Here is a 108,135-nt window from a genome sequence, read left to right as displayed (position 1 = left end):
GGGGGGGAAATCAGGCAAGTAAATGCTGGATTTGCAGGCCCATGACTTGCCAGTACATCCCCACTCCTCAGGACTTAAGGCAAAGTGGCCCTTTCTCCCCACAGTCTTCCTGGTGACCCTGCTAGTCCAAAATACACACACTCCCCTCCCCCACTTCCCACATGACTTCTCAGAAATGCCTGCCTTCATGGTTGAATATTTCTGGATGTTGGGCAGGGCTTGAGGTTTGTCTCCTCACACTTTTCTCAGACAGGAGCAGCCTGGGATGGGCTGTGTCTGGATCCAGAGTGACATTTGCTGTCTGAAGATTTCTGAATTAACATATCATCTTCCTGAAGATTTTACATTCACTTACTGCTTTAGCATCTTCTCTCTCTCTCCTTTCCTTTTCTTTCCTCTCTAATCCCAGTTTATTACATTTGTACAGTGGTACCTCTGGTTACGTACTTAATTCGTTCCGGAGGTCTGTTCTTAACCTGAAGCACCACTTTAGCTAATGGGACCTCCCGCTGCCGCTGCACCGCCAGAGCACAATTTCTGTTCTTATCCTGAAGCAAAGTTCTTAACCTGAAGCGTTATTTCTGGGTTAGCGGAGTATGTAACCAGAAGTGTATGTAACCCAAGGTACCACTGCATTAATAAAAGTATTGTTACTTTATTATTATTGCCAGTGTCCATCTAACCAAAAGACTACTGCATTACTAGCGGTGGGGGAGGTGTAGGTGGGATGCTGAGGCCCGCTGGCAGTCCCTTGACCGTTTTGCAAAGCTATTGCTGGTAGCAAAATCTCTACAATGAAGGATGAGGCTAAGTGCTCTGGACACCCAACTGGACCAGTGACTTGTGACCACAGCATGCAATCAACTTGTGTGGTTATTGCTGTTGGTGTTGCTGAATACGCTGGTGGTTCAGGAAACTTCAAGGTACAGCTCATTTAACGCTAATCAATTTAAAATCTACCACTACGCTGATCGTCTTATCTATCAGAGTTACCTTTCAGCCTTGTCTTGTGATCCTCTGTAATACAAATCTTTACACTTCCTGTATTACAAGAGAATCCTGAAGGAATGCTTTGAGAATAAGGCTGACTTTCACACTTTCTGCTCTGCTGTGCTAGCACCCAATGATATGTAAATGTAATGCACTAACTAAGGTACCCATTTAATCTTATTTGTTAGAATAGTTCTCGCATCTAAAGTGGGTCTTCTTCGTTTTCTTACAAGGGTAACCTAGCCAGCACTTGACTCTGAAGTTTCAGAAACAGTTTGTTCTGGAATCTGTGTGGTTTCTCATTTAGAATCTATTTTGTATTTAGCAAAGTCTAAAATAGCAGTCTGTGCTTCCTTGGAAGCAAATTCCAGTGAAACAGTAGAGCATATGCAAGAAGTAAATGTGAGATATACACTAAGTAGAAAATATGCATCTGCTGCCAGGTGAGAAGCTCCCAGCATTCAATGTGCAGACTTCTTTGGCCCTTTTATCATTGTTGTTAAAGCCATGCTTAAGCTGGGCAGCAGATGCAGAACATGGACTAACCTTCCTTAGATAGAATTGCTCATATCTAGGCCAGGATCAGCTAAGCTGTGATCCTTCACATATTGCCGGACTCCCATCTTCCATCACTGCTGACCATTGGCTATGCTGCCTGTGGCTGATGGGAGTTTGAGTCCAACAAGGTCTGGAGGGCCACAAGAAGTTAGCCCTCCCCCACTGACTATGCCATAGCCTAAAGCACAACAACCAACTCTCCTTCCTCCACCTTCTTGTCCTGTTGCGCAGCCAAATGAGGATGAGTAAGGGGATGAGATAATTAAAAACAATAAACATTCTACTGCTTCCTCTAAGAATAGAGCACATTTTTGCATTTCTCTGGAAAAACTGAAAGATTACTTAGGAGGAAGTGTGCCTTTTAGGTAAATGCATCTGTAATCAGCAGGCTGGTTTTAAGCTAGGAACTGCTTACTATTTCAGTTTTTTCTGGCTGAGCTGACAGTGATGATCAAGCAACAGTTGGACATCTTGTAATGATGCTACAAGCAACGATTCCTTGAACAATGCATTGAAATTAGATGTCAGATTCTATCTTTTTTTTAACTGGTGGCTTTTGAATTTTAAATACCACTAAGGCCTGATTACTGATTCTATTGTGGATCTTTAAGCCTCTGATTTCTGTGTCATTTTTGCATGTTGATGCATCTTTCGTTTGCTTATGTGTGCCTTGTAAGCTTCTAGATCTGCAGATGCTCGGTTTGACTATAGAAAAATGATAGTATGTTCTCTGCTATGGTGATTCTGCTCATCTTTTGCTCATGCAGGCATGTTTTGGATAATGCAGCAGGAAGCATATGTACAATAGATTAAGAATAGCACTGAACCCTGCTGCACAATTGAAAGAAAGGATTAAACTAATATGCATCAGCAAGCTTTTTTAAAAAAATAAAATAAAATATTGGACAACAACTCTTTTTAAATTGGGAAGGGCTATGAATACACAGAAATCAAGTTTCAGACTCCAGTGCTAGTCTTAGTGAGATGGGATCCCTGCTGAAATTCTAGCAAACATTAAATTGAAGTCAAGTGATGTGGTGTAACATTTTACCTCGAATGGCACATTCCCCACATTGCTAACAAACTTGCAATTAAAAAACACACCAAATAAATAAGCTTGTATTAGAAAATAACATGCCTTTTTCTTGTTGTTTTTTTTAACCACTTCATTTGGAAACTAATAACATGCCTTCTTAGTGGTAAAAACAAGAAAAAAATTAATCTGTGGCAAATGCTTGTCTGTGGTTGAAATGTTTATTGAACTGTGATGCCAGTTGTAGGGAATATACAGCTGTATCTCTTAGAATCTCTTTCTCAAAGGGATTGAAGCACAAGCGTTTTACATGTACCTAACCTGTTCTCAGTGCTGCTAGTCCATAGTGCATGTGATGATGCTGTAGGGGAACCCCTGTAACAGTTCACAAAGCCACTGTTACATTTATTACATAACTACGTCTTTGGTGCCAGTCTATCTATGTTATGACTTGAGATTTTTACAACATTCCTGATCTGACCAGTGTGATGTGATGCTTTTGTTTTCTGATGCTGAGAAGATCAGGGGTCATTCTTGTTTACAAGGTTGTAAATGGCTCCCCCCCCCTTTGCTAAGAGTTAACACACCATTACACACACACCATCAGTGTGGAAACCCAATCTTTCTCTCGTACAAAGCTTGTGTGTCTAATGCATCTGAATTACCAAGCCATACGCTCAACCATGGATGTTTTCCTTTCTCATCCCACCTGACATTTCTTTGTTGCCTGATATTTATAATCCGCGCTGTGGTTTGTACAGATGTGTTTTCCCAAGGGTTCAATGAAAGCTATCTCGGCAAGATAGTAACAGCTGGGTATGTGGCAACCTTTTGTAAATTTGGCGCATCTGCCACTCCCTTCTGTTTACTGCTTTTGGGAAGACAACTCCACTAAATAAAATTTGCAATCTAACACTGTGACTCTCTACAGACCTAACATAGCATCAAGGGAACAAAATACTGTAAAAAAATGCTTTTTATGTTGTGTTTAAGTAACAAGGATATGACATTTCTGGGGTTTTGCTGTCAGTGTATTTAAGGCTTTCACGTTGGTTAATGTTTGCTTGAAATGTGAGTACACTCTTCGGTTGTGAATTATTGTACATGAATTTTGTATCTGAGACCCACTCAAATTATATGTACTACCAATATACAATAAACATATTTGCTTAAAAGTGTGCATTTCAGCCTTCAGGAATAGGTGGGCTACACATTTAAATAAATGAAACTCGATCATTACTGTTTATCATTATAATTCTCAACCACATTGATGAATGTTATTTTCAATCATCTTTAAGAGCAGGAAGGCCCTCTTATACAGCCACTCTTCCTGTTTTCAGTTTTCATGAAAATCTCATATTTTCTTTCTTTAAAGCCAGCATGTAGTAAGAGCCCTGCTGGATCAAACTCAAAGCCTACATATACAGGTGAAGCTCGAAAAATTAGAATGTCATGGGAAAGTTCATTTATTTCCATAATTCATCTTAAAAGGTGAAACTAATATGAGATAGACTCATGACATGCAAAGCGAGATATGTCAAGGCTTTATTATAATTGTGATGATTATGGCGTACAGCTGAAGAAAACCCCAAATTCACAATCTCAGGAAATTAGAATATTAAATGAAATCAATAAAATTATTATTATTATTATTATTATTATTATTATTATTATTATTATTATTATTTGTACCCCGCCCATCTGGCTGGATTTCCCCAGCCACTCTGGGCGGCTTCCAACAGAAAACAAGGATTGCAAATAGAACAATATTGGACCTCTGAAAAGTAGAAGCATGCATATGTATTCAGTACTTGGTTTGGGCCCCTTTTGCATCAATTACTGCCTCAATGCAGCGTGGCATGGATGCTATCAGCCTGTGGCATTGCTGAGGTGTTATGGAAGACCAAGATGCTTCAATAGCGGCCTTCAGCTCTTCTGCATTGCTCAGTCTCATGTCTCTCATCTTTCTCTTGGCAATGCCCCATAGATTCTCTATGGGGTTCAGGTCAGGCGAGTTTGCTGGACAATCAAGCACAGTAATCCCATGGGCATTAAACCAGGTTTTGGTACTTTTGGCAGTGTGGGCAGGTGCCAAGTCCTGCTGGAAAATGAAGTCAGCATCCCCATAAAGCTTGTCTGTGGAAGGAAGCATGAAGTGCTCCAAAATCTCCTGGTAGACGGCTGTGTTGACCCTGGACTTAATGAAGCACAGTGGACCAACACCAGCAGATGACATGGCTCCCTAAATCAACACAGACTGTGGAAACTTCACACTGGACTTCAAGCATCTGGGATTGTGTGCCTCTCCACCATTCTTCCTCCAGACTCCGAGTCTTTGGTTTCCAAATGAGATGCAAAAGTTGTTCTCATCAGAAAAGATGACTTGGGACCACTGAGCAACAGATCGGTTATTTTTTTCTTTAGCCCAGGTAAGACGCTTCTTACGTTGTTCCTTGTTCAGGAGCAGTTTGACAAGAGGAATATGACATTTGAAGCCCATCTCCAGGATCCGTCTGTGTGTGGTGGCTCTTGATGCACTAACTCCAGCCTCAGTCCACTCCTGGTGAAACTCCCCACGTTTGAATGGTTTTTTCCTGACAATCCTCTCCAGGCTGCGGTCATCCCTGCTGCTTGTACACCTTTTTCTTCCACACTTTACCCTTCCACAAAACTTTCCATTAATGTGCTTTGATACAGCACTTTGGGAACATCCAACTTTTTTTGCAAGTACCTTTTGAGGCTTTCCCTCCTTATGGAGGGTCTCAGTGATGGCTTTCTGCACAACTGTCAGGTCAGCAGCCTTTCCCATGTTTGTGATTCCTACTGAAGCAGACTGAGAGACCATTTAAAGGCTCAGGAACCCTTTGCTGGTGTTATGGATTGAGTAGCTATACAATATTCTAATTTTCTGAGATTGTGAATCTGGGGTTTTCTCCAGCTGTACGCCATAATCATCACAATTATAACAAATAAAGGCTTGACACATCTCGCTTTGCATGCCATGAGTCTATCACAGCCTTTACTATGGCCCTGCCAGCTGGGGCTGATGGGCGTTGGAGACGGAGTTGAGCAACATTTTAAGGGCCCAATGTTTCTGCCACCCCGGGGTAGACAACAGCCAATCCCTCAGGTGCCCCAATGTCCCGGAACACGGCGAATTCACAGATCCGGGAATGTCCCGCTTTCGCTTAGCTGGCGAGGAGACGGAGAGCCGCCGCCGCCGCTTTCCAAAGTGCGCGGGCAAATGCCGCTGCCCCACCCTTCCCTAGCGCAGCGGAAGGGCTCCAATGCTGCAGCTTCCGCGGGGGGGGGGGGGGCGGAGACCTTTCAACAAAAGGGGCCGGGCTCGAAGCTGCGCTCTTGGCCGGCGATGAGCAGCGCCCCGTTGCGGGGGGAGTCCGGCACGCTCAGCTCCATGCCGTTCATGTGTACGGTGTACCATCCTGCTGTGGCGGGGGGGGGCGGGTCTCGGAGGGGCTGCCTTGGCTGGGGGGCGGGCGACGAGGAAGGAGGGCGGCCGAGGCGGAGACTGCTGCACTAGAGCAGGGGGACGGGGAGATGTTGGGGGGGGGGACAGCAGCGGGGCAGAAGTGCCGTTGCATCCCTGCGGGGTGCCCTTGTCCGGCAGCAGGAGGGGAGGAAGGAGCCGAGCGCGGGGGGGGGGGAGCTGCGTCCACGCCCCCTTCTTCACCTGCTGCTTCCCGGGGGCCGGATCTAGCCGTGCGATCCAGCCGAAGGTGGCAAGCGGCTTTGCGGGGAAGCGATGCCCGGAGGGGCGTCTCCTGCTCCCGGGTTGCGCGCGAGCTTTCCGGCAGCTTTCTCTGCGGTCTTCAGCGGGGCGCCTTGTGCTCGGCTTGCCTGCCCGCTTGGGGCACATCGACAACAAGGCTGCAGCTCCCACTTACTCAGGTGGGGTGGGGGATAACAAAGGAGGGGCCGATTATGACATAAGGCACCATAATGATGCTACAGGAGGAGACGTATTTCCTCTGCACGTGGAGACAGGCTCCCAGCACAATGGCAGCGCTGCCTAGCGGGGCTTTGAAGTGACAGTAAAACATCAAGATTCAGTATTGTCTCCCGTCCCGAAGCAGACAGATTCCAACACCAACTTTTGGAAGAATATTTAGCAGCTTTGCAGAGAGACTGGGTCTAAAAAGGTTATGTATGGATTGGACCCTGGCTGGGACCTTCTGCCTGTGTAACTGCCCCAGCCATTCTTGACAGGCGGAAGAGCTTGAAACTTGGGGGCTGATTTGGAAGGGATGCTAACTCATGAGAGAAAGAGAGTTACCCCAGTTACATTATATGTTAGACTTGGGGTGGGGTGGGAGGTGGTTTTCTTTCTTTGTACAGATCACCACTTTTTTAAAGTATTTATTGTGGATTACAAATTTTAAAAAACCTAATGAGTTTGGCAGAACTGAAATACTGTTTACATTTATCTTTTATTTAGTTGTACTGTATTTATATTGTAAATAGACATAAAATAATCAAAACATTAATAAAATCAGCAGTTAAAATATACATATTAACTGCAAAACTGCACAGCCTCCGTGTATTTGAAGAAAGAGCAAAGCTTGATGGCAGAACACCTGCTTTGCATGCAGAAAATCCCACGTTTGATCCATGGTACCATATTGGTCTCCTTTTTGTGCTGCTTTAACATTTGCCACAAACACTGCAGAACGCTGCAAGTGCAACTACCTATGCTCCTGTGTTCACATGCACTAAATATCTATGCTGGAGCTACCATCCCATTCATAAGATTCATGATCTATATCTTGCTTGAACTCCAGGGAGCTCAGGGGGGCATCTCTAGCTTCCTCCTGCCCTTTTATCCTTCCAATAAGTCTGTGAAGGAGGTTCACCTGAGAGTGAGTGAGTGACCCAAGATTTCTTAGTGACCACTGTGGCTGAGTTGGGATTTGGTTTCTGGTCTCCCTGCTTGCTGCAGAACTGCAGCTTTTGTGCATTTCAGGGGGCTGGACCCCCAGGGTCCCTTCCAACTCTATGATTCTACATTCTGTGGGTCTTTAAAATAATGTCCATTGCATAAATTCTGGTGTCTTGAGCTTTTTAATTGACCCCCTTTGAGGTTGAAAATGTTTGTGTTAGTCTTTTGTAGTCTTTTGTGTTAGTCTTTTGAAGGCTTTGAGCATGAGGGTGCTGCAACAGACTCAGAAGCCAGTTAGGCTGAGAGAGAGTGGATAGCCCAAGGTCACCCCCAGTGTGTCTCATGGTTGAGTGGGAAATTGAACCCTGCTTTCCCAGGTTCATACCCAGCACTCTAACCACTAGGCCACATAGACTCTCCTGGAATCTTAGCATTGTGGCTGTGCGTTCCATGTCACTAAGCAACAGAGGCTGTGACTATTTGAACTGAGGTTCTGCAATCCTCAGCATGGAGAGGCTGGCAGAGGTTTGCTGTCATGACCCTTGCTTATTTGGATTAGAATATGGCGTCTGAAGGACTTATGGTGAGGCAAGAAGGTGGACGCCACCAGTGTGTGGGGCTCCCGAGGACAGCCAGCCCCAACTGTGCTGCCTGGCTGGTCCCCAAGCTGCCAAAATCACCACCGCCACTGGAGAGGAGCCGAGGGTGCCTGTGCATCAGCCAGAGCCCACAGTCCCACCCCCCAGTGACCTTGGCTGTGTGGGGACAGGGAGTACCCGACCAATGGCCCAGTGGAGCTCTGGGGCCTGGAGGCCTCTGGAGCTGAACAGAAAACAAATCAGAAATAAAAAAGGACAACCCCTCAGCCAAACAACAGCTTACCACCACCAACACCAACAGGAGAATGATAGGAAAGTACCAGGAAGGCCAGGGAGGCTACAGAGAATTGCGTGGCCTATCTGAGACCCAAGCCGAGCCTAAATTTCCAGCGGCTGGCATGACAAGAGTAGGCCGGGGCCCAGGGTGAAAACAGCACGCCGGAGGCCACTGGAAAGGCTGCCTTAGACCTAATCCAGGGACCTGACAACCAGGCCCAGTGGACCCCGCAGTGAAATTAAAATGGCCTGTGAGTCAAAATTACTACCAATGTTGTTGTTTAGTTGTTTAGTCGTGTCTGACTCTTCGTGACGCCATGGACCAGAGCATGCCAGGCACTCCTGTCTTCCACTGTCTCCCACAGTTTGGTCGGAATCATGTTGGTAGCTTCAAGAACACCGTCCAACTATCTCGTCCTTCTCCTTGTGCCCTCAATCTTTCCCAACATCAGGGTCTTTTCCAGGGAGTCTTCTCTTCTCATGAGGTGGCCAAAGTATTGGAGCCTCAGCTTCAGGATCTGTCCTTCCACACAAACCCCATTTTTCACTCATAATATTAATATTATTTTTTTATTCACTCTTACACCTTTTCTGTTATTGCTCACTTATTTTTTACTATTCTTGTGGCTATTCAATCTTGCGGCTGAGTCCAAATGCAGGCAAGTTGGATCTCAGTCTAGCATAGGAAACTATCAAGTACAAAATCCCGTTGAATAAATACTCTGCAGGTCAGCTTTTCACAATTGGTATTTTATGGATCTGTTTATGACATTTATATCCCTCCTTTCTTCCAAGCAGCTCAAGGGGACGTCTGTATTTCTTCTTCTCCTCATCTTCTCACAACAACCCTGTGAGGCCGGTTAAGGCTGAGAGGGCGTGACTAGCCCAAGATCACCCAGTGCATCTCATGGCTGAGCGGGAAATTGAGCCCTGCTCTCCCAGGTCCAAGCCCAGCACTCTAACCACTAGGCCACATGGACTCTTCTGGAATCTTGGCATGGTGGCCGTGCGTTCCATGTCACCAAGCAACGGAGGCTGTGACTGTTTGAACTGAGGTTCTGCAATCCTCAGCGTGGAGAGGTTGGCAGAGGTTTGCTGTAGTGACCCTTGCTTATTTGGATTAGAATATGGCATCTCAAAGACTCCTGGAAGTAAGTGAAAGTTGGCATTTCCAGGGGACTTACCGGTAGCTTTAGGACGTAGAATAATGGTATCACCAAGTTTGGCAAAGAGCTATCAAAGGTCAAAGGAAACATTTTGGGCAAATATTTTAGAAGGAAAGAATGAATGCTGTAAAGGAAAAATTAGTCATCTATATTGTAGTTGGTTGAATATTATTTTAAATAGCATTCTATATGCTGTTTGGCATTAAAGAAATATGCAAATCTGGGAAAGGGATAAGTTATATTTCTACATAATGGATACTAACTTTGTACTGTTGTTTGAAAGGGAAAGGGAAAAACGTATTTCATATTTCATATAAGCCTCTCTGAGCGACGCGGGTGGCGCTGTGGGTTAAACCACAGAGCCTAGGGCTTGCTGATCAGAAGGTTGGCGGTTCAAATCCCTGCAACGGGGTGAGCTTCCGTTGCTCGACAGCTCCTGCCCACCTAGCAGTTCGAAAGCACGTCAAAGTGCAAGTAGATAAATAGATACCGCTCCGGCAGGAAGGTAAATGGCGTTTCCATGTGCTTCTCTGGTTCGCCAGAAGTGGCTTTGTCATGCTGGCCACATGACCCGGAAGCTGTACGCCGGCTCCCTCGGCCATTAATGCGAGATGAGCACTGCAACCCCAGAGTCGGACACGACTGGTCCTAATGGTCAGGGGTCCCTTTACCTTTAAGCCTCTCTGAGAGCCTTTTTGCCTAAAAAGAAGAGTACAGATGCTCTGAATGAACGAATGAATGAATGAGTTCTCCCTGTGGGCATCTCTGACCTTCAATTTTTGTTTCAGGTCGCCTTCCTTCCTGTGGAGCAGCTCTTGGAGGCTAAGTGCTTCCTGGCCAGTGACCTTGCTGTTGAGAGCACCTTCAAGCTGTGAGGGTTCCTATTCCCCCCCCCTTCAATACTTCCTCAACAGAGACACTCCCTAGGTTTCACTGACAACTAGGATGAATCCTTCAGTGTTCATACGGGAGTTGTCTCTGGGGTACCTCAGGGCTCTACGTTTGAAAACCTCTTGCCACCTATGGGATCTCCCTACCAGGGTTCCCAACTACTGCAGTTTGCCTTCCCTTTAGGCAGATAAGTGGCACACTTGGCTTCACTGTCCAGACCTCTGTATGACAGGAGAATAAGCAGTTTCCTCTTCCACAGGAAAGCTTTGTTCTCTCCTCTTAGTCACACCTCTTAAGGTACTGATACACTGCCAGAGTCAACGAACGTTTAAGCACATTTAACTTTATTAGGTAACTTGAAAACATGGATGTCTCGGGTTAATACTTGTACAAATCTTCTCATGTAATTCAGCTTTGTTATAATATTTCCTGCATCACTTTAGCAATGGTAATGACCTTTCCTCGCATTCCTCAAAGCCTAACCTCTCCTTTTCTCTCTCTCTAACCCTCCACCCCCAACTGCCAAACCCCCAACTGCCTTTCAATGGTGGTTCCCCCTCCTTTTAGAATGCCAACTAGCTCCGCCTCCCAGGGAACACCTACCTAACATGGGAGTGATAGGTTAACCCATGATGAACTTGAATCATCAGCAGGCATTATTCCGCCACACAAGCCCTTGGACATCTCCCACTTGCTGCAAGAGTTCAGTGGCAAAGCAATGGAGGTAGGATGCGGCCAGGGTAGGAGAGAAGAATCTCTGCCTTGAAGTAGGGGAGTCCACCTCATGCCATTGGGTGGCCATGACACATGTTTGTTGGGAGGGGCCTCACAATGTCAGATCAAGAACCTCAGCCCAAGGGTCCTGAGACAACCCCACTTCCTGGTACCATCTGAGTGACCCTCTCCTTCATCTCTGACAGGTGGAGGTGCTGCTGGAGGCCTTCCATAAGATCATTCCGAGGTCTACAATAGAGGGCAGAAAAGTGGTCATCTGCACTTTCTCCATCTTACCTTATCATCACCTGGAGAAAGTGATTGAATACCTCCTCTAATTTCCTTTCGTGTATGGGGCACTCAAGCTTCTACCAGCCTAAGAGAGATGTTGGGAATCTGCAGGGCTTGCTCAGAAAGTAACTCTCTCCCCAAGGGGGGAGGCCAGCCAGCTGGAGAACCTGCTCCCCATAGTGTCTTCCACCCTCTGGATTCCCAGCTGATTTGCTGCCTCATGGCAACAGACCGAGGATCTGGAGGGCTCGTGTTGTGGTACCATAGCCAAGATTAGGTCCTTTTAACAGGAAGAGCAACAGAGCAGAAGCCGAGAAGGCAGGGACAGGCCTCTGTCCTCTAGGCTAGGCAGCAAGGGTTGAGATTGGCACAGGTTTCCCCTCTCTTTTTGCCATCTGCAGAGATGCAGCAGCACAGAGGGGCTGATCCAGATCACAGAGGCATCCTGGTGCAGGAGACCAGGAAAGACCAAGCCATTTCCTCCCTCTGTAGCATAGCAGCAAGTAGTAGAGTTCCTGATGGAGCCGGACCACCTGTGGAGGGGTCAGGTTTTGAGGCAAAGCACCTTTCTGGCCCCTGCACCACTGCCCAGAGAACCAAATGGTCCCCTCCATGCAATAATGTGCCATCCCTGAGCCAAGAGATCTGACTGTCACTGTGCCTGCAAGAGAATATGGCAGGAGGTTTTGGCTGACCAACATCAACAACTCCATCTGATGGCAGAGCAACTGCATCAGAACCCCTTGGAAGAGTCTGCCACCACTGTGGTAAGGACGAATCCCCTGCTTTCTAGCTTCTCCCATTGTAGTATCAAGGGGTTTCTGTATTCTGCAGAAAAGCAGGGAAAGTGACTTGCACCTCTCTTCCAGCAACACCTGACCAGCCTGTTGCACGCCATCCTCAGGATGGATGAATACAAGGTATCTGTGTGCCATCACTTTCCACAGCTACTGCTAGCTGTCAGCTTCCTGCATGCCCAGGAATTCCTCAAGTGAGTAGTGCATCACAAAGGGGCAAATGGAGTCCCTTCAGCTTCTGTGGTTTTCTGGTCCAGCTTGGTTTTCCAAGGGAGACTATCCTTCAGGTGGCTACTAGGGAGAAAGGATGAGGAAGGAATTTGATTCTGTTTGCATGTCAAGGCAGATCTGCATAATTCATAGTTTCTGGAAATATAAACTTCTGGGGGAGCCTTGTAAATGTGGTTTTCCAGTTTGGTTTTTGTCGGGGTAGCCGATGCCTTTTGGGCACCAGCTATGGGGCCAGCCTGCGGATGGGATGGCCGATAATTCTGGAGCCCTGCTCCCACCGCGCCATGAAAAAAGGGTCCGCTGGCTGGAATCTGAAGGTTGAGCTTGTGAGTTCGGATGGTGGATGCCTCGTGAGTCTTCTGCGAGCGTCTGTGAGTTCCAAAATGGTCCAGAAAATAAGAAGAACTAAACTAAAAGGCGGCCAAAAACTAACGGCCAAATAAAAGGTTTTGAAGTAAAAACGAAAATGAAATAAAGACAACGGAGACTGCAGTCTGGTGAAGAAGCCTACCGCTACCCTGTGTGGTTGGTTTCAGTTTCTCTTTCTATCAGTGCTTGCCACGCAACGATGTTCTTATTCGGCTTGCCTTGCGCTTTCTCCGCACTTTCTTCACACCACAAACAGGGAGCGGCCACTATTTATTAGAATATCAACCAACGTCATAACAAGCATAACAACCAATTACAGACCTGTTACCGGGCTAAGTTTAGGCGGGAAGAAGACTAACGACCGTTACCTTATTTAAAGTTGGAGCCTTTTTTACCCGTGGAGGGATCCAGACAGCAAGTTGCCTGTCGGATCCCCTTTTTACCCTTCCTTCCAAGGTGGAAGGATATCGTCAAGTAAACATAAACAAGCATAAATAAACATAAATAACCACAAATGCACCTGGTTAATTAGGGCACTTACAAAACATATTCCCACAGGTTTTTGGTGTTTTGGCCATTGTTGAAGATGATGGTGTCTGGCAGGTCATGTGTGGTGAAGACCCATCACAGGGCCCGGATGACGACCCTGGATGTCATTGTTGAGACTGGCATCACCTTAAGCCACTTTGAGAAAGAGTCCATAATGATCAGGAACGTCTGACCTGGGAATGGGCCAGCGAAATCAATGTGGAGTCTTGACCACGGTGTGGGTGTCATCTCCCACTGTTGAATCGGGGCCTTGGGCATGGCCAGTCGGGACTCTTGGCAGGTCTGGTAGTGCTGCACCCACTCTTGTACTGCTGCATCAATGCCTGGCCACCAGACATAGCTCCTGGCCAAAGCTGTCATGCAGACAATGCCTGGGTGACTCACATGGAAAGCCTCCAGCACTCTGGTCTGCAGCTTAGCAGGGATCATGACCCAGTTTCTCCATAGCAGGCATCCCTTGTGGACTGACAGTTCATGTTGCCAGGGACAAATGCATCAAGGCGACTCGCTGGCCACCCCCTCCACACCCAGTTGAAGATGCGGGAGATGATGCAATCCTTTGCCAAGTGCGTGGTGACATCTGTGGCATGGAGTGGTGGCTGGGGCAGAGTCTGCAGTAGCATCATACCATGGGCTGGGGATTGGTCGGTGTCAATGTCTGCCAATGACAGGCAGCTTAGGGCATCTGTGTGGCCCAGTTTCCTACAAGGATGGTCGTGCAGCACGTAGTCATATGCGTTGAGAAAGATGGACCACCTTAGCATCCTCAGGGACTGGATCTGGGGCATCTGCTGATCAGGAGCGACAAAGCCCAGCAGAGGTTTGTAGTCAGTCCCGATAGTGAAGTGGCTCCTGCCACAATAGCCAGCACCTCCTTGTCAATCTGGGCATAATTGTGTTCCATAGATGACAAGGTCCTGCAGTAGAATGCAGTGGGGGCCTCCCACCCATCCAGCAACTGGTGGCTGAGGACCATGCTGATTCCATATGGGGAAGCATCAGAGGCAAGCACAACGGGCTTGGTCTCATCAAAATGGGTAATGACACTGTCAGAGGAGAGCAGGTGTTTGACAGCATTGAAAGCAGCATCCTGAGCATGGCCCCAGTTCCAAGGGGCTTTCTTGTCTAATAGCCAGTGCAAGGGCTCTGCTATTGCTGCCTTATGGGGAAGAAAGGAGTGGTAGTAGTTCAGCAGGCCCAGGAAGGACTGCAGCTCTTGTTTTGAGCGTGGTGGTGCAGCACTTTGGATGGCCTTGACCTTTGCCAGTGTGGGGTGGGTGCTGTCAGCATCAACCAGGAACCCAAGGAACTCAACTTTGGGCACCCCCAGCTGGCATTTTTCTTTCTTCACCTTAAGGCTGGTGTCTTGGAAACGGCACAGGACTTCTCAAAGACGGGCCGCAAGTTCTGCCTTGGACTCCCCTGTGATGAGGACGGCATCAAAATAAGGAATGACACCCAGGAGGTCTTTCAGGACATCTTCCATGAGGTTTTCGAAGAGGTCTGGGGCCACACTGACACCAAACTGTAGTCTCTTGATGCAGAAAGCCCCGCGGTAGGTCACGATTGTGCCTCAGAGGTAGCCTCAACGACCAGGAGTTGTTGGTATGCCTGGGCCAAGTCAAGCTTTGCAAAGTCTTTTCCACCAGCCAGCGATGCAAGGAGATGACTCACAACTGGAACAGGATACGCATGCTGCTGCAGGGCCCTGTTGAGGGTCCACTTGTAGTCAGCGCAGATCCTCACATCCCCATTTGCCTTAAGGGGAGTGACAATTGGGGTCTCCCACTGAACATGCAGGACTGGGTCAAGACCCCTTGTTCGATGAGGTGATCTAGCTGTGCATCAATCGTGGGTTTCAGGGCGAATGGCAGTTGCTGAAGTTGCAGTGGGAGGCAGTCTGCCAAAGCCGCAACAAAGGCAGCAATGGATTCACTTGAGGCCTGGTCTTATTTGTAGAAGGCATGCCAGCAGGCAATCTCTGATGACTGGGGAGCGAAGTGGGTCCTCAGCTTCAGCATTATTGCATCGAACGTTGTATCGCTCAGTTTGGCTGGGGCCACCGGAGCCTGGGCAATCTCAAATGTTGCAGGCCCACACACACTGAACAGCATAGCCCGCATCAGTTTGGAGTCAGTCACGTTATTGGTTGCAAGGAAGAACTCAAGCCGGGTGGCATAGGAGTCCCATTTCCCTGGAATCATGGTGTCAAATTCCTTGATGTGGCCCTGGGTGGCCATGACATCTGTTCTGTGTGATCTGCCTTGTGGCTGCTGTCAGTGATTGCAGCTCAGCTGAGGCGACAGTTTTCCAGCAGTGGTTTCAGCTTGTGGAAGCTAGCCAGGGCTGCATACCTAGCTTTACACCCCACCTTTGTCACCAGTGAAGTGTAGGTGAGTTCCCACGAGGCAAGACACAGTGATAACAGCAAAAACCTTTATTGAACTACATAACAGCAAAACAGGGGCAAAGCAACTGCTTATATACATTTCTGAAAGCCTGGGCCATTCTCACTCCCAACATGATTGGCTGTTTAAACTTCCAAACTGCGAATCATGACTCAGAGTTCAAGGGCCAATGGCAGAGGCCCAAATCCTGAAATGCTCTGTGATTGGACATCATGTATCGAATCAGAACACAGGAGCTCAGAATCCTTAGTCCAGACTCAAGCTCAGGCAAACACAGACCACTGAATACATAGCATCCGCCCTCCCCAATTTAGACGGCAACTCCATTGGGGGTTCGGAATTTGGACCTCATCCCTATTATATACTTGGAGCAATCATTTACCTTAAATATTCTGTGGCTTATGTCAAGGATCCAGATTGTCTCCAGTTTTAGTTCTCTTCACAGTAGACCAATTGGATTTGATGTACATGATGAACTTAGGTACATTAATTTCAGTGGGTTTGCTCAGCGCATAATATAGCTGGATCCAACTCTCCATCTGTAAGTAAGAGTACAAATGGTGAATAAAACGAGAACCCATCTAAACCTCCATCAGAAAAGTGCTTTGTGGGGACAAGGAAAGTATCCCATCTCATCACCAAAGAGTTTCTTTCTCTTTGGGTCTCTTGAGTTGCTTATCTACAATATGTGGGTCTATCCCTGTAAGGAAGCACTGGACTACCTGCTCACATGATCACCTACAAATCCTGAAGCTCAGACTCAGAGGGATATCCTGTTTTGGACTCTGACATGGCAAGTGATGCTTAGAGGGAGGGCGCGAGAAGGATTTAGATTCTAATCACAGTCAAGCACAAGTCTGTGCTAAAAGAAAAACTGTTGGGCCTTTCAGGTCTTTGAAAAAAGTATTTCTTTAGTACCTTGAAGATGCTGGCTGTAAGCTACTGAGGTCTGGCTGCCCATATGAGTATTATGGAACAACTGCTTTCTGGATTGCACATTACATAATACACTGTTAAGGAGGAATGGTCCTAGGCATTCTTTATTCAGAATAGGATCTTTAAACCACGAAATAATTTTGTTGAAAGATGAACAGTCCCTCTGTTCATGGGGTTCTGCATGACAATGTATCAAGACATTGTTTACTGCTCTGAGAGCTGGGTTGGTTTTTAGCATCAGGCAGTATATGAATTCTGTGAAACCATTCTGCTAAAGCAATTAAAAAGCCCTTTCTAGCCTCAACAGAAGGCCTTCTGCAATTCCGTCCTGACCTGGTGAATCTGGCTTGCCAAGCTCCTCAGGGTCCAGCAGCCATTGAACAGCTAGGGCTGCTTCGGGGCAGGGCTAGAGACCAATTGCTTCCCAGAACAACTACAGGAGCCATTTCAGAACTGGTCATTGCCATTCACTTCAAAGATGAGGATGAGATGGCCAGGGTGAGGGCCAACAATGTTGACTTCCTCAATAGGAGGGAGAGATTGTTCTCAGGAGCTTCATAGATTGTCTAGCTTTTGCAGGACAACTAATTTGTACTATGTTCCTCCTCCATCATCCCATTTTCCATTTCCATCTTGCAGCCAAACCATTTTGGATTGTTGGTCCAGCTCTGGATCTCAGGCATGGATCACTGAGCTTCTCACAAGCATTTGCAATCCAAATTAATGGCTTACTGGCTGTCAAACATAGGTGAAACCAAAGGAAAAAGGAACAGGAGAAGAGGATAAGGAGCAAACAGGAAGGGGCTGATCGCTTTCACCCTAGAGCTGCCACTGGAAGGTGAAATCTGTTGAAGAGCTCATTTCTGAGTTTTCCTTGACTTCTAACCCTCTTCTCTTCTTGAGGCCACAAGGAGGGCTCTTTGCCATCTAGCCCCACAAGTCAAGTGGTGGGCACATCCCAAAAGCTTTGGCCTCCACTTTGTACTCCACCCGGCAGCTAAGCATCTGGTAAGGTCACTTTGCTTTGTTTGCAGCTTTGCACAGGGTTATCCCATTTCATCTTCCCAACAATCCAGTAGAGGTTACCCTATATATTCGAGTATAAGCCAAGTTTTTCAGCACATTTTTTGTGCTGAAAAGGCCGCCCTCGGCTTATACTCCAGTGAGGCGGGCAGCGGCTTCTATGCCTGCTCTTGACAGCAGTGGGCGAGGGACAAGCGGCCCTTTCTCGCCACTCCTCTCTGCGGCCGCCTGCCTCTCACAAGGGGCAGGCACAGGAGCTGTGTTTGGGAGAGGTGCTGCGCCTCTACCAGTCGCGGCTCCTATGCCTGCCCCTTTAGAGAGGCGGGTGAGGGACAAGCCACCACCGCCACTGCCCACCACCGCCACTGCCCACCTGCACAGGAGCCCCCAAAGCAGCAAAGGCGGAGGCAGAGGAGGAGGGAGCAGCCCGAAATGGATCCTTTTGAGCTGCTCCTTCCTCCTCCCCCGCCGCCGGCATACGCACACGCACACCTGGCTTATACTCAAGTCAATAAGCTTTGCCAGTTTTTTGTAGGAAAATTAGGTGCCTCGGCTTATATTTGGGTCGGCTTATACTCAAGTATATACAGTAGTTATGTATGCCTAGCTAGGGCAGCAGGTGTCGCCAATGCTGCCTGCCTGCCCAGGGTCCTGGTCCTTCCAGGACTCTCTGCAGTCCTCTTGAATGGGGGGAGCAGGCAACCCTCCAGCAGTAGTTTGGTTCCATTTCTCTGTTATAAAGAGCCTCCTTTTTATAATTTATTCACCAACAGCGGTGATAATTTCTGGGGCAACAAGAGGGTCTGACATTACTGATATTCAGTACCCTTCTAACAGAACCTCCTTTCTGTCTTTCCTGCATGAAACGATGAGTCCACACTGGAAAATGGCGGCCTATCGACTGGAGCCTGGGAGGAGGCCTCTGAAAACAAGAAGACCCACACAAGAATGTCATCTGCCGGGAAAGGAGGCTCAGCAAAGATGCCGTCTGCAACCTCGACCCACACCCTTACGGTGACTTTGGGGATTAGACACTTTTTGCTGAGTATTTAAAGAGTTACTACTGTGAGGTGAAAACGCAAGCAGGACTTGAAGTATTAGCAACAGCTTCCTCAGCCGTGTACTACAGAAGAACTTATATACTGTCGTTTAGGGAACTTTTTAATGTCTGACATTTTAATGTATTTTTAATCTTTTGTTGGAAGCCACCCAGAGTGGCTGGGGAAACCCAGCCAGCTGGGTGGGGTACAAATAAATAATAATTGTTGTTGTTGTGTTTGGGCAAGACTGAAAAATGTCCTAGAAAGAAGGTCCTCATGATCCCCCAATGAAGCAGGGCCAGTCAAGAAATTAAATGTGAACAAGAACTGGGGCACATATAAGGAACTCCTTGATCTTAGGAGGGTACTATCAGGCTTTAAAAAGAGAGGAGGTTAAAACAGATATATGAATGGGTGAAATATGCCGCATTCAAGGGTAAATAACACTTTATCAATTTATGTAAGAATGTGTGCGAGTATATTATATTGCATTTTTAAATATCATTTTCTTTCTTTTTATATGCATCATTGTTCTCCCCCCCCTCACTCCCACCTTTTTACTTGGTATCACTTTATTTCTTTATAATTGAAATTCTTTTATCAATTTTTTAAATTAAATAAGGGTAAATATGGAAACCATGGAAGGAGAGGATGGGAAGAAAATGCATAAAGTAACTTAAAATTTATGTTAATATTTCTTAAGGTGGTTTTTTTTGTAAAAAATAAATAAATAAGATTTTAAAATAAATAAATAAAAGAAAAAGAGATGCTTGGTTGAGAATTCTTCCTTGAGACTCCTCCCCAGCACGTTGTCTCTGACCTAGTCCTGGGGTCCCACCACCTTCTTCTTTGGCGATCACTCGTAGCCAAGTAAGATTCTTCCATGAATACGGTCCGTAAGTGACTATGGAGGCCAATTCTGGATCCACATGTCCTTCCACAGTGGGGACATAGGTTTCCGGGTGGGAGTTTATCACAATGAGGATTTGCCAAATGTTCCTTCCTCTTAGCATGTTTCTCTCTTTTGTCCTGAGTTTGAGCTTCTTCAAAGTCTATGACACCATTGGTGAAGGCTGTTCTCCAATTGGAGCACTCGCAGGCCAGTGTTTCCCAGTTGTTGGTGTTTATACAACTTTTTAAAGATTTGCCTTGAGAGAGTCTTTAAACCTCTTTTGTTGAGCACCAGTATTACGCTTTCTATTTTTAAATTCAGAATAGAGTAGTTGCTTTGGAAGACAATAATCAGGCATCCACACAATATGACCATTCCAACGAAGTTGATGCTGAAGAATCATTGCTTTGGCACTGGTGATCTTTGCTTCTTCTAGTACACTGGCATTAATTCGCCTGTCTTCCCAAGTGATGTGTAAAATTTTTCAGAGACACCATTGACGGAATCTTTCAAGGAGTTGGAGATGGCATTTATAAGTGGTCCATGTTTCACAAGCATACAGTAAGGTTGGTAGTACAACAGCTTTATAAACAAGCATTTTTGTTTCCCTGCAAATGTCCCAGCCCTCAAAACTCTCTTCACTTCAACCAGGAGAAGTTGGAAGCTCTCCAAGTTGGTGGCTATCACTGCCTCCTGTGGCAGTGAGTTCCACAGTTTTAACTACCGGTATGTGCTGCCTGAAGAAGAGTTCTGGTGTTATGAGAGAAATGCTTTGTTATTTATTTATTTTATTTTATTTATATTCCACCCTATCCCTGGAGGTTTCAGGGCAGTTCACAGAACAAAACTAGAACACAAAATCACAAAATATATAATTATCCATCTGCAAGGATCTTCTGATGAGCAATTGTAACAAGTATGGCTATGGATCTTTGCCAAGGGTTTCATAAGAAACACCCCTTCTGGGTTTTTTTAAAGCAGGCAAATTGACTCTGCCACTGTAGATTAACATGTAAGGCGAAACATCCCATGAACCAGCACAAAAGAGGCAGTTTTATTGATTTTAGAAAGGTTGGAGGTGGTGGTGGGAGAGGGGAGGGAGACATGAGACTTTTGCAACTGCTGATCTATAAAAAGCAGCTCAGCCAGCAAAAGGAGCTGGAAATCAAGTTGATGAGTGCCTGAGATCCTGATGAGGTTGCTAAAACCCAGCTCTGGAGCTTGCATTTGTGCAGCTGAGCAGCTGAAAGCAGATGCATAAAGCATCAGATTATAAAACACACCCTGTTCATCTGAAATGTGGACATTTAAAGAGCACCTTTGACTGAAGAAAAATATCCTTTATAAAAATACATCTCTAGTCTCACTAAAGAGGACGTCCCTATTTTCATTGGAGAAATGTTGGAGGGTATGCAATAAATTAGATGGGCCATGGCATCTGACTTGGTATAAGGCGGCCTCCTGTGTGATGTACATTTAAAGCATATGGATTCTCCTAATGAACTCATTTGTTAGGGGTGCTGGGAATGGTAGCTCTGTTATGAGTAAACTACAGTTCCCAGGATTAATGGGGTGGGGGAGCTATGTGATTTAAATATATGGTGTAATGCCCTCAGCAGTGAATTTTATATTTAGAAACGGGGAAGACACCTAGTGTTACATGGGAAAGGTGTTGAGGTGTGAGGGATAATAAACTTGTAGCCCTCCAGATGTTGCTTGTAGTCCTTGGGGATTATGGGAGTTGGGACCCCAGTGACAATGTAGCACAACAGCAGCTGTATTGCCACAGGTTGACTACCCCTTTTGGGGGATTCGCTCCAAATTTATTATATTTATCTGGAGTGTTTATAACCTGATGCTCATTGAATATTTGGAATCCAAGTTGGGAACGACAAAATTGTATACAGGTGAAAGAGATAATAACCATATAAAAATGTATTAGCCCTTTCACAAAAAACAAATCAGCATTTAATTTTTCCTCACAAAGGGCAGCAATAAAAAAAGTCACAGTTTGCTTTTGCAGACTTGAAGCGAGTTTACCTAAGTGTAGACAGCTACCTCTTTATTAAAAATAAATATTATTTGTTATATAACAGGTAACAGCAAAGAACAAAAAGGTGCTTCTTTCATTTTCTGTACTGGCTGCGTACACGCCTCCCATTTAAATCACATTTATTGGGAACAGTAGTTTGCTAAGGGTGCTATTGGAATTGTAGGTCTGTGAAGACCAACCACAGTTCCCAGAATACTTTGCCTCACGCTCTGTCCCGCCTCCTCGAACGTCGTCCTGAGGCGAAAGTGGGAGGGGCGCGACGCGTGACGCAAGTACCGGCTCCATTTTTTCTTATCCGCCTTTTTTCAGTCACGCGAGGGGTGGGGCCCCTTCTTTAGCCACACCTCCGAAGTGAAGAGGGTCACGCCCTCCAACCTTATACCGTCTCCTTCGCTACACACACACAAAAAAGAAATAAACAAACACCTCTTTCTGCGCATGCGTCCCTAGCCTCTTCCTTCTACGTCACTTCCGCCAGCCGGTGGTGACCGTGTTTCCGGGTCCGGCTGAGTTTGTTGAGGCGTCGGTTCTGTCAGGAACCAGCCGGTGAGTTAAGAGAAGGGGTTTTATGTTCCGCCTTTTCTTTTCCTTGGAGTTTAAAGGGTTCATGAAATGTCAGTATATTGTGGTCGCTGGGGTGGGTTTTTGTTTTGTTTTCTGGAGGGTGGTGGTAGTGTTGGAAAGAAAGGTGAGACGGTAAATACGGTAAATTGGGAAGGTTTGGCGCGGCTATTAAGAGCCTTCTTCTTCCCCACTCATTTACCATATTTATTGCCTATAAAAGGACCAAGGACCCTGAAAAGAATAAATCCAGATTTAATTATGGGGGGAGTGATGGGGTACACGCTAGCATTTTGATGCTAGCAACATTGTTTGGGCACTGCAGAAAAAGGAAAACACCTGGTATGCCTCAGAAGCTCTCATCCAGTAATAAAGCTATATTAGGAATCATCTACTTGGTTTTTTTTATTGTACTTTATTCAAGAGCAGGGACATCAAGTCTTTCCATGCCTCCATATTTTGCTCACACAACAAGGGTTTGTGTTGGGTTAGACTAAACAAATCACAGCTGTTCCAAAGGTTATCCACTGAGGTTCATGATCAAGTGGGAATTTCAGACAAGATCTTTCCTAGCTGAAACATCCATACCATAATGCCCTTTGCAAACTTAAATGTACTTATAGCATAAGAAGAGCCTTTTCGGGTCAGACCCCAAAATACCCATCTAGTCCAGCATTCTGTTTTCATAGTGGCCAGTCAGATGCCCATTATGGGAAACTTGCTAGCAAGACCTGAGAGCACTTACTAGTGAGTAAGCCCCCTGGAATACAGGTGGGGGTAGGATTGCATTGAACATGGGTATTATAGTAGCAATGTAAACACTGAGGGGTTTGCTATTCAAAGGTAAAATGAAATAAAATAAAAAATTCCTTCCAGTAGCACCTTAGAGACCAACTAAGTTTGTTCTTGGTATGAGCTTCGTGTGCATGCACACTTCTTCAGATAAATGGTTAAAGATAATGTTATTCAAATTTTGGAAGGCAAGAATCAAATTCATTTAAGATGCTTAAAGCAGTTTCAAATGTGTGTATTATCTCGTAGCCTTGTGTCGGGCTGCTTGCTCACTGCTTCGTGAGATGCTTGGTTTTATATTTAAACTTTTGTCTTCTTGCTGTCTTCTTTCCAAAGGGTCCCAAAATAACTAATGGTAGTTTAAGGCAGTGTTTTTCAACCACTGTTCCGTGGCACACTATTTGTGCCGTGAGATGTTGCCTGGTGTGCCGTGGGAAAAATTGAAAAATTCAAGAGAATTACTTTATATATAGTCAATATAGGCACAGAGTTAAATTTTTTAACATTTTCTAATGGTGGTGTGCCTCGTGATTTTTTTCATGAAACAAGTGTGCCTTTGCCCAAAAAAGGTTGAAAAACACTGGTTTAAGGACAGTGAATAAGGCAGAGAAGCAGCCTTTGCCAATTTGGTGCCCTCCAGATGTTTTGGATTGCAATTCCCAATTCAGCACATCTGGACAGCTCCAGGTTGGCAAAACAGTAGTTGCAATAAAGTAAGGAGTAGAGCAGCACACCAGTTGGCAAAACAGTAGTTGCGATAAAGTATGGAGTAGAGCAGCACACCAGTACCAAACCAGGTTTTAAAAAGCCAGTTAAAGCTTTGTTTTAAAGAAACCTAAAAGCCTCCACCTGTCACTGAAAGGACGTTGAATTGCCACAGCTGAAAAGGCCTTTTTTGGGTCACAGCCCAGCTCACTTCTAACAAGTGGAATCCAAAGAAAGTCTTCTTAAGATTACCTTAGTGTTTGGACAGGTCCATATATAGCAGAAAATCATTAAGGTAGCTGTGTTAGAATTTTAAACTAACACCAGCACGTTGAGTTGTGTCTGAAAGATTGTCAAAAGATGTTTCATATGCCCAGTCCCAGACAACAGTCTTTACTGTAGAAAGAATATAAGACATTGTAGCTGCTCCTAAGGGGGTTTGCCTCTACTGCAATAAGCAACTGATAAGGGGTAAAAACAGTAATAATTACTGTGGTGCTTAGCACTAGGATCAGTGATAAGAGATCCCTTATCTCCTGTCTTAGCACTTAGTGCTTATACTGGAGAGAACAGATCTGTGTGCCTGACATATAGTGTGAGTATGGCTTGTCTTAAAATGATCCCACAGGCCAAATTTGACTTTCCCCACCCCTTCAGTAGCAGGTGATGGTGGGGAGTGCATTGACATTAGTCTAATGTGAGTTGGTGGGAAATTGAATATGGCAAGAAATTCAAAGAGCATCATACCTGGGGCCAAATATGATCTCTCAGAGCCAGAATGTATAAATAAAGAGTGCCTCTGGCTATGTTCTCAACCATATGTAAATAACAGGCATTTGTAAGTTAAAAATGCTTTTCAAACATTAACTTAGAAATTGCATTAGAAAAGATGAAAAGTCTAGGCATAATTTATTAATATTGCTTGCCATTAGTCATTTGCTGCCACCATCCCACCTGCTTCTAGAACTAGAGAAGAGTGCTTCCTGGTTGGTGATTGTGATTTCTGGGCACACAAGTTGTGGCACCTCTTGCTAAGTGTTGGTTCAGAGTGGATCCTGTAAGTTATCCTTTTGGTGCAAGTTGAGGGTGTCATCATGCGGTTTGGTAGTGAGAGGCAGAGTTAAATATGTGGGGAGGCTGAAGTTACTATCACAAATCAGCCTGCAATGTTCATGAAGTACTTTCAAGGTCAGCATGTTGGACAGGTGGTGTTAGGTGTCCTATAGCTCCTGCAGGGCTGTCAGGAAATCCAATGAATAATTCATGGTTGCTCAGGGAGATGGTGTTAGGTAGACAGAGAGGCCGAGCCAGGAGATGGTAATTCCTCTTCATGTGGCTTCAGTGAGACCTCTTCTTGAGTTCTTTTATCTTGCATTGGGGTTCTGCTTTGATGTTGCAACCTGTGTTGTGCCTCCTGCATATGGTGCATGTCACTGGTAGGGTCCCTGTGACTTCCAACATACTTGAAGCCAACAAAATCAGAAGAGCCAAGTATTGGTATGGGCTGGAATTTCTAATGATGTTTTTAGTGATGTGTCTCATTCTGTCTTGATAGCTTGAGCCCATCAATCAAGGGCACATCTTGTGGTTTAAATTTTACAGTCAACTTCAGAGCCTTATGGAGTTTATTTTTATTGGGACACTTGTAAATATTGTAAAACATTACTCAGAAGCACATAATCTTTTATATTAGTTTTAAGAAAAAGATGAAGGAACGGAGGACTGTTAAAAAATCTGAAACCTGAGTGCATATGTGGTTCCTAGTGACAGTAGCTTCAAAAACGTTAGTTACAATTTTGTTTTTAGATTTGACTAGTATTGTATCTGTTGCAGTACTTTGGCTTGCATTGAGGTTGGGGAGAGTTGGAGAGCAATGTAGGTTTAGAATTCAAGGAGTTCAAAATTGTTCTAAGCATAGATTTTGATCTTGAACTAATTCTTGCAGATTGCCTAATCTGTGTTCACTGAACTGTATTGTCAGATTTGGTCATTACAAATGCCCCCCCCCTTAATTTTGAAACAGCACTGGGCAATGAGCCCCTTGAGGGAGAGGAACTGATTGGATGGAAGATACATCAGGCACAGACTGCTGTGTGCTTGTGCCTTGACTGTCTGAACTGGGGTGATCCTGCCTTTGAGGGCTTGTCTGGCTCTTGAAAATGTTTGCAAACCTAAAGAAGAGGATTGCGGCAGAGGCAGCTACTTCTCCGCGGCCAGGAGGGGTGCCCAGAATGCCCAGATCGGTCAGCAAGGAGTCCATTACATCTGTAGGAGCAGATTCTGGGGATGACTTTGTAAGTGCCAAATGCTAAGTTTTGCTATCTAGTTTTTTAAGACAACTATGTGTTGATTTGTTCAATTTTATGTTGAAGTCTACAAAATACAAAAGCAATGTTTTTGTAAGCATTGTTGTGTATGTTATGAATCTTTTTTTGGTGTGGTTTGGTCCTCTTGAATGTCGTAGTACCAATTCCTTTTGTCCAGGAGAAGAAATGGAGGAAGTGCGCCAGGTGGTAGCACTGATAGTGTGAGCTGAATCCAGCATCTATTTACCATGCCAAATTTTCAATATGCAGTATGTCAACCTGTCGGTTACCTGATGTAACTCTGACAAGTGTGTGATGTTGGCTGGTGAGTGATGTGGGGTTCACTTCTGTGTTGGCAAGAGTATCTAGCAGCCAGTATGACAACTTCTATGCAACTTAGCATAAAAAGGCAAAATTCACTAGCACCGCATGAAGATGGAGGAAGACCAATGCTGAGTTGAGAGGAATGAGCCTGTCCAGCTAGTGTGCCATTATCTAATCATAACAGAAGAATTGAGAGCACCATTTTTGCTAGTGGAAGGGACAAAACATTGCCCATGCTTTAAAAACTTCAGCATGATGTAAAAACTGCAGCAAAGTGCCATTCTCCTCTCATCTCTTCCCCTGCTCCCTGTGGGCAGGCTCTTTTTTGTTGCTGTTGCTGAAATGGACAAGTGTGTTGGACTGTTCATTTCTGAATTTTAAAAAGTGAGTATTCCTACTATATATCTCTTAATCCACCAAGCCCTCAGATGGAAGCAGCTCCAGGGAGGACCTCTCATCTCAGCTCTTCAGGAGGAATGAACAAATCCGGAAGCTGGAAGTCAAGCTGTCTGGTAGGTGCCATGTTGGGGGTGAGGGGCTAGCCTAAGAACACAGGTGCTCCCTGCTGTATAGACAACATTCAGAAGTCGTAACTGTTCAAAGTACTGTTCAGAGTACAGGGTGAGCCAGAAGTAGCCCTCTAGGCCTATTTATCCAGGCCTCTGGACTCTGTCCAGGCCATGTCTCTCAATGGCCTGCTCCACACTGTCCTTAACATGGCCCAAATGTGTCCTTGGAGGTCATCATGCCTCTTGCTTGTCTAAATAGAGGGTGGAAAGGGATTTATGTATGTGCAGAGATCCTCTGATATTTATGTGGCCAAAAAGTAACCTGGTATACAAAAGAGTCACATCCATTGCTTTCCCCCACTTTTGCTTCTAGCCCTGCCCACCACTGGCATGTCTCACCACCCCCCTGCAACAAAGGAATGCAGCCCTCAAGCTGAAAAATGTCCCTTATCCATTGCTAGAGTGGACAGCACTCCCACCCTGCAAAAAAAAAGCCCTTCCTGTTTTTAATTACACTTCTGTAGTGCACTGCTGTAAGACTCCATTAATCCTTCCTCTGTCTGCACTTGGATAGGCAGTCAAAAATGACCATTGCTCTTCTAACATGATGATAAAACTGCTTCCATACTTTGAGCCAGCGGGGATGGTGTATGTGTGATTTTATAGAGCATCAAGGTCTGGGTTTACCCATACTCTGTGCAACAATACTATGGGGCTACCGAGAAAGGAATGGCCAGCTGGAGCCACTCTGCTCGTCTTGGTAACTTGCCCTGCCCTTTCAGCAATGTTTGATTCCTTGTTCCTAGCAAAATTCTAACTGTTTCCTTCTGTCTGTACCTCTTCTTCATACTTCATGTGCAGTAGCAGTATTTTGTTTTGCCTGGTGTTGAGGTGTGGCCATTTGCCTCACCTTCCTTAACAGAAATGATTTTCACACAAAGGAAATCATTGTTCCTCTTCACTCACCAGGTTTTTTTCCTCCCCTCCCCCTGGTTTTCCCCCTCCTGTCTGCCTATCTCTGGTTGGTGCTGCTGCCTCCTTCCCCCAAGATTACGCCGAGCAGGTCCGAAACTTGCAGAAGATTAAGGAGAAGCTTGAGAACGCTTTAGAGACCCATCAGGATTGTACGTACCCATCTTCTTTCCATTTCCCTTTAAAAAAGGGCTTAGAAGTCTCAGGAAGTAAAACTGTTTTTTGAACTTGAGCCAGCCAAGAAAATTATTATTTGTGCTTGCTTGCAAATGAGGATGAAGGCACAGTTTGTAGGCCAGCATGGACTTTAGTCTGGCTGTTCGAAACAGGTTTATCACTAGCAAAATCCTGAGGGGAGGAGGCAGCGTGTGAGCCTGAATCTCATTCTTGAAATGGTAAGCTGTGGTTTGGCATACACTTGAGCAGGCCCCTCATTTACTTACTCGTTTGTGGGGAAGCAGATGAGGGGTAAGATTTCGGCCTAGGAGAGAGTCAGAACTTAATATTGCTCAGTATAGTGCAGCTTGAAGTGTAGCTGAGACATTGAAAGAAGAGAAAATGAAATGAGCAGAGAACTGTGAATGGTTCTTTATTCTGAGAAGTGCAATACATAGCAAAACATCGGCATCTCTCGTACAAAGATCTCAGCTGCTATCTGCAGCTTCTGAAGGATCTATGCAAGGTTCAGAGTTTTTTTAATAAGCAGGGGGAGCAACCGCCCGAAACCCCAGTTTGGGTCCTGTCGAAGAGTTACCTCATTCTGTGGAGTAATGTTCTGCTGATGGGGCAGTACCAAGGGGCAGTGCTGGAACATATGCTTTCCATATAGAAGGTCCTGGTGTGTTTTTCCCCCACCCCTGTCCCCAAAATCTCCAGTTCAGACAGTAGAGGGACTGCCCCACTAACTTAGTCTACCCACAACCAATATCTGCCTGCCTGTTTTCTGACTCACAACAGTCCAGGGAATGGCACTGCCTGTCAGCTTGCTGCTCCTTAATCTCAGTGTTGCCCTTGTAGAACTCTGCAGGGAGGGGGAAGAGGACAAAATTGGAATTGGTTAGCTCCACCTGTCACTGGCTGTGCCTCCACCTACCATTGGACTCCCTGCCTTCTGCCCTACAAGCCCCATTGGGCACCAGCCACTACTGATTTCAGGTAGCAGTCATTGGCAGTTAACACTTTGCTGAGGGACTTGGGGACCTACTGCTAGTCAGAGCAGGCAGCATTGGAGTAGCCTTGGCTCACTGTTAGGCAGTAACTTGCACTCCTAAGATGGATTGAGTCTGGGCCTTGGGCACAGCAGCACCAAGGTGTTTCTCCGGCTCATGTGTTGTCACCCACAGCCTTTGTGAAGAAGCTCCAAGAGCAGAATGAGGCTCATCAAGCCAGCACGGCCAAGATGGCAGAAGGCACGGTCTTGGCTCTGGAGAAGAAGGACCAGGTCAGTCAGGCTCGTGAAGCCTTTGTTGCCATGTTTCCAAAAGTTCTGAGATGGGTGAGGAGAGGCACAAGCCTTCCTGGACAGCCCAGGAGAGCTCTGGACTGCCAGGTCCTCACTTTTTTCAGGCTTAGCATGGTCATTGCAGGGAATGATGGGGTTTGTAGTCCCAACAAACATTGAGGGGGCACTTTCCCCTCCCATTCCTACTCTCCCAGAAATAGTCTCTCAAGATTGTTATTATTTGTTAAATTTATTAGTAACTTTTTTGCCCTGGCAACTCAGAACCACTTACAATTACAGTGGTACCTCAGTTTTTGAGTGTCTCGGAAGCCAAACGTTTTGGTTTTCGAAAGCCAAAAACCTGGAAGTAATTGCTTCCATTTTCGAACGCGCTTTGGAAGTCGAATGAATTCTGCTGCATGTTTTTCAATTTTCTCCATTGAACTTGCAGCCAGCCCTTTGCTGGCTTTCGAACATTTCGGAACTCTTCTGGACTGTTTTTGTCTGGTGCCTAAAGATATGTAACGATGGTGCCAGGTGAGTCTCCCTGTGGGGAGAGCTTTCCACAAGCGAGGAGCCATCAATGAAGATTGATTGATTGTATTTCTGTGCTGCTTTTCATTCAAATGAATCCCAAAGTGACTTACAAACAATAAATAACAGTAACATAATAAAACACAGTAAAACATTACAAACACAGCGTAAATCATATAAAATAATAAACAGTCATGCTCTTTCTCTCTGAGACTGTCCCTTTAAGGAAGGGAGCCTCTCTGTGATGCAATAACAGCACCAGTTGCTGTTGCTCCTTTGAACTGTGCAGGACAGATGGTGTAGGCTCTGAACTTTTCTGCTCCCTGGTTTGTTGCCAGCTTCTCCCTCATTATAGCCCCTCTGGCATGCAAATGTTGACCTGTCCTTTTCTTCCTTCCCAGGAATGGAGGGAGAAGCTGTCACACCTTGAAAAGGCAAGTAGCTTACTTAGAGCTGGGCCCTGATATGTGCAAACAGACAGGGTCTCATTTTGGAGGCTGTAATCTTCTCTTCCTCCCCTTCTCAAATTTAGTTCCCAGCTGTGCTGCAGACATCATAAGCAGCTTAGTCTCAGTGCCTCAGGTCCCTCAGTCTTCCATGACAGTCTAGACTGTTGAATCCTGTAGACATTTCTTGCTATCAAAAGCATGATGTAGTCTTGCAGGGTTACCAGCAGAATGTTCCCTGAGAATAGCAACTAGGGCAAAGGGTGAATTCTCTCTCCATAAGGCAGGAAGGTGGGAAACTGCCCCCCCCTCCTGCCGGATGTTTGGCTTCCAACTCCTCTCAGCCTCAACCAGCATGTCTAGTGACAGAGGGCGATAGGAGTTGTAGTTTGCCAACATCTGGAGGGCCATGGGTTTCCCTCTGCTGGGCTAGGGGAATATTATTGTGATCCTTGAGAGAGAAGCAGAAAACCATTCCCCAGAACACTTGAATAAGAGAAGCTTGTAAAAGGCTTCCAGATTTTTTCCTATATTCTTGAGGCCTAGAATCTTCAACAAAAAAGACTTCTAGTTACTTGAGCACCTATACTGCTCAGGGATATCTTATGGAGAACAAGCAGTAGAATAATTACTGGACTATAAGAATATTCTGAATACTTAGGTACAATTGTCAAACTTTTAAATGCCGTCCCTGCTGAATGAAAGACAGGGAATACTCTGCTTGTAACACCACTTGACAATAGAGAGTGTGGCAATGCCCAGATGCCTTGAAAACAAGGTCGGCCTGTGAAATCTCAATTTACACCTGGCAACACCTCTCAATTTATCCATACCCCTGAGCAAGAGAACTCCCAAAGCTGCTGCTTCATTTTCTGCTGTAAGGGATGTGGCTTTAAGGGTCTCGTTCCCAAGGGTTGCATCCAACTAAGTTCTTATCAGAGTAAACCCATTGAAAATAATGGACTAGCACTGGATGCAGCCTCCAGTTGAGTGGAGGGGTGTTCTATTTGCCGTCCTTGAGGGGACCCCTGGGAAATAACCAAGCCAAACCTCCTGTCACCTGGAACTGGTGTGTGTGCAGTACAACTGATTTGAGTGCTAGATGGGACACAGAGGAAGCTCCATCAGACTGGGTGTCTGTTCATAAAGCCTCACCTAGGGTGGTGCCAGTGGGTCCCAGAAAAGCTCTTCATTGTGAGATTTCTGGGGCAATTTGTGGGTTGTTTGGGTCTTGGGTGAGAACCAGGAGGATGAGAGCTTTTTTCTATAAATATTAGTAATCTGTATATACATGGTTTTATTGCGTATTTTGCAGCATTTGTTGTTGCTGTTTCAGTTTTCTTTACACAGAATAGAGATAATTTCTATGACAGACCTTAGCTAGATTGCGTATGAACATCAAGACCCACCCCAAAATCCTTGTTTTGAGTACTTTTTTTTTATATTGGGCCTTTTCAGACGGGCCTTCCTCCCACCAAGCAGAACACTGGACCATCTCCCCCTTTTCAGATCTTAATTGGCTTTTACACTGAAGCTGGGAAATCCCCCTAAATCCTCTTTTCTATGTGTTGGCTGCTCAACAGGAGAAGAAGCTCCTTTCGGCACAGCTACAAGAGATGAGAGAGCAGAGCTTGAACCTCTTCCAGAAAAGGGATGAGATTGATGAGTTGGAGGGCTTCCAGCAGCAGGAGCTGGCTAAAGTCAAGCACATGGTGAGTGATCCCAAGGGAGACCCATTTGGGGTAGGGCAGCTAGACCCAGCCTAGACCAGAACTTCAGGCCTTCCTCTGGGACATAATCCAGGAAGCTCTTTATATTCCACTGACCCCGCCCTCCTTTGGTCTTCCTCTTTTCCTCTCTTATCTACCCTCGGGCTTATTGGACTCTGCCTTCACCCTTTAGTTTATTTACTACATTTATGTTTCTACCTCTTTTTCACCGTGGAAATCAAAGGGGAGTACATGGGCAATCTCAAAGTAGGAATATCAGAAGCTTGTCCTGTTTAGCTCAGTATTGTCTACACTGACCATCAGCAGCTCTGCTGGGTTTTAGGCAGGAGACATTATTAGCCTGTCCTGGAGATGTCAAGGATTGAACATGGGACCTTCTGCATGCAAAACAAATGCTTTTCCACTGATCTATGGCCCTTCCCTTAAGACACAGGGGCATAGGAAGTCATCCTACAACTCCCACCAGCCCCAGCAAGCAGGGCTCAGAGGTCAGGCATGGTGGAAATTACAGTGCAACTACAGGTGAAACTCGAAAAATTAGAATATCGTGGAAAAGTCTATTTATGTAAGCAATTGTTTTCATTAGCTACTGGAGTTTAATATATAAGATAGACTCACGAAATGCAAAGCGAGATATGTCAAGCCTTTGTTTGTTATAATTGTGATGATTATGGCATACAGCTGATGAAAACCCCAAAGTTGAAATTGTTAATTTGGGGTTCTCATCAGCTGTACACCATAATCATCACAATTATAACAAATAAAGGCTTGACATATCTTGCTTTGCATGTCATGAGTCTATCTCATCTATTAGTTTCACCCTTTAAGTTGAATTACTGAAATAAATGAACCTTTCCACGATATTCTAATTTTTCGAATTTTACCTGTACATCTGGATGGCATTAAACTGGCTACCCCTGCCATACTCCAAGGTAGCACTGTGCTGAGAAGTTCCCTCTGCCTCTGAGAGTCAGCTGATTGATACGTGGTTTTGTTGTTTGTTTTCTTTAAAACATGCAGCTTTTGAAGAAGGAAGAGTCACTAGCCCAGATGGAGCAGGAATTGGGATCCTCCACACAAGAGCTGCAGCGCACCCGAGAGGAGCTGCAGACCTTTCGCACTTTGTCCTCCTGCCAGGCAGCAGAGTTACAGCAACTACGACAACAGCATGCAGAGCTGGAAGCAGAGAGGTTGGGGAAAGGATGTTCTGTTTGGACCCTCTGGGTGTCTTGTCCTGGACAGACTGTAAATTCTGATTTATTTAAAAGCATCTCCTCTTGGCTGCACGAGCGGTGGTAGCCCAGAACTGGAAGGCACTGCAGAATGTCAGTATTGGCCAGTGGTATCGAAAAGTTTGGCAATGTGCCCTTTTAGAGAAAACACAAAAACTCAGGGCAGCCAGGGGATAGTAGGTGAAAGACCCATTTGAAAATATATGGGTAGTGTTTATTGAGCCATCATGGTGTTATAGTTAAGAGTGTTGGACAACAGCCTGGAAGACCAGGGCTCAAATCCCCATTTGGCCCTGAAGTTCAGCCTCACCTGCCACACAGGTTTGTGAGGATAAAGTGGGAAGAAGAAGCATGTGCGCCACCTTGAGCTTCTTTTAGGAAAGGCAGAATCTTTATGTGATAATTTTAAGATATGCCAGAGTAAAGGATAATGTTTTCTCCCTGTCCTTCATGTATTCTAGACCAGTGCTACTCAAAAGTGGTGGTCCAAGGACTGGCGCCAGTCCATGAGCCGTTGGCTGCTGGTCAGTGGCAGCCCCATCACAGCCCAGGTTGGATGGGATGTTTCTGGGACCAAATATGGCACCAGACTCTGGCATGTTGGGAGGGGGAAAATAGCTGGTCCACCACATCAGAGTACTACTCTAGACTATGGACCTTTTGAGTTACCTCTTTACCTTGAAATCCTGTAGAAGAAATATAAACTTAAGCTGATGAGTTTGCATTGTTACTGAGCTGTCTTGAGCCTGTTATGTTAATGGCTCACTCTTTGCCTTGGTATTGTTTGTTTCATTTTTTAATCTGTATCTTCAAAGCAGTTTAATGAACAATTTTTAAAAAGCATTTCTAAAGTGCTTAATGTTTTAAAGATCTCTAAGCAGTGTACAATAGAAAACCAAACAATATCGTCAAAATGACAGGGCTGATGGGAGTTGGAGTCCAACAACAGTTGGCAGGCCCAGGTTTCTCACCGCTGCTCTAAGGGGCAGACCTAAAACCACTGCCATCTCCATAAGACAGGCAGTGGGGGCACCATTTCAGAGCAAATGAAATAAAGCTTCCTGTGGTTGGATATGAAACCATTATCTCAGCTTAGACCTAACACACAGAATTGAACTTCTTGCTCAGAGATGGGAACCTACAGCCGTCCAGATATTCTTGGACTCCCCAAATCCTTTGTTCCTGACCACTGGTCCTCTTGGCTGGGGCTGATAGAAGTTGGAGTCATAACCAATATATGGAGGGCACCGTGTGCTGACTATCCCTGATCTCTGGCCTTCAAGTTAAACTTCTCCTCCTCCTTTCATTTCCTCCCCTCACAGAGATGAGCTCATTGATGCAGAGGAGAGTGCAGAAAGCAAGATCACGACTTTAGAGCAGCGGAGCCAGGAGCTCCAAGCGTACATTCAGCAACTTTCAGTAGATCTACAAAATGTAAGTGGGAGATTCTCTTCTTTTACCCACATACATCAGATACCACTCTTGCAAGCAGAGAGTGTGGTTAAAGGCCTTCCTTTTCCCTTCAAATGAATTGAAGGATAGTAGATAAATTAAATAATATTTTTATTATTTAATTTATATTATTGTTAGTTCCGGTAGTAGTACCGTTGTTGTTGTTGTTGTTAGCCGTGTCCTTTTATTTCAGTTGGCCCACCCTTGAGTAGGACTAACGTTGTGTACAACCCATTGAAATTGCTTTTGTAGTTAGTTCTGTAGTTGGGAAGCTTTTAATGTGTGATATTTTAATGTATTTGATTTTTTTTTGGGGGGGGGGGAAGCCGCCCAGAGTGGCTGGGGAAATCCAGCCAGATGGGCGGGGTACAAATAATAATAATAATAATAATAATAATAATAATAATAATAATAATAATAATAATAATAATAATTTCTTTGCTTTTTATTAGCATGGCTGCTCCAATTGTTTTTGTTTCCTCCATATTATCATTGTTAATCTTCTTGAGCCCCATTTGGTGGAAAAGTGGGGGAAACTCAATAACCAAATAAAACATATATTTTAGGCTCAAGTATCTGCCGCCAGTTGTGAAAAGCAATTGGAAGCACTGCAGCAAGAACACGACTCTCTGAAACAGGAGTATGAACAGCATAAGCAAAAGGTATGGTCTGGATGTTATCACATGTGGGCATTAGAACATGAGAAAAGGGGTAAGCAGAACCCCAGGGTTTGGGCATTTCTGCAACGAAGAAGAGAATGCTATGTGATGATACAGATAGTTTCAGCAACTGGAATAACTGGAATTGATGTGCAGAGATTGTGGGGTCAGCAACCTGGTTCCCATGGGTGCACGAATCAGTACCTCCTATGGCTCCTGTGAAAGGTCTTAGTAAATATGCCCATCAGAAATCCCCATTGCACAAAAGTGAGAGACTGGTTCCTCTCCCTGCTCAGTGCCTGGTTGCAAATGCGCGGCCTCTTTGACATCAATGGGCATGCCCACTTCAATGTGCCCATGTTTATTTAGAATTCGTTGCAGAGCAAACGTATGTCTCTTGACAGATGATTGTTGAGGTGGAGGAGAAAAGCCAACTCGTGGGCCACTTGCAGGAGAAAGTGACCATCCTGGAGAAGCACTTTGAAGGGAATCTCTCTGGTGATGAGCATGTCCAGGAGCTGCTCAGGGAGGTAAATGTGGGGTGTTTAGAAGGGGTTGCAAGAGTGCTGGACTGAGGGCATCAAATCTTTTCATGCAGTCCATTGTTTCATCATCCATGAAGATGTTCTTTAGGGCTGGGTACTGGCCTTGTGGAAGCTGCTGAGCTTTCACACTTCCAGTAAAATGCCGTTTGTAGAGACTGGTGGAACTGGCCACAAATGTTGGCAGCGTGGAGTGCTCCTTTGTGGAGGCCAGCCAGCCATGCCCTCTTCTACAATACTCCCTTCCACCCATGGCTGACAACTAGTATTCTATGCTCACTGAGCTTGCTCTGTATTCACTGGACTGTTTTTAGGGGTTTGTTTTTCTCCCCCTTGGGGTTCCCCCTGCTAAAGATTTTGTTAATGTTCCCCCGAGCCGACTGATACAACTCCCCTTTCGCTGAACAAGCAACAACACTCACCACCTGAAAATCAGTAATAGAAGGATAGAAGGATGGATCTTTTAGATCCTTCTTGCTGCACCATGGGCTAATGATGCTTTCTGGTCAGAGCCTGGCTTTAAGGATTTTGATAGCATGGGCTCAGTTCATTCTGGATGTAGAGCATGGTCTTCTTGCAAATGCATAACTGAAGCTGCCCATTCTGATGGGTCTCAAAACATCAATCAGATGTGAATTTAGCTTAGCAATCTCATTGTCCTCACTTGGTTTATGTTTGGCATGGCCCTAATTTTTCCTTTGAGTGGGTAGTGAGTATTTCCATGCCACCCAGGAGTACTAAATACTATGAGAAGTTTGGCTGGCATTAGACCACATTTTTGTTTTATGTCCAAGTGTGGAGAACCTTCAGCTCTCCAGGCATTTTCTGAACTACAACTCCCATCATATACAGCCACTGGCTGGGGTTGATGGGCATTGTAGTTGACCACTATCTGGAGGGCCCAAGGTTCTCTACCACTGTTTTATTTGTTTGCAGTCTTTGCACCTGCCCTTTAGCCCCCCAAACTCTCAGAGCAGCTTTAGAAAAGTCAGTACTAAGACAGGCTCTGCCCTCAAGGCTCACAATCAAAAAAAGAGACTGCACATGAGAAAAAAATGAATGGGAAGGAGGAGGAAGCAAACAAGCTCAAGCACAAGTTATTCAGGTTGCAGTTCTTCAACTTTACAGCCAGTGTCAATGCAGGTTCTGCTTGTCTTGCCCTTGGTAAAGAGTAGACCCTTCCCCACCCACGTCACTCAGATCCAGGGGCAGATCTGGTGACAGCATCAAGGCCAGGAAGACAGGACAGTTCCTGCTGCACAGTTCTTCCCTCACACAGCTGCCTACTTGCCTTCTAGGAGCACAAGAACATGCCTCATTTTGAGTGAGACTGTTAGTCCATCTGGCTCAGTGCTGTCTACACTAACGGGCAGAGGCTTTCTAGGATTTCCAGCAAGAGTATTTCCCATCCCTAGCTGGAGATGCAGTTTGGGATTGAACCTGAGACCTTCTGCAAGGCAGATGCTCTGCCACTAAGCTACGGCCCTTTCCCTACTTTGCTGCGACATTTTCCAATTCTATTACACTTTTGGCTGCAGACTTTTAATGATGCCATGTAGAAAACTCTTGCTTAATGATTCTCTGTTTCGTTTGCATGGTTGCTGTGTACTTTTATTAATTGATTTGCATTTTTGTGTGTTCTTTTTCCCATTGTATTTTGTTGACTTCTTGGAGGGCCACCAAGTTGTGAGACATCAACACATAAAAGCCATAGTAACAATAATATTAGTAGTCATTGCATTTTCTCCCCTTTCTAGAAAAGTGCTCTGGAGCAGAGACTGGAGGAGGCCAGGCAGCAGCTTTCAGCTGCACGGACAAGCCATGCAGAGAGTTTAAATCTTCTGGAGACTCAGGTACACAGGGCAGGATTGCTTTCTGAAGCCTGGGGTGGTGCTTGGTGGTTGGTGAATTACAGCCTTCTCATACTTTCTGGGGTGGGGGGTTCCTCTTGGCTTGGTCAAGCCAGGTACTCAGTTTGGAGGGGCTCTCTTCTCATGGTTTTCAGGACCATTGCTCTGCCCTGGAATGTGTGATGTAGTAAGAATAGAGTTTATCTGAGCATGTGCTTAGTGCCTTTCCTTGGCTGCTGAGTATCTGCAACCAACCTTTTATATATTTGGAGGAGATGGCTTTCAGGGTAAGCGGCAGCCTTTCCAGGCCACAGCACCTGTTTAATAAAAATATTAATAAATATATCTGATCTAGGACTTGATTTCAGGAGGAAGGTGTGAGTGAAGCACATGTTCAGGAAAGGCATGAAGTGCTGTGTGCCCTGGGCTGTACCACTTTGGATTGCTTGTGGGGGGAGGAATCACATCTTTTGAGCACTCCCTCACATAATCACACTCTAAAGGACGGGCTGTAGCTCAGTAGGAGTGCATCTACATTGAATTTAGAGGGGCCCCAGTTCAGTCCCCAATATTTCCAGGTAAGGCTGGGAAAGCCCCTGTCCTGAAATCCTTGAGACAGAGGCGTAGCAAGGTCAGGTGGTACCTGGTGCGGAATTTTTTTTGTCACCCCTCCCCCCACACCAACGGCTCGAGGTTTGGGAGGCTTGGGAGTCAGCAATGATACCCGGGGCAGTCCACCCCCTGCTCCCACCCCCCTTCCTAGCCCTTCCTACGCCCCTGACTAAGGCCCATTGGACGCAGTTGGATTTACTTCTGAGTAAACATATAGGATGGCGCTTGCAAGCTGACCCAAGGAACGTGTTGCTGTAGATCATTCTTTGCTGCTCTTTTTGTGCTGCCTGCTCACTCCTGTTCGGAGCAGCTGCCTTCTGCCTGAGCCGCTGCAGAGGTAAATGGAATGAGCTGGTTGGTGCCAGGAATGTGTGCCCCTTCCTCCGGGTGCGGGTGCCTGGAACCCCACCAGCTGAAAGTAATAACTGGCCGGTTGGCACCTTGAGCAGACAGAGAAGGCAGTGGTGGCGGCAGCTCTCAATGGCAAGAAATATCTTCCCGTCCCAAGGATTATCCAGGACTAGGGATGGACAGATACTCAGTTTCTTAAAGTGAGTGCTTTTCTTCTTTAACTTAAAGTGAGTGCTTTCTTTTTTTAATGAAACAGACCAGGAGACCCCAGTGAAGTGGAGCTGGGTGCTGCCTTCAGCCCAGTTCATCCTGCCATCTCACCCCCACCCCCGTGCAGCTTCCTGGGGCCATTCATCACTTCATGCTGAGGACTCCCACGCTTGGGAGAAAACTCCTTATCCAATAGCGAGCCAGCTCGCACCTGCCGCTGCATTCCATTTTGAGCCCTTTTGCTCATGGCTTACCAGATGTGGGGGCTCCTCCGTCCCTTCTTGTCCCACGATCAGTCGCTGGCGGAAGCAAAAGGAGTGTCCCCCCCCCTCTCTGGCACACGCCTCCTGTCGCTCCTTCCCTTCCAGGAGACGCTGTAGCTTTGCGCTCATTCACCCAGCTGCGCAGAGAGGAGCCTTTCTGGTGCCATTTCCCATGCGTGCGCACCTACTCGCAAGGTCCCGGCACCAAACGGGGGGTGACATTTGGCGCGCCCCCTCCCTGCCTGCCCACGACTCCCAAGCCTACAGCGAGTGGCAAAGTGACAACAAAGCACTGCCGCTTTGCCGCTAGCTGTAGGCTTGGGAGTCATGGGGGGGCGCTGAATGTCAGCCCCCCTTCAGGATGGTACCCAGGGCGGTCCACCTGGCCCCGCTCCCCCTTGCAACGCCACTGCCTTGAGAACTGCTGCCAGTCAGTGCAGATAATGCTGCAGTTGGTGGACTTAGCTTGTTATTTCATTCAGCCATTTATACAGAACTCTGGGGACTAGAACCTTCTTTATTTTCAAGGGAAAGGCCTTAGCTTTGTGGTAGAGTACCTGCCTTGCCTGCAGACAGTCCCAGATGGTTCAATTCCCATCATCCTCCAGGTAGGACAGGAAGAAACTCTATTCCTGAAATCCTGTAGAGTCAATCAGGGTAGACGGTACTGAACTAGATGGACCAATGGTCTGACTCACTCTCTATATATGTTGTTGTTGTTATACCGCCCTATACCTGCAGGTCTCAGGGCGGTTCACAAAATAAAACCGCAAAATATATAATCAAAATAAAAACAACAATCCAATAACCCCCCAGCACTTTTTAAAAGGGCATAGGATGTCAATCAAAGGCCTGGTTAAAAAGGAACGTTGTTGCCTGGTGCCCAAAGGTGTATAATGAAGGCATCAGGCGTTTTATTTATTTTTATACCTATCTCTATATCTCTACGTAATTTTAAACTGGATTTTGTGGTTTTATGGGGGTCATATTAAATATTACTTCACTTGCTTCAAAATGTGGCTGGTCAGCCCCTCTGGATTTGGGGGCCCTTCCTGCTTGTGCTGCCGAGTTAGGGCTTGGACCTCCACTCCAAAGTCCTACTGTAGCAGCACCGTTGGCCCTATTTTCTGTTGTGGTCCTTAGTGGAGGGAGGGAGCCCCACAACATTCAAGCGTGGGCTCCTTCATGGTACAGCCAGTGAAAGCTGCACCCTGCAGTTCTCCTGGCTTTGGGTCATTGGTTGTGTCTGTTGCCTCCTAGATTGACAAACTGAACTGCCAGTTGGCTGAAAGGCAGGTGTGCCTAAGAGTAAGAGAGGAGCTTGTGTGGAGCCTCCAGGAAAGTAGTTCACCACAGGTAGGGACCACCATGTCAGCTGGTCTGTATCTCTCCTCTTCCCCAAATTGGGAGGCAGGCTGGCTGGCTGGGGTGGTGTGTACATAGAATCATAGAATTGTAGTGTTAGAAGGGATCCAGATGTTCATCTACTCCAGCTTCTTGCAAAGCAAGAATCTCAACCAAAGCATCCAGGACAGATGACTGTCCATCCTTTGCTTTAAAAATCTCCAAGGAAGAAGAATCCACCACTTTCCAAAGGAGTTCGTTCTACTGTTGAACAGTTCTTACTGTCAGAAAGTTCTTCCTGATGCTTAGCTGGAAACTCCTTTATTGAATCCATTGGTTCAGATCCCACATTCCAGAGCAGGAGAAAACAAGTTTGCTTTGTCTTCCATGTGACAGCCCTTTAGATATTTGAAGATGTTTGTCATACCACCTCTTGGTCTCCTCTTAGCCAGGCTAAATATACCCAACTTCCTCAACCATTCCTCATAAGGCTTGATTTCCAAACGTTTGATCATCTTGGTCACCCTCTTCTACACACATTCCAGTTTGTCAGTATCCTTCTTAAATTATGGTACACAGAAACTGGACACAGCACTTCAGGTGTGGTCTGACCCAGACAAAATAGAGCTGTACTATGACTTCCCTTGACCTGGACACTATACTTTTGTTGATGCAGCCTAGAATAGCATTAGCTTTTTTTCCTGCTGCATCTCACTGTTGACTCAAGTTGAGCTTGTGCTCCAATAAGACCCTTAGGGCCTTTTCACACGTACTTCTAGTAAGCCAGGTGCCTCCCTGATTTATTTATTTATTTATTTGAAGATTTTCTTGGTTTACAAAAGTGCATGCATTGTCTCTTTTTCAGGTTGTACAAGTCTTTCTTACAAATCAGTTACATTTGTTGTGAGACATTTGTGTTGAGTACAGTATAAGGTTGGGGAAGAAGAGGAGGGGTGGGGTGGTGAGGCTTATATTCTTTTATATAGTGGGGGGGTTGTGTCAGTGTCAACTGGATAGGTTCTCTTTCTATTTGTTTATTACATTTCCTTGGTAGTGAGTGGTATTGGGGAGCAGGGTGTGGTTGGTTGTCTGTGGTTCTCTGCAGTGGGGTTTGTTTGCATTTATAGGGAGGGGAGGGCTTGTTGGGTCAGATAAGAGAAGAGTTTGGATTTGATATCCCGCTTTTCACTACCCGAAGGAGTCTCAAAGTGGCTAACATTCTCCTTTCCCTTCCTCCCCCACAACAAACACTCTGTGAGGTGAGTGGGGCTGAGAGACTTCAGAGAAGTGTGACTAGCCCAAGGTCACCCAGCAGCTGCATGTGGAGGAGTGGAGACGTGAACCCGGTTCCCCAGATAACAAGTCTACTGCTCTTAACCACTACACCACACTGGCTCTACACCACACTGGCTCACACTAAGCCAGATTGATTCATATGCTATCAGTGGATTCTTGTCGTTGTCTCGTTGGGCTGTGTATGTGATAAAGGGGAGCCATACTGGGGTGAAGGCGTCCTCTCTTATTGTCCCCATGTCAGTTTCAGTTTATTGGATAGCTTTTCTAGTAAGGCCGTTTCCCATACAATTTGATACTATTGGCCCATGTTTACTCCTGACAGGTGTCTCCAGTGTCTGGCTATGAGGCTTCTGGCCGCTGAGCGTAGGTGGGTTATAAGTTCTATATAATGTGAGTGGATATTATGATCTTGGAAGATGTTCAGTGGGGTCATTTCTTGGGTGAGTTCTAATACCTGTTTAGTTATTTTGCATATCTCTTGTAGGACTACTGTCCAGAAGGGTTGGATTTTAGGACATTCCCACCACAAGTGGAGGTATGTGCCTGTGGAGGTGCAGCTTCTCCAGCATCTTGTGCTGTGTTGTGTCAGTTGTTACAGTGAGGCGAAAGGGGAATCCCCATTGGTACTTGATTCCTGCTTGTTGAAGATTTGGATACATGGCTGTAGGTTTTTTCTTCGGTTTAGGGTCTCTTGCGATATATCCTGAAATGCCAGGATGGGGTCTTCTCCATATCAGAGATTGGTTGTGCTTCTGAGGTTGTTCCATATTTCTTCTTTCTTTTTGTAGCAGGTAAAGCACACAATGATGTCTCATGGAGGGGTGTTGGCTTTCGGCATGGGTTTTAGAGCTCTGTATACCCTTTCTAGATCATCTACTTTGAGATTCAGGTTTGGGATTGTGGTTTTTAGCCAGCTTACTATGAGATTAGCCAGGTTTTTGGTAGTGGTTGTTGGCTTTTGTGGAATTACAGAGTTGTACAGGCATTGTAGATTGGTGGCTTTCTCACCCCTGGTCCCCGCCCCCCCCCCCGATTGTGGCAGTAGCGGTGGTGCAGGGACCAGCCAGGCAGCGTAGTTAATGCTGGTGGCCCTCAAGAGCTCTGTGCAACTTTGGCGCTTGCCATTTTGCCTCGACTGAAGTCCTAGGTGTCTCCCGTCTTATACTTGTACACCTGGTTATTCCTGCCTAAGTACAGAAGCATACACTTGTACCTATTGAAATTCATTTTTTTAGTTTGGTCCCAGTTCCCTAATCTGTTAAAGTCACTTTGAATCCTGTCTTCTGTGGCATTAGCTACTCCTCAGAGTTTAGTGTGATATGCAAATTTGATGAGCAACCACTCAATTCCTTCATCCAAGTCATTTATAAAGACACTGAACAACAACAAGTCCAGGACAGAACACTGCAGCACCCCACTTGTCACTTTTTTCCAGGGTGTTGAAGAACCATTAGGGAACACTTATTGGGTTCAGTAATTTGTTTATGCATTTGAGGTGTCAGAAATCCAAGGAAAGAATTACCGTATTTTTTGCTCCATAATACACACTTTTTTCCTCCTAAAAAGTAAGGGGAAATGTCTGTGCATCTTATGGAGCGAATGCGTGGTCCCTGGAGCCGAATTGCCCAGGGGCCAAAAGCAGATCGTGCTCCCCCCCCCTTTTTTACAAAGAGAGAAGGGGGTGTTGAAAGGAAGCCGCTGATCAGCAAGCGATAGGGGGAGAGATAAGGCTCCCTTTCTGGCCCCGCCCCCTTGCCCAGGCCTCCATTGTTGAATGTTCTGCAGAGGAGGCTGTTTGTTTCCCCAGTGACATGTGACTGGCTGATTAGATTATCTGTCTGAAAACTGTAGAAACGGCTCCCTTTCCTTTCCTAAAGAAGCTGCAGAACTGTGAGTTGAACCCCATAAAAGTGGGGCTTTTCCTCTTTGCAAAAGAAGCTGCACAACTGTGAGCTGATCCTCAAAAAAAACGGGGCTTTCCCCCTCTCCTCCTCTAAAAACTTGGTCTTATGTTCAGGTGCATCTTATGGCGCGAAAAATACGGTATTTATTTTATTTATTTACTGCCTTAATATCCCACCTTTTCTCCAAGGGGCTCAAAGTGGCATACATGATTCTCCCCCTCCTTATATAATCCCCATAAGAACCCTGTGAGGTAGATTATTTTGAGAGGCAGTGACTGGCCCAAGATGACGTAGCAAGCTTCATGGCCAAGTGAGGATTTGAACCCCAGTCTCACAGGTCCTAGCCCAACACTCTACCTGCTACACCACATTGGCTTTCAAAGAAGGTTCACTGTGTGTTTTTTTTGTAGGTGAAAGATCTAGAACAGGCGCTACAGCTTGCTAACGAGACAGCAGCAAAAAGCAAAGAAGAGATGGAAGAGAGAGAGCTGCAGATCCAAAAGCTGGTGAGTTTAGGGTGGCCTAGCTTTTGGCAGTGCTTTTCAGGATGTGAGGGGGAAGGAAAATACTTACAATAGCCCAATGTTCCTACTTCATTTGAGAGCTTCAGTAGAGACACGTGAGCAGGGCAGGTCTGGGGTCACTATAAGGCATCCATAGGCAACTACAACATCTCGTTCCCCCTATATACCCTCCCAACCACTCTGATCTGTGGAACTGGAACTGTTAGCGGCACTACATGATCTGCATTTGTAGGGAAACGATCTTGTAGTGTGGCAGCACCCATACTTTTGAACTCCCTGCTCACTGATGTCAGACAGGTGCCTTCATTCAAATCTTTTTGACACCTGCTAAAAACCGTTTTGTCAAGGCAAACCTATGCTAGACATGTAGTATATTGATATGTGTTTTAATCTGCTTTTTAACTTATTGCTGATTTTGATTGTCTTTTGAAGGTTTTAATTCCCCCGGCCTGATGATTTCATTGTTTTATTCTTAAATTGCTTTGAGCGTTGCTTTTTTACAGTCAAATGGTATAAATTTTGTGAAATAATAAATAAACTACCAGGACCCCCATCAGATGTCTGCCCTAGATTGCCCGTTGAGATTATTTTCACCAGCACGTTCATATTCCACCATGCCCAGAGTGATGCATTGTGGGAAATGAAAATGGCACCTCCCGGATTGCAGTGCTGCTGCTCTACTACTGCTGCCTCCCAGTTTGTAAATCGTTCAGGGCCCACTCATGTAAGAAGAGGCCCATCAGAGGGTTGGGTTTTTTGTTTTTGTTTTTGCCCTTCCTGCATCCTGTTTGAGTTGCAGAGAAAGGCACTGTGGGTTTTTCAGTTTGCTTGTTTTTCCTTAGGTTCTAGCCCTCAAGAATATAGGGGAGAATCTGGAAGTGTTTTGCAGGCTTTTCTCATCGCAAGCTTTCTAGGAGAATGGTTTCCTGTTTATTTCTCAAGCCTCACAATAACATTCCCCTCACCCAGGGAACCTGTGGCCCTCCATATTTTAAATCACAAATCCCATCATTCCTGACTATTGGCTGTGCCGGCCGTGACTGATGAGTGTTGGGAGTCTGACAACATCTGGAGAACCACAGGCTTCACACCCCTTACCTCCATTCCTCACTCTCTGCCTTATTGGTTCTCATCAAAACAATTTACAGATCTAAAAATAGACCTGGAAATAATTTCAGAATCAAGCATGTGAATGTGAGTAAGCCATTTGAACTCACATATGTAGATATATGTTAAGACATATTCATATAATTTTATTTCATCACACTTTCCTCTACTTAACCTGTTCTGAGCACCGCAGAGTTGATGGAGTTTCAATACTAGATTCTTACCCCACCCCACCCTCTCTCTCGTTCTGTCCTTTCTTAGCAGCAAACAGATCTGCAGCTGGAGAGAATCCAAGCGCAGGAAGGCCTTTCCATTGTGCAGCACCAGTGCACAGAGCAAGTTGGGAGGCTGCAGGAGCAGATGGCAACCCTGGAAGCTGCCCAGGAGACAGAAAGGGTGGCTGCACATCAGATGATGGTGAGTCCTGCTCTCCTTTTCAGAGCAACTGTCCATCTTCTCTAGCCACTTTTGTTCTTTTCTTTAATAAGATTTTATTAAAGGTTTTCATAATACAACACAATACAATAAAAAACAAAGAAAAACAGAAAGTAAAAGAGAAAGAAAGATGCAAAGCCATCTCAAAGGTAGATCTTAACCCTTGACTCACACAAAAAGGGGTGGACCCTCACCTAGGAGCTTCCTTTTCTTCTCCCAACCTCCTTCCCTGGGAGATCTTCCTTTCCCTGCCTCACACACAGGGTCCATCAGCTTAATGGGCGTACAGTAGAGGACATAAAAAACCCAACAACAACCCAGAAGCAAGAGGAAAGGAAAGAAAAAGAAACATGAATATAAAAATAACAAAAGAATGGAAAAAAAATTAAAAAGGAAAGAGAGAGAAATAAAAAGGGCTTCCAATTCTCCATCTGTATCTCTCTCTCTCTCTCTCAAAATAATAATAATAATAATAATAATAATAATAATAATAATAATAATAATAAAATTCCAAGTGTTCATTCCTGGTTGGTACCCAGCTGTTTCTCCTCCTGCTAGGTGATATTTTCCAAGTCTGGATCAACAGTAGTCTTTCTCCAGTCCAACATAACTTTACCTCCATTGTTGAGAAAGAATAAATAGTTGATCTTTATTCCTACGTGAGTCAAATGTTTTGTTCTGTTTTTCATTTAGAGCCAACTGGAAAAAGAAAATGCAGAACTGAAAGACAGATGCAAAGATTTGGAAAGCTCCTTAAGGAAGCAAGAATCTGAATTGGAAAGGCTAAAGGTATCTGTGCTCTTAACAGTCACATCCATCCAGCCTGTTGGAAACTGGTATCCTGCCTTTTTTGGGTTAAGCAAAAGCTATGCTGCTAGTGCAGCAGAGAAGAGAGGGACCCCGAACCTAAACGTGCTAGCTTTGACAGCCAGTTCAGTCAACTTGCAGGTGTTTTAATGGGTTTTGTTTTGCAAATGCTGATAGCAGATTGTTGCAAAGGCTGCCTCTGTGGGCCGGCATCCTTACACAGGTGAAACTCGAAAAATTAGAATATTGTGGAAAGGTTCATTTCTTTCAGTAATTCAACTTAAACGGTGAAACTAATAGATGAGATAGACTCATGACATGCAAAGCGAGATATGTCAAGCCTTTATTTGTTATAATTGTGATGATTATGGCGTACAGCTGATGAGAACCCCAAATTCACAATTTCAACTTTGGGGTTCTCATCAGCTGTGTGCCATAATCATCACAATCATAACAAAGAAAGGCTGGACATATCTTGCTTTGCATGTCATGAGTCTATCTCATATATTCATCTCCAGTAGCTAATGAAAACAATTGCTTACGTAAATGGACTTTTCCACGATATTCTAATTTTTCGAGTTTCACCTGTATACCTGGGGTGGGGAGCTGTGGAGCATGGGTCTGAAAGCTGAATGCAGCCCTCAAGTCTGTTCTGTCTGGCCCTCAGGACTGACCCCAGGCCTCACTGCCACACTTTGCCCCCTTTCAAATATTATTGCTGTGTAAGTGAGGGGGTTTTGTTTGTTGATATAGCAGCTCAGGAGTAAAGGGTTAACTTCCCTCTCCCCAGCAGCATTGCCTATCAATATCAGTTCCTTGGAAAAACTAAAACACTTTTTTCAAGCATTTGAAGGGATGAGGGGGAGAATGAGGTGTGTGTGTGTGTGTGTGTGTGTGTGTGTGTGTGTCAAGTGTGGCTACACCTCCTGGTGACTTTGGCCCTGCCCACCACTGGCTTGCAGCCCTCAGAGGGTGGGCAAAAGGTAATGTGACCTTGAAAGTCAGAACAGTAGTCTACCCTGAACTGAGATTTCTGCTTTCTGTTTCTTCCTTCGATTAAAATGGACTTTGATTGCATCCACTGTTACTTAGAGCAGGCCCATTGAAATTGACGGACATGACTTAACTAGGGTCTATTCTAGACCCAGCGGGTGGTGTTGTGGTCTAATCCACTGAGCCTCTTGGGCTTGCAATTCAAATCCGTGTGACAGTGAGCTCCCATTGCTATGTCCCTTTTTCTGCCAACCTAGCAATTTGAAACCATACCAGTGCAAGTAGATAAATAGGTACTACTGCGACGGGAAGGTAAACGGTGTTTCCATGCACTCTGGCACTCGTCATGGTGTTCTGTGCGCCAGTAGCAGTATAGTCATGCTGGCCACATGACCTGGAAAACTGTCTGTGGACAAACACCGGCTTCCTTCGCCTGAAAGGCAAGATGAGTGTGCACCCCATAGTCGCCTTTGACTGGACTTAACCGTCAAGGGGTCCTTTACCTTTACCTATTTTTGAGTAGAACTTGGGTGGATACAACTCTTTACTTTCCCTTCATCTGGGATTTGGTAGTCAGTTTGCAAAGGTAAACTAGGCTAGAATTGTGGTTGGGAAGATGGCCTTTTCCACACTATAGTGCATGGGTTTGGGGAGTTTTCTCTTATTCTGAATCCTTCATTCTCTAACCCCAGGATTCTTACTGCTTTGCAGGCAGAATTGAGCAGTAGCGCTGAAACCACCCAAGCCCTGGAGAAGACGCGAGGGCAAAGGGAGCATCAACTGCAGCAGGAGGTGGGCTCACCCCTTTGGCACCCCACTGTGGGTGTAGCTGGCCTTGTCTTCAGGATTGGCCAAAGCGGGAGGCTGTACCTGAGTTGTCTGCTTTTGAAGCAGGCTTACTGGGTGTGACCTTCATCCCAGCCATTCATTGTGTTGGTATTGACAGATCAGATCAGAGCCAATTGTGACGAACCTCCACCTCAAACTCTCCCCTTGTTACTAAGTTACGTTTTTACTCAGATGTTCTGGGTTAAATTAACACTCACCCCACCTGTCCCTTTGAGGTCCGTCTGTTACTGTCTTTCCCTTTATTTAATAAACTGGGAATTTCTTAGTAACAGGGGTTTTACTGTCCAGCGGACGTGGCCGGTTATTTCCACTGCTCTGGGCTTTGGGGTTAAACCTCTCTTTTGCCTATAGTTCGGGGCCTCTCTTTATTAGATCCCCTCACTATACCAGTTGACTAAGCCCTCTTAGCAACTTTGTGGCAAACCCAGGTTTCTCGCCCACTAGCCCCTCCTGAGGGAATTCTAAGACACAAACTATCTTCTTTCAGATTAGTTTTGCCCTTTACCTGAACTCCCCTCCTCAAGAGCTTAGATAACCTGCTGGACCAAAAGAACGACGACTTGGCTCAAAAACAAGAGTTCTTTATTTAGTACAAAGCATAGCGGTTTCAGTATAGGTTCATAAGCTTAGTTTGTTATCAGTGTATATTCTTTGTTTCATCAACATAAACATAAACACATCTTTAATGTTCCTAACCTAACCTAAACCTAACTTCTCCACACACCCTCCTTCAGTCACCACTCTCCAACCCCCCAATCAACCACCCTAATGGCAGCTCCCTCCTTTTAAAATGCGGAATGTCCCGCCTCTCAAGGGTGTCTGTCACTCTACCTGGGGATTCCATTAACCCTTAAAACTCCCTGGGTCTCTAAACAGCCCCTAACTATAACCTGATTCATCACACCAATGCAAATAAATTAGTTCTGGCCCACCACAAATGACTGCAAATCAGGCAGTGATAGGGGACCATTTTGGAGATGGCAGGTGGTCTCCATAATAGCTGAGAATCTAAAATGGATGCCTCTGTCTTGACTTTACTGGCTGGGTAAAAGCTGTCTGTCATAACTTAACTGTTCATGGTAACCAGTCATTTCAATGGCTAGGAAAAATCCCCTTCTGATAGAGTCCTCCCCCACTTCTTTGGTTTTCCACCTGCTCCCTGCTGTTTATGAAGTGGGGATTGTGTTTGGGCAGAGCTTTTATCCAAAGCAGTGGCTTTGGGGACCAGGGCTTGTTCTGCTATGAAGCCAGAACTTTTCACCATAGAAATCTGTCACACTTCTTCACCTGTTACATATTCCTCTAGCTCCAGCAGGATGCTGGGTGCTGTAGAAATTAAGTCTGGAAATGGTGGGTTCTTACCCCGTAGATTTAGGAAGATACAGAAGAGGTGTTGATGATTACATTTGGAGGTCCAGCAGAGTTAATGGTACAATCAGGATTAATCAAGACAAAGAGGATTTTGAGGAGAAACAGTTTAGAGAAGGGGAAAGGTGTTCCAGATATTTGGGGGTGGGGGCAGTGTAGGGGGAAGAGAGACTTGGGTGAGCTTGTGAGAGGAGTGGGAGGGAAACGTAAGCTGGATCAGGCCAGTGGCCCTTCTAGTCCAGCATCCTGTTCCCTTAGTGGCCAACAGATGCCTATGGGAAATCCACAAGCAGGACCTGAGCACAAGAGACCTCCCCCCTCCCGTGGCTTTCTGCAGCTGGTATTCAGGGGCATTACTCCCTCTGGCTGTAGAGTCAGAGAACAGCTATCAGGGCCAGTAGCTATTGTTAGCCCTCTCCTCAGATGTCCTGTGTTGCTTGCATCTCACTCTTGAAAGTGTGAACAGCCTTTTGTCAAAAAGCATCATGTGTTGAGGTGAGGTCAGGGAGGAGGGGACTTTAACTGTTTTGGATCCAAAAGCAAAGACAGGAAATAGCCATGAAAGCTCATTGTGCAAATGTTTCAGCCAGCCTGGTGTCCTCCAGATGTTTTGGACCACAACTTCCTTCAGCTCAGCCAGCACATTGGAGTTGAAGTCCAAAACATCTGGAGGGCCCCAGGTTGGCAAAGGCTGACATTTTTCCAGTATCATAATAGGTAACATATGTGGTTGTCTGGACACTTCTGCTTGTACATGCTGTTACACCAATTTTAGACACCATCCTTAGCTGCCATCCTCCTTTTCTGATATAGCTCTCCAGCACCCAGTGTAAAACACCCCTCGAGTGGGTCCAGTCTTACAGTGATGTTGGATTATGATAAACATTCATTTTGGAATGTCTGAAAAGCAAGGACTGGAAGCTACATCCCATAACTGTCCATGACCTCCCTTTTCCCCCCCTGGTCGCTTAGCTTGTGGATCTGACTGTGCTGTTGAATGAGAAGGACCTGCTGATTGCAGAGAAAGCAGAGGCACTTCTGAAAGGGGAGGAAGAGCTGAAGCACTTAAGGCAAGGTAAGACCCAGCAAAGTTTCATTTACTAGTAGCAAGGAGGGTGATGTGGCTCTCCAAGTCCATCAGTGGTCAAGTCCATCAGTTTTGTTGAATTAATTAAACTAAATAGGTTTACTTGCATTTTGAACAAATGTGCAATTAATTGTTACTGTTTTGAATTTTATTATGTAATGTTGGAATGGCAGACTAGGACCTGGGAGGCTCAGGATCAAACCCCCATTTGGTCATGAATCTGATGTTGGGCTAGTCGTTTCCTCTCTCAGCCTAGCCTACCTTGCAGGGCTGTTGTGAGGATAAAATTGGGGGAACAGACTGAATGCTTCTTGGACTGAATGCTTCTTGATTAATGATTGCATCCCACCCTCTCTTCCCTGCCTCTAAACTGATTTCCTTTTCCTTCTAGATCACGATGCACTTCTGCTGCAGATGGACCAGTTGCAGTCCAACCTTGAGTTGTGCCAGCACCAGGCCATGGAGACAGAAGCTGCGGCAGAGAAACGGATGAGTGCTTTGCAAGAGCAGCTACAGTACCAGCAGGAGCGCCTCTTAGTCAGCGAGAAGCAAGTAAGCAGCTTTCCCTTCCTTGGGCAGGGTTAGCCCTTAGTCTTTCTAAAAGCAACACTGTGGCTTCTCCTCTGGAATGTTCCTCTTTTCAGTGCTAGAACACTGCAGCAGTGGAGAACCTCCAGCCCACGCAACTCCCCATTTAGTCCACTGGGCAATTTCAGCCAAACCATAGTGTCATTAGGGGGGAAATGGGGCACACACACACCCCACTACCAGTCTTGGTCTGCTGTCATCCACCCTACTACTTACCTCCTTACAATTGGGGACAAGAAGGGTGGGAACAACTCAGTGTCGGCTCCTTCGTTTTTGTGTTGCCCTGGCCGAACTCAACAAGGGCAAAGGTGGAGCCAAAACTAGAATGCGTTGACTGTGGCTCCACCTACTGTGACAGATTTTAATCCCAACAATTTTGTTTTCTTTCTTTTTTAAAAAACTGACAAGTTTCCAGCCTTATGGATGCAAAGATGCACTTGAGTTTGTGGGAAATGCCTGATGAAATCTCAGAAGCCAGAAGGGTTGCTATGTAAGATTTCCATGCCCTTTATAATTCCTTAACACTTCCCATGATTGTGGAAGCAAAACACATACATGCAAAATAAACACAATTTATGCAGGTTTTCGGAATTTGGGTTACCTCATCACAGATGCGCTGCTTATGGTTTCTTTGATCTGTTTTGGAGGTGCCGGCACAGCCTTTTGACCCATGTTGGCTGGTCTGCTTGTAGCTTGGTGCAGCCATTATTCCTGTGGTTTTGGTGCTTTCCTATCTCTTCTCACCCGCCCTGCCCCTTCATATGTGGTCAGGAGAAACCTACTTGTCCCAAGTCTTTTCAGGTTGTACATAAGCTCTCTTTTTGTTGCCTCTCTGATCTTGCTAAATCTAGCCCGTTTTTACCTCCTGATAGGCTGCTACATTAGAACTGACTTCTGCAGCCCTGAAAAAGCATCTGTGTTCCTCTGAAGATAGGGAAACAGAGCCAAATGGAGAGGTGGCTGCCACTGATATTGTCCAGCTCCAGAAGGAAAACAGAGACTTGGAGCAGCAAATCACAGAGAAGAATAAGGTGTGGGTTCAACTGTTCATAAGCCTCTCTCCTACTTTCCCCCTCCTTCCAATTGTTTCTGATATACAATGGTACCTTGGTTGTTGAACTTGCTTGGCTCCCGAACAAATCAGCTCCCGAACGCCGCAAACCCGGAAGTGAGTGTTCCGGTTTATGAAATTCTTTGGAAGCCGAACATCCAGTGTGGCTTCCATGGCTTCCAATTGAGTGCAGGAAGCTCCTGCAGCTAATCAGAAGCTGTGCCTTGGTTTTTTAACAGTTCTGGGAGTCAGAGTCAAAACAATACCACCACCACCCAGTTTAAAAGGCCATAGGTTGATTAATTAGCCAAAAGCTTGGGAGAAGAAGGATGTTTTTGCCTGGCACCTAAAGATATGTAATGAAGGTGCCAGGCAAGCCTCCCTGGGGAGAGCATCCCAAAAGTGGGGAGGTACTGCGGAAAAGGCTTGATAGTTGAGGTGAAGTGGCTTTTATTGATGGCCAGACTTGTGAACTGATGTTCTCTCCCTACCCTTTCTCTTCTGGTAGACAATAAAGCAGCTGCAGCAGAGGATGGCAGAGCTGAAGAAAACCTTGCAGAAAGAATTGGTGAGTTCAGCTTGTGCCGAATGGCAGTCTCTGTCATTATCATAGGGACTAGTTTGGTGTGTGTCACTGTGTGCGCGTGTGCATGCCATGGATTTTAGCATGCCAAGGAAAAAAAGTGCAGAATTAGGTGGCAGAAGCAGAATTCAGTTTCTTGAGGATGTCAACTCTTGAATTTTATTGTAAAGACAAGTTTCTAGCACTTATGAGGATGAATATATGCATGGGTAATACTACTGATGTTTTGGAAGCCTGAGTGGTGACTTGAATTTTCTCAAGTGTTGTTTGGGACTAGCTAGCATAACTGGAACAAATGGTCCAAATTAGTGAGCGCTTGCTGTGAATGAGCTGCCCAGTTTGCATAATTTATGCAGGTTGCTATAGTCGTCTGTGGTGGGGGAGAATTTGATAGTGTGGCATATATGCAGCCCCAGCAAGGCCCTTTTCTTTCTTGCTCTCCACAATGGCTTTGGGGGATGTGAGGCCTGGCTTCAGGAGAATTGGATGTGGCAGCTTTGCCTGTCCCTTAAAGCTAGCACTGGTTTTTGCCCTTTTCAGAAAATGCGACCCGATGGTGAGGTCCCTGAGGTCGCCACTGCTGCCTTGACTGTAACAAACAACTCCGATCTGAATGACTCCCGAGAGATAAACTTTGAGTACCTTAAGCACGTGGTGCTAAAATTTATGTCCTGCCGGGAATCAGAGGTAAGAAAAACATGTTTTACTGACGATGCCATTTTAACCTGTCCTCATCCTCCTGCCCTGCCCTCCACAGTTTCCTCCCTCTTTATTTTGCTTTTGGCTGTGAATCAACATGCCTCAGGTGATAAGTTCCAAGTGACTTCCACTGAAGCTGAATCAAATGTGAAAACATAAGTTCAAATTCAGAATATTTTTGAATTTTTGCCTGCCACCTTGATGAAGCATACATACAAAATTAACCACAGTAAGCTAGTACCTCAGGGATCCCAGCTTGGAACACACAAGTCTAGTCCACTATTTTCTACTATATATTTTGGAATGTGGTTTGTCCCATTTGTTCTCTATGCATTCAACCACCTCTCAAGATACCATATTTTTCCATATATAAGACGCCCCCATGTATAAGACGACCCCTATTTTTTTAAACCCAAAATTAAGAAATTAAGTTGTTTAGCTTTTTTGGGGTGGGGTGGGGGAGGTCACTTCCGCCAATTGCTCATCCACCTGCCCACCACTGCCAATCGCTTGCCACAGCCACTGCCGATCGCACATCTCACCACAGCCAATTGTCTGCCTGCTCACCGCCACCAACAGCCCACCCGCCCACTTGCCGCAGCCACCAATCACCTGCCCGCTTCGCCACAGCTGCCAATCGCCTGCCCAGTTGCTGCAGCTGGAGCTAATCACCAACAGGCCTTGCCACAGCCACCAGTCACCCACCCAATTCCTGCTGCCAATCTCCTGCTTGCTGCTACCATTAATCGCACATCCCCCTTCTGCATTCACTATCCATGTATAAGACAATACCCAATTTTTGCCTATTTTTTTAAAGCAAAAATCATCATCTTATACATGGAAGAATACAGTACTATCTCCAAACGCAGTACAAGGGTTACTGAGGTGGAGGCAGCAGTCCTTGTCGGTGTTTGGGTGCCAAATGCCATTTTGAATGAAGATGAAGGGTTGAAACATCACTTTGGTGCAACTCTGTCCATTTTTTGGCATAAATTCAGCAGCCTAACTCAGCATGAGGGTTCCCAAGGTGGGGGCAGTGGACTTTGTCACCATTTAGATGCCATTTTGACTCTGGCGTATCAGATTAAACGTTAATAAGCATTAGCTTCCCCCGCCACGCACACAAATTGATTTGAGACCAGGTCATTGTTCTCCAGGTCAGGTCAGAGCCCTGGGTTGCTGTGTGGGTATGTTTTTGTGTGTGCACATAGCCCCCAAACTCACAAATTACACTTCGTTTAAAAATCACATTATTTGTTGGTTTCTTCAAACTGCCCAGTAGCACCAGGCATTTTCCGCTAGTAGACACCAAGAGCGACAAGCATTTTTCTCTAGCTAGTTGGCTGTACCTCTGTGATCAAATCTGTAAGGGTTATACATAACAATCAATTGTGACTCACCATCTGTTGCATTTCAGGCATTCCACCTGATAAAAGCCATGTCTGTGTTGCTAAACTTCTCTCAAGAGGAAGAAAACATGCTCAAGGAAACCTTGGAGTATAAGGTAAGAATTTGCTTGAACTCATACAAGTTCACTTGGGCATCTTCCGTTACTTGATGACCCCTATATCAAGGAAGAGCTTGCATGTGTGAAGCAGGCATTGTGGGTCTATGTGCCAGAAATGGAGCTTTTGTTGCAGTCCTTCCATCACATGTACTTTGTGAATCTTCCTTTTTGATTTGGGTCTCAGCTACATTGCCATTAGCATTACAGGGTGCATGCATCAAGTATATATTTAAGCTCAGGCCTTTTCCTAATGTGCTTGTGAATTGCTGCTTCTACATGGCAATGGGTCACCTAGTCCTAGGCCATATCAAGGGAATGCAGCTCTTCTTTGCACTTCTATCAACTCGAGAGTTGACTTCTTTTCATGTATACATCCACACACTGTTCAGAAGTCCATGTCCTGGTGGCTCCTCTGTTCTTCCTGGTTGCTGATGGATTCTTGGGTCTGCCCTCAAAGACCTGTGCTTAATTAAGCTTGCCTGCCTTGCATTATACTGAGATTGCCTCCCTATCACTTTTCTGCATTAGCTTCACACCCCAGCCTGGCCTAGTGATGGCTTTTCAATCTATATATCTTTGTGGACGCTTTCAGGGTATTGACTTCTTTCTCCCTATTTGTGTTCTGCTGGGACTTTGCAGATGCACACAGCTTTATTCAGATTTTCCACCCTCCTTTGCCCCTAATGTTTATCTGCTCAAATAACAGTGTGCCTTTTTTTGTCTTGTGTTTTTCCTTCTGCCAGATGTCGTGGTTCGGGTCAAAACCATCTCCCAGGGGCAGCATCCGACCCTCCATCTCAAGTCCGAGGACTCCGTGGTCGTGAGTGCCCCCCCTTGACCCAAGGATGTGCTGCCTGCCTCCAGCTGCTTTTTTTTCTATGAAAAGGATGCTGCACCCACCAACTGAGGTGGTGTCTTATTGCTGTCACCACAGTATTTTTGTACAAGAACTTTGAAAAATTGTTTACAAAGCTGTACTGTAAAAGGAGTGTCCTTTGCTGCAGCCTGACACCCCCTCTCCCGATTCCATCATTTAGTGATAACAAATGGCCCTGGCTTCTGAGGCCTTGTGGAACCCAAGCAGTTGTGTTTCTGGTGGCAGGAATTAGCAGCATGGGGCAGTTTCTGTCACAAACTGAAATCCCGAGTGTTGAGGAACAAGTGCATGTGTCTGTGCTGCACTTACATCATTCCAGACAGTGTAGAAAACCTTGCCGGGGTGGGGTGGGGATGGGGAGCAATTCTGCTTTCTCAGACTGATAACACTTCCCTTTCTTCTCAGCACTGCTTCACCAAGGCTGACTGAAACTGCTGGTGCATTCACACCTATGCTGCAAACAGCCCCATCTGCTTCAGTCAGGGCCAGCTTTATTATTCTTAAAGAAAAATGATTAAGTGGTCTTCACAAAGCTTCATGTACTTGCCTTACCTTTCTAGAAGAACATAGCAAGTTGCAGAGCAGAAGGAGGGCGGCGGCCTCTCATTTTTAAAGTGAAAACAGTAAGGTGACGAGGTTGCTTTGAGAGAACATGTTCTGTTTCACCTCTAGCTGAATTTGTTTCCAGGGAAGGGGGCAGGTGCATCAGCCTCTGACAACATATCCTAGCTCCATTTCAGCTGCAACACTAGCAATCCATGTTGCTTCTTTTAACAGATTGGGAGCTCCTCACATAATCACAGTTAATTTTTTTACACTACTTGAAGGTAGCAGTCAGTTTGGCTGATTAGAAAGAAGAAACAAAGTAGATGACCTTGCTTAAGAATTCTTTTTTCTTTAGTTATAAACCAAACAAAAAAAGCCCTCCACACTCACCCTATATTTTTATTCACCAATCTATGTAAAGATACTGTCTATTCTGTACAGAACATCAACCATGTTAAGAGAGCAGGTTGCAATTTTAATATTGCCTCTGCATATTGCTAAGCTACAGTATATTTTTGTTTACAAAGTGCTTATTAAGAAGAAAAAACCAGCCATGGTGGGGTTGGTTTTTCTTACCAAGAGCACAGCGTAAAATTTCTACTGGTTGATACTTTATTGTATTTTCCCAGAGTCACCTTTTTTAAGGTATTGTATGGAAACCCTCTTGGGCAGGACTCTATAGTAGCCTTAGTGTTGAATTCTTGTAAGGTATCAGAGCAGGAATGAGGTGTGTATATTCATTCAGCGGTAGCAACCAATGCACTTTTTCTCCTTGTACAAAGAAAACACAAACCACCTTTGGAGTGTATGTAGAAAAAAGCCTTTATGGACACTTGGGAAGTCCATTCATTCTGTGTACATAAGGACTGTATTATGTAATGGCTTGTAGAGTCCTAATTTGTGGTGCAATACATTTTTGATTAAAACTTGAGGCTACTTAATTATCTTCATGCTTCATGGTATATACTTAACTGGTAGCACTGGAGGTTCCAAGCCTTGCCTAGGGTTGCTTAATGGAAAAGTTTTTCACTGTGCATGTGGAATTAGTTCTCTTTTTAAACACAGAAGAGGCAGACTTCGTCTTCCTGACAATGTGAACAGCCCTTCTGCCCATTCAGGGTTAAAAACCCCACATCACCTTTCCTGCCAAGTACCTATTTCAACTGCACTGCTTTACTTATTATCCCACTTGCAAGTCTATTGTGCAGGTTCCTGAAAAGAATGGACTCCATTCTCAGCTTCACAGTCGAAGCAGCACTTCACCTTCTCAATTTCAAATTAAGAAGGTACTATACTGTGTTTTCTCTGGGCTGTAATACTTTACAATACAGTAACAGGGCAAGCTTAAAGCAGGATTATAAAATCAAGCTGTCTTTCAGAAGTACTCTTGCCTTTAACCAACCTCTAATAGTTACATACTATCCAGCAAGAACAAAGGGTCCTACTTGTGGGCTTCCTAAAGGCATCTTAGCAGCTCCTATTATGGAAACTAGCCTTTGATCTGTTCTAGGAAGACTTGTACAATGTGTTATTTTGACAAAAGACTCATCTGTCTACCACCATCTTTTGGAGGGGAGATGGGCAACTAGTTAGCAGCTTGAGATTAGTGTCTGAATGTGGAAAATCTGGATTCTCAAACATATATATATAAAGCAGACTACTGTTGCCTTCCACCTTATCAAAATCAATTTCAGCTTCCTCAAACCCAAATGGTGCATGATTTAAATACAAAAGCTAAGCTTCCTAGGCAGGAATGTATGGACAACAAAGTGACATCCATGGAAAAAAATGAAAGCTCTACCACACAGTAGCAGTAGGTTATTTTAAAAAAACAACCACCTGGCAGAGAGAATGTGTGTGGGTGTGCATAATGTATGTGTTTGGATGTATAGGCAGAAGAGAGCGCAGCCCACTCCCATTAAAATCCATTGCTAATTATTCTAACCATCCAAGAACTTTATTTTGAAAGAGCAGCAGGCACTTTACATGAAACCAACTTCATACTTAGCCCACCTAGTCTCAACTATGTACAAAAAGCTCTCTTGCATAATAAAACCCTTTTCCAACCCCCAAAACAAGGTCTTCTCATTTTGCATCTGACATCACAGCTCCCCACCCCGCCCCATCCCAAAATCCCAAATAATTGTTAAAATTTAAATTAATGTCTCACTCACCCACACACACTTGGCTAGAGCAGTAGTTGTTCTGGAAGCAGGTGCTTGCACCCAAATGAGCTGCCCCCACTTCCCTTCACAACACAGACTCCCCTCCCAGCTCCTGCCTTGATAGTCAGAAAACAAGAATACATAAAATTGCCCCACCACCACCACCACCTCTGTTTAAAAGGACACTGTTCCAAGAGAGGAAGGAGGGACACCCCGCCTGCCACATACACACACAGTAGATTGTGGTTCCTAGAAGAGTGGACCAAAGTGTCGGTGTAGCCAGTACTTCTTCCTGACTCCAACAGAGTTCTTGGTGTCTCAATTCCAGAGAACATAAAGTCTTTTAAACAGTTTTTCGTGCAGTCAGGACTCTGACTATGGAGCCTAGGCCACCTACTGCTAATGCCTGCGATAGGAAGAGAAAGAAAAGTTAGTTTATGGGCCAATTCAAGCCCACCCCAGCAAATGAGGCAGTGAGCGATAAGCATTTGTGCTCACCCAAACTGCAGAACCTCTAAAAAAGGTCCACCATCTCTTCATGTAAGACCAGTTAGTTTTATGGGCTGACTAACCAGGCTGTATCAATCTCTTGCTATTTCTTTTTTCTTTTCTTTTTTGAGGTGGTGGGGGAGAAGAACCCATCAGTTTTCTGCTGACTTTAATGTTGCTTTTTTATGTGTTCACTGATTCCCCCCTATTGTTAGCCCTTTGGCTCTATGAATCCCTTTACCCCACACCCCAGGCCAAGCAATAAGATAGGGAGAATGCTGTGCTTGAATAGCTGAGGATGGGAGCTTCTGCTAGTCTTCATTCCAAGTCTTCTGTGCACATGGGATGGAGAAACCATAAGCAAGGCTTGCCTCCCTAACCCTACAGTTGTAATGGCTTTGGGCAGGTGCAGCTTCTTACCCTCAGGTGGCTGAATTTGCTCTTGGAAGCTGTGAGAAACTGCAGCACAAGGCAGGCTTCTTTTCTTTGCACTTATAGCCCTGCAGAGTGGTGCAAGCAATGGTGCACAAGCTAGGCACTGTACCAAACCTCTCTTGGAAACACCTTGCTGCTCTGAGCCTGGCAGGCCACACAGAAACTCTTCTTTCTAAGCTATCTGATTTCACAAACTCCACACTCTCCGTCCCCGCAACATCAGCCCACTTTGGGCATAAGCTGTCGTTTCCATTGGAAACGAAAGCAAGCAGAAACAGGTTTCATGTTGTCATGAGAACACAAAAGTCGTCCGTCCCCAACCCGCCCACTGGTACATCTGCACCTCTTGAGAGGCAAGTATTGAGTATTGCTGCACTGCCAACCCTGGAAAAGTCACTAACAGAAAGGCTGGTACAACATTTATGTCTTTCTTGCCATCGACTCTAATTTTGTGTGTTGCATTTTCATCACTCCAGAGACTACACTTTTCAAGAGCCCCTCCCCTACCTCGCCCCAATCCTCATCCTCTTGCAGGCAAGAGTGTTTTGTACAGGTGGGCGGTGACAGGTCACTGGCCCTTCAAAAATAGACCTGACCTGCTGAACCACATGGATTAGGACCCCCAAGTTCAGAGAGAAATCACCTACCTTTTCATGCCACTGTAGTAGTATTGCACTGCTATTTTCTGTTGGCTTTTCAAATCCTTTATAAATGTACTTCATTAACAAGTCAATACCGTTGCTGTCTAAGGAGTTCACAGCCTGCTCAATCTCGCTGCCTCTAAAGGAGGTCAGAACCTTCAGCACCACTTCCTGGGCCCGCTCCTGGAGAGACAGGCAACAAGAGAAGAATAAGACCGCAAATACAACCCAACTGATACCAGCTGTTTCCCAGGAAATCACTTAACAGCAAAGACAGGATCCAGAAACAAGTCTTCATATTACCAAAAACTCACTAGATCAGTCTTTCCCAAAGGGGTCAATATTGGGGTCAATAGGGCAGTGAATGAAGATCTAGAGATCAAAAAAGGCGTAGGGGTGGAAAAGAAGTTTAGAAGGTAGAGTTGGGAAGATTTAATTAGGAACTATGAACCTCAGAAATAAAACACATGGGCATGTACAGAGTGCATCTGCCTTGTCAATGAGAAACCTCTGTGTTTTATAAGATTGTTCCACAGTACTACAGTATTATCTCTTACATTTTATGATACCTAGTAGTGGTGATTAATGACTAATGAATGTTGATTAAAGGAGGAATGCTCAGAACCTTCTCTAACAGAAAATATACCCTTAGCTTAGTGAATTTTTGGTTGACTGCTGTTATATTGGTGGTAGCCACTGCTATTTTTCTAGCAAAAATGGGGCTGGAACTCACCATGAACTTATAATGGCAATGGTGCCCACCTGAGAGGTGCCAGAACTGAGTTCTGGCGAGTTCTAGCTGGAAAAAAGCCCTGGTAGTAGCAAGACATTGGGAAGAACCATGCCCCCCCAATATGTTGGAGCTGTGGCATCACGAAGGGGTGGAAGATGGCATTTATGAAGATTTATGGAATAGCTTCTTCAATTAAGCGTAACTGTAACATAATCTCTGGAAAGAAGTTCTTGGGAGGATTAAAAATTACTTGTTCTTCCTCTTCAATGAAGATGTCAAGACTTTGGCAATGTGGAATTTGTTTATGTAATACTGACACTCTTGATGGCTTGTGTTTTTTTAAAAAAAATAAGAGCAATGCAAAAAAGGGGGGGGGGTGCCCTCAGCCAGGCACTGGTGAGCAATTAGGGAGACAGCCACCTACATTCTAGTGTTTGTACCCAGGAGGTCTCCAGATTCTAAGCATTTCTGATTATCACAACAATGACTGCCTCCAGGATTCAACTTACCTTTGCTGCATGGTTCTTTGTGTTGACAGGAGAATTCTGTAAAGCCGCATGGAAAGCTCTGAGCATATCACCTGTGCAGCCACATAAGTCAAGGAACTAAAGCGATTGAGCTGACCCACACAACACACACAAAACCAGCACCCTGTACCAGGCCTGCAAATTTAACCAGGGTCTCTCAGCACTCGCTGCACAGTGACACATTAGCTAGACTGAAGGACATCAATTTGGGCACTGGCCAACCCTGAGGAAACCCAACCATCGCCAGGCAGCCTACAATTCACTCTAGTAAAGGAAATGCTGGTGACCTGGCTTCTGCCACTACAATCCCTAATTCACCAGTTACAGAAACGGGCATCTGTTGAGTGTGTGTGAGGCAGGCGAAGATGCCCCACAAGGCACTTCACTTATCAAGCAAATAAAGGAAAAACATTGAAGCTGGAACCAGTCTTCCAAAATTAGAACTTGCTCCCCTCTCCATGCGATGAACACTATTTAGTGCCCTTCATTTTTTGTTGCCCTGAAATTACTCCACAAGGAGTCCATTAGAATCTCCTTCACACAAAGCATTACTGATTGCAAGGAAGGCCTCCTCCCATGCCAAGGTCAATCTCCTCTACACTTATTAAAAGAAACTGTTCACATTGTAGTTGACAGGAAACCCTTTATCATCCAAAGCAGAAGTGACAGAGCCATCAGATCAAGAAAACCTGATGTCTCATACATCCTTGGAACTTATCGGTATAACTCTCTCATTATTACAACAAATCTGATTTTGTTAATCTTGCTCCTTAAAGCTTCTTTAAAATGATAATAATATTATGTTCCACTTATGCGGCTGCCAGGATACTGAGGAATCAGAAAAGACACCAAGGGAACAGTAGACAAAAAGGCTGCATTTATTATTAAATCTCCACAAACACACTAAAGATTAAAAGCTCCCCTTATTTTTTATAGTTGTCTTTACTTAGCTGAAATGAGTGAAGACTGAACTCACACCAGCAGTGAGCTGGTGTTACCAGTGGCTGCAAGGCATTTAAACCCATACAAAGTTCAAACCTTTCACTAAAATGAATTAGGGCTGCTAAACTTGCAAAGACCCATCTACACACACAAACACGTTTCCACCACATACACACAACCCCCCCCCCCAAACAGCCTGCAACCAGTCTCATGGCTGGCACATGTATAAAAGGACTTCCAGCCTTGACACCAGTGAGCAAGTAGCGGCCAACATAGCAACTAAGGCTATATTTTTTGCCTCTCAGGGAAGCAGCCTCAAATGTCCATTCAACTGAATGGTGGTGGGAGATGGACTAGGGCACACACACACTTTCCTCAAATATATCCAGCACCCCACATGAACACCACATCTCCAAAATTAAAAGTAGCTACAAGAAACTGAAGACTGCTCAACCTTCTTAGTTGGTCTTAGGATTCTAACTAGAACATTTGCAGCTAGACAGTAGCAAGAAGGTAAGTTATTTCCTCAATATGCATGTGGCAGTTGCTAAGGTGAGTCCCACCGCCTACCTATGCAATCTTCTCAACTACCTGATACCTGTTTCTTCTCAACACTCTTTTAACCAATACAGGATCTTTCAAATTTTCTTGTATTGTTGTCTCTCACAAAACAAGTAAAGCTACCATAGAAACATTTTGAGCAAGGTGCTAAAGGTCAGGTTTCAGATCACCAGTTTGGAAGATTAAACTCAAGGTTTTAAAATAGCAAATACACAACCCTACTCCTCGGCACCACAGTTCTAATTCACTGTCACATCCCAGTACACAGACCAGTTTTGCTGGGAGACCAGTAATTCCTTCAATCACCAAAGTTATACACTGCAAATGAATTTGCAGGCAAGGGTGGAAAGGAAAACCTCTGGTTACAGTAAGTGGTAAATAAATTTTTGTACAGACTAAATGAGACAGACATCCAAATACGTTAGCAGCACAGAAAAAGCCTGTGTGATCTATGCATGTTACAGAATTCAAATTTAAAAGACACTGACCTCTTAATAAAAGCAACAAACTGGGTTATGTCCCTCGGAGGTTGGCAGCAGAGTTATTCTGATCATCTTTATACCAGTTTAACTCTATCCATTCATTGAAAAGTTGCAGAAAACAGGGAGTGGAATATTCTTTTCCTTCATATGAACTCTCAATGGTTTGATTTAATTCACCAGTAATGGTGATTTCACAACGTGGCAAATACTGGAAGAACAGCACCCAAAATGCCTTGTTTCATTCACTAAGGGATGAAGACTAGACCCTAGAACACCCACAACACTCACCTAGTCTTAGAAATTCAGATATATAAACTAGGCACCAAATGGCTCCTTAAATCAAGGTTTCCATCTCCAAAACAGAATGTCTAGTTGCCATTTTTGGGCAAGACATCTCAAAAGTCTTATTTTTCAGTTTTGGACGGACTATGATTGATTATCAGTTAAACATCTGGCTAGTTCAGAGGACAACCTTGAGTTAGGTTTAAAGCTTTGAGAACTTAAAGAAGAAAAGTCACTTGATCCAGTGACAGTCCACATATGTATTGGCCTATTCCTACCTCTTTTCTTAATGGTGATATGGACCATTCATAACGTAAGAATATTCTTCACAACTGTGAGCAGGGCAGTGGGGTGGGGTAAGTGAAGACAAGCTACAACAATTAATTATAACATTGTTCACTGCTTCAGCTCAGGCTGCACAGAAAAAGCATTTTGGTTCCTGAAATTCATTCTGGTTGTGCAGATAAAATATAACTGATAGAATTCTACAAGATGTGAGATTGGTGTGTGAAAACAGTCAAGAGCCAATGATCCCCCGGCATGCACTTCCACATGGTGGAGATGTCAGGTCACAACAGGCAAACAGCCAGGTGCAAAATGCAGCTGGCTAATTTCAAACATTACAACACTACCATCACCGGCAGCAAACCCATGTTTTTCAAACTTCACACCTCTACAGGGAATACCTTCTATGCAGATCTGTCTGCAAAAGAACCCCATTCATATCTGGTGCAGAATACATTTGCACTGCAGATAATCCTAAAGGTTACTGCACTGTAACCCTGCACTGCATCACTGTAGCCCCACACAAACCTATGGCTGTACACTGCAGGGGAAGACTGTTACTTAACCAATCTTTCAGGAAGCACCCCCCCCCAAATTACTAATCTTGTGGAGGGGCTCCTGGAAACCCAGAAATAGTGTTTGTAAACCACAGCTTTAAACAACAAAATGAGAAGGAGTGAAAAAACAATTACGTTGATTTGTAATTCTTGTTATCTACAAGGATGCAGTTAACTTTGGATTTCAGACTCTGGCATAACTAACAGCTACCTAAAAATAAAAAGACACCTATCTAAAGCAGGAACCCAAGCTCTGGAAATTGCTTTCATACAGAGTTCACAGGACTCCCTTCAGCCAGGCAGAAATATGCTTCTACCAACTGCACAACCTACTCTCAGCAAAGAATAACAATATTCAAGTGCAGAGACTAGTGTGTTCCATTTAACCAAGAGAACAACTTATGAAATATTCAATGGCAAAAAAGATGAAAGGTAGAGAAAGCCAAGAGGTGCCACACCTGGGAGAGTCATTATAAGCATGAAAAATACTGTTTCAAAGCATCTCATTTTGAGAATCTCAAAGCATTTAACACTTCTGTTCATAATTCTGCCATTGTGAGTCACATCCCCTTCATCTCATAAACCTTATACTCCTGAATCTATGGGGTTATTCTTACTGGAAAGATACACATGCCAACTACTAAGAGCAAAAGCAAGCAAGCAGCAAACAAGCAGCTAGGACAAACCCAGCAGCAAATATACTGTTTGAACCCACGAAAGAGCTGATAATACTATTGATTCTGTAACATGCTGGCCTTTCCTGGCCTTTGTAGTGCGTCAGCTGTCACTGGCCTCCTTGGAATATTACGGACGGTACAAGGTCACACTTTAAATACATTATTTCAGTCTCTCAGCAAGCACTGTCCAAGACAGAGCTGCATCAATTCAGCTCTGGTTACATTTCAACATCTTTTTTTGGAGCAAAAGCACACACTCATATTTTAACATATTTCTTTCTCTCCTGGAAATGACAGAATAGCTTCCTGACCTGTTGGTCTATGAACTTGACTTTCTGCTCCTCATTCCAGAAAGCACAGGCTCCCATTTCACCATTAGCACAGGCAGGGCCACGTTTGTCAATTCCGGCTGGCACAAACAAGCCCGCCCCTGTCACCAGCACCCTTCAGAGATCCAGTAAGGCAAGTGCCTTCTTGCCAAACCTGATTCCATGCATGACGGAAGCATGCCTCACGACCCTTACGCATGTTTTAAATTGCTTACACACTGTAGAAAGCCGCGGGGTAGGGCTAACCTCATACCACGGTGACCTGCCCTGCAAATCACCTGGTCTCTCTAAACACTCATAACCCTTCCCCAACAGAGCCAGTTCAGATTGGGTCTGGCAAATTGTGAGTGACCTGAGGAGCTGCAGATACCTGTACAAACACTGTCTGAAAAATGGGTGTGTGTGCATTTTTCAGACAGTGTTTGTACAGGTATCTGCAGCTCCTCAGGTCACTCACAATTTGCCAGACCCAAGCTGCCTCTCCTTGTAATGACTAGACACAAATGGCTACAATCAGCAACTGCTACAAGTAAAGCAACTTCCAGAAGGCTACAGGCAATAAGGATCAACCCTTAAGACAGTTCCTTCACTAGAGGCTGCTTCACCCTACCCATGGCGATTTTCAAATGCCAGCTCCATCCACCCCCCTCCCTTTTCAACCTCTGCCTTCTTAAAAAATGATGAGCATCCCTGAGGACTACACAGACCCTCTGATGGAAGCAAACATGGTTATTATGAAGTCCATTACTAGGTAAAGGAGGACTCCCTCCTCCCACTAAATGAAATCATAGGAAGCTAAGGGTTGTGCACAACTAAGTTCTGCTCAGAGCAGACCCACTGAAATGAATGAACCAAGAGTGACATGCACATCAATTTCAATGGGTGTGGGACTAACAATGGATACAACTCTAGATATCTTATTGGACAAAAGGAGAGACAGTGTTTGGATGTGAAGCAAATTCTGACAGAATAGGCCAATTCCAAAAGGGGAAAGTCAGAGATGAGGTGTTTAGGAGAATGAATATGTTCTCAAGGCTTTCCAGAGTTTCACAGTAGGGTAAATGGCTAACTATGTACTTGCCTGATCTTGCAAAGTCTACATTCCTCCTCAGTGACAGTTGCTGGAAGAGAGAGACTGATAAGCAGTGAAGTGGGAAGAAATATTCAAGGGAGGGGGGAGAAATAGAAGAATGGTGCCTTCTCCATAAAAGCAGCTACAACAAGAGATTCAACCAACTCCTTAGAATCTATCAGGGAAGGAAAGAGCAGGCAGAGGAGGTCAGTCTAACACAGTGGCCTTCCAACAGTTAGTCAGTACCCATTTCCGAGTCCATTATTCTCTGTACTGTCCACAGTGACTTGCAGCAGATACCCAGGATTTCAAACTGGGTTCTGTCCTAGTTGGATCCTCAACAGCATCCCCCAGGTAAGGATGGGAGAGATCCCCCCTGCCTCAAACCCTATTAGAGAACTGCTGCGAGTCCGTGTGGAGAACACTGAACTAAGTGGACTGACGGTCTGACTCTGTATTAGGCAGCTTCCTGGACTCCTATTTAAAAGCATATCTTTATTCAGCACTAGCATTTCCCTTCATCTCTAATGGGGGTGGACCACAGCTGAGTGGCGCAGCACATGCTCTGCATGCGAAAGGTCTCCAGTTCAATCCCCAACGGCATCTCTAGGGAATGTTGGAAGACAGACAGACAGACAGACACACACACACACACACCACCCCGCTGCCTGAAACCCTGGAAGGGAGACTTTGCCAGTCAAGGGTGGACGACATCGAGGGGCCTCCGGGGTCGCTCGGGCCGAGAAAGGATATTGCCGCAGCGCCGCCTCCACCTCCGGGCCGGCTCCTCCCTCCGCCTCCGCCGCGCCGGCCCCGCTCCCTGCATCGGCGCCGTCGGGCTCTTCCACGAAGCGGTTCTCGTCGAACTGATCGATGTCGAGGCGGCGGAAGCGCGAGGAGAGCGAGCTCCGCGCCATAGCTGAGCCGGACGGCAGCCGGGCACTCTCCCGAGGCGCCGCCGCCACAGCCACGCACGCCGCCGCCGATGCTACACTTCCCTCCTCAGGACAGCACTGGCCGGAAAAGGAAACCCCGCCCGCCCGCCTGCCTGCCAGGGCGAGGGCGGAGCTGACTGACAGGCGCGGCCAACCCATCCGCTGGGCGGGGCCTTGCCTGCGGCGAGGGCGGAGGGCGAGGAAGAGCGAGGAGGAGGAGCTCCCCTTCGGCCTGCGTCGCTCCGCCTCCAGCCGGTCCTACACACGTGACCTCAAAACGCAACCACCTTCCCCGCCTCCCCGCTCTTTTTCGCTCTCGCCCGCCTCCCTTCGGTGCCACTTCGATTTGGGATTCCAATTAAATCCACTGCAGGTCTAGGAAGCTGGTCACGTCAGTTTCATTTCAAGGGGCCTGCAAAACAAGTACCCGGTACTATTACACTTCAGTCTCTCAAATCACTCAGTGTACATCTACATTTTTTAAAAAAAATATGATCAAGCTTGGCAAATTATGTACAACAAATGCTAGATTATGGTTGCTTCCAGACAAGGGGAGTTATTGCACAAATGGATTGTTTGGATCCTATTTTTGTGTGCATGTTGACTGGGACACTAGCGTCCTCACATTCCAGTTTCTAAGTCATTCATGTTCATTGCTATTCTGCCATTTGACATCCACACCAGAGGCAAGAGCTTGACGGAATATATTCATGCTGTTTGGGATTACTTCCCATCTTAAATCACTCCTCCGCTATATTTTTCCATTCTTGGAGCATGGGCAGGTATTACTGCATCTGCGTGTGTGCACACTCTTAACAAACAAACAAAAATCACAGGAAGAAGAGCAAACTGCTAGTCCATAGTTATGTTTCAGAATGGGGGGGGGGAATTAAGACATATATTTTTTGTAGGCAGTGTGAGGGCAATATCCATTTCCACCGTTTTTCAAAAAATATTCAGGTCTTGAACAAGAGTGCTCTCAATATGCTGCTTAAAAGGCATAGATTGCAATATCCAAAAAATATTAAGAAGCTGTAGGCTTCCATTAAAGTACAACCTCAGATTCCACCCCACACCTTTAAAACAGTCAACAAAACAGCAGTAAAATACTTAAATTATCATAAAGAGGTATTGTGCAAAACCTCCCTATTAAATAAACAAAACCAGTCATTATGTACTTTAATTACAGTTTCTTGTGTACACCCACACACATTTACACTGTGAAGATCTTGAGAAAACAGCTGTTTCAAACTGGGTTGTCCATAGGATCCTAATGACAATAACTCGGTAGCTACAATTTTAAAACTTATTATAAAGGACATTATAAGTGTCACAGGAGATATACAGTAACATAAATCATTTGCAGTATTGTACAAGTGAAAACAGAAGTTAGTAATTGACTTTAATACTCCATCCTACCCCAAACTCCTACATATTTTATTCTATATTCTATTTGCACAGGCTCTCCTTGAACCATAAGCTCACTCTTATTACTGAATTTCTGTTTTCATAATACTGTTTATATCCAACTAAGTTCTACTTAGAGTAGAAGCAGCAAGTAGTAGGTCCCTTGCGTAGAGGAGATGGAAAATTCTTTGGGTGACAGAGAGACACTTACTTTGCCTCCGTCTTCACCCAAGAGGAAAACAGTGCCCAACCTCGTGATAAAAAATAAAATAAACAATGCAAGGAGAGAGCTGCAGCCCAATATAGGAGGAAATGTGGTAAGGGAACACCTAATTTAAATGAATTCTGATCTTCAGGGTTTGAGGAGCTGCATCCAAGGGTACTAAAAGAGCTTGCGGATGTAATCTCAGTATCTATAATCTGTGAGAACTCTTGGAGAACAGGTGAGGTCCCTGCAGACTGGAGGGCAAATGTCTCAATCTTAAAAAAAGGGGGGGGGATAAGTCCCAGGTACTGTAACTGCCAACCAGTCAGCTTGACGTCAATACCAGGAAAGGTCCTACAACAGATAATTAATTATACAGTGGTACCTCGTTGAGCATCCAGGATCCGGAGCTCCGGACGCTCGACAAAAGAGGCACTCGACATAGCGTCCTTCTGTGCATGCGCGGGGAGTGATTTAGCACTTCTGCACATGCACGAAGCTGCAAACCTGAAAGTAACCTGTTCCGGTACTTCTGGGTTTGCCTCGGATGTCTGCCGAAATGGACGATCGAGGGGGAGGACATTCGCGGAGGTATGACTGTATGGTCAATCTATGAGCACCTAGAAAAGGGTGCTGTGATTACTAAGACCCAGCATGAATTTCTCAAAACAACTCATGCGATACAAATCTATTTTTTATATATACAGTGGACCCTCTAGTTACGTACCACTCTGGATACGTAACTTTCAGGTTACGAACGCGGCAAACCCAGAAGTGTATACTTCCGGGTTTCGCCGCACGTGCATGTGCAGAAGCACTCTGTGTGCCACGTCCATGTGCAGAAGCAGCATCTCTGCCTACAGACTTTTCGGGTTGCGGATGGACCCCTGGAACAAATTTAATTCATATCTGGAAGGTCCACTGTAGTTACAAGCTTGGTGTTTCATGGGGATGTTGTGAACATAATTTATCTTGATTTCAGTAAGTGTTTTGACAAAGTCCCCCATGATATTCTTGTGAAGCTGGTAAAATGTGGACTGTACAAGGTAACTGTTAGGTGTATTTGTAGCTGGTTGATTGACTGAAACCAAAGAATGCTCACTGACATTTCCTCATCATCCTGGAAAAATGTTAAATTGGGTACTACAGGGTTCTGTCCTGGACCCATTCTTTTTCAACATCTTTATAAACAACCTTAACAGATTGGAGAACTGGGCCCAAATTAACAAATCAGTTTCAATAGGAACATATGTAAGGTTCTAAACTTAGGCAGGAAGAACCAACTGCACAAATATAAGATGGAGGACACCTGGCTTACTAGCAGTATCTGTGAATAGGATCTAGGGGTCTTAGTAAACCACAAGTTTAACATGAGTCAGCAGTGTGATGCAGCAGCAAATCAAGCTAATGTGATTCTAAGCTGCATCAACAGTAGTGTCCAATCAAGGGAAGTCAGACCACATCTGGAGTACTGTGACCAGTTCTGGGAACCACAATTAAAAAAGGGTATTAACAATCTGAGTGTGTGCAGAGGAAGATGAACCAAACCTAATAGATTAGGGAAATGGGTATGTTTAGCCTGGTAAAGAGGAAACTGAGAGGAGATATGATGGCCATCTTCAAATAGCTGAAGGACTGTCATGTAGAGGAAGCTTGTTTTATCCTGCTCGTGTCTAGGGCATGAACCAATGGATTCAAGTTGCAAGAAAGGAGATTTCATCTGAACATCAGGAATACCCTTCTGAGAGTAAGAGCTAATGAACAGTGGAACAGACTCCCATGAGAAGTGGTGGACTCTCCTTCCTTAGAGGTTTCTAAGAGTTTGCCAAGTATAATCTAGCTGAGATTACCGCATTGCAGAGTTGGACTAGATGACCACCAGGGTCTTCTATTCTGATTCTACAATTTTATGATTCCAAGACACACTGAAATTAAGGAACCCACATTGATTAATTTCAATGGGTTTTAAAGAGCTAACTTTGGATACAGCTGTTTTTAGGATACTGTTTTATTATTGTTGTATTTTTGTACACCACATAAAGAGATGTTAAAATATTTAGCAGTTTAAAAAAGGCTTTTAAATAAATTTTAAAATATATTGACACAGGGAATAAGATTAAAACAGCAGTCCACAATGCAGAGCAGGGTTCTACTGTTAAGAAGCTATGGATAGGTCCTATAAGCACATAGCCATGCATCCTTGTTACCAGAATCAATATCTCATCACTGTCTCATATACTGAATTGTTCACTTAAGCGGAAGTCATAGATATTTTCCACAGCTATTAGCTCATCAGTGTTGATGAGAGGCAAGCTGCAAAGTACAGCAGAGAAGCAAAAGGTCACACACATAAACAGGAGGCAGTGGTCAAGGCAACCATAAAAACCGACTTGTGAGAGAGTTGGTCCATCTGCAAAAATAGCTTGACCACATTTGTAGAATTAGTGGATTTGGTGTAGCTAAGGTAACTTTGTCATTTGAAAAAGATTTGTAAAAGCAATATAAAGTGAATATTTATATTTATATCTACTAATGTGATACCAGGAAGGGCTATTAACAAGGAGGAACTTGGAAATCCAAAAAGTGTGGAGCAAAAAGCACAGAATTGAAACAAAAGCAAACTCCAGCATACAAGTGTTTCTACCAAATGTTTTAGACAAGCTCTCCAAATGAAAGCAACCCAGTTGTATTGTGGTGCCTGGAAGCAAGCATTTTGGTATATCAGAAATACCTGTTTAAAAGGCAGTGTCAAGGGAACAGTTTATGTACTAGATAACAGTACCAGCCACACTCCAAAGCTGAAATTTACATCAGATGAAAAGAGGGCCCTTTACTTAGATGGGACAGGTGAACTGACATTAATGCATCTAATGCTTGTATTAAGCATGCATGATGCAAGTCTCATTGCCTTTCAGTAGTTCAACTCATTCAATTATATAACAACTTACCATATTTTTCGCTCCGTAAGATGCAGTTTTTCCTCCTAAAAAGTAAGGGGAAATGTCTGTGCATCTTATGGAGCGAATGCGTGGTCCCTGGAGCCGAATTGCCCAGGGGCCAAAAGCGGATCATGCTTCCCCCCCTTTTTTACAAAGAGAGAAGGGGGTGTTGAAAGGAAGCCGCTGAACAGCTGATCAGCAAGCGATAGGGGGGGAGATAAGGCTCCCTTTATGGCCCCGCCCCCTTGCCCAGGCCTCCATTGTTGAATGTTCTGCAGGCGGAGGTTGTTTTTTCCCCCCAGCGACATGTGACTGGCCGATTAGATTATCTGTCTGGAAACTGTAGAAACAGCTCCCTTTCCTTTCCTAAAGAAGCTGCAGAACTCTGAGTTGAACCCTATAAAAACGGGCCTTTTTCTCTTTGCAAAAGAAGCTTCACAACTGTGAGCTGATCCCCATGAGGCTTTTCCCTTTGCAAAAGAAGCTGCACAACTTTTTAGCTGATCCTCAAAAAAACAGGGTTTCTCCCCCTTTTCTCCTCTTAATCTAATCTAGGTGCGTCTTATGTTCAGGTGTGTCTTATGTCGTGAAAAATACAGTAGTTTTATAACCCCTAAATGTTTTAAATTATATGGCCCACAGAAGGGTCTGACTTGGTTGCATAATATTACTACTGTACATATTATGCAACCAAGTCAGATCCTTCTGTGGGCCAAATAATTTAAAACATCTAGGAACACAAATGCCTAGGAATCACTTTTTCTTATTAAAAGTTGCTTACTTTCTTGTACAGCTGATAGCTCCAACACACCTCAAAATCAGGGGCTGCTACGTGGAAATCATTTAGCTGAGGAAAAAGAGGTCCTGTATTAGCAGAATCCAAACATTCTACCAATCAAACTTGAACTCTGTAAGTATTTCTACTGTTGTTGCATTAGGGAATAGAATTGATTAGACCTATGCAAAGCTAGCAGGGCCTTACAAAGTCTTATCAGGAAGGGTCATGGTTTGGCCCAAATGTATACAGATGTGCTGGCTGTTTGAGCTTCCAGAGTTCAAAACAATGTGTTTATGAGACAAAGTACTTGGTAAAACCATAACCAAACATGTGAGATTTCTTTGTGAAAAAAGAGTGGGGAGAATGAAGAGACATGAATTCACATCAACAATGTAGGGCTTTATTTTGAATGCTTAACCTAGAGACTGGGTTATGACTTTATTAAAAAGACAAAGTATCTGAGAAAAATCAGAACAATTATTTCACTGTACAAATTCCTTTACCTATACGAGGCTTTGCACTTTAGTTTAAATCCTAAAAAAATAAAGCAACGGGTGGAGGGAGATCAGGGGCAGCCATTAACACCATTTATTTATGCTGACTTAAAACAAAATATAAACCAGGACATTTTTTTTACATCTTGGAAATGTACTCACTAGCAGGGCTTGGACAGTCCCATCATGCACACCAAATAAAACTTTGCTGCTGAAATTTTTTAAGAGCTTATTTAAAAAATAGCCTCTCCAAAGTCAGCCCCCTGAATAAAAGATCAGACTAGTTCTGATGTTTTGCTGTTTATAGATTTATTTGTTTAAAGGGAAAATGCATGTCCCTATTTTGAAAAAAGAACCGAACTATAAAAAAAAAATCACAAGTACTACAAAACAGGTAGGTAGGTAGGTGCTCTGAGACATTTCAAAAGCTGGCAAGTAAGGTAGGGTAGGGATAAGAGGAGGGAGAGAGATTTAAATATGCATCCCTATTGACAATATACAACACATTTAGATAATTTAAGAATATAAAAGGCAAGAGGCAGCATTTCAGCAGCAAAGTGCTAAAAGGGTATGTCACAAAAGAAAAGGGCAAAGCCACATCTCAGAGGAAATACGGTGTGGTTGTTCTTGGGGGGATCACACGTTCTGAGTCTGGAACTGCACGGAAGAGCTTTGGTTCCCTTGTATTTACATCTTTAAATACCATGATTGAGGCAATATTTCCACAGCGATAGCAGTAGTTCGGAGCAGACCACACTGTGACCAACTTCTCATCAAACATAAATTTATAACCTTCGTGCACCAGCTGGTGGGCTCGGCAGATGAGCTTTAAGTTGTTGATATGGACAAACTAAGGTGTAAACAAAGAAATAAGGAAGTTAAGGAAAATATTTATGGTAAAAATGTTGGAGGTAGTGCGCACACACACACATGCACACACACATTCTATCCCACTGACAAGGAGCCATGGCAACACTTCAGAAGGCCAGCACAAAGACACAGAGCAGAAGGAGGCGATGTTCTTTCTCTTGGGCAAATACTAAAGTCTCCTTTCAAATATTCTCTCCTCCCCTTGAACTCTCAGTTTCTCCTTAAGAGTTGATGCTTCTAAAATGTGATCCTGAAAGCCTAACACAATCTTTAAGAATATGTTAACCAAACCAGGCGGCAGTGACACAGCACTAAGGCATTTTCAATATGAAATAACATGAAGTGCAACCATTTTTATTACTGTATCCAGACATCCTACACCAGTGTCGTACTTTCCAATAAAATATCCCCAAACACAAGATTTGCAATATAGAGCAGTGTGTTGGAAGAGAACCTAGAAGATCAGAGTTTGAATACCCACTCAGCCATGAAGCTCACTGGGTGTCTTTGGGTGGGTCACAGCCTCTCAACTTAACCTACCTCATAGGGTTGTGGTGGGGATTAAATCAGGAGGGGAAGAACCACATATGTCAGTCACCTTAACCTCTTTGGAGAACAGGTGGGATATAATAAAATAGTACTATTAGCACTTGTACCCCCCAACAACATGAATAAGATGGAATGGGCACGCCCAGTCTTAACTTGTCTCGTGCAAGTAACAGGATATCAAATGCAACAGTTGTGTGAAGCAAAAACAGAATCATAAAACAAAACTGTTCCCAAAATGCAAACCTGTTCTCTGAGGCAAACACAGTCTTAAACTCCCCATCATTTCTCTTTCTCAGGCAACACTTTGATTGCAGGCCAGAGTCACTGCCAGAGACATGGTTGGTAAACTGGGTTTTCTTACCTCATTTGTGACTTTTGCCCCAAACAGCCAGCCTGCACCTCGGGGACTTATGGCCCATGTGTCCACATCTTCTGGGTCAGACCAAACAAGGTCGCAAAAAGCTCCTTTGTGTGGGATCTCTTGGTTGCGCTCGATGGTCCGAATCTGGTCCAGTGTTTTTATGTCTGGAGACAGGCCCCCATGTACACAGAGGATTTGCTCATCTATTAACTTGAAGGGGGAAAAGACAGGAGGTAAAGATGTTATTAGGACCACAATCCTGAAATTAAGAAAAAAAAACCTTTGGTGAATGTATAATTAGAGAAACAGAGACAGAAAGTCACTTGTTATTCACTTAAAAGAAACCCTTACCGCTGCTACTGTGAGCATGTCAAAAACTTTGGTGCAGTATCTCCAGGCATTAGCATTACCATATTTGGTTTGGCATTCATCTATTGGAGAAAGAAGCAGGGGAAAGAGATGAAGAGAATAATATTTTAGTGATTATAATTTCTCAGACTAACTAAACTAGACAGGTTGTAGGAACAACAGTGGAGATAGGAGCTCCCATGTTGACTGAAAACCCAGCATTATCTGTTCACCTAATCAGTTATTTAATTTGGGTTGCATCCAATATTCATTATAATCACAACAACCTTATAAAACAGATTTAACTCCTTTAAAAGTTTTATCCTAACTGGTTCACATTTCTTGAAAAACTTGAAAAAAATGTGTAATCATTTAAATCTATCATGGAGAAAGAAATGCTCAATGAGCAGATGGACATGGTTTTTACATCAAATGTGAGACTTTGACAGATATTTCTTTTTCAAAAAGTAAATTAAAGAGTATTGCATGCCCAGCATCACTCAGCATGCCCACAAACAACCTGCTCCATTTCGAGTCCAATACTCCTTTAGACAAATCTAAGTAAGCCATATTCTTCCTTCACACACACAGTTGCAGATACAAGTCCAATCAGTTGTCCATATCAAAGACACAACATATTTTAAAAGCACTGTTCCCCCCCCCAAAAAAAAAAATCCTGGGAACTATAGTTTACTCCTCAGAACAGCAATTCTCAGCAGCCTTAACAAACAACAGTTCCCAGGATTCTTTGGGTGGGTGGATGCACTTCAAAATATATTGTGAGGAAAATTAACACAGAATCTCTATTTCTAGATCATAGCACTACGCATCACTCCAAGATTCTAAGGACGGCTTCCTACATTATAAAGCAGAAGCTTATGCTTGTTTTAACGACAAACCCCTTGCTCACGATTCCTCTAAAAATGTACCAAACTCTACAGGAAGGGTCAGGGGCTTTTTCAGCCCAAGGATCGCATTCACACCTGGCAAAGTGCTAGTAATGGGTGTAATCAGAGGCAAAAGTAGGTGGAGCAATTAAGGTTGTTTCGTTTGTTTACTTTTGTACAGGAGGCTAGTTTTTGCACACATTAACATACCCCTCTACCCCTCTCTATCCTCCATCCAGGCAAGCAAGAGTTACTGTTAGCATTAAAGGACAGGCAAGAAGACTCAATAAGGATGTGAAGCAGGGAAGGTGAGCTGGATGGCCTGGGGTGAGTCTTAAGATCCAAACATGAGAGGCTTGGAAGCCACATCTGGCCCCTGAGCCAGAGGCTCAACACCCTTGTTCTACAGCTTCTAAGAGGACAAGCCAACTCATCACAGGCTTATGTTGATTATAACTGTGAAACTGAAGGTAGGGTAGGAAGAGAACTTACCATAAAATCCATACACTTGAGTTATCTGTCTGCTCTCATGATTCCCACGTAAAAGTGTGATGCGATCAGGCCATTTTGCTTTAAGGGCAAGAAGATAGGTAAACGTCTCAAGGCTATAATAGCCTCTGTCTACAAAGTCACCCTGAAAAGTTAAACAATGTTTTACTATACTGCATGACATGAGACACTCAGGCTGCAATGTAACATGCACTTGAACTCTGAGGCACTTGTATCAGACTAAACATGCATAGGACTGGGCTGCTAGCCTCTGCTTCCAGAGGTATATGCTTTTAGATAGATGATAGATAGATAGATAGAGATAGTTGGATAGAGATAGATAGATAGATAGATAGATAGATAGATAGATAGATAGATAGATAGAGATAGATGACTGTTCATCCACACTTTGCCTTTAAGGTCCCAGGGCACAACACAGCAACATAATTATACAATTAAAGAAAAAAGAAAGGGGGGGTAGTAAAACAGCTTACATGCTATTATAAAAACAAGTAATCCGCTTCAGAGGAGTCAGTAGACCAAGTTACTTTTTTTAAAACTGGGGCAGCCCCCAAATTGTGGAATTTCCTTCCCAATAGGACTGGGCAATATCTGGTTTTCAGCATTGTGATGTATCAGCAGCTAAATACTGCAATATAATAATATATCACAATGTCTGAAATGTATCTTGGCTGCTTCTTCCTCCCCACCTTAGGCGAGGAAGAAGCAGCTGAGATACATTGCCCAGCCCTACAGATGAGCAAGCCCCCATACCACTTCAGCTCACGTGGGGTGTAGGGGCTTCCTCAAAGGCACATGCAGGCAGGCAGAACAAGGGGGGAGGCACAAGTAAGCACACAGAGCAAGAGAGCAAGGGAAAGCAGACACACACATGTGGGGTGTGGAGAAAGAAAAAAAGCAGGAAACTCGGGGGGGGGAAGAGGCTTAAGTGGTGCAAGATTTATTTATTTTCTAAACTCGGAGTAACCCCATGGGAGAATGCAGATCCCAGCACCCAGCAGCCTTCCTAGAAGCAAAATTTATGGCAGTGGCGCCAGAGGAAAGTTCTCAGTCTACGGCTGCTCTGTGGTTTGCTGCCCCCTGCAGAAGGCAGGGGAGAGCTGATCCAGCAGAACAACAGACAAAAGCATTCTGGCTTGGCTTCATATGGTTTATCATCAGGGCAAATATTTTGAACCAGTTGTCATGTAGATTTCAAACTGGTTTTCAACGATCTATCACAAAATCGCCCAGGCCTATTCCCCAGAGAGGTGCATTTGGCTTATTCACCATACAGTTTTCAGTGAGTGTTGAACACTTCTTTACCTTGGTGTTTGACAACCGAAATGTGCATTTTTGGGACTTGTTCTATTTCTGTGACCCTAATCTGTTTTAACTGTTTTTAATTCTGAATTTTGACTTGCTGTCCTAGGGCCTGCTGGTGAAGGGGGGGCAATGAATTTAAATAATGAATGGTAACAGGGGATGACAATGATTGAATCTAGGACATTAGTTCTCAAAGGGTGTGGTGCGCCACACTGGTGTGGCAGGTAGACTGAAGGACAAAGAAACACCTAAACATTTCAGTGCTGTGTAGCATAGTATAGTTAGTATAGCATGAAAATATTTTATTTTAGTTGCAGGATATGGATAGCAAGAGCAAGAGCATCAAGTGATACTGAGGACAATCCTAACTGAGATCCACAATCATGCTGGAGAATAGTATTGACTATTCCTTTACAGTTCTCCTTGACATATTGTTGTGAACAGGGATTTTCAACTCTGACAAATATGAAAGAACATAAAAGATAAAGGATTCTCTGCTGAGATGAGAGTTTGTCTCAAATTAGACCTAATATAAATAAGATTACCCAGCAAAAGAAAGCTCATACCTCTCAATGAGTTTGTATTAAGGTACCATAAGGTACTTAAGGTACTATAAGCCTTGTTTATAATTACCGGTATATTTTGGGAATGATTCGCGTTCTTATGTAGCGGCATTGTTTTATACTTTCTGGATATAAAGTAGTTGTGTTCTATGTTATAAACAAGGCACTGCTAGGAGTTATTTCTATTTGTTTTCCAATATATTTCTTTTCAATAAAAAAATCTGTGTGGCATGAGCAAATTTTAATTCTGATTTAGGACCTTTGATGTATTAAGCATGTGCTCTAACCCTGCATTGGACAATGACAATAAAATTATTCTATCCTATCCCTGAGCTATGGCCCCTCCCAAGTTCTAGGATCATAACTGTTAAAAAAACTACTTGCAGAAAACCACAACCTCTGCCCTTCTACTATGGCTCATATAAAATACATTTCAAATGTTCTATTCAGATTCAGAACCTCTCCTATCTCAAGTAACAGATTCATGTAAAGTAGGAATTCCCACAAGAATGAAAGCTGCATCAATAATAATAAGATAATAATAATAATAATAATAATAATAATAAATTTATACCCCACCCATCTGGCTGGGTTTCCCCCAGCCACTCTGGGTGGCTTCCAACAGAACATTAAAATACAATAATCTACATTAAACATTAAAAGCCTCCCTAAACAGGGCTGCCTTCAGGTGTCTTCTAAAAGTCTGGCAGTTGTTTTTTTCTTTGACATCTGGTGGGAGGGCGTTCCACAGGGCGGGTGCCACTACTGAGAAGGCCCTCTGTCTGGTTCCCTGTAATTTGGCTTCTTGCAGTGAGGGAACCGCCAGAAGGCCCTTGGCACTGGACCTCAGTGTCTGGGCAGAACGATGGGGGTGGAGACGTTCCTTCAGGTATACTGGACTGAGGCCATTTAGGGCTTTAAAGGTCAGCACCAACACTTTGAATTGTGCTCAGAAACGTACTGGGAGCCAATGTAGGTCTTTCAAGACCTGGTGACCGCTCCCAGTCACTGGTCTAGCTGCCGCATTCTGGATTAGTTGTAGTTTCCGGGTCACCTTCAAAGGCAGCCCTGCATAGACCGCATTGCAGTAATCCAAGTGAGAGATAACTAGAGCATGCACCACTCTGGCGAGACAGTCTGCGGGCAGGTAGGGTCTCAGCCTACATACCAGATAGAGCTGGTAGACTGCTGCCCTGGATACAGAATTGACCTGCACCTCCATGGACAGCTTTGAGTCCAGAATGACTCCCAGGCTACGCACCTGGTCCTTCAGGGGCACAGTTATCCCATTCAGGACCAGGGAGTCCTCCACACCTGCCCGCCTCCTGTCCCCCAAAAACAGTTCTTCTGTCTTGTCAGGATCCAACCTCAATCTGTTAGCCGCCATCCATCCCCCAACCGCCTCCAGACACTCACACAGGACCTTCACCGCCTTCACTGGTTCTGATTTGAAAGAGAGGTAGAGCTGGGTATCATCCACATACTGATGAACACCCAGTCCAAACCCCCTGATGATCTCTCCCAGCAGCTCCATATAGATGTTGAAAAGCATGGGGGAGAGGACAGAACCCTGAGGTACCCTGCAAGTGAGAGCCCAGGGGTCTGAACACCCCACCACCACTTTCTGAACACGGCCCAGGAGGAAGGAGCGGAACCACTGTATAACAGTGCCCCCAGCTCCCAATCCCTCTAGACGGTCCAGAAGGATGTTATGGTCAATGGTGTCAAAAGCTGCTGAGAGATCCAGCAGAAGTAGAAAACAGTTCTCACCTTTGTCCCTAGCCCGCCGGAGATCATCAACCAGTGCGACCAAGGCAGTTTCAGTCCCATGATGAGGTCTGGAGCCCGACCTCACAAACAAACAAACAAACAAATCTCTTTCTCGTTGCCCTGAAAAGAATTTGAACCATTTTCTACTTCTACCAGTTTTGCACAGTGCTGAGCAAAGGTTTGAAATTTCAGGAACGTGAGCAATCAAGCACTTCAATCCAAGCCTTCATTAATTAGATTATATTTTCTGAGATGGTAAAGGGGGGGGGGGGAGCAGAGGCAAGACACAGCCAGCAAGGAAACAGGACCCAAATTAAAACATACACACAGTCCCTGCTTTACCAAGTCATGGATGTACTACATTAAAAAACTTGCTAGCTATTTTTCGATTTTAATTTGTACATACCATAAATATATAGTTTGTGTCAGGAACCTGACCTCCAGTTCTGAACAATTCACATAAATCATAAAACTGGAACACAAGAACAAAAGGAGGGAAGGTTTGTATCATTAACATTCTGTAATAAACCAAGACGATAACAAATTCAACAAAGAATGGCATAACTTTATCGAATATATTAAAGAACACTGTAAAATTCTAAAAACTGATATAGCACTTGTAATTTAAAATGACAAAGGATAAAAATGAAGTATAATAATTTGGATAAATGTAATTAGATGGAGCTTAAAAAAGGAAGATAAATTCTGGAAGCCAAGGGAGGGGTGGGGGGAAGTCAGGGGGTTCAGGGTACCCCATAAAGGTACTGATATAGACTATGGTTTAATGTAAACAAGTATGTTTGTAAAAAAAATTGTTTTTTTAAACTCTGATTTTTTTTTTCAAATTCTGTGTTAAACCCAAATGACTTAAAACTCCCCCAAAGTTATGAACCTTTTGTTTTTTGTTTTTTTTTTAAAAAAAGGTGGTTCTGAAAGGCATCTGAAGAAAAGGCACAGGCTGGATAGACATAGGTGTGTTAGGGGATGTTCAAGTGTTAGAATCCCACATTCAAACAGCTAAAACGCTACTACTAGCTTGATCCTGGGGTTACTTAAACTGTTTGATGCTGAATCAGTGCAAGGCAGACAACATCTGAACTATTCCTGATAAATATTCTGTGTTCTGTTTTAATTATGGGCCTTGGTACTCATTTCAAAAACTAATGTTAATATTTGTTTTATGGTTTCAATGGTGCATTGGGAGGAAATAAGTATTCCACGCATCACTAAGTGATGCTCTCCCTACCATGCCCTCTCTTGACCAACATTTAGTTCTTGCAAAGTACACCTAGACTATCACTTCTCAAGCACTGTAGATGCACCACCCACAATGAAATACTGCCATAACTTTGTAACACGGCATCATTGCAAGGACTCTGTTTCTCTATTTTTTTAAATCTTGCAATGCAAATCATAAGGAGCACCATTGGTTTTACTATAAGAGTGCTGATCTAAAGGAAGCCCTTGATTTAATCCTGCAAGCTTCCTCTGGGCACAATGTCCATAACCTTTGAACAGAATTACTTCTGTATTAGAGGCTTCAGGGATAATACTCCTGTTAATGTTAAGCAGTTCAATTAACTGCAGTCTAAAGGCCAAGAACCAAAACCAATGAAACTAGGTAGCCTGGTTATTCAAAAAAAGATTCAAAGAGTCGACGCAGGTGGAATCTACACACATATAAAAAACGCTGTGATAATGCTTTTTTAAAAAAAGTTTTGAAAAATATAATGAATTTGCCATAGCTCACCATTGCCATCTCCTGTCTTTGCAACACACTTAAAATAATTCATTTGCAGCTATATACCTGAGTCCCTATTCTGCAAAGCTGGCTTACTTGTTTGGAGGGGGAAAGAAATGAATAGATCATGTTTACTTCCAGAAAATTAACACACCTTGCTCTTGAGTACACTCAACCGTCACTTCTGAATTTTGTGGAATGTATAGCATTATCGTTATGAACAAATAACAACAAAAACATTTTCTTTCAAGGTATAAAAAGGGAGGGATGTTATGTTGCATTGCCGTTTCCATGTCCCCCTAGCGAATACTTGCACATTCTTTTACAATGCAAAAGATTGTTTGCAAGTGTCAATCCTTTATTATTGGAGGTTATAGCATCAAAGGAACAGTCCATATGAAACTCCACCTGTCCATGTATGTCGCCGCAGACTGTAACTGGTGTAGACACTGGCTGCACATTAGATTCTTCTAGAAGAAGGTCACAAACGTAGTCACACAAGCGCTACAAAGAGAGAGTGAATTTTGGTCATTAATACAAGATTTCTCTGCATTATGGTCATCACAATGGCACATAGCCAGCTAACAAGGTGTATGAACATGTCAAACCGGAAACTCATGAAAAGGCCAGCTTTGTAAACATGTACATTGAAGTTACTAACCCACAGGAACTTTAAGCAACTGTCTATAGACAACTGTGTTGTTGTTGTTTAGTCATGTCCGACTCTTCGTAACCCTATGGACCAGAGCACACCAGGCACTCCTGTCTTCCACTGCCTCCCGCAGTTTGGTCAAACTCATGTTAGTAGCTTCGAGAACACTGTCCAACCATCTAGGCAACTGTAGTTTGTAAATAACAAAACTGTCCTTCCAGTTTACCTGGTGGAAACTCTTACTTTCTCTAGGAAATTAGGTCACACATCTCAGCAATTAATCCAACTGTGATTTTATTTCCTGTTAATTAAAGGCTTCTGTTCTGTGTAAGATCCAGTTACCCCAGATTTTATCTACTTTTCTCAGAACTCTCAAAATTCAATAGGTGGCAGAAGGAAGATAACAGTAGATGAAACATAAATTGACCTCTCGAAAACAATGGCTTCACAATATGGGAACAGTGTTTCCGTGATAGTCCAAAATAAAATCCACAACTATTTTATATCTTTCTACCAATATGCCCTGCTCCAATGCAAATTTGTCAAGCAACCCTGAGAAGAGTTTTCTTAGAGCACACAGTATGTTAGTATAGCTTTTTAGCTACCATAAAGTGGATAAGAGAAGGTATCATGAAAGAAAGAAAAAATACACCCTACTCAAAGTAGGACAGTGTTCTCGAAGCTACTAACATGAGTTTGGCCAAACTGCGAGAGGCAGTGAAGGATAGGCATGCCTGGCGTGCTCTGGTCCATGGGGTCACAAAGAGTCGGACACGACTGAACGACTGAACAACAACAACTCAAAGTACCCAACACAAAGGGATCACACAAAGACGTAAAACACACACACACACACACACACACACACAACCTAATCCCAAGCAGCAAACATACAACACAATATTAACTACAAGCCCATTTCCTGGAGTTGGCTGCCAGGCAACCTGCCACCAAACTCCCACTCAAAGAAAAAGAAATCCACAGATCCCTGTCAGTCACTGCCTTGATACTCTAAAGATGAGGAGGGGGACAGTTTGCAGCTTCTCAGCTAATCCCATCAGAGGAAATTTTTTTGAAGAGGTAATGTTGACTGGTGACACTTTCTACACAGAGGAAATAAAAGCTTCAACTGCTGCAAAATCCTTTTATCAATTGATGAAAGGAGCAAGAGCCCCTTACTGCCCTCCACTACACTACACTACACTACACTACACTTGATCTTAGCCAAAGCTTTGGGTCTTTCTAAAGTCACTTACCGGTACATCTGAATAAACCTCACTGAGCAAAGAGATATAGGACTGTACCACAAAATATTGATTAGATTGAAGAGTTGGAAGGTAACCCCAAGGGTCATCTAGTTCAACCCCCTGCAATGGAAGAACATGCAGGTGGCCCATATGGGGATCGAACCCACAATCTTGGCATTATCAGCACCACAATCTAGATAACAGAACTAACTGCCAAATAGCATAGTTTGGTAGCTAGCGGTAGCTAGGCTGGGGGTGGGGAATGTATGGTCTTCTAGAGGTTCCTGGATGCCACCCTGCTATCCACACATCCAATGCTCTGAACTGAAGGGAGCTGTAGTCCAGCATTGTCTGGAGGGCCAAAAATAATCCACTCTTTGGCCAACAGCTGAGGATAACTGGGTTCAAGTTCCCACTTGGCTCTCGCACTCATGTCCAACCCTGAGCCCATTGTCAAAGAAAGGGAAAGAAAGAGCGATTTTGGGAAGGCTGGCTCAGCAGAGAGTGGGAGGCACCCAGCTTTTGTAACAATATGTTTTGTGTAACTTTTTACAGAAAAACAACCTGTTTTCATGGTAGAAGATGGGATCTTTGAAAAGACCAAGAAGTGCTACAGAGCAGGAAACAAAAGACTCAGGTGGTGTCATCCATTAGTACTATTAATTCTGTGGATACTTCTAGTATGCCTTGCGTCAGTGCATCTACTAGTGTTATATCTCAATCACAGAAAAAAACAAAAATCCGTAAGTACAATGATGACTATCTTCTGGCTTATGAATCTATGAAGCCTGCTACGCTTCAATGCCATTTGGAGACAAAACACAGGCACTACAAAAAAACTAACCAATAGTTTTCCCCCCCAAGATCAAACTTGCAGTTGAAGAAGGGGCAAAAAGCCATTGAAAAAACTCTGGTGTGACCACTCAGGAGAATCAACCTTAGCTTCTTACGATGTGGCAAAAATCATTGCCAAAGCAGGAAAGGCTCATACTATAGAGCCAGCTATATGCAAATGAGTACTTGGCGAATCTGCAGCTTAGGAAATCAACACAGTACAGTGGTATCTTGGTTTACAAACTTAATCTATTTCGGAAGTCCATTCTTAAACCAAAACCGTACTTAAACTGAGGCATGCTTTCCCTAATTGGACCTCCTACTGCCGGTGCCCTTCCACCATTCGGATTCCATTCTTAGACCGAGGTAAAGTTCACAAACCAGGACACTACTTCCAGTTTTGCGGAGTTTGTAAACCAAATTCTTTGTAAACAGGACTGTTCTTAAACAGAGGTACCACTGTACCTCTTTTGAACAACACTGTGAAACGAAGCATATATATGTCTGATTATATAAAACAAGGCTCTCATTTGAAGGGTCCAGATTTACAGCAATTATTTGAATTACGTGATGAAGTATGACTTTTTCTGATGGATTCAAAATTTCCATGTGATCAGTTTAACAACTTTGTGCAGTTGTGTATGGTAGACTACTTAGCAGATGGTTTCACGTGAACACTCTCTTTTTTTTTTTTTTTATAAGAATTTATTGACATTTTTACTTATAACAACATACAACCTTAACCACACCTACATTTATACACATACAAAACAAATACAATTACACATCTAATACAAAAATTGCCATGATTTTTCTTCTTAATTAGACATCTCAAAAAAAAAAAAAAAAATTCTTTTTCCAATCTTGACAGTTGACTTCCCCTGCCTTTTCACCTTCGAGTTTATATCCATAATCTACTTTTTAACCTCTTCATTTAAAAAAATTAAACTTAATTATATATATAAAGTAAAACATTCATCTTAATCTTCATCTTAATCTTAATCATCTTAATCTATAAACTTAAACCACTTGAAATGACTTCATTTATACTACATCCTCATAAATCCTCACAAATCATCCTCATCAAATCTATCTCTTCTATCCTTTGAACTGCTGCTAATAACATAAAAACTTGAAATATCTCTTTTCATGTTCGAACAAATAATAAAACAAACTATTGTTGACAGTGTTCACCCTCCAATTTCAAAATACCATAACAGATTGCTTTAGATTTTACTTAATACTTCACCCCACACCCCCTCTGTCCATTCTTCTTCTCCTGATGGCATCAGCCCTGAACTTCCATGCAACTTCCCTCTCCCAACGTCCACAGATCCAGGCACAGTCCAAAGCTCTCCTTGCCACGAGCTCCGAGGTATCCAACTCTCCCTCTCTCAGCTTCTCCGGTTCTTTGTAGCATTCCTTTTCTTCTTGTAAATACCTTAATTCTCTGTCCCTGGCCCCCGAGCTCACACCTCGGGGACTGGATATAGCAAATCTTGACATCGCCTTGGGGCTGCCACCCCCAACAAGCGAATTTCTTCTCCGAAGTAGCTCATTCATTTCTTCCCATCTTTCCATCCATCCTCTCAGCTCTTTGACAAGATTTTCTTCCAAAGTGTCAAAAGTTTTGTTAGCCTCCTCTGTGGGCAGTTGGTTCCATTTCAGACCCCCACACAAGACTTTGACTTTTCTGTAAATTAGTTCCACCTTCAAGGCAGTGAGCCTTTGTTCATCTGTTAGTCCAGAGTTCAATACCAGTTCAAGGACGAAACCCAGCATACTGGCAGAGGAGGAGGAAGTGGGTATCATATTTCTTCTCCTGTCTCTTTGTTCGTCGCCATTTTCCTAAGCTGGAGCGCAAACACCGCAACTTTAAATAGAGATATTTTCCGCTAGTTAGCTTCCCAAGAAAAAAGTTTGCCAGTCTCATGTATCGATTTTAGATACTATATAACCAGTTCTGTGGCAGCAATCCCTCAAATTGGTTAGTTTCTTAGGCTCGAAGGGAGGGAGGCAGGCTGCCTTTCTCCTTCCCCCCGGATCGTTCCAAAAACACGATTTCTGCCAAGATTATTTACTCACGACCACCGGGTTCCTTTAGCTCCATTCTTCACAGGTAGAACTTGGACGCTCACCGCGGGCTTTGCCGCCGCATTTGCATCCCGGTTGGGGCATGTCCCCGTAAGCCCGGCTCCGTTGTCCCTTCACCCCCACTCCCCCTTTACAGGGGGGCAGGGGAAGGGTTCGGAGCCTCCGCGGGCGCAGCCGGGGAGCCCAGGGTGCGGGACACTCTTCCCGCACCCCAACCGGAGCCGCGCGCTGCGGTAGCGCGGCTCCTAACCCCCGGGATGGACAAGGCGCTTCAGACCCGAAGCAGCCTTCGACCACCCGGCGATGGCATCGCCGCCGGAAGTCACGTGAACACTCTCAACACAAGCTTCCAAGATAGTGATGTGAATATTTTTTACGTTGAAGGTAAGATTGAGGTGATGATTTAAAAATTATGGTTATGGGCAAGCTGAGAAGATGGCAGCCTCACTAATATTCCAACACTGGAGACATTTCTGGAGGCTACTGACAAAGAATTGATACCAGAAGTAAATATTACACCACTGAGCACCTGCATGATTTAGTGACTAGCTTCAGAAATTACTTCTCTGTACCAAATCTTGAAAACTCATGGCTATGGAACCCTTTTGAATGTGATGTACATCTACTTCTTCTTCGACAAATCTTTATTAGACATTACAAGTATAGGCCATCATAAAATATGATGAACAACTAACAACTGTATCAGCAGAAGAGCAAGATGCACTTGTTGGTGTGACTTGTGATGATTCATTACAATCATTTTTCAAAAAATGTAGACTGGACCAATTCTGGGTGAAGGTTTTTGCTGATTATAAGAAGTTAGTTGAAAAAGCTTTGAAACATCTAGAAATTGGCTTGATGTTGAACCAGATTTGAGAATAAAAGTAGACAATATTGAACTGAACGTGGAAGGAAATTTGGGGGGGGGGGCAAAAGAAGGGTGATTTCTCCCATCACACTTAGGTTTAGTGTTTTGTTGGGAGCCGCCCCAAGTGGTTGGGGCAACCAAGTCAGATGAGCGGCAAGGAAACAAGCAAGCAAATAAATAAATAAAATTAAGGTTTAGTAGCGGCTAGACATGCCATAATTTGTTCATTTGTACTATACATTAATAAAATTAAATTTGTTTCCCTCCACAGCTCTTTGTTGTAATATCACAAATTTTACAGTTCTTTTTAAGTATACCTAAAATGATTTGCTTATTAGGGATTTGCTTATTCAAAAAAAATGCTTTCGACAGGTAACTACCATATAATTATTTTAAAAAATCAAAAGTAGGGGGTCCATGGCTTGGCTTTTTAAAAATAGGGATCCCCAGTAATTAGCTAATTGGGGAACCACTGATTAAAGCGTTTCAGCGGGTGCCTGTGTTGCCGCTATGCGCTGGGGCGGCTTCCGTGAAAGCGGAAGCTCAAGGAGAGCCCTACGTGGAGAGAGAAGGGGGAAGGGGTCCCCACCCGCCCCCTGCCCCTCGTAAGGCCCAGCCTCCCCTCCTCCTCTTACCTTGAGGTCGTTCTCGGGCAGATACTTGCAAAGTCGCGCAATCTCCACATACTTGTCCAAGTCCAGGGGCGCCATTTTGGGAGGGCAGCTTTCTCGGGGGAGAAGGTGGGAGGTAGGAAAATAGTAAAAGAGAGAGAAAGAGAGAGAAGAAGAGGAGGGTGCGAGGTAAGAAACAGAGGACTGGAAGCGAGGACACGGCACTTCCTGATGGTGAAGCGGGAAACCCACTCCCTCGAATTTCCGGATGAAAAAGGGCGAATATCCTTTAAAATAAATAAATAAATAAGCGAAAGCTAAAAGTAAGAAGGACGCAAGAACGCCTCCTTTTCTCTTCCTCTCTCTCCCTCCCCTCCCACGGCGGGAGGGAAGCCAGACCGGAAACGAGGAAACCCACTTCCGCCGGAGGTTCGAAACTCGACGTCGGGAGACTGATTTCCGGTATGGTTGGTGACGACTACCGGCCTCTTCTTCCTACAGCGCTCTGAGGTGCATCCCAACCCCATTGCATTCTGGGATTCGTAGTCTAGCGCAAAACCAATGGCTCAACGCCACAGGGAAGCCGGTCCTGCTTTAGGACAGACCAAGAGGGGCTTGAGAGGAAAAGAAATGGGTTTTTTTTTGCAGTCGCTCTCAAGGCAAAAACATTTCTCCCAGGCGTCTGGCTTATTGAACAATCGATAGGCTTTTAGGCTGCGGAGAACGGTTATTTTTTTTTGTTTGTTACTCTGTTTTGTATTTGTGTGTATTTATACTGTGAACAGTTATCCTCGACTGAAGTTTAATATATAATTGTAATTATAAAATCGGCCAGGCAGAGTGTAAAGTGGGTGCAGAATACAATAACACAATACAAGAGACATATGTAATTCATCTAAAGGTTGATTCACATTTCATCGGTCCAATTGTATAAAAATGTGCCTATTACATTAGTTAAATGAGATGTATGTCATGTGTTTGTCTGCTTATATGTTTGAATAAACAGCTTTAAATAAGAAATATTTTAGATAAATACACATGATACACCTTACAAACAAATTAATAGCAGCCTGGTCACCGGCAATCCCACGTATCTGAAGCAGGAGGAAGTAATGGCTTGTGTGATGAAATGGGAAGAGATCTGCACATGCTCAGAAACGCTCTCACGTGGCCCCATCTCTTTCTTTAAACAAAAATAAGCGGGGAGAAAAGTATGCTGCACCTTAGAATGAACTGAGGAGAAAGAATATGCAATTTTAAAGTGTGTATCAGCGGGATGGTTTTACCGTGAAGCGCTGTGCACTTTCACAGTAGTCACGCTGAGGGCGGAGCTGCTGGTCGTCTAGCAACGGACCCGGGGGCGGGGCGTCGGTGTTTCTTTTTTTAAAATTATTATCTCGCCCCTCTCCCCTCGGCCTGCATCCATGGGGCCGGAGCCGGGCTCGCGGACGGCGCTGCTGGAGCTGAAGCCGGGAGAAAACCCGGAGGAAGGCAACTGGTTCGTTCTCGAGCCGGGGCATCAGTGCACGTGGGATGCAATTTGAGGGAGTTGGCGTGCAAATTAAAACAGGGTGCGGGGAGGTCAGTGCTGAACTGAGGCGTGGGCCCCCTGGATCCGCTCCAGCCTACCTGGAAGGGGCAGCCATCGATCAGGGAGCTCTCTCTCCTGTGCCCCCCAGCAGAGGGGAATGGCCTTGCAAAGGGAGTATTAACTTGCGGGAGATGACATGCAATATGCAGTCAAACTCTGCCTGCTGCCAGAGGCTTAAATTAATAATAGCCCTTCCTTTACAAGATTCTGCCTCCGATTTTTACTCCTGCCTCCACTATTATGGCGGATTTCTTGCACGCCATTCATTTCTGCTGTTGCTTTCCTAGGTTGAATCTTAGACCGGAGGCTCTGCGAGGCAGGGCTCTGATCTCCTGCAGCCCTGTCAAATGGTCTGCAGGTACCAGTGAGAATTCTTGCATTACTAATGAAAATGCATAAGTAAATACGTTTTTAAAAAAAGAATGAATTATTGTGTTTTGTAAAAAAAAAAAAAAAATCCAGTAAAAGTGGGAAGACAACAAATACAATGTTCTAATGCTGCTTTTGACTGGTTTTTATATTAATTGTATTGCCATGTTTATTTTATATCCCATCTTTTATTCCAAGCTGCTCAAGGTGGCCCTCATAGTTCTTCTTCTTCTCGCTTTATGCTCAAAACAGGTTAGGCTGAGAGTGAAGTGGCTGACTCTAGGACACCCAGTGAGCTTCATGGCTAAGTGCAGATTTGGAATTTGGTTTCCCAGACCTCTAGTCCAACACTCTAACCACAACACCACACTTACATTTTGAATTGTAGTGTGGGGTATGGATCTTGTTTATCGCTGTAGGGGGTGGCGGCTCTGGTAATTTATTTATTGGTAGTATTACCTTATGATTGTATTGTGGCTCGCTCTTTTGAAATATGCAAACCTCAGTAAAGAACTAAATTTTTAAAATGTTGTGCATATCAACCTTCCCCAACCCTGGTGCCCTCCAGGTGATTTAAAGAACAATTCTTCTTGTTATCCTCAAAAGAACAGGACTGTACATCAGGTTGCAGAAATCTGGTGTACCATGGGGTGGGGATGCTATCCTGTATATACTACTGTGTATTATTATTCATTTGCCTTTTACAGTGATATCCCAGCTTTCTCCCAAGTTGGGATTCAACATTTTGAAGCAGAGTTATAAAATACAGAGTAATAAAAACAAACTAGTTAGGAACAATAGTTTAATTTGGTGGTGGAATGGAGTATCCTGGAAGAGAGGCAGAGGCTGTCTGGCAGGGTCCAAACTGCAACATTTTGTTTCACTCCCCTCTTGTATCAATAAGATTGCACATAAAGGTAAAGGTAAAGGGACCCCTGACCATTAGGTCCAGTTGCATCCAACTCTGGGGTTGTGGCGTTCATCTCGCGTTACTGGCTGAGGGAGCCAGCGTACAGCTTCCGGGTCATGTGGCCAGCATGACTAAGCCACTTCTGGTGAACCAGAGCAGCACACGGAAATGCCATTTACCTTCCCACTGGAGCGGTACCTATTTATCTACTTGCACTCGACGTGCTTTTGAACTGCTAGGTGGGCAGGAGCTGGGACTGAGCAACGGGAGCTCACCCCGTCACGGGGATTTGAACCACCGACCTTCTGATCGGCAAGCCCTAGGCTCTGTGGTTTAACCCACAGCGCCACCCACATCCCATTTGCACATACACCCTCAATAATCCATAGAACAGCCCAGCAAGGTTACCCAGCCTTGTTTTATCCCCATGTTGTAGATGGAGAGGCTGAGAGTGACTTCCCTGAGACTCTGACTGAGTTCATAGCCCAGGGTTACCCTGGTTTCCGGCTCATCCTAGTAGCTGCTACGCCATTTATGCATGTTTGTTTGGTGGTGTTTACTCCTGGGTAAGTGTGCATAGATAGCATTGCAGGCTTAAAGAGACACGCTCCGTCTTCTGCTCCACATGGAACAGCATCCTTGCTGAGATCCCTTTTGCTTATTTCTTCTTGCCAGGTATGCCCTTCTCCCACCTGGGGACTGTCCCTGTGCCCGTGTGGGGCAAAACTCCTTGTACCTACCTCCTGCAGAGCCAGGCAGCAGGAAAGGGAAAGTAATCCTTGTCGGGGGAGCAGACCCGAGTGGCAGCTTTGCTGACTCCTACGTCATGGATCTTGGTAAGGGCTAGAGTGTCATTAGAGCAGGAAGGAAGCATATGATATGTGGCAGAATTCAGCTTTTCAAGCAAACTGCTTTTGTTTTTAGTTTGTAAAAAAAAGCAAGTTCCTGGTCCTCATGGCTGCAATGCAGTAATTTTAGACCCTGGACTCATGGCGTTCTTTCTCCCTCTTTAGATGACGATCTGTATTACTTCACCACATTTCCAAATGTAGTAAAGGAGCCCTGTGGCATTTTGGTGCCCTGGACTTCTTCCAAAAAGCTCTGCCCTGATGGTGCCATTGCCATAGGGAAAGAGAGGGGGGCCTCTGGCCCATGGGCCAAACTTAGCTCACCAGTCCACTCCATTTGGCCACCAGGCCATTTTGGGAAAGCCATGCCCACCCACCCTTTACCTGACAGCAATTGCAGAGAGTGCTGCTGCTTTTAGGTCCTGCTTGTGGGCTTTGCATTGGGGCATCTGGCTGGCCTCTGAGCAGGGGCAGAATTTGGTAATATGGTGCACTGAGTTATGACAAAATTTGGCACACCGAAATGGACCATCTCAATTTTGCTCTCCCTCTTTTGGCGCCCTATGGGAAGCACCCACACTGCCCAAAATCAGGCGCTGCTTTGAGAACAGGATGCTGGACTAGATGAGCCCCCTTTGGCCTGATCCCATTACCAGGCTCTTACATGTCTTTCTGGCTCCCAGATGCACACTGCTGGACGGCGCCTGCCTGGCGGGGTCTCTTGCCGCGGTATGAGCATGCCACCTTCATTCCCACAAGCTGGCCCACAAGCCTCTGGGTGTTTGGAGGAGCCAGTGAAACTGGGAACAGGAACTGTGTGCAAGTTCTGGACCTCAGTGAGTATTAGTTATTTCTGTTTCATTTTATTACTTCTTGGAGTATTTTTTTTTTTAAGATTTCAAACATGCAGCTGTCCAATTTCTAAATTTATTCATAGCCAATATTTGCATCCCACTATCCCACCAAGGAGCTCAGAGCAGCAAATATAGTTCCCCTGAGAATGGTTATCTTCACAACAACCCGTTGTGGTAGGTTAAGCTAGGAGAGAGTGATTGGTCCAAGTTCACTTGGCCTTAGTCAGGGGGTTAAACCCTAGTTTCTCAGGACTTAGTCCAACAATCTTAACACTACACCACACTGGCTATCTGTTAGATGATGAAAATAACAATAAAACTTATTTCAGAATGGTAGCTGGGTTAGCGTACTGCAGCAAAAACAACAGTGTCTTGTGTCACCGTCTATATCTAATAAATTTATTACGGCATCAGCTTTTGCACACTACAATCTGGCTTCTTTAGATGCATGAAGTATTATCCTGAGTTACTGCACTGGTGGGTCAGAAGGTGGAATTGTGAGATCAGAAGGAAATAATATGTAGAGATGGTGATAATTGTGTTTTAACAGTGGCCATTGACATACACACAAAATGGTTGCTCATAACATCCTAACATCCAGGCTTTTGGTCAGCAAACTGGCACATGTAATTTGATTTAAACCCCTCCCCCCAATGTTTCAATTCAGTCTCTAACTTATAGCACTAAATCTGTTGAGGAACTACAGTTCAGTAGTTTCAAGTTCTAGTTTCTCTTTGACATTCCGTTGAATCCAAGTACCACTAAACTAGCCTTGCATTTAAGCACTCGCCTGGTAACCAAAGGGGACTAGGAATTCCATTTCTTTCTTCTACATGTGACGTGTAATTCGCACCCACCCCCCATTTTCTGTGCCTATAATTTACTTGTGTGCACTCCCCAATTTTTCAATATTGTAGCTTACAAATACTTTTGTTTTCCACATTAGAAGCTGGAACTTGGATGAGCCCTAAGGTGACTGGCACTCCACCATCCCCTCGGACTTATCATACATCCTCAGCAGTGATTGGGGACCGTTTATATGTATTTGGAGGAGGCGATAAAGGGGTGGATCCAGTCAAAGACCAGCAGCTTCACATCTTTGACTCTGGTAAGCTTCCTCTGCCCCTATGCAGATATTTCCCAAACCAAATGTTTAGCTGATTCCCCAGGGCCTGGCAGCAGATGAAGCAAAGTATGAGTTGAATCCTGTTAAAACCCGTCGAAATGGATAGACATGACTAATGTAGACCTTTTAATTGCAGTGGGTCTACTCTTAGGTAAAACATAGCTAAATGCAACCCTAAGTGTGGGAAGCAGGGAGCAAGGCCCTCAATGTAGCTGTTGCTTCATCTGAATACATTTCTCTCTCGCCACCTGTAGCCACTCTGACATGGCTGCAACCAGAAGTTCGGGGCGACCCTCCTGCTCCCCGACATGGCCATGCCGTGGTGGCTGTCAAAAACAGGCTCTACATACATGGCGGATTGGCTGGTGATACCTTTTTTGATGATCTCTTCTGCTTTGATACAAGTAAGTACTCAGTGCTGCAAACTTTGTGGAAAGGGATTCTTATCTTCCCACCTTGCCTTTAAAAAAAAATAGATCTTTAGCTTTTAGAAGCTACACATTATAACACCTTAAAGGCTAAGAATGTGAGAAATACTATAGGATCCTGGTTAGTTTCCACCTGCAGGCTGTGTCACTACAGAATAGTGGTACAGCCTTAAGAGGTGGTGTGGGGTAGTAGGTGGCATTTGACAAGATCCAGGAAGAGGAGGAATCAGATCCCCACTCAGATCTCACTGGGTGACCTTAGGTTAGGCATAATCTCTCCATCTAACCTACCGTGCAGGGTTGTCAGGATACAAGGGAGGAAAGGGGAGGATAACCATGTATGCTGCCATAAATTCCTTTATGGAAAGGCAGACATTAATGTGAAAAATAAATTCTAAATCCTGTTCAGCCTTCCTTTGATTCCTGTTTTTCAGGCATTTCCCATGTTTAAGCCACCGCCCCCAATAATCTTTGCTGTCACTACAGCTAGAATCTTAACTTTGAAGTAACTGTCCCAAACTCTTTACCAAATTTATTTTCATGTTGCAGAATCGCTGAATGTGCATGCAGCCCTGTTATGTGTGTTTCAAGCTCAATTTACTTAAGCTTTGCACCTGATGAGCACTGATGTGGATTGGTTTAATGTGCTTGCAGCTGAAATGAAGTGGGAGACCCTGTCGGCTACTGGATCTGTACCAGCAGGGCGGGCAGCCCACTCAGCAGCTGTGTTTCAGGGACATTTGTATATATTTGGTGGAATGGACCCAACAGGAGCACTGGACACAATGTATAAATATCACATAGGTGGGTGTTTCTTATGATGATGTCTTTGGTTAGCTTCCATTGGGAACATTATACTGGGGAGTAGTCCTCTTTGCTTATGTGCGATCGCCAGCAATTTTGAGATGGCAGCTCCAGCCATGTAACTTCCCCGCATGACAACCTTGACCTATCTGAAGCTAGTAGTGACTGAAGCTGATGGGAGCTGTAATCCAAAACAGAGCTTGTGTAGTGTGAATTCCCCCCTCCCCCCAGATTATAAACACTGTCACCACATACTAAAGGGAGTGGGAGAATTAGATCAGAGGTAGAGTTCACCTGTTGCATGAAAAAGGTCCCAGGCTCAGTCCCTTGAGTCTGCAGTTTTTAACAAGATGGAGAGGGAGGAGCATCACGGAACAGGTGATATTGAAACAGATCTGCTTGCAACCCTGGAAAGTTGTGGTCAATTCAGAGTATGCACACCTGGGCTACGTGTGCAAAAGAAATCTGATATGGAATAAGGCAGCTTCATGTTTACCAAGAGCATCTATAGCTCAGTGAAAGAGCAGGTGTTTTGCATGCAGAAAGGTCCCAGGATTAATCCCAAATCTCCAGTTAAAAGGATCTTTTGCAGCAGGTGATAGGAAAGGGGCTTCTCTCTCCTCTCACTAGCAGAAACCTTGAGGTCAGTATAAGGCAGCAGTGGGCTAGGTCAGGAATAATAGTAATTTATTATTTTTTACCCAACCCATCTGAACTTGTGGCTCTGCAATGTTGCTGAACCCCCGCCCTTGGCCATGCTGGTTGGAGCTGGTGGAAGTTAGGAATCCCAACAGCATCTGGCAGGCCATGAGTTTCTTACTCCCTAGTCCAGATGGGAAGAGTTTGAAAGGTGCCTAAGAGCCACTCAATGTTTCAGTGTTCCACAAGAGCCCTTCTGGTCTAAATAGCCCCCACATACTGTTCTCAGTCAGGAATCTGCAAACTGTGCAAACTGCAGTCTCCCCTTTTGATTCCTAACAACTGGTTTGTCATATTCTCCATCAATCTTTGCTGCTTTTAGAAACATACAAGCTGGCAGCTGTCACTATTCCCATGTATGTCACTTAAAATGTTAAGAGGGAAAAGAGATCCCCAATATTTCCACTCCCTGTAGAAGCTTCAGGTCTAATTTTCCAGCTCTCTTTAAGATTTAAAACACCACTATTTGTCATTTACAAGAAGCTGCTGCAATTCCCCCCTCCTTTTTTGCATAGTTTTCTATTTGTTTTTTAAACTGCAGAAATGGGACATTGGACAAAGTTGGAGTTTAAAACTCCTGCGCCTTCTGCTCGTCTGGACCAGTCTATGTGTGTTGTTCCGTGGAAAGTGTCTTCCAATGAGGACAGCAACAGGAAGGAAGGAGCTGGAGGCTCTAATGGAGACAATCTCTCTCAAGGCTGCCCAGATGAACACTTGTGCTTAGTATTTGGTGGAATGGATATTAAAGGGGAAATCTACAAAGACAGTGCTGTAACTCTTCTTAAGTAAAATGTTTTAAATAAATGTACTGGTAGCTGTTTAATAATCTAAATCTACCATCCTCCTTGTAACACAAGACAATCCACATTTTTGCCAGAGGACTACAAATGAAGTGTGTGTACATATTTCTGCCTCTTGAAAGTTTCAGTGTGTCCAATGGCTGGGATAGGAAGAAGGGAAGTATTTAATAAAATACCAGCGAGTTAGCCTCCTTTAATGTAATCATTTCCTTAAATCAAATTTGGGTGGTTGACTGATTCATAGTAGTACCATGGAAGTGAAATAAGCCCCTCAGAAAATGAAATGTGTAGTTTCTACAGGTATTGAACCCCAAATGGTGCTCTCCTGCCAACAATGGGATGAATCGGGATGTGTTAGATGAAGCTATTAAGAATTAGTGCTGGAGGGTTCAGGATTGCACAATTTCCCATATAACAGATTTACTGCACTGAAACAGTTAAGTACAGATAGGCAAGTACCATTAACTCCTAAAGGCACACAGCTTTTGCCAACAATGGGCAGCAGATTGTAATTAACACAGGTTATTGGCTAAGTGGTTTCATTGCATTAGCTTATGTTGACAAAAGAGCCAGATAGCTTGAATATTAAATAAGCAACACATCATGGCTCTCACAGTTAGTTATGGTAACTAAAATAGTAGATGGGCTGCTTCTTGTGTGATCAAGCAAGCAAACTGCAGTGTTGAGCAGCTGATAAAGCTAGGGATTAAATTACCCAAAATCATCCCTTGGTCCAGCCTTTCTTAGCTTCTCTCTTCTGTATTTCTGGACCTGAAATTACTTAAATAGATCCAGCTTGAGGTATTCTGACCTTGCACAATAATGCATACTTACTCTGAGCTTATTTACACATCACTTTTCATCTAGAAACAAAACATGTAAGCATTAAGGACCACTAGATGACCCTGGGAGTATCTTCCAACTGTACAATTCTGATTCTAATGTTACAGTGGCTTGTCCACATATGCCAAGTCATCACCCAATGGCCTGCTACCACCTAGCAGACATGCATGGGAATACAGGTAATTCTTCGTCCAATTGTATTCTGCTTTGAGGAAGGTGGTGTCTGAGGGGGCCAGAGCAAGAAGCATGCAGACATAACCACAGCTCTGGTCCTGGTGTGTTCTTAGTTCCTATAAGCATTTGTGTTACAAAGATCAAATAGACCCAGATCCAGTGTAAGTAACAAATTTATTGTTGTCACTTGGAGGGTAGAAAAGTTCTCCACATAACACACACAACCCAACTTGTTAAATAGAATGGTTTCAATACTTCACCCGCTCCCCATGTCAGGTTGCCCACCCCCCTGCTGGACATTTATCAACTGCTAATGAAAAGCAGTATACAGCCACTTTTGGGCTAGCATTTCCAACTCCACTCAATGTGAAGATTCTGATCACATTCCAAATCTAGAGTTCAAATAGTTTAAACAAAAGTTCAAAGTCCAATATTTACAGCATCAACATCTAGGAAACTGAGGTCTACAATTCATCCTTATCTCCTCCTGCTGCTTCTTCCTCAGTAGGGGGTGGGCCTGCGCTACCATACAACTTGCCCACAATTGGTTGCACCACCTCTTCCAGTTCCTTCTTTTGGGCTTTGAATTCCTCGATGTCACTATCTTGGTGACTCTCTAGCCACTCAATCTTTTCCTCTACAGCCTTCTCTATTGTTTCTTTGTCTTCAGATGACAACTTGCCACCGAGCTTCTCCTTATCTCCAATCTGGTTTTTCAGTGAGTAGGCATAACTTTCCAGCTCATTCCTAGCATCGATCCGCTCTTTCAGCTTTTTGTCTTCCTCAGCAAACTTCTCTGCATCATTGACCATCCTCTCAATTTCTTCTGGAGTAAGACGATTCTGGTCATTGGTGATGGTGATCTTATTTTTGTTGCCTGTGCCCTTGTCCTCAGCCGTAACACGAAGGATTCCATTCACATCTATTTCAAAGGTAACTTCAATTTGAGGGACGCCACGGGGAGCAGGAGGGATTCCAGTCAGGTCGAAAGTTCCCAAGAGATGATTATCCTTTGTAAGAGGACGTTCTCCTATGGGGGGAAATTTCATTTCACATGAAATCACTCAGATTATACTCTGGTAATCATGCAAGTACAAAATTATCGTTTTTTAAAGGCATCTCACTTCTTCTATTAATAATCAACTGCTAGTGATACTCAAGCATGTCAAGGAACCTCAAAAATGTGGAAACATGCATTGCAAAATTAAGCCATGTTGGATTAACCTTTTACTCTCTAATGCCCAGAAGACAAAAATACTCTAAAAGTTTCCAAGCCAAATGATGTTGGTCGGCCACTTACCTTCATAAACCTTAATTGTCACAGTTGGCTGGTTATCTGAAGCTGTGGAGAAGATCTGTGATTTCTTGGTGGGGACAACCGTGTTCCTTGGGATAAGTTTGGTCATTACTCCACCAACAGTCTCAATGCCCAAGGTCAGAGGACACACATCAAGCAGCACCAGATCCCCTAAGAATGAAAAGGAAGTTTTAAGTGATTAAGCATCACCATAATTTATCTAGCTGTAGTGACAAACCTGGCAGCCAGCAAAGACAAAGATCTTCCATTCGAAACAGTTATGAGGCTGACTGGAAGCTTTTCACTTGTACAGGCTACTCTGCCCAACACCTCATGCAGCATTTAAGTCACTCAGACTTACCAGTATCTTGATCCCCAGAGAGTACGCCAGCCTGCACAGCAGCACCATAAGCTACAGCTTCATCAGGATTGATTCCACGAGAGGGTTCCTTGCCATTGAAAAATTCTTTCACAAGCTGCTGTATCTTGGGGATGCGAGTAGAGCCACCAACAAGCACAATTTCATCAATGTCAGACTTCTTAAGGTCTGCATCCTCTAGGACTTTCTGGACAGGTTTCATGGTGGAACGGAAGAGATCCTACAAGCAGAATTTAAAATCAATCGATGTGGAAAGGCAATCACAGAACAAGGCCACAAGATGATACAGTCACCAAATTATCAGATACGTCCCGCCCCCAAGATGCCCATGTGTGATGCCATTTGAGATCAGGTGGGCCTACTCTTAACATCTCATTTGTCTTTAGCAGGAGAATCCACAAAGATCAGTCATTGCTATCTTTTGGAGGACAAGCAATTTTGACTCAAGCCATTAGGAAACCAATTTATTCTCTGCTGTTGGTGCAGTTTGACCAGCAGTGTCTTGGGAGTGGGATAGCGTTTCACGCAGAAGGGCACCACCTTATTTTTCCCATGACACGCATGTACTACATGTTATTGTTACTATAATCTTACTTCTCTCCCAATTTTATGTTTTGTATACAGCAATTGCTCCAAATAGTAGAGCCATTTTATTAGAAACAACCCATTTTAAAATTCAAGATACCTACCATGTTCAGTTCTTCAAATTTTGCTCTTGTCAAGGTTTCAGAGAAGTCTTCTCCTTCAAAGAAGGATTCAATCTCAATTCTAGATTGGTGTTGAGAAGAAAGTGCTCTTTTGGCCTTTTCAACTTCTCGACGAAGCTTCTGAACAGCTCTGTTGTCCTTCCGAACATCCTTTCCAGTTTTCTTCTTGTAGAGCTTGATGAAGTGTTCCATTACACGCTGGTCAAAGTCTTCCCCACCCAGGTGAGTGTCTCCATTGGTTGCCACAACTTCAAAGACGCCATTATCAATTGTGAGAAGGGAGACATCAAAGGTTCCACCACCCAAGTCAAAGACAAGGATGTTCTTCTCACCCTCCCTCTTGTCTAGGCCATAAGCAATAGCAGCAGCAGTCCTGTAGGAAAGAGCAACTTGTTAGTTTGGTAAATGTGAGAAAAGCCCACAGAAACCCCAAATACTGGCAGAAGACCATTAAAACCCTACTTACGGCTCATTGATTATTCTCATGACATTCAGCCCTGCAATAGTACCAGCATCCTTTGTAGCCTGACGCTGGGCATCGTTAAAGTAAGCTGGCACAGTGACAACAGCATGGGTGACCTGGAGAAGAATGAGAATAATTCTGATTGCTGTTTCCAAATTAACATCCAATACAGGGTTTTTTTGGGGGGGGGGGGAGCCAGATTGTCTATAATGCACCTTTCAAGACTACTTAGGGGAGTGGATTGCCTGTCACCCACTAGATGCTGCTCATCAGCCTGATCCAGCATTGTCAACTGTCAGGGATATTGGAAATTGGAATTCAAACACATCCAAAAGGCTACAGACAGGCCTTCTCAGCTTGGAGAATAATTCCACCACCACCACCCATCCATTTTATGTCCCGGGGAACCAAGAAGGCATGGACTCCTCATGTACAAGCAGCTGGGCTGTTAGGAGGCATCAAAGCTCAGTGGTAGAACACTTGCATTGAATGCAGAATAGTACATGTTCAATCCAGTTTAGAATGATCTCTAGATCAGAAAGGCATCTGAGACCTGTTGCTAACTAGAGTAAGCTGTAAAGGATTAGACCAACCACTGGCCAGTCTACCTACACGGTAGATTCACGAAGGCTCCCCTCAGTGCCTATTCTTTTTGCTTGTGTGCTTCAGCTGAAACATCATCTTACCTTCTTTCCCAAGTAGGCCTCAGCAGTCTCCTTCATTTTAGTCAGAACCATTGCTGAAATTTCTTCTGGAGCAAAGGTCTTCATTTGGCCACCTCCAATATCAACCTGAATATGGGGCTTAGACTTCTTTTCAATGACCTGAAAAGACAAGTACAATGGACATGGTTACAAACCAAAAGCACCACATCTACAATATTAATATTGTGGTGGACTTAAAGAGGTTCCGTTGAGGAAGTGGCAAGACCAAACAACCTGCCCATGAGGTTGCCAGATGTGGAATAACCCGTGCTTGGATGCTGGTATCTTGAGCAGTGAACGCAAGTTGTATGGACTGGAGGAACACTTCATACATAGCTCAGTAAGCTAGTGTCTTTAGGACAGTGCTAGGGTTGGGGAGGAGTGCTATGGTGCTGGAGGAGACTCTTGAGAGTCCCATGGACTGCAAGAAGATCAAACCTATCCATTCTTAAGGAAATCGGCCCAGAGTGCTCACTAGAAGGACAGATCCTGAAGTTGAGGCTCCAGTACTTTGGCCACCTCATGAGAAGAGAAGACTTCCTGGAAAAGACCCTGATGTTGGGAAAGATGGAGGGCACAAGGAGAAGGGGACGACAGAGGATGAGATGGTTGGACAGTGTTCTCGAAGCTACTAACATGAGTTTGGCCAAACTGTGGGAGGCAGTGAAGGATAGGCGTGCCGGGCGTGCTCTGGTCCATGGGGTCATGAAGAGTCGGACACGACTGAACGACAACAAGGGTTGGGGACAGGCTGGGTTCAAATTTCACACCAAAAGGTGTTCAATGTACTTTATATATAAAAAGGTGTCCGACTCTGGGGTTGCGGCGCTCATCTTGCGTTACTGGCTGAGGGAGCTGGCGTACAGCTTCCGGGTCATGTGGCCAGCATGACTAAGCCGCTTCTGGCAAACCAGAGCAGCCCATGGAAATGCTGTATACCTTCCCGCTGGAGTGGTACCTATTTATCTACTTGCACTTCAATGTGCTTTTGAACTGCTAGGTTGGCAGGAGCTGGGACTGAGGAACAGGAGCTCACCCTGTCGCGGGGATTCAAACCGCCAACCTAGGCTCTGTGGTTTAACCCACAGCGCCACCCGCGTCCCATAGCATAAAAGGCACAAAATGAGTACCTTGAAAGGTAGGTATTTTATATCCTGCTGCACAGAAGGATCATTCCATGTTCTACCAATGAGGCGCTTGGCATCAAATACAGTATTCTCAGGGTTTGAAGTCAGCTGGTTCTTTGCTGCATCACCTATAAGACGTTCCCCCTCTGGTGTGAATGCCACATAGGAGGGTGTGATTCTGTTACCCTGGTCATTAGCAATTATCTCCACACGCCCATTCTTGAACACACCAACACTGTAACAGAGAATGGAAGTTACTTTTAAAAATATGTGTATTATTTAAAGCCTTCTGGGTGGCTCACAAAATATAATACACCTAAAATACAGTACATTAAAATGCATTAACACGACCAAGGAAAAATGAACACCAACATAAAAAACACAGAATTCACATAAAACCAACACCAAACAGGATAAAATCAAGCACAGAGAGTCAAAAAGGTGATCCTTGAAGAGGTTCAGCAAGCAAGCTAGTTGTATCCTCTGAGCTAAACAGGTTAATACTAATGTTTCTGGCCATACTCAAGCTTTTAGTTGCAAGACTATACTGAACCAAAATAGTTTGAGTTGAATAGCTATTGTATTGTTACTCCCCTGACTTGTACCAAGTACATTAAAATAGTTGTACAGTACAATTCGTTTGCATACACCAGTGCAGAATCTAGGTTCACAACACTGCATCAAATCTTGGTCATATTTTGGTGCAGTGGTCATAAGCTATTCAAGACATCCAGAAGCCACTCAATCAAATAGGAACCCTTCTTTTACTTACCAGGAATATGTGGTTCCCAGATCAATGCCAACCACAGTCCCCACATCTTCCTTTTTGTCATCGTCATCAGCAGCAAATACACTGCCAATGAGCAACAGGCAGACAAGCGCATACTTCATTCTGCCCTTGTACCAAGTATTCACAATCAGAGAGAAAAAAAAACCCTGCAATAAGTAAAATCAATCATCAGTGGCAATACTATGAGCAAAAAGACAATACCATGATCCCCGTTTAACAGAAATGGGGGCAGATTTACAGAGTAAGCATTACTAGTCCCACACATCCTTAGCAAAGGCAGGGAGGGCCAATCAGGACTAGAGGCTACGTAGACCCACAGCCTGCAAACATGCAGGCAGCTCAAAGAAAACCCACCCCAAATCTTATACAGAGGAGGCCCAGGAAACCTTTCTGTTCAAGGAAAAAGCAGCAAAGGGGTTAAGAAAATATGTAGCTGTCCTGATACTTAAACATGAATGTGAACCCACACACTGCTAAATTCTACAGACATCCATTGAGAAAAAATAATGTGAAAAGGCAGTATATAAAAGCTGCAAAACCTAACACACAAAAAGGCTACCAACCTCTTATCTTTAGTTCAGATCATCCCAACATTAAAGGCAAAGAGTAAATTGATAATCCAGTGCCAGAGATAGCCTGCTCCCCCCTCCCATTTTTTTGGTATATGGAGTCACGGTAAAACAAGTAGCCTCAAATCAAATAATTAACACTGTTCACTGCAACCACAGCTGTTTTGCCTTCACCATTCTCATAAGGAAATCATCATAAAAAGTGGGAGAAGGGAGTAGTCGCTGTCTCCATCACCAGAAACCCAGCCATTACCATTCACACCAAACCGGTAGATGTTATCAATATACAAAACCGACAACATATAGAGAAATCCAGCAAGTTCAGCTTTTTGTATAAATCCCCTCTCCCCGATAAGGAGCAAGGGGGAACGAAAAAGAATACCCCACACAAACATCTGTTCCTGTTCTGCGATTTAAACCCCTTTTATTCATGCATGCATGCCAAATACTGTAATCACAGCAATCGCCACCCCACTACCATCAAGGGAGAATATGTATCTGGCAGGAAATGGGAATAAAAATGGCGCGCTTTGGACCGTGAGCCGCAATAGGATTTTTCTCAATGGGAACCTGGATAATTGAGAACGAAGTGGCATTATGAGGGCAAGGGGGACCCCACAAGGCCCGATAGATTTGGAGAAGCCGCCCTCCCGTTCTCGTTAGGCCCCGGCCCCCGCCTCCTCCTCCGCCCAAGCACTAGGCCACCCCGAGCCTTACCTGTATTAGATAACAGAACCTCGCGGTCGCCTCACGCGCTATCCGACGAACGCAGCAATCTGAATTGTGATTTTCCCACTCAAAGCTCACCGGTCTGGCCCAGATGGCCCCCTCGGCTCTTATATACCTTCCCGTGGCCTTGCGTGGAGTCCCACTATTGGCCCATTTTCTCTCGTTGGAGTCTCCCGATTGGTCGCTTGCCACCAAGCTGGCCGGAGCTGATAGGTCCGCTCTGAACGTGACGTTAGGCCCCCGTCGCGCACCGCTCCGTCGGCCTTGGTTGTGTCGCTTTCCTTCCCCTCCCCTTCTTTTTCCTCTCGGCCGTCCTCGAGCCTCATTGGGCCGTCCTACCGGTGTCGCGGTCCAATCAAGGGCTGCTGCATGAGCCAAGCGGAGGGAGCTCATTGGCTGGAATTGGGCGTCATGTTGAAAAATCTCTAGGCAGGGAGGGTTGGCTCTTTCTGGAAGTTTCTATGGTTACGAGGTCTAGCAGCCTGCTATAGGCGGGCGCAGAAAAAGGAATGGGTTGCTGTGACTATGGCTGCCACAATGTCTCCGTAGGCAGTACTGAAGGCTGCTTTGCACTGGTTAAAATGTCAAACTAGGACTGGGGGAGATGCCGGTTGGTATATTTTGTAGGCCACGTAGCTCACTGGCTGAGGATAGATCCGTCATTCTGCTTCAGCCTAGCCCCCCTCACAGAGTTATTGCGAGGGTAAAAGTTGGAACCTCGTTTTCCTCCCTCGAGTTTCCCAGACAAAATATGGAGTATATAATTAATTAAGCAGACAAACTGTGTTATATGGTGTCATAACACAGTTCATTCCATGTAGGAGAAAATAGGGAGCCTAAATACAGACTCTTTCTTCAACCCGACTCACACGAGTAGTTAATGGTACTGTACTAGAGAGACAGCAGATTTGCCCTACAAAACATAAGGGTATACCAACAGGCTGCTGCTGTTTTTTGGTGGGATCCAGCCACATGCCTGTAAATTCAGATTCCACAATCAACAGTGATTGGGAGGCCTCCAGCAAGCAACAGTTGCAGTATTTGGGACTTTCTGATCAGGGAAAAGGCCAGGAAGAGGTGACGCGTTTATGTCCTATGTGTGAAGGAAAAACTTAAATACATAGTAGCAGAGTTTCCAAAAATAGACCAGAGGCAATATTTTATCCAGTAGAGCTTTACTTGTGCTGAAGGCAAATGAGCATAATGCTCACAAATCCAAATACTGTACATTCAGGCAGGGGCGTCTTCCCCATAGAGGCAAGTGGCGCGCAGCGCCAGGGGTCCAAGTTCGTGCCAAGTTCTGGAGGGCACCTGGGAAGAGGCGAAGGCTGGACGCGGCACCTCGCAGGATCAGCTCACTGCCCTCACCCACCACGCTGAAGCAGCACCGTGCCTGGAGCCTCTGCCTGCCTTGGCCACCATGGCATGGGCACCAGGGAAGAGGTGGAGGCTGGGCGTGGGCCCTCGTCCGCCACACTGAAGCAGCGCCATGCCCAGAGCCTCCGCCTCTTCTCCGCCGGAGGAGCCGCCCTCCAGCCCCACAAAGCTGCCGGCAGCACTGTAAAAAGGTGAAACGGGGGGGGGGGGCAGAGGGATCTGTTATATATTGATGTTCTCACCCTAGACCACCAGGGGTCTACTTAATATGATTTTTGAACGGGGGGGGGCGAGGCGCCAGAGAGATATTTGAACCATGGCGCCGCATATCCCTGCATTCAGGATTCGCACAGTCCATAAAAATCCAGTTGCAGCACTTACATAAACTTATAAACGTAAGACTAAATCTTAACACTAAGCATTATATGTACAGAACACAACACCAGAAGGAAAAGAGAGAGAGAGAGAGAGAGAGAGAGAGAGAGTATAGTCAGCAGGATCTTAATTGGAAGAGATAAGAGAACTAGTTCAAACCAGCTTCCCAGAAGGTATAACCCAAACAGTCATTAACCCTTCTGCTTGCTTCTCTCACACAGAGTAGCTTCCAGAATCCTTGCGTATTAAGTAGAATAGGAAAGATCTCTATACATCAGATCTATACTTTCTGCACTAAGAAATGCAAACTGACAGTATATAACATTATGCATGGCATGTAGAAAGTGAATATAGAGTGCTTTTCTCTGTTTCTTGTAATGTCAGAATTTGTGGGCATCTAATGAAGCTGAATGTTAGAAGATTCAGGAAATAAAAGAAATTGACTTATTTATTATGGAACTCACACCCACATGTGGCAGTGATGGCTTATTAGACAATTTCATGGAGGAAAAGGCTATCCATGGCTACTAGCCATGATGGGCATTCCCTGCCCCTAGTTCTTATTCCAAGTTGCTGGAAACTGCAGTAGGGGAGAGTGCTCCTGTGCTCAGGTCCTGCTTGCAGGTTCCCCATTGAGACATCTGGATGACCACTGTGAGGAGAGGGTGCTGGACTAAATTAGCCACTTGCCTGATCTAGCAAGCTCTTCTTATGTTCTTACTTTTCACCAGAATACTACAAACAAACCTGTTCCCCATCCCACCCAAAATGGACTTATTGCAATAAGAAAAGTGGCAGGAAAATTAAATGGAAAGTGTGGCTTTACACTTGCTTGACTCAGTGTTGCTTAATGTCCCTGCAAATAAATCAAAATGCATGTTCAATAAATAGCCTAGGTCAGGCATAGGCAAACTCGTCCCTCCAGATGTTTTGGGACTACAACTCCCATATCACTAGCTAACAGGACCAGTGGTCAGGGATGGTGGGAATTGTAGTCCCAGAACATCTGGATGGCCGAGTTTGCCTATGCCTGGCCTAGATTGTCTAACCTTCCTGAAAACTTCCAAATCAATGTGAGTGCTCAATTAACAGGTTGTCTGAAAGTGGCATAACTGTTCATGAGAATGGCAGCCTCATAAAAGCAGTGCAATAGCTTGAAGGTATAAGGTGTTGGGAAATATTCAAAATTGCATAAGCTTTTGTGACTAGGAAAAAAATCAACTTGCAATTTCCCCCTTAGTCACAGGAGGAGGAGCTC

The 108,135-nt window shown here is 44.5% G+C and overlaps 5 protein-coding genes and 1 pseudogene across 14 annotated transcripts; 2 read left to right on the top strand and 4 right to left on the bottom strand.

Annotated features, from left to right (window-relative positions):
- Positions 1-13,349: 13,349 nt before the first annotated feature.
- Positions 13,350-15,601, bottom strand: LOC117040443 (annotated as a pseudogene).
- Positions 15,602-22,175: 6,574 nt separating this feature from the next.
- GOLGA1 (golgin A1) lies at positions 22,176-57,715 on the top strand. 8 transcript variants are annotated; one of them, XM_033138034.1, is made up of 24 exons: positions 22,176-22,259; positions 25,795-26,065; positions 26,823-26,913; positions 27,960-28,034; positions 29,226-29,323; positions 30,259-30,291; positions 31,887-32,015; positions 33,054-33,223; positions 34,588-34,699; positions 35,284-35,379; positions 35,781-35,906; positions 37,676-37,771; positions 40,465-40,560; positions 44,159-44,254; positions 45,644-45,796; positions 46,508-46,603; positions 48,326-48,406; positions 50,804-50,906; positions 51,310-51,470; positions 52,379-52,537; positions 53,066-53,125; positions 53,681-53,827; positions 55,257-55,343; positions 56,090-57,715. In XM_033138034.1, exons 2-24 carry the CDS (start codon positions 25,931-25,933, stop codon positions 56,168-56,170), a joined length of 2,481 nt encoding a protein of 826 aa, XP_032993925.1. In that variant the 5' UTR covers positions 22,176-22,259; positions 25,795-25,930; the 3' UTR covers positions 56,171-57,715. The 8 variants fall into 8 exon arrangements, with proteins under 8 accessions (XP_032993925.1, XP_032993924.1, XP_032993926.1 ...); XM_033138033.1 differs by having other exon boundaries at positions 45,641-45,796; XM_033138035.1 differs by lacking the exon at positions 27,960-28,034 and having other exon boundaries at positions 45,641-45,796.
- Positions 57,716-58,707: 992 nt separating this feature from the next.
- ARPC5L (actin related protein 2/3 complex subunit 5 like) lies at positions 58,708-67,951 on the bottom strand. Its single transcript, XM_033138042.1, has 4 exons — positions 67,700-67,951; positions 61,742-61,814; positions 60,506-60,682; positions 58,708-59,340 (listed from the first exon to the last, which is right to left on the bottom strand). The coding sequence occupies exons 1-4, from the start codon at positions 67,861-67,863 to the stop codon at positions 59,278-59,280; spliced, it is 477 nt and encodes a 158-aa protein (XP_032993933.1). The 5' UTR covers positions 67,864-67,951; the 3' UTR covers positions 58,708-59,277.
- A 6,205-nt stretch (positions 67,952-74,156) lies between these two features.
- On the bottom strand, positions 74,157-89,297 carry PPP6C (protein phosphatase 6 catalytic subunit). The gene is made up of 7 exons (XM_033137501.1): positions 88,939-89,297; positions 83,017-83,112; positions 81,274-81,339; positions 77,212-77,353; positions 75,836-75,915; positions 75,485-75,694; positions 74,157-74,554 (listed from the first exon to the last, which is right to left on the bottom strand). The coding sequence occupies exons 1-7, from the start codon at positions 89,011-89,013 to the stop codon at positions 74,306-74,308; spliced, it is 918 nt and encodes a 305-aa protein (XP_032993392.1). The 5' UTR covers positions 89,014-89,297; the 3' UTR covers positions 74,157-74,305.
- Positions 89,298-90,291: 994 nt separating this feature from the next.
- Positions 90,292-97,364, top strand: RABEPK (Rab9 effector protein with kelch motifs). 3 transcript variants are annotated; one of them, XM_033137951.1, is made up of 8 exons: positions 90,309-90,412; positions 92,221-92,350; positions 92,460-92,620; positions 93,316-93,468; positions 94,433-94,594; positions 94,867-95,016; positions 95,695-95,844; positions 97,085-97,362. In XM_033137951.1, exons 2-8 carry the CDS (start codon positions 92,319-92,321, stop codon positions 97,330-97,332), a joined length of 1,056 nt encoding a protein of 351 aa, XP_032993842.1. In that variant the 5' UTR covers positions 90,309-90,412; positions 92,221-92,318; the 3' UTR covers positions 97,333-97,362. The 3 variants fall into 3 exon arrangements, with proteins under 3 accessions (XP_032993841.1, XP_032993842.1, XP_032993843.1); XM_033137950.1 differs by lacking the exon at positions 92,221-92,350 and having other exon boundaries at positions 90,292-90,412; positions 97,085-97,361; XM_033137952.1 differs by lacking the exon at positions 90,309-90,412 and having other exon boundaries at positions 92,226-92,350; positions 97,085-97,364.
- Positions 97,365-98,515: 1,151 nt separating this feature from the next.
- Positions 98,516-105,132, bottom strand: HSPA5 (heat shock protein family A (Hsp70) member 5). Its single transcript, XM_033137081.1, has 9 exons — positions 105,114-105,132; positions 103,810-103,973; positions 103,041-103,272; positions 101,893-102,030; positions 101,210-101,322; positions 100,726-101,116; positions 100,019-100,256; positions 99,661-99,828; positions 98,516-99,390 (listed from the first exon to the last, which is right to left on the bottom strand). The coding sequence occupies exons 2-9, from the start codon at positions 103,926-103,928 to the stop codon at positions 98,825-98,827; spliced, it is 1,965 nt and encodes a 654-aa protein (XP_032992972.1). The 5' UTR covers positions 103,929-103,973; positions 105,114-105,132; the 3' UTR covers positions 98,516-98,824.
- Positions 105,133-108,135: the final 3,003 nt, after the last annotated feature.

Source organism: Lacerta agilis, chromosome Z (genome assembly GCF_009819535.1).
Source record: "Lacerta agilis isolate rLacAgi1 chromosome Z, rLacAgi1.pri, whole genome shotgun sequence".
NCBI classification, from domain to species: domain Eukaryota; kingdom Metazoa; phylum Chordata; class Lepidosauria; order Squamata; family Lacertidae; genus Lacerta; species Lacerta agilis.
The sequence above is the reverse complement of the archived record's forward strand: the minus strand, read 5'-3'. Positions and strand labels throughout refer to the sequence as shown.

Coding starts and splice junctions, on each gene's coding strand:
- RABEPK (XM_033137950.1), top strand. CDS start 90,339: ATGGGGCCGGAGCCGGGCTCGCGGACGGCGCTGCTGGAGCTGAAGCCG. Junction 95,017..95,694: donor TCTCTTCTGCTTTGATACAA/GTAAGTACTCAG, acceptor ATGTGCTTGCAG/CTGAAATGAAGTGGGAGACC. Junction 95,845..97,084: donor AATGTATAAATATCACATAG/GTGGGTGTTTCT, acceptor TTTAAACTGCAG/AAATGGGACATTGGACAAAG.
- ARPC5L (XM_033138042.1), bottom strand. CDS start 67,863: ATGGCGCGGAGCTCGCTCTCCTCGCGCTTCCGCCGCCTCGACATCGAT. Junction 61,815..67,699: donor GTGGAGGCGGCGCTGCGGCA/ATATCCTTTCTC, acceptor ATGTGGCTGCAC/AGGTGATATGCTCAGAGCTT. Junction 59,341..60,505: donor TACTACAGTGGCATGAAAAG/GTAGGTGATTTC, acceptor TTCCTATCGCAG/GCATTAGCAGTAGGTGGCCT.
- HSPA5 (XM_033137081.1), bottom strand. CDS start 103,928: ATGAAGTATGCGCTTGTCTGCCTGTTGCTCATTGGCAGTGTATTTGCT. Junction 101,117..101,209: donor ATGAGAATAATCAATGAGCC/GTAAGTAGGGTT, acceptor TCTTTCCTACAG/GACTGCTGCTGCTATTGCTT. Junction 100,257..100,725: donor AATTTGAAGAACTGAACATG/GTAGGTATCTTG, acceptor TTCTGCTTGTAG/GATCTCTTCCGTTCCACCAT.
- GOLGA1 (XM_033138033.1), top strand. CDS start 25,931: ATGTTTGCAAACCTAAAGAAGAGGATTGCGGCAGAGGCAGCTACTTCT. Junction 50,907..51,309: donor GCTGAAGCACTTAAGGCAAG/GTAAGACCCAGC, acceptor TTTTCCTTCTAG/ATCACGATGCACTTCTGCTG. Junction 53,126..53,680: donor AAACCTTGCAGAAAGAATTG/GTGAGTTCAGCT, acceptor TGCCCTTTTCAG/AAAATGCGACCCGATGGTGA.
- PPP6C (XM_033137501.1), bottom strand. CDS start 89,013: ATGGCGCCCCTGGACTTGGACAAGTATGTGGAGATTGCGCGACTTTGC. Junction 83,113..88,938: donor TGCCCGAGAACGACCTCAAG/GTAAGAGGAGGA, acceptor CTCTCTTTGTAG/CGCTTGTGTGACTACGTTTG. Junction 77,354..81,273: donor ACACAAACTATATATTTATG/GTATGTACAAAT, acceptor TTAACTTTTCAG/GGTGACTTTGTAGACAGAGG.